This window comes from Cydia pomonella, chromosome 22 (assembly GCF_033807575.1).
Source record: "Cydia pomonella isolate Wapato2018A chromosome 22, ilCydPomo1, whole genome shotgun sequence".
NCBI classification, from domain to species: Eukaryota; Metazoa; Arthropoda; class Insecta; order Lepidoptera; family Tortricidae; genus Cydia; species Cydia pomonella.
Window position 1 is genome coordinate 4478058 of NC_084724.1, and position 142099 is coordinate 4620156.

The window sequence follows — 142099 nt, forward strand, 5'->3', positions numbered from 1 at the left end:
GAGCTTTTCAGTCGAGTACCGTGTTTGGGCAACAAAGCTTGCGGAGTTGCCTAAGTAAGGTACAAGATTGAAAAGCTTGATTATATCACTATTGTATACAATACTTCTTCTAGGAGTCAACGGAAATAAAATGTTTTATCCCACTATATCAGTAGACATAAATGCGCGACTCCCGCCCCACGCCCCGCGCCCGTTTAGTCTTTTCTATGGGAACGCAGCGGCACGTGATTGGTCATTTTTAGGGTTCCGTACCAAAAGGTACAAAAGGGTTCCTTTATGGTGCGACAGTCCGTCCGTCCGTCCGTCTGTCACACCGCTAAATATCTCGAGCAGTACTTAGATATCGATTTGAAATTTGGAATAGTAATGAGCAACGCTAACCCAGACATATTGGAAGTGTAATTTTTTTATTTTATTTATATTAATTATGGAAAATGCCCAATATAAAGAGGGGGAAAATTTCAAAGTCTAGTTACTAGGTCAAGTGGGGTATGATTTGAAAGGGCTCAAATTGAACATTACAAAACATTTTTTTTTCATAGTGAAAAAAAATTGACTGAATGAAGGAAAATGTGAAAAAATTACCCGAAGTTTACGAATCAAAAATTATGAAAATTTTACATTTTACAATTTTTATTACTTAAATTATCATAAAGATTACAGGAAAAATAAAATCAGACCTCTATCTTGATAACTTTTTTTTTAATAACAAGAAACATTTTAAATTTAATTTGCAATTTCATCCCATTTGTGGGTGTTTATTATAGTTGAAATTGATATGAGATTACACTAAAGATACTTCCTTTTAAATAAAACAAAAATTATTGAAATCGATTCACATGATAAAGAATTATCCCTGAAAAACTAACATACATACATATAGATCGCGCAAATTAGTTAGCCAATTTGCCCATAGATGGCGCTATACACATATATGCTAATAGTATACTTCTGGTCAAAAGTCTTTTGTGGTTATATATAGTTACATGAGAAAATTGAAAGTTTGTACGGAACCCTCGGTGCGCGAGATAAACGAACTCGCACATGACCGGTTTTGTTTTTACAGTTGACTACAGCGTATCGTAATGAATCTTATAGTTGAGTGGGAGCCCATACATGAAAAGTAAGCAATTATATAGTTTGGTATACGAAATTTTAATTCAACCATTGCAGTCGACGAGTAGAAAAAAGCTTATTAAGTTCGTAACATTAAAACTTAGTCACGACCATGAACCTACTTTGTCTATTCGCGCTTAGAAAATTATGCATTACCCGATCAGAACAGAATAGGTCACTGGTCTGGCTGATTTGTTTGGGGAAAAAGGTCGTCTAGAATTTTAATTGTGTTTGTATCCACAGATCTTGCCTAATAGGCTGAGCATGTATAGAGATGGGTAGTGAGTAAATACTCACGACAAATATTTACTCAACATAACCGTATTTACTCGTTTATACCCAAATTGGTGGGTATAAACTATTTAGAGTGCTGAATATGGGGCATATAAATTTGAAATAGAGTGTATTTTGTAAGCCGCTACTGGATTAGGTACTCAAAATTGTAAGAAATATATTTTTAAGAGGGCCACAATTAATAATCAGAAACCACCAACGAGTTGCACATCATTAAATGGCGGGTCTTTAAAAATATCTTGAATGTTTCTAAATACATTTATGGGTAAAGTGAATACTTTTGAAAAAAAAAAACTCTTTCTAAAGGCCGAAATAATGTTTGTCCCTCTATTAGTTCAAAAAATATATGAAAATACTTTAAAATTATACTTTTATTAATATGCTTTTTATTATGTTAATATTGTTAATACACGTTAACACTCTTCAATAAATAAAAAACAATTTAGTTTTTAAATCTAACTTTTTAACCAGTGGGATATAGTTCAGAGACACTAGTAATATAGTTAACGTTATTAAAGATGGAGGCAATCTCTAATATCTGCCCCCCGGGCAAGCTTCTTTTGCCTAAAGTCGACTGTAATGCAGCGTCCATAGGACGTGGCCAACGTGTTGGAAGACATTGTGAGGACCATAGCCGGTTGTAAGCAGGTTTGGACGATATAATACTCTTTGATCTGTCGGACGCACTGTTAACAGTGACAGTGGAAGGAGCCATGATAGCGTGTGTTGTGTTGGCTCTATGCGCTATAGGTAAGTCTAAAATCTTACAAATTCAAACATTAGATAGTAAAAAGTTATAATTGGTTGAAAAGGTTTGTCTGGTGTAACCATTGATATATATATCTAAGGTCAGGCCTTACGGGCAATAAGAATTGGGGCCAGTACAGCAGTTTCACGCACACGAATTCGAGCCAATCGTGCAGTCTCACGCCACAATGCGATTGGTTGATGAGTTAAACTGCACTGGCTCTCGTTCGTGAGTGCAACCAACTAGCACCATTCTTAAGGTAAGTCCAGTCCTTAGACTCTGGCTGTAACCGCTTCACAATGCGGCATCTGTGGGACGTGGTCGACGAGTTGGAAGACATTTCGTAGGCGAGTTCGGATGATATTATACTCTTTGATCCGACGCACGCGCACAGTTGACAGTGACAGTGGACGGCGCCATGATATCGTGTGCTTTGTTGGCGCTATGTGCTATAGGTATGTAATCTAAAATCTTACAAATTTTAAACACTGATTTAAACTTTCACGATTTTTCCACATTTTTAATTACGTTATCGTTAGGGCTGAGTGTCGACCTAGTGACATCTCTAGTATGTAAAACGTTCAAGTTGATAAACAAGACCAAGTAAGGGTAGTTCGAGAAGCTCGCGCGGCTAGATGTTGATGTCAACTTTAGATAGTTTTCTGACTTCCAGTTCAAGCTCCATCTTGATAGTCACGTCTCGTGATTAATTCTTTTAACTGGTAGATAAAGTGCTAAGTTTTACAGTAAGTTTTATCTGGCAGTTAATTTATTTGTTATTCCAATACTCGGACATTGTGAAACAGGCCCTTAGACTGGTAAATCCTGATTCAAATATTGTAAAAAGTACACTGCTGCAGCTTATGTTCATATAATTGGGAATTTTCTCCTTTGTCTAATATTTTCCCACCAGTTACCCCACTTGACGGTATGTTTTTGTCACAGTTTTTGTAGTCACTGTACTTTTAGTCGGGTCATAAGTAGGTCAGGTCATTCATGAGTAGGGTTTTTTTTAAGTTTTACCGTTTGAGGAGTACAATATGTTTTCATAATTTTCTCGTGTTACAGGGCCCACGCGGTACCTATATAGAAAAACCAGTCAAGTGCGAGTTCATTTAACTCACGCACCGAGGGTTCCCGACAAATTTTCAACTATTTAATTTAACTTTAAACACACGGCACACTTCAAATAGTATTTTATACAATCGTGATATAATAGAGAGCTCTTACCTTCATTAGGCCACTCAGCAACGGTACTATAATATCACTATTGTATACAATACTTTTTCTTTGAGTGATCTATAATAATATTTTATCTACTATAAAACCTTTATAATTAAAGAAAATTAGGCAAACTAAGTATCTCAGTAGTATAAAAAACATTGACGAGTGCATAATATATAAATATTACTCATGAAATAGTAGCGCAGTGGTGTCTTTGTCATTGGACCGCGGCGCCATATGATTGATCAAATTCATTATAGTTGACTACAGTGTTTGCTTATGAATATTATAGTTGAGTAGGGAGTTCATACATGAAAAGTACGCAATTACAGTTTGGTATACGAAATCTTAATTCAACCATTACAGTCGACGAGTGGAAAAAATATAATTTAGAATGTGCAACTTAAGCCCTATCATAATATGATACCTCACTTGACCTTAGTAACTAAAGTTTGAAATTTGGCTTGAATTTAGAATTGCTTTGGCTTGAAAACTAAATTAGGCATGCACACTACCCTATTTTCATATTTTTAGGGTTCCGTAGCCAAATGGCATAAAACGGAACCCTTATAGTTTCGCCATGTCCGTCTGTCTGTCTGTCTGTCTGTCTGTCCGAGGCTTTGCTCCGTGGTCATTAGTGCTAGAAAGCTGAAATTTGGCATGGATATATAAATCAATAAAACCAAACATTTGTAAAACTTAAATACTTTATCTACGAAATGTATAAATAATAATTATGAATTCTATGTACCTATTCATCAAATTTGATAGAAAAATGTTTCTCATATAAGTGAAATGTAAATTTCTTTTTGAGAAAATAAAAATATTCTTTAACCCGAATAAAGCCGACAAAGTCGTACAATAAAATCTAAAAATTTCATTTTTTTTAGGGTACCTCCCCTACACGTAAAGTGGGGGTGAATTTTTTTTTTTCGCTTAAACCCTAGAGTGTGGGGTATCGTTGGAAAGGTCTTTCAAAAGTAATAGGGGTTTTCAAGAAACATTTTTTGATAAAGTGAATATATTCGGAGATAATCGCTCCGAAAGAAAAAAAAAATGTGTCCCCCCCCCCTCTAACTTTTGAACCATAGGTCCAAAAAATATGAAAAAAATCGTGGAAGTAGAGCTTAAGAAAGACATTAAATGAAAACTATAGCGGACATGATCAGTTTAGCTGTTTTTGAGTTATCGCAAAAAGTTTTCCCTTCATAGTAAAAAGACTTACTTTAATTAAGTACTGATTATGCAAATTTGCCTATTTGTTTAACTCGGGTGAAAGGTACCGTGTCATCCCTTGGTTAACAATTTACTATACTTTAAGCTCCAGTTTAGCTTATTGTGACGGAAGAGTAACTACGGAACCCTACACTGAGCGTGGCCCGACATGCTCTTGGCCGGTTATTTCTTTTTTACTCTTATGTACCTCATAAATTACCATTGTCAGTCACTTTTTTACTGTAACTATATTATTTCAACTAGTATTTCCGGGGTGAGGGCCTGGAGATTTGTAATACAGGTTTAGACCTAGTTCAGACTCCAGTCCCTCACAAAGGTAAAAATAAAAATTAAGTTTATTTTGTAAAATTATCCTTTGTGAGGTAAAATAAAAACATTTTATTATTATTATTATTTATTATTAATTAAAAACATAGCCTTGTTCATAACTATTCCAATCGATAGCGTAAGTAGTTGCCGAGATATTTAGAGTTTCCTATTTACCTTTTTTTTCACGGTGGTACCCTAAAAATGCCATATGCCACCAAGGCAAATTAGAATTATAATATAATGTATGCAATTAATCATCTTCCTAGATATAATAGTGTGCGTTGTCGTTGCGTGTAGCGGTCGCTGGCCTTGGCATTATTAACCTTTTATTTGCCATTTGTCAAATCTAAAAATGTCTAGGTATCGTTAATACAAGGAAATCACACGTCAAACCGACAGTGGTAAAAAATGCCTTGCAGTATTTTTGGATCTTCGTAAGGCCTTTGACACCGTTTCTCACTCCGTACTTATACTAAAACTCGAAAAACTTGGCGTTCGAGGCACTCCACTTGAGTTGTTTAAAAGCTATCTGCAGGAGAGATCGCAAACTGTTAAGATTGGTGACTATAATAGTTCTGAGTCGAAGATTTCCTTTGGTGTACCACAGGGGAGCGTTCTCGGACCCACTTTGTTTCTAGCATACATTAACGATCTCACAAACCTAGACATTGACAGGGGTTGTGTGTTCTCGTATGCAGATGACACTGTAGTGGTTTTTCATGATAAGTCTTGGGAAGCTGTGTATAATACAGCTGAAGCAGGCCTACGTAAAATAGCTACATGGCTAACTGATAACCTCCTTACACTAAATAGCTCAAAGACAACCTATATCTGTTTCACAAAATATAGTAACACTCAGCCCCCTGCAGATATGAAGTTAAGAGTGCACAGCTGTCCTGATAACAGTCCAAACTGCAACTGCACAATCATTACCAGGACTCAGTCTACAAAATATCTAGGCATAATAATAGACTCACGACTTTCCTGGCACAACCATATTGAACATCTGAATGGCAGGATCAGGAAATTAATATGGATTTTCAAAATACTGAAACGTGTTGCTCCTACAGAATTACTAAAGCAAGTATACTTGTCTCTAGGCCAGTCTATAATTACCTATTGCATCCCAGTATGGGGCGGGGCTAATAAAACGAAACTTATAGAGGTAGAAAGGGCACAACGTAGTTTGCTTAAAGTCATATATTCTAAACCTTTTAGATTCCCTACCACTGAATTATATAGGACTAGCGACCTCCACTCCGTAAGAAAACTCTATATAGAAGCTTTGCTTCTTAAACAACACAAGGCCATACAATTTGTGAATGACACCTTGACTCAACGTAGGAGAATACCCAATGTTGCTGTAATTCCATCTACCAAATCAAAATTCGCCCAACGCCAATTTCCAACTCAATCGGCTAAGTTATATAATTCTGTCAATAAAATACTTAACATTTACCCAATGCCATACCAAAAGTGCAGAGATAGAGTAAGATCATGGCTAAGAACACTAGATTATGAAGAAACGGAGGCACTGTTATTATGAATCCCACTCGCATACACATTCACACATTCACACACACACACACACACACACACACACACACACACACACACAAACACTTACTCTTAAAATCTAATTTAATAGTGTTACTTATTGTTATAAAATATTATAGATCCTTAATTGTAATAACACAATTAAATCGGGTCTGAAATTGTATACTTATTGTAAATTGTAATAGTAAATAATAATCAGATTTGTAAATTGTATATTAATTAAGTTAAGTACAGTTTGTTGTTTTTACCCTATTTCCTAATGGAAGAGCGGGGTCTCCCGACACAAGTATTGCTATACTTAATGGGAGATTCCAGCCCTTTATGTTATGTGTATTATAAGTTAAGCCAAATAAACTATTTTGTATTTGTATTTTGTATTTTTGTATTTGTATAATCGAAAATCGAAATTTCTTTATCTGTATCTCCATCGCTCTTGCCTGTTCGAGCGATAAAGTGGCAAATAGCGACAATTTTCGTTATTCGCGGTAGGGCCTCAGGTTATGATTAGGTTATGTTATGTGTGTGTTTTGTGTATTGATGTTATGTTTAGATTATGTTCTTTATCCACAGGAGCCGTTGGAACACCGACAGACAGAGTGATAACTAGAAACAGGGACAGGAGAGACACATACTTTGACATAATTACAGGTATTTACTTTTTAAATGTCGATGTAAAGTGGGTAGAGCGCAACTACAGAAAGCAAATGGAGGGCTTCAGAAATTATTCTTACTGTAAATTGTCACCAAATCGACGAGCGTGGTTTGAAGGCCGAAGCCCTGAAGAGGACTGACACTACATCATTTATTATTGGCGTTTAATCAGATTTCATTATCGAATATATTACAAAATGTGTTACAGAATATATTACATCCAATTTTATATTGAGTAGCTGACACGTAAAATATTAAGATACATTTTTTTTATTTCAGCAAAATAATTTATTTAGAAAGGTCACATCTAAATAATAAACATACGGTAAAAACCTATATCTTCAATTGTTGAGACCAGTACCCCTAGTGTAAATTTATTCGATGGCTTAACGTGACGTACGCGTTTGCGTTAAGTCTCATTTTGTGTGGGATTTTGAGTTTCCAAAACGTTCCGCTTGGCGCGCTGTTTCTAAATCTCATATTAAATGAGACAACGCAAACGAGTACGTCACGTTACGCTATCGAATAAATTTACACTAGGGGCTCTGAAGGAACTGTCATGCCGACCATCGTTCGACGCGAGAAGTAGGTATAGAAATGTGGACCAGACTAGAGTTGGTAAGAACACGAGTCAAATTTGAAGAACTCCAGTGGTTATTACGCGACTCTGCGATTGAAAAACTTCCAAGTGTTTAAAGTCCTGAGTCGTGAGTCCTTTAATGAGTTTTGTAAGTGCAACTTAAAGGGCTCAAGTCTTTGTATAAAGACTTTGTCAAAAATTGTATAGGTTTTATCTACGCGTACAAAAAAAAATTGCTACTTTTTAATAATTTACTAGTCTTTGGCGTAGTCTGGTAAAAGCGCCACGTACGTTAATGTTAATCAACACGCCAATGTTCAACTAAGTTATCGATCAAGATAATTTTATTTCAGTTATAACATAGTAAAATTATATAAAATACATAAACAGGATTAATGATTTGTAATTTTGTACATAACCCATGAATTTAATGAGGAGACAATGCCTTTTAAAAGGCTTCTCATTAAAGGGCTCAAGTCGTTACAAAAGACTTAGGTCTCGATAAGGACTCAAGTTTCAACTTAATGACTACCTAGCGTCAAAAAATTGAGTTTAGTCTTAAAGCAGAAGACTCAAAGGACTTGAGTCTTAACCAACACTAGAACAATACAACCTCTACAGGCCTTCTTTCACATATATATTACAAATAAACAATTTTAATACCACTTTGCTGTTACAGGTAAATCGGATCGCGAGGACAGCTACAAACCACATGTGCTGCCTGTTGAGCTACCGATTAAACTTGGTAAAGTACAGTGTATACTGGTTTAAAGGGATGAGAAACACTTGTTTGGAATTCAATAATCTTTCAATATTTTTCTCTGGCCCGGTGCAAAATCGACAAGTATCGATATTGATTTAATATTTTATACTTAAGTATCGTCTTCAAAGACTATGTGCAATCGTTTCCAGGTGGCCACGATAGTTCCAATCTTCCTATTCTCGTGCTGCCAGTACCATTTCCAGTATACACAAAGAAATCAGGTAACTATTAACTAATAGACTTAGGGCCACTTGTACCAGTCCTGGGTTAGCCACTAACTCGGAGTTAAGGATGACTCACGCTACACAGTGCCAGGACCGGGCCGGGGCGGACCGGAGCGAGCCGTCACACGGACTTTCAGGAGCGCCACCGTCGCCGGACCGTTCCAGGGCCGGGGCGACCGGACCATCATCTCTATATTATAGTATCTCTATGCGTTGACACTATCGTTGAGTCTCCGAGCGCGAGACAGGCCGGGCCGGGCTGTCCGAGCTCACCGAGCCGTCCAAGCAACGGACTGTTCATGACAAATGTCACAAATGTCAATCATATTGAAAAAATTGGTTCGATGGGAAGCAAGTCGATATAGAAATAAATAATAAAATCAAAATATTGGCCCTGGCTGCCATAATAGCTGATGAAGAGAATACTGCATACTCTGGGCAATTGTGCATTTGGACGTTTCGCGGACACTTTCGGAAAAAGGAGAATTACACAACATTATGTGAAGAGCTTTATTTCCACATGACCCGAGACTCTTTCGAAGCCACCGTGTTCTCTGCTTAAGGTAATGGAAATACAATGCGTGTATATTGTCTCAAATAATCATGTGCCGAAGCATATTAAACTATTAAAAGGAAAGGGGATGACCGGTTCTCCATACAAATATAGTCCCCATTTTCCTCTCTGGATATTGATATTCCCTTCGTTCTACATCCAATTTTGTAATAGTACATTACGATACAAGCGCGAAAAATAGGAAATTCGAAACAAGTGGCGATAAATTAAAACACGGCCGAAGGGAGTGTTTTAAATCGACACGAGTTGCGAATTACTTATTCGCACATGTATCGTACAACGTTTTACAGTACATGGCTCTTTAAATGTTCGACACAGTAACGTAATATGCTAATTTTCGCACTAGTGCGGTAAAGTAGCAACATATGTACTGTAAAAATATTTTCCGTAATAGGGACTACGTTTGTATGGAAAAGCGGTCTCGTTTTGAGGTAGGTAACTAGGCAGATTACTTAGAGATTGACTCATCACAAGCTGCCCTAAGTGCTTCTTAGCGAGTAGACAGGCCTATTGTTTTTCAGTATTATTTTCTTCTATTGAGGTGTGCATTTGTGTTGTATTGCAAAAATATATCCGTTGGGGTTCAGTGATACCCGATAGATATTAACCCTGAATCACAAATGATCATTTTGCTTAATGCCGCGTTTTTGCATTATTTTCTCCCATCAATCCTATCATAGACTTGTTCCGTTTCAGGAATGCATGAAAAACTTAAGTTTAAAAGAGAAGATATTTAAAATGGCTGTAGGAATACCACAACATTTTAAAGCATCGATATAAGATAATCATCTACAAACATTCAGCTACAGAGAAATACGCGTACACCACTAAGAATGTCGGTGGTGCGCTCTCAAAGTAAAAAAAATAACTGTTAAGTAGAACATGGTCGGCTCTTTATCATTTGTCACCATACCTGTCCCGTTCTAACAAGGATGTAAGTGCGAAAGTGACGGGCATAATGACAAGTGATAAAAATGGAACCATGATGCCGCCGCTGGACTTGGCCCTGTGACCTGACGTCAGAATAGCTGACCACATTATTTTCAATATATTTTCTCGATTTTTAGCGAGGTAATTTTTTTTTGATATCATGTACCAAATAGTACAAAAAAGGTACTAAAACTTGGAGTAAGCGTCAGGATGTCAGGACCATGATAGCTATTTATATCGTTATAAAACTTATAAATAGCTATCATCGTCCTGACATCCTGACACTTACGATACTACAATACACTTCATTAGTTCATCTATTCGCCCTGACGAAATTATGCGTTCCACGTCTTAATCATTAATTTAAGAACAATAAAACATACGAAGAGTATTATTGTATTATTTCAGTAGTTACAGTAATAACAGGCTTAAAATAGGGAATATTACGCAAAACTCTGCGTAGAGGGCGTTACTAACACACACGGGGCCTGCCGCGAAATGGAAAAATCTAAATTGTGGTTTCTGCCTCCATCATTCTTGCATATTCGATAGACAGAGAGGCAGATAGGTAACGAAATTTCGATTTTCGCGTTTCGCGTTAGACCATCTGTAACCAAAACGCCTTGATGCATCCAGGCTTTCCATAGTGAAAACTTGTCAAAAAACTGTTTAAGGCATAGTATGCATAAGTTACTCTCAGGTTTATAATACATGCTAGTGCTGCTCTCTACAGCCTGAAAAAATGTATGGCCTATCTATTTCAGGAGAATGTATCGTACGCGAGCAGTTAGCAATAATATCGCCAACGACAAATTGCAAATGAAATATAGGCACCTTTATGAGTAATTCAATAACTGCACTGAAATATGATGTTCGTACTCTCTGCAGGCAGATTTACAGAAGATCAGTTGGACTCTAAATTAAGTAAAAGAAATGGTTTCCCGTAATCTACAAATTTATTAACGAGATATTTCATTATATATAACTTCGTACGAAATGAAAAGTAATACGTGGGAATATGAGAAAAAAATAGTATATTTATATTAAATATAACCTACATGCTCATTAAGGAATAATTTTTACAAGCAGTAACATTACTAGATATCTCATTTAATATAATCCGACTTAATTACATTTCCGCAACACCTCCGTATTTCACAAAATAAATCAAGACATTATGCAACTTATATAATTTTGACGTATATATCCAAGTCGCCCGTGTTGCGACCGTTGCGACTTTCATGTAGTAACACCTAACATGGAAAAGTAAATAATAAAGACTGAATCTTCACGGATACCGCGTTGTTCGGGAAATATATATAGGTCAAATAAATACTTAACTAAGTCGCTTGTAATAAACCTTGCGTAGATAGATAGATAGATGTATAGATAGAATACTCTTTATTGGAACACCTCAGTAAAAAGATACAAAAGAAAAGACAAAACAAACAATTGATTAAATGTAGAGGCAGACAACAGGCGGCTACTTAACGACTTATATATACTTATAGTACGTTATTCTTTTGTTATATAATGTATTTCATTGTCAATAATATGATAATCCAACAATATGTACGAAACGGCAGTATTTAGTTCTTAAAGCTCTGCTTCTTCTGAACATTTTTTTATTCCACTTCATTTAAGCCCACAAAATTAACACACTGGTTAATATCTAGGAACTATTAAAATTGGTAACAAATTCTTAGGCAACTTGTCTGGCGCTATCAACTATCTCAAGTAAAATGTGGAGCCAGCGTGACTAAAATAAATATAAGTACTAAGATAGAATTGTCTAACAAGTACAAAAAATAAACTACTTACTGGCTTACTTACTTCTTGCGAAAAAGGAATTTTTGATCTATAATACGAGTGGGTTAGGTAGTTGAAATTTACAGTGTGCATTTTATGGTTCCGTAGCCAAAATGGCAAAAACCCTTACAGTTTCGTCATATCCATCTGTCTGTCTATCTGTCTGTCCGTATGTCACAGCTATTTTACTCAAAAACTATAAGATAACCAAAAGAGAAAAGTGGAAAGTAGGTATTTTTTTATACTACGTTGGTGGCCCGCCTGATGGTAAGCTACTACTTAGTTTAGAAGTTCAAATGTATAAAAATATATTTTTAAGCACGCTATACATGTAACTAAAAGTGAAAAGGTTACTCAAGTAAAAGAGTATTAAATTTAAGATTTTTTGTTTTAAGTAAGTGAGATGGCAAAGGAAGTCTTGCGTAGCCCGACATGCTATGCGCTCTAAGGCCGAGGGCCCCCTCATAACAAATGAATCGAGGGTAGCCTTACGTACCTAAGTAGCTTCCTCATACTAAAAAGTCGTGCAGAAGAAGATAACAATATAATTTTTTCAATATGTTAATTCCAGATTTCCTGTGTTTCTTAAATGTATAGTAACATGGCAGCAGTTTTCATCTTTAGGGTTCCGTACCCAAACGGGACCCTATTACTAAGACTCGCTTTTCGCTCAAATTCTGAAATATTTTATCACCTAGGAATGTAAAATTAACGACGACGACGACTTGTGATGATTTTGAAGTTTAAGTATTTTTTCGCGTTGGTGTGGTAATTATACATTAATTCATAACGAGTTCAATAATTCACAACTAGTGGCAGTAAATTAAAACACGACCGAAAGGAGTGTTTTAAATCGAAACGAGTTGCCAATTATCTATTCGCACATATACAACGTTTTACAGTACATATGGCACTTTAAATTTTCGACATAGGCGCGTAAAGTGCTAATTACCGCCCTAGTGCGGTAAAGTAGCACCATATGTACTAAAAAAAATGTTGTCTCACTCGTTAGAAAAAAATTAAAGCCCTCGAAACGCTCAAGATTTCCACTTCTCATTTTTGTATTGGTTAAACAACTACTATGGACCCTTCGTTAAATAGATAACTGTTTTAGCCAAAAATATTAACTGTTGAACTATATTGAAGGCCCGGTTCACATTGAGTGGCTACACCGCTTTTTTTTGGTAAGTCAAAGTAAAATAAATCATCATGAAAGGTACAAATTAGGTACTAAAACTTTGCCAAAAGATGAATTCAATATAACGCCTACAGCTAGGAGAACTGTATGGCTAAGATGGTCGGCTCTTTATCATTTGTCACCATACCTGTCCCGTTCTAACAAGGATGTAAGTGCGAAAGTGACGGGCATAATGACAAGTGATAAAAATGGAACCATGATGCCGCCGCTGGACTTGGCCCTGTGACCTGACGTCAGAATAGCTGACCACATTATTTTCAATATATTTTCTCGATTTTTAGCGAGGTAATTTTTTTTTGATATCATGTACCAAATAGTACAAAAAAGGTACTAAAACTTGGAGTAAGCGTCAGGATGTCAGGACCATGATAGCTATTTATATCGTTATAAAACTTATAAATAGCTATCATCGTCCTGACATCCTGACACTTACGATACTACAATACACTTCATTAGTTCATCTATTCGCCCTGACGAAATTATGCGTTCCACGTCTTAATCATTAATTTAAGAACAATAAAACATACGAAGAGTATTATTGTATTATTTCAGTAGTTACAGTAATAACAGGCTTAAAATAGGGAATATTACGCAAAACTCTGCGTAGAGGGCGTTACTAACACACACGGGGCCTACCGCGAAATGGAAAAATCTAAATTGTGGTTTCTGCCTCCATCATTCTTGCATATTCGATAGACAGAGAGGCAGATAGGTAACGAAATTTCGATTTTCGCGTTTCGCGTTAGACCATCTGTAACCAAAACGCCTTGATGCATCCAGGCTTTCCATAGTGAAAACTTGTCAAAAAACTGTTTAAGGCATAGTATGCATAAGTTACTCTCAGGTTTATAATACATGCTAGTGCTGCTCTCTACAGCCTGAAAAAATGTATGGCCTATCTATTTCAGGAGAATGTATCGTACGCGAGCAGTTAGCAATAATATCGCCAACGACAAATTGCAAATGAAATATAGGCACCTTTATGAGTAATTCAATAACTGCACTGAAATATGATGTTCGTACTCTCTGCAGGCAGATTTACAGAAGATCAGTTGGACTCTAAATTAAGTAAAAGAAATGGTTTCCCGTAATCTACAAATTTATTAACGAGATATTTCATTATATATAACTTCGTACGAAATGAAAAGTAATACGTGGGAATATGAGAAAAAAATAGTATATTTATATTAAATATAACCTACATGCTCATTAAGGAATAATTTTTACAAGCAGTAACATTACTAGATATCTCATTTAATATAATCCGACTTAATTACATTTCCGCAACACCTCCGTATTTCACAAAATAAATCAAGACATTATGCAACTTATATAATTTTGACGTATATATCCAAGTCGCCCGTGTTGCGACCGTTGCGACTTTCATGTAGTAACACCTAACATGGAAAAGTAAATAATAAAGACTGAATCTTCACGGATACCGCGTTGTTCGGGAAATATATATAGGTCAAATAAATACTTAACTAAGTCGCTTGTAATAAACCTTGCGTAGATAGATAGATAGATGTATAGATAGAATACTCTTTATTGGAACACCTCAGTAAAAAGATACAAAAGAAAAGACAAAACAAACAATTGATTAAATGTAGAGGCAGACAACAGGCGGCTACTTAACGACTTATATATACTTATAGTACGTTATTCTTTTGTTATATAATGTATTTCATTGTCAATAATATGATAATCCAACAATATGTACGAAACGGCAGTATTTAGTTCTTAAAGCTCTGCTTCTTCTGAACATTTTTTTATTCCACTTCATTTAAGCCCACAAAATTAACACACTGGTTAATATCTAGGAACTATTAAAATTGGTAACAAATTCTTAGGCAACTTGTCTGGCGCTATCAACTATTTCAAGTAAAATGTGGAGCCAGCGTGACTAAAATAAATATAAGTACTATTTTTTTATTGCTTTCCACAAAACAGGCAATATGTAGAATTGTGTAGCTTTATTTACAGAAATTAGGTTTCATATAGAGATTGACAGTCATTGTTAATTAACTTCTCTCTGCGCCGAGTAAAATATAACCCGACCAAGTAATGTATTGGCTATACCATCCATATTTAACAAACAAATTTATGACGTTTTGTAACCTTCTTATTTTGGCAAATATATACCGACACATCCGAGCATGCACATTGCGAAGGGTGGTATTCTGGTTTTTCATCTTTCCAATATCTTGGTCCAATGTGTATTTGCGTCTGACATTTTGCTTAATGAGAGAGTGAGACGCAATCCACATTGGACAAAGATCTTAGACTAGCGGAATATCACCCGAAAGGAAGAATTGAGTCACCGGGTGGTCCGGAGGCTCCGGGAAGTCCGATTTTTGCTCATAGCATGACCGGCTAGTCTCCGCTCCGAGCCCGCACCGGGCCACTACAGGGCTCCGGTGATGACGTAATGCTTTCCATAGAAAACGAAGCGCCGGAAGCTCCGGCCCGGCCCTGCCCCTGTGTAGCGTGAGTCAACCTTTAACCGTTAACCCAGAGTTAAATTATATTGGTAACTCTGGATGGCTTAATGAATGAATATTTTAATTACAAAATATGCAAACTGAATATAATTAACTATGAGATTATTTGATAACATGTAATAAAAATCATCTTTGTAAATTTTTATATAATTTTAATTTCATGTTATCAAATAATCTCAAAGTTAATTATATTCAGTTTGCATATTTTGTAATTAAAATATTCATTCAAATGTATAAATTCAATAATGTTTCAAATCTCTGTTCAAATTCTAGCATGGCAATTTTATATTCAAAACTTTGACAGTTTACAGAGCTTTCAAAAACTTACGGTTGTTATCCAATTCCCAACGACTGTTCACTTTGCCACTTTTTGTATTTTTGTATTTTTTGAAGTAAACCAGCGTCTATACTACAGTCCACTATTATTTATCACCTCGACAACACCTGAGACCAGCGAAGATTTTACATGGTTAAGTTTAAGTACGCTGATGTCAGTCACGTTCATTAATTGGGGAATATTTCCTTTATCTAATGTTACCCTCCTGTCCACAGATATCCCGCTTGACGGAATTGTAATGTTTTATAAATTAAAGGTCACTTGCGCCATCCAGAGTTACCAATATAATTTAACTCTGGTTACTCTGGGTTAACGGTTAACTCCGAGTAAGTGGCTAACCCAGGACTGGTACAAGGGGAATATTTCCTTTATCTAATGTTACTCTTTGTATCCTTCTTTCTTTGAATTCCGAATTGACCAGACTTAGGATTAATTTTTAAACTAGCTAGAACGTTACCCCATCTGACCCCCTTTAATTTAATAAGTAGTTTGTAATTATTCAAACAAACATCGAAAAGAAAGCAAACCAAAGTGTATGTTTACAATGTTAATATTGTAAACATACACTTTGTTTTGTTTTGGAATTTGAAGTTGAAGAATTAGCAAATATTTTTTGTTTTATTTTCAGATTCAATCGATGCTCGGCTCAGCGGACCAGTTTCAGACAAAAATGCTAATTTTCCTGTCACCCCGCCATATATAGCACTTCGCTCTTTCGAAGATGTCCCTCGAACTAGATCTCGCGATAGATACATAGCGGTAGACCGAGAAAAAGAACCTGCAGATGAGGATTTCGATGGTTCACCTATTGTAGTGTTAGAAGAAGAATCAAGCAATCCTTCTGGAACAGTTGTCGGGGAATCACGCCGCCGTGTAAAGTATGTAGTAAAAAAAGTTATTTCAAACAAACGTGATCGTGCAAATTATGTTAATGAAGATGATATTTCCGACATTCCTCGAAAGCGTATAACGTATGTTACTGAAGATGTTGTCCCCGACACTCAGCGACAGCGTGTAAAATATGTTACTGACGATGATGTTTCTTATACTCCTAGGCGTATAAAGTATGTCACTGATACGATTACCAACAGTCCTCCACGACAGCGTGTAAAATATATTACTACTGACGATGTGATTCCTGACATCGCCCCGACACGGCAGCGTGTGAAGTATGTCATTGAAGATAGTGACGATGTTAATTCCAAAACTCCTCCACAGCAGCGTGTAAGATATGTTACTGAAGTGAATTCAAATACACCTCGGTCAAGGCGGCCTGTCAAATACAGACCCAAGGAAACGGAGATATTATTATCTCCTGAATTTGAAATTCGATCTAACTTCGATGAGCAGTCTTATGTGCCTGACGATCAATTAGAAGAGGAATTAAATGTTGGAGACAAGTTTGAAGCTTCATCTGAGCCCAAGGAAGTTTATATACCTTTCTCATATGGGCGTGGTCAAATATATAGTAAGTTTAGTTTCTTATTGAGTTTACGTTGCTCATATCATTATAGTGTAATTGCCAGCTTTGTGTCAAACCGTCAATTGCAATTGTCATTTATAAAAAAATTAAATCAAATAAAAGACTTTTTTTTTTCAAATTAATGAAACATTTTCTAAATCGGTAGACATGATAAAGATTAATAATAAGAATAAAAATAATAATATAGAGTTAAAATAATAATCATCAATATTATATTTATGGTATGTACATGTATGTATGTGTTTCTTAGATTTATAGTGTATATGTATGTTTGTATTTATGTGATATATGAAGTTTATAAGTATGTCAGTTTGCTTTTCTTTTTAATTCATTGTTTTTTTTTTCTCTCTGCAACAATTGTAAGTGTCTCTGTTTGGCCTATGGTTGACTGGTAGAGAATGGCATTTTGCATTAAGTCCGCCATTTGTACATTGTTGTATATATTTTGTGCAAAAAAGTTTAAATAAATAAATAAATAATCCCTAAAAAACCAACATACGTACAATGTCGCGCAAATTTAGTAATCCGATTTGCTGATAGATGGCGCTGTAGGTACACAATTATACTTAGTACCTATCTATAGCTACGTCTGGTCAAAAAACTTCCATGTTTACTATAGTTGCATGAGATAATTGAACGTTTGTACTGGTTTGTGTGCAACCCTGTGCGCGAGTTAAACGAACTCGCAGTTGACCGTTTTTTTTAATGTAATAATACCAAGTTTTTAAATACTTAACGCTTTCCATTTCGTTTTAGGCTCAAATTAACTTCTAAATAAGATGGACAGTTGTATCTCTCCACAGAAACTTCTGCAGACCTAATCCGGAGCTACCTCCGCGAAGTCCCACTCGCACCAAAACTCCCCGCAGTAATGCCTCGAGGCCGCCGGTTCCCCGCTCGAATCCCTGACTTAGGCCTCGACGCCGCCGGGGAGGTCAGCATACCCGGCCCGTCGCCGCCGAGGCCGGACTTTAGCCACTCCATGCGTCTACGCATTGATCTGACGGTGCCGCGCTCCGACTACACTACAGTTTATGATTTAGAGTACGTAGCTCTTTCTAATGTCACTTATATGTTCTATGTTGTGTGTATGTTGTTCTTTAGGCTGCAGTGTCCGACTGGTGTCGCTATCTTTCTCTCTTAATAATGTGATCTGTCTCATTCTCTAACAGGCTGAAATAATATATGCTCTTCGATCACCGGTATTGCTGTCCTCTTGTCTTTCCTCTTTTCCTTCAATATCAGTATAGCATCTGTCGCTTCCTAATATGATCTGTCTCTTTCTCTAACACTAGTTTTGCCGAAACGCCTCTTGGTCTCTTGTTGAGGCGACTTCAGTCGGTCCAAGCCGTCCAAGCGTCTACGCATTGATCCGACGATGACGTTGCCGCGCTCTGATTACTCAACAGCTTATGTCAGCATAGATGCCAGTGTCCAATACTAGTGCACTCTCGGTGCCAACTCGTGTTTATTAAGCCTTGCCTTCAGCTTCACACTTTCAACACAAATTCTGGTATACCTTTAATATACAATGTACCTACTATTCTAAACTCATATTTATTTGTAGATGGCACGCCGGTTCAAACACGGCGCGTACTGTGGTAGAGGATGGCGCTACCATCTTCTACCGTGTTCCGTTGCTCGACGGGCGAATGCAATACCTTAAGGTATATTGTTGTTTCAGGATCCCATTTAACTAGTAAGGTACAAGTATAACATTTATGACACGTTTGATACGTCATGGCAGGCACAGGAGCTCTTTGACACCCTTTTATTTGTGTTTTTCTGTTTTAGACTTGTAAAAGTTGTAAAATTGTAAGCTACAAAACGTGACAATGTGTGCCGAAATTGGGAAATCGTAAAACTATTGGCAATTGTTCTAGTCTTTTAACAATTATCTAGTTAGACAGACAAAATCAATATGAATGGATCTTTCAAACTCCAGAGGTTAGTGATTATTGGATACCAAAAATCAATTTAAAAGCGTACTGGTCGCAAACGGCATCCGCTTACAGCGAAGAGCGGTTATAAATCACTTAAAATTATATGTTAACTACCGAAGCCTAATAATGGGATTTACACACGTCCACAGTACAATAATCTCTCTATTCTGACAGTATGAAGACGACCGTATGAATGGAACCCAGGTGCAACGCTGCATTCTGTCTCCCCTGCTGCGTTCGACTGCTGAAGATAAGACCTTCCCTGGCCTCCCTGATTTGACGCGGTTCCACTTTGTAGGTGAGCGAATGATACTAACCAGCCAGCCAGTTACACCAACCATCCTTGACTTGATCAACATCACTCAACAGAGAACTATATGAAAATTCCCATACAATAAAATTTTGCGAAGGCTCTAACGGACAGTCTCGGTTTTTATGAAAAAAAAAAACCTGACGAGTGCGAGTCAGACTCGCCCACCGAGGGTTTCGTACTTTTTAGTATTTGTTGTTATAGCGGCAACAGAAATATATCATCTGTGAAAATTCGAACTGTCTAGCTATCACGGTTCATAGCAGTCTTAGCAATGGGGTCCCGTTTTACCCTTTGCGTACGGAACCCTAAGAAGTAATAGGTTTTATGTGTTGCAACTTTTTTGAACTTTGGTTTCCAAGAACTTTTATCTTGATGTTCCTAATTGACAGCCCCAATTTTTTTTAAATAAAATGTTACTTGTGTCTAAAATCATCACAGTCTACGTGAAAAGTATCGCATACCTATCGTACGATTACGACTTTTCTTTTAGTTATATTTTGTACGTATTGTTGTTTAACTAAAAATGTGAAAATATTGTTTCCTTGATTAAATATCACTATTGTAGTAATACTTTTCTACGAGTCATATAAAATAATACTTTTTTTAGTATACATAAAACCTAAATAATTAATGAAAATTGGTAAGTAGAAGAAAACTAGTACAATAATTAATATGTTCATGAAGTAGTTGCCCGCTTATGTCTTCTCTATGGGCGCGTGTTACCACATGATTGGTCTAATTCTTTATAGTTGACTACAGCGTATAGAAAGGAATATTATAATTGAATTGGGAGCCCATACATGAAAAGTACGCAATTATAGTTTGGTATACGAAATCTTAGTTCAACAATTACAGTATACGAGTAGAAAAAATACAAAAAAGTTTTTGCAGTAATCACACGTAATTTACTACAATTTTTCCTTTCAGGCTACACGGAAGCGGAAGGACATTCCCTGGTGGAGCGCTGGCGGCACTGGGTGATCGGCAGGCCGGGGGAGCTGGGTGCGGCGCAAGGAGAGGCCCTCAACTACACCCATGAGTTCCTCCTCTACAGGGATCGAGGGGAAGTTGTGCCTCTCAAGTTAGCCCTTACGTCTTTATTAGTCATTACTCATTATATCAGAAAGGAAGAGGAGAACTGGGCGCGATGCGGGGGGAGGCCTTCAACTACACCCATGAGTTCCTCCTCTACAGGGATCGAGGGGAAGTTGTGCCTCTCAAGTTAGCCCTTACGTCTTTATTATTCATTACTCATTATATCAGGAAGGAAGAGGAGAACTGGGCGCGATGCGGGGGGAGGCCTTCAACTACACCCATGAGTTCCTCCTCTACAGGGATCGAGGGGAAGTTGTGCCTCTCAAGTTAGTCCTTACGTCTTTATTAGTCATTATTGAACAGGCAGGGAGAGGAGACCTGGGCGCGGCAGGGGGGGAAGGCTCATGGAAGGAGGTGGAGACCTTTTATGAAATGGTCATACTACAGAAGGAAGCAGCGGAGCGACTACGCGAGGAAGATGAAGTCGCGCATCCGCTAAGGTAGGGGAAGAAGAAGAGGGCAGTATGCAGCTGCTGCGCGCCACCTTTCCCAGTAGGGCCAGTGGGTAGAGGACCGACACTGCACGATCCTATACGGCTAGGGGAAGAGTCAAGGCGTTTCTGACCTCCTCCTTAGATGCAGGTGGGTTTAGTGGGTAGGCTCCTCCCCCTCTTTCTCAATGGAGAATGGAGGTGTGAGTCCCACATACCCCCAAAATGGGCCCACTTCAGGCCAGGGGGACGATGCGTAACAGCATTCCCACAGCGATAAAAAAAGGCCCTCAACTACAGCCATGAGCTCCTCCTCTACAGTGCCTTTCAAGTTAGTCCTTACGTATTTAAAATTAAAATATTTTTTTGCGAATTGGCCCAAATTCATAAAACGTTTTTTGCTCCTTATGATCTCAGGAATGCGTGGTTAAAATCTATTGGGTTACTCGAGCCCACGGTATACAACAATCTTATCTTACCTAGATATAAGCTTTCGTGACCTTATATTATGCAGGGCACGAAGAACGCTCTGCTAACGGCGAGTGTCGTGGTGCGATGAAATAGCCAAGGGCATATCAGATCATTCTGACTCCGGAAAGTTGCCATTAATGGCACTAGGTGGTCGGCAGGACTTGAATAGTTATCAATTCAATTCAATTACATTGTATTTAAGGACCAACAGAGACATTAGTTTTAGTATTAACCACGTCGTTTGTCTACATATTTGTATCAATAGCTCGAATAAGCGAGAGCAATATAGAGAAATACTTAGATTACCTATTCCTCCTTTTTCAGATACACCGTCGTAACGCACAGCTCAGTCCTGGGTCCAAACAGCGACTCATATATTCACCGCTATCGTTTGCTGCCGGCGCCGGCTGCTCCTATGCTACCTGACACAGCTCAGTTGTGTGACGTAATCACACAAATGAAGGGAGAACGACTATTGCATCGTCATCGAGACTTACAATCGACAAGGGATTTTTTCTCAACGGATGCTTTGGGATTGATAACACCAAACAAGGATTTAACCAGATCAGATTTTAGGAATAAAGGTTTTGGTGCGGGGTTAACTTTAGATAAAGGGGCTGCTATCGTAAATTACAGAGCTGGGGTTACAGATTCAGACAAAGCGGAGGTGTCTGCTAAATCAAATTTCGGGGCAGAGGGTGTTAGTGCGCGGTTGACAAACAAAACGGGGGTTACAGCTGCAAATCGAGAGACAGTGGATCATGCAGACGAAGAGGGGGTAAACTTAAATATCGGGGGAAAAAACATTGGTGAAGCTCTAGGGTCCGTGGCAGGGGAATTAATTAAGGGAGCCGCTTCTGCAGCGAAGGATTTCTTCAATCCGATAGGTGAATTTTTAGGTATCAATCGGCCTGCGAAATATGACTCCATGTTTGATAAGTGAGTATTGTGATACCAACAAACACATAATACTTAATCAAGTAGGTACTTTATAGTTGACGAAATAATAATTTCCACCAATTCACACTGAAAGTTTTTGAGAGATAACTATATCCCCTTATATAATGTTAAATGTAACTCCTTATTATACTTCTACAGATTCAAAAAGAAGTACAAGCGAAAATACCGAGATGACGACGAAGAGGCTGTACGTAAGGCCCAATTTATTAACACAAATCGCTACACTGAAGCCGGCAACCTAATCGCCAACACCTTCAAAATGGGTATCAACTACTTCGCAGACAGAGTAAAAGAAGAGTTGAAAATGCTGACGAGCGGCGTACCCGAAAAATTACCCCCAGGTATCAATGTGCAAGCTTCAGAACATTTTCGGAATTCCCAAATTTTCCGTTTCCAGGTTTCCACTGAGAAAGTTTCCGTTAAGATTAGGGATTTTTACTTAATGTTTTTTGACGACTGTTTCATTTAACATTTCACGTGTTGTAGAAATTGTAACTCACTCTAAAAAGGTTTGGCAATAAACACGCAGAAAAGAAAATGGAGTAATTTTCATGGGAACTTTGGAATTCTTGAAAATTTGCATCTTGCTACCCACAGGTATTTCTCCAGGCAGTGCTGGGTACGAATTCACGGCGGCGATTGTGAAAAAAATGCTGGATGAAAATAAAGACGCGGTGCCTGCTAAGTTCAGTTGGAAAGAGCTTGGATTTCAGACCCCAGTACATTGTAAGTTAAATATTATTAAGCAGATACGAATGCGAGCAATTATTAAATTTTTAGTAGGTAATATAAAAAGATTGTAGGTTATCGACCGCGCGATCGCGAAGCAGCTTCGAACCGAAGCTTGAGAAAAAATGCTTTTGTATGTGCGGATGTTCTCCTCTACATGGTATCTCGTGAATTTTGTGACAATGACAAGGCCGATAATTATACGTTTTTATTTGAATTATTCGAAATGCTCATTATTAATGGAGGCGATCAGTTGAGAAGGAGGCTGAGACTCAACTGAACTCGGCTGGAAAGAGCTGGAAGTAGCCGCTCAGGATCACGAAAAATGGAAAATTCTTCTGCGAGCCCTATGTCCCTAATGAGGGATAACAGGATTACATCTCATCATCATTCGAAATGCTGGAGCCATGGAGGCGAGGTCTACTGCGCGTCTTTGCGATTGTATTAATAATATTTTGTACTACTTATTATGTAATTATTTGTTGCAGTCCAAGGTGAAACGTGCAATTCCTGTACACTGGTGGCTACAACGGGCGCCACGGAAGGCGCACTCTTCGCTTTAACAAAGAAGCTGATAGTTCTGAGCCCTCAGGATATGATCGATTGCGGAATGTAAGTTCCCTTTTTTTATGGCTTATTCTGTGTCCCACTGCCGGGCAAAGGCCACCCCTTTCTTCCGCCACTCATTAGACCAAAAAATGATGGCGGGACGACCTTGAAGCATTTTGCAGGGACTGGCGGGAGCATGTATAAGTTCTAAATAATTAATAGAATCAGGCGCTACTTTGCGTAAATCCATATTAACTATTAAAACAAAAATATTACTTTGCTAATCCGTGAAATATATTTCGCATTAAAGCACTCGTGTGATGTATTTATGAACCTTGCTTCTTAAATCTATGCTCGACCGCTCCTATTTAAATGCTTTTCACTTTGCAGTCACTAAAGACTTCGTCAGTCGTGATATAATAGAGAGCTTTTCAGTCGAGTACCGTCTATAGGCAACGAATCTTGCTGAGTTGCCTAAGTAAGGTACGAGATTGAAAAGATTGATTATATCACTATTGTATACAATACTTTTTCTACGAGTCATTAAAAATAATACCTATTTTTTAAAGATATAAAAGCGTGACCCACCGTTTAGTCTTTTTATGGGCTCCCAACTCAACTATAATATTTATTTCGATACGCTGTTGTCAATTATAAAAGAAATATAACAATCACGTGCCACCGCGCTCTCATAGAAAAGACTAAACGAGGGACGGGTGGGCATTCTAAGCGCGTTTATGTCGTATAGGGACATTTGCCAAGTCAGCTCATATTCAAGTGCGCGTGTACCGCGATATGAGCTGACTAGGCAGTGCCCGCGGCTACAGTGCGGGCCCCCCCCCGCTACATGTAAACCAGTCTCACCTTAACCATCGGTCATATAACACTTGTCGATTTTCATGTAATTATAATATAATATAATCAGATCAGTAAATACAGTGTTTCGTTAACCTCGCTACCCCACCTTCAGGAACTATACAATACAACCCTAAAGTCGTTTTACTACATTTTTGTCTACTGAGATACTTACCAATTTTCATTAATCATTTAGGTTTTATAGTAAAAAAAAGTATTATTTTAAATTACTCGTAGTAAAGTATTGTATACAATAGTGATGTAACCAACCTTTTTAAAAGCTCTTTATTGACGATTGTATAAAATACTACTACAGGGTATCGAAATTAATATTACAGTTAAGTTGTGAGCCCATATATGAAAAGCACGCAATTATACAAGTCTTCTTCTTCTTCTTCTTCAGTCAGTCCCTCAATGCTGAGGATCGTGAAATCATGTCATTCTGTTGAAGACCAGATTCCTCCATAGGCTTCTATTCCTCGCCAAGCGCATGGCCTCGTGCAGTTTTAATTGCATAGGTGCAGTGATTTGAGCACACCATCTAGTAGGGGGAGGGCCCTGAGGTCTGGTGCCTTCAACTTTTCCCGTCATAATAAAGTCTTAATTTAACCATTAAAGTCGACGAATAGAAAAAGTAGTTTTTCTACTCGTCGATTTTAATGGTTGAATTAAGATTTCGTATACCAAACTATAATTGGGCACTTTTCATGTATGAGCTCGCAACTCAACTATAATAATAAATGATTATGATAATAAAAGACGTTCATTCAAAAAGTTTGACCATAGGCACAAAATAAAAGTACCTACACAATGTAGACGATTTTCACGCGGTTATACGAAAGCGAATCGCCTCGATGATGGGCAGGCTTAGGGTAGTACCAACAGCATTCTGGAAGTAATTGCAGAGAGGTTTGAGAATCCTATACTGGCACATTGGATTCGCCAAGTTATAGGATTTTTGAAATTTAGAAAATAGATTAGGTATTTAGTTGTAATATTATATTAACTACAAAATTAACATTAGTTCCTAAGTTATACTAACAAATATGGATGGTTGTAAATATGAAATAAAATTTTTCAATTCAATGTCTTCATTACCAAACGCTTTAGTGAACTAATCTCGTACCTTACTTAGGTACTCGTATGGAAAGTTCTCCACGTTCTCCATTATATCACGAATAAATTAATTCTAATTTTAATGATATTTTAGGAGCGGTGTGAACGGCTGCAACGCGACCTATCCACACGCCGCGTATAAATACATTCAATCGAAGGGGCTGCCAGCCTTAAAAGATTACAAATTCCTACAAGGTGTAAGTATTAAATTATTCAGGTACTTATACAATTATTACATATAAGCACTGTACATAGCAGACTTAATACCCAATGGCATCAAACCTCGGTCAGTAAAAGCAGCTATTGTTACTTTACTGCCCTTGATTTATATACTTATTAATGTATGTATATATATTTATAATATATGTTTTTATTTATTTGTATATGATGTATTGTTTTGTTTTGTGTTTATTCTGTGCTAGACTTCTTTTATTGCATCTGGAACACCTACTGACATGACATAAATTAATTAATTAATTCCGCTACCTAAAGGTTGTCTGGAAGAGATCGCTTTTTAGCGATAAGAACGCCTGTTGTTTACCTGTTCTTAATGTGCTGTGTTATTTGTATTGTTTCCGTATTGAGGTGTGCAATAAAGAGTATTTGTATTGAATTGTATTGTATTATTGCTTACTTAAATACTGTCATCGTTGTCTATGCAGAAACAAGATGTCTGTCAGGAGGGCAAGAGGAAAGTGACCAAAATCAAGCAGTTCCACGAGATCATTGGCAATTCGGACAAAGACGTACTTCGGGTATGTGTATATCAAAGACACCATTGACATATCAAAGGACGGGCCTTACGGGCACTAATGGTGCTACTTCAGCGGTGTCACTCACGAATTCGAGCCAATCGTTCAGTCTAACGCAACAAGTTGCAACCAATCGCGCGCGTGATGCGAACTCATCAACCGATCGATTTGTGTGCGTTGTGGTGTAAGGGCCGGTACAGACGGACTGCAACTCGACTGCAACTTGTATGGGAACTGCATGCCGACTGCACTCCATCTGCAACGTCGACGTGCAGTTCCCATACAAGTTGCAGTCGAGTTGCAGTCCGTCTGTACCGGCCCTTAGACTGCACGATTGGCTTGAATTCGTGTGCGTGACATCACTTTATTGTCCTCATTCGTATTAATGTAAGACCCGTCCTTAGATATATGTCAATGAGCTTACCTACCTATTAGATTATTACATTCAGTCATGACAATCAAAAGTAATAAAATAAAACCGGCCAAGAGCATGTCGGGCCACGCTCAGTGTAGGGTTCCGTAGTTACTCTTCCGTCACAATAAGCTAAACTGGAGCTTAAAGTATAGTAAATGGTACCTTTCACCCGAGTTAAACAAATAGGCAAATTTGCATAATCAGTACCTAATTAAAGTAAGTCTTTTTACTATGAAGGGAAAACTTTTTGCGATAACTCAAAAACAGCTAAACTGATCATGTCCGCTATAGTTTTCATTTAATGTCTTTCTTAAGCTCTACTTCCACGATTTTTTTCATATTTTTTTGACCTATGGTTCAAAAGTTAGAGGGGGGGGGACACATTTTTTTTTTCTTTCGGAGCGATTATCTCCGAATATATTCACTTTATCAAAAAATGTTTCTTGAAAACCCGTATTAGTTTTGAAAGACCTTTCCAACGATACCCCACACTCTAGGGTTGAAGCGAAAAAAAAAATTCACCCCCACTTTACGTGTAGGGGAGGTACCCTAAAAAAAATTAAATTTTTATATTTTATTGTACGACTTTGTCGGCTTTATTGATTTATATATCCATGCCAAATTTCAGCTTTCTAGCACTAACGACCACGGAGCAAAGCCTCGGACAGACAGACAGACAGACAGACAGACAGACAGACAGACAGACAGACAGACAGACAGACGGACATGGCGAAACTATAAGGGTTCCGTTTTATGCCATTTGGCTACGGAACCCTAAAAATTAAACAAAAATCAGCCTTGTTTTGGTACAACTAGGGTACACTATGGCTCCGAACTTGTAGTAATTAGTGAGTTTTGATTGTCACCTGACGATCCAAGAATGACTGAGATGACACGCTAAGAACGGGCCGGGCGACCGACACATCAGTTTTCTTTAGAAAGCCTCATGTGACCCGAACCGTTCTAGAGTCAGACCAAGATAAGAATAGGCAGCTATTTTGATAGACCAGCCTGTGCAAGTGTTAACTTTGGCCTAGTGGGTAGTGACCCTGCCAATGCAGCCGATGGTCCCGGGTTCAAATCCTGGTACGCGCATTTATTTGTGTGATGAGCACGGATATTAGTTCCTGAGTCATGGGTGTTTTCTATGTAGGTATTTAAGTATTTATAAATATTTATATATTATATAGGTATATCGTTGTCTAAGTACCCTCAACACAAGCCTTAATGAGCTTACTGTGGGACTTAGTCAATTTGTGTAATAAAGTCCTATAATATTTATTTTATTTTTATTTTAAGTATCGTCATAATTTCATAGAAGTGTGACATTTATAATAAAACTTGCACTGTTTGGGCTGCCAAAGTCTCTGCCAACTTAACAAATATCTTGGTCTGACTCTAACTTATCTTGTTGCTAGGACGGACAGAGAAAGAATATACACTTTTCTCTGTCCCTCTCACCAGAAAGTGTTGTAGGAACAAATAACCGCCACTTTTTTTAACGCAACAAGCGAGACTTGTATAAATTTTTCCTTTAATTTCTTACGTAATATAAGGAGCCGGGGTCGTCTTATTCTTATTTTGTCTTACACAGGGTTGGGAGGAGGTCAAAAACGGGGGTTAAAAACTTGTGAACCATAGTTGCAGTGGACTATATTTGGGTAGTTTTACGGTACACGAAATTAACATAATATTGTTCCTTTTAATCCAGTTCGCGATCAACAAGCGTTCCCCCGTCGTCGTGGTCCTGTCCGGAGTAGACGCTGAGAAGAGTCTTCTGACGATCACGGCTGGAGCTCTAGACGATACCAGATGGTGAGTGCAATATGGGTTAAAAAGCACCCTGTATTATACTAAACTAAGCCTAAAGTGTAAACCAAAGGAAGAAATGAAAAAAAAGATAAGCTTTGGTAGCTGCGTTTGTGAGGAACGATTGGACCGGTGTTTCGAAAGGTGGCACCGTTCGAATCTTGCCCAAAGCGGCGAATTTTTCAATGATTCCTCAACCCCGAAATAGAAAAAAATTAATATCATATAAAACAATGAAGCCAAAATACATAAAAAAACCAAATTATCGCGACTTCGTATTTAGTACAGTCGAGGTCAAAGATATTTTACATTATTCTTCTTATTACAGAAATTCGAAATTACTGTTCAATATTGAAACAGTACAAAAACATAAAAGTAAGCACATCGTTCAAAATTAATGTAGAGGTTAAACTGTAGGTCTGTTATACTTCGTTTTTAGGGTTCCGTAGCCAAATGGCAAAAAACGGAACCCTTATAGATTCGTCATGTCCGTCTGTCTGTCCGATTCTGTCACAGCCACTTTTTTCCGAAACTATAAAAGCTATACTGTTCAAACTTGGTAAGTAGATGTATTCTATGAACCGCATTATGATGTTTACACAAAAATAGAAAAAAAAACAATAAATTTTGGGGGTTCCCCATACTTAGAACTGAAACTCAAAAAATCTTTTTTCATCAAACCCATACGTGTGGGGTATCTATGGATAGGTCTTTAAAAATGATATTGAGGTTTCTAATATCATTTTTTTCTAAACTGAATAGTTTGCGCGAGAGACACTTCCAAAGTGGTAAAAAGTGTGTCGTCCCCCCCCCCCGTAACTTCTAAAATAACAGAATGAAAAATCAAAAAAAAAATATATGATATACATTGCCATGCAAACTTCCACCGAAAATTGGTTCGAACGAGATCTAGTAAGTAGTTTTTTTTTAATACGTCATAAAAATTAAAAAAAATTTTTTTTTCATCAAACCCATACGTGTGGGGTATCTAAGGATAGGTCTTCAAAAATTATATTTAGGTTTCTAATATCATTTTTTTCTAAACTGAATAGTTTGCGCGAGAGACACTTCCAAAGTGAAAAAAAGTGTGTCCCCCCCCCCTGTAACTTCTAAAATAACGGAATGAAAAATCTAAAAAAAATATATGATATACATTACCATGCAAACTTCCAACGAAAATTGGTTTGAACCAGATCTAGTAAGTAGTTTTTTTAATACGTCATAAATGGTACGGAACCCTTCATGGGCGAGTCCGACTCGCACTTGGCCGCTTTTTTACCATTAGAAAGAACATCGCAGAAGTAAGCTTTTGGTTCCCAATCGGGCACTATTTGAGGTAAAATTTTGAACTAAATTGTATATTATTTACCAAATCTTTCGGTTTGGCTCATGGTTGACTGGTAGAGAATGCCTTCTGGCATTAAGTCCGCCATTTGTACTCTTCATGTATTGTGCAATAAAGTTTAAATATATAAATAAATGAAATAAATATTGACCATGCTACATTAGATAATTTAATATGAATAATTAAAGAGCCTGATAATAACTGCACGCTTATTTCTGTGTAGTTCTTTATGATGCAAAAAAAACGAAGTAGCTTAACTTTATTTTTATTGCCAAAGGTGCGGCACATCAAGCACAGCCAGGCACGCTGTACTCGCAGTAGGCTACGACTTCACCAACAAAGAGACCTTCACCATCAAGAACAGTTGGGGTGAGGGGTGGGGGGAGGGCGGATACGCTGATATCGTGGCCACACACTGCGGGCTCTTGGACAACCCGTCATACCCGATTGTGACGCAGGAGGACATTTTAGAATAAGGGCAACACCATTAACACATTCACTACCAAACAAAAACGGCGCACTACCCCAGAAACCGGTGGTCTATAGCTGCGTACAAAACAACCCGCCCAGCGGGTTGTCCGGCATCTGAACAAAGTTCACGAGCGCCCACCAGGTGGATTCCCGGCAGTGAATGTGTTAAGAACGGCTGGGAGGAGGGCGGATACGCTGATATCGTGGCCACACACTGCGGGCTCTTGGACAACCCGTCATACCTGATTGTTACGCAGGAGGACATTTTATGGCTCCTCTACACGATGGCTCAGCGTAGGCCAGTCCAAGGGACGCATTTATGCGTTAGAGGGAGCAAGTGATATTGCTATCTCATTCCACTGCATAGCTGCGTCCCTTAGACTGGCGTACGATGGGCCATCATGTAGAGGAGCCCTTAGAAAAAGACAACACCATTAAGAATGGCTGGGGGGAGGCGGATACGCTGATATCGTGGCCACATACTGAAATAAGCACAACGGAACAAACCCCATTGAACGTCAAAACCCCATTGAAAGGGAATCGGATCAGACTAAACAAAACGTTGATATTTAAAAGATTCCTTATGACTGACGTCGCAGGTTAAGAAGAGATGTAAAGTGCTATTTTAGTGCGCTCATATGCTATATTTCAAATTTCCTCCGAATATTTGTCTTGATCCGATTCGCCCTGTGATCTGATTCATTTCAGTTTACCCTACTATAACTTGCAAGTTGATTTTCCCCTACACAAGATGATAATCGTTGATAAAAAGCGCTGATCGGAACTTAAATAATGTATGGAAATATTCAAATGACTTTTCTGTCGACTGTATTTTTCAGTCAAATAGTTAAGCCGAAACCACTCGAAACTCGAGTTTATTGTTGTATTTAGATGAAGTTGTTGACGGTGTCTTTATTCGAAGGCTCGAGTACTTTTGAGTTGCGCTCAAAGAAGATTTAATAAACGTCTCGACTCGAAACTTAAAGACTCGAAAGTTTTTTGTGCCGTCTTGTAAAAACGAGTAGAGTTCTTTAAATGTAGACTCAAAACAGTCAAGTTTCTACCTTACCCGTAGCCCTATTTACTACCTAATCAAATCATCCAGCTTTTGTATTAATATCGACAAAAATTATTACAACAAACTGAAAATAAATCAGTTTTAACAATTGGGGCAATTGAAAATTTTGGGGAGAGCAGGGTTAAAAGTGCCGATTTTCATAAAATACGAAATTGATCTGTGATTATATGAAATATAAATAAAGTGTGTTGCTTGCGCTATGTTAAATAATGATTACTCGCGCTTCTGCACCGACGCGCTGCAATGATATTGTTTTGTGCATCGTTAAACAGTTATTTTACCAGATTTTTTTATGATATCGGTCGTTCCGTGGTTTCAAATTCTAACTGATCCGCCAAAAATATAGACTTGGTTCACACACGCTAAAATAGTGCTTTGCAGTTCGTAGGAATATGTGATTGTTTTTGTGTAGGTACATAAAAAAAACAAAAGCAAAAATATTTTTTTCGTGGGGTTAGTTGTGCCGTCATTTTTTATTAATTTTCCATAACTACAATTCTATAATGGAAGCAACTAAAAGGCTCCTGCAACTAATAGTGTCCTCACCTTTCGCAACAAACATCATACTAATCGCTCCATGGTTTAATTGCTTTCCTAGTCCCATCGGAACAACTTACCCCCAATACTTTTAACCTCATACTCCTAAGTATAATATTAAGCCGGCTACACATTTTTCTGTCGTGTTGTGTTGTGTTGTGACGGATCAGAGCAGCAATCGGTTACATACATTTAATATGGTTGCGTTCACATTTGTCTGATGTGTCATGATGCATGCAGCGTCAGACAAATGTGCACGCAACTATATTAAATGTATGAGACCAATTGCCGCTCTTGCGTCACGACACAACACGACAGTCTAATGTGAATCTGGCTTTAGTTAGGTGGAATTCGTTATTGTTTCTAAATAAGTATGTAATGTTGTATTTCTTTATTAAACGAAAAGGTTTTGTAATTGTGTATTTATTTTTCATTACTTATTGTATGTTACATCCACAGGTAGTTTTATCATTGTTTTAACCGTTTGGCTTGGTTATACATAAGTGCTATTATAACCCCCATTTCTGGAATTCCCCTCCACCATTCCCAAATTTCTGGAAATTTTCTTGAGAAAATTCTCTTGCAAATTGCCACTTAGAAAGTTCTCGTTCATATTAGGGATTATTTTATTACTCAATGTTCTTAACTGTTGACGACTGTTTCATTTAATATTTACGTCACTCGTTGGCATCTTTTTCAAGTCAATGAAATCAAAACTAACTACCTATAAGATGTATGAAAGGTAGAGGCAAGGAACATAAACTCCATATTATGGAAGGTAGAGTTAAGGAACGCAATCTCCATAGGCAGAACTTATGCAAAAGTGTCCAGTGGTCAGCTATAAATAATAGTTCCAAATCTCTCCAGAGTAGCGCTAGAGTAGCTAAGAACCTAGGCGTTATTGACGGAGTGAAGTGCGCTGTCTATGATTTGTTTTTTTTTTTCAAGTATTCTAGGTATTGTAGCGCCACCTATTTAAGGTTTTTAATGACACTTTTTGGTATATGGAGATTCCATTCCTTATCTCCACCTTCCGTACTCCATATAGGTACCAAAAATTGTCCGACGAAAAACCATAAATAGGTGGCGCTACAATACCTAGAATACTTGAGAAAAAAATCTAATCATAGACAGCGCACTTCACTCCGTCAATAACGCCTAGGTTCTTAGCTACTCTAGCGCTACTCTGTAGAGATTTGGAACTATTATTTATAGCTGACAGCTGGACACTTTTGCAACAGTTCTGCCTAAGGAGGTTTTTTCCTTGCCTCTACCTTCCATAATAAGATGGTTTTGCATGTTTTTTTCGTGTACCCTTCAAATGTTGCCATTACGAGTAATACAACCAAACGCTTTCTTCCGATTCCAGGTTTTAAATCATTGTGCCTGTGTTGCCATTGCCAACTCGCTCCTTCTTAGCGTTGATAAAAGTGGCTCTGCGCCGGCGTCGGCCATCTTGATACTCTTGCACGTCATCGCAGAGTGTGGCCACGTCGGGGATGAGGGGGGCGGTGGGGGTTGGCAGTAGTGTGTAGCGGTGTGTGTAGGTGTCGCTGGCGGCGCCTAGGACCGAGCTGTCGGTTGTCACTTTGTACCTGGAGAAGATATGTCTTTATCATTTAAGACGAAAGTGGAGTTTCCTCTCTGGATATGCGCGTCATCGTGGACTTGACACTAACTATATGTATTTTAGCCATTTCTTAAATTTTTCGGAATTTTAAATTATCAGGATCAATAAAAAAATATTAGTGTTTTTTACAAAATTGATAATAACACCACATAGATTAGATAGTAAATTGCCCAGTCGCAGTCTTTTTGTCCGAGTGAAAGCAAAGGTCGCCGCTTCAGCTTGATCAAAGATTATTTCGTAGGTACATGTCAACCGATTCTCGTGAAATTTGGCGAGCATGTTCGATAATTGAGTAGATTTTTTTGTCAGTTCATTTTTCGAACGTTTGAAAATGGCGGAATCGTGGGGTTCGCGAGGTCTACAGATCACATAGCCATGCCACTAGTAAAATCTGGGATAACAGATACATAAAAACAAATCTTAGGGTACCCATAGTTATTAGTTAGGAACCCATTAACTGACCTGAGCGGCACCGCATCCCCTCCCTCCCTATACACAAAGAAGTCGTGTGTGTAGTTCAGGGACTCTCCCCGCGCCGCGCCGTAGTCTCCCGGCTTGCCGATCAACACGTTCTGCCAGTGCTCAACCTGCCGGCCTTCTTCTGTTTTGTAACCTATTGCAGAGAAGCCTATTAAACGGTAGCCAACCTGCACGCGTTGTGACCCGCGTGAAGGTAAAAAAAATCTAATCGTCGACTTTAAGGGTTGAATTTATAATAAAATAGTTAATACAAATCAAATTAGGTTCCGGTATATCTATTTCGAGTAACATGACTATACAATTTGTAGAATACACTATAAAACTTAAAACCTAAATCTAAAAATAAATAAAACTAAACTTAAAATAAAATACTAAAAAATATCCCCCTGCGGCATGGTGCCGTAGATACTGGCAGCATTTCCTCGCTGTATTGCAAGACTAATTCTTTGAGCGAGGAAGCTGCCAGCTCTGCGGTCGCCGGTGACTTCTGCTAACCTTTTTGAAAGGTCCTTAAAGAGTTTAAGGGTTGAATTAGGTAAGACTTCGTAGACCAAACTATAATCGCATTATTTTCACTATGAGCTCCCAACTCAACTATAATGATTTCATTACGAAACACTTTAGTGCACTATAATCGCGTCTCGCCGCGGTCAAAAGGATAAAACGAAAGCCATACTCAAAAAACTAAAAATAAATTTTGACTATTAATTATTAGTTAATAGTCAAAAAACATTGTCTATATACCTACGTTAGTTACCCTGTTGTAGGGAAATAAATTGTGAACTCACCGACAAAATGGAAGGGCTCCAAGTTAGGAAGACCAGGGATTGAGTTATCCGCGGGGCTTGCGGGGAGCTTGGGGGACTTCGTGCAGCGGCGTACGGGGGCTCCGCTGGAGGCGTCTATTTCAATCTGTTCCATTAAGGAAAAACGGTACAAAAAACGTTACAAACGGATAGGCATACATTGAAATGCTCTTGCACTCGCATATTCCCATTAAATTCGTATTAATTTTCTTAAGTGTTAATAATAAAAAGTACGTGATAATCGACCAACTCAATTCATTGGCGTTCGCTCTGAGGCGTAACAAGTTTGTTTTAGTACAAGCTTTTATCGATATCTGTACTTTTCATTCCACAGGCAGCTAATACCTAAGTTAGGCAACAAACACTATTAGGTTGCGTTATTTTATCACGAGTTCCTATGGCCACCTCCTGTCTCCATCATCAGATCAGCTCGATGGTACCATATATTATTGCAATGTCATCCAAATTACATCTGCATGCAAACTTTCGGCTTCATCGGAAACCGGGTCAGTTAATTAATGTGCACATTAAGATGTATCCAATGGAACACTTATAGACTAGCAACTCGAGAATGGATCAAGGCTCGACATAATGGCTCCTCTACACGATGGCCCAGCGCTGGACCAGCGAGATGGCCATGCGATGATTAAGAGCACGGACTATGGAATGGGCCACCTGTAGATGTGTACGCACCATCGCTGGCCCACTACCTTTGACGTGCGGAGGAATAACCAACACCGCGGCCATCCCATCGCCATCCCGTCGCGCCATAAGCCATTCGACAACACTACCCTCTCTACACGCTGGCCCATTTTACTGGGTCAGTAATCGCCCATCGTGTAGAGGAGCCATAAAGTAAAAATGTTTAACCTTAAGGAATTGAATTTGGCCCTGCCCGGCTGGACCCCGGTAGATGGTGGACGTGTTCTCTACTGTAGTGCGCGCTGTGCTCGACTCTGCATGGTATCTGCAAATAGATAACATATTAACTCACCCGTATGCCGAATACTTTGGTATCAAGGTGGCACAAACCGTATCAAGGTGGTTACCGTTTATTTACAAACGGAAATGTATTTGGACAGATAGACATGATTTTCACAAATTATTTAACCAGGGGCTCCACTTTAAATCCAGATAAATAATTCCTGACTTTGTCCTTGAATTTTTATAATCATTATTTTTTCTAAAGTTCTTTGACCAAAAATTCTCGATCTTGGCCTCCGACACCATAGACCGCCTTGCTTCTCTGTCCAAAGCCGTTTCTGTCCAGTCGACGGCGACGAATTCGCTAAGGTCTTTTTGCACTTCGTCGATGATAAATTTAAGCCATGTTGGCGTTGCCGCAAACCATACGTCAATTGTTTTATGTAATAGAGTTATTGGCCGTAGATCCATTGATGAGAGTTTAGGCCCTCGAGAGGCCAAAATTCGAGGTCGACCTGTTAAGTAAGTACACCTGATTTAAGTTATTTACCTACACCTTGAACTTTTTCTCATTTTGCCCTGACCTCTCTAGAAATTTCTTGACTTTACCTGATTTTCCACGACCATCAATAGCTTTCCTGACGTTTCATTGACTTTCCAGAAAATGGACAGTATGGTTAAGTTTTTGTAGGGTCAAGCTTTTTGCCATTTTTGCTAAACATATTCATATTCATATTCCTTTATTGATAAAATTACAATTTTTACATTTCAAAAGGTAATACAATATATAATTAGGTCGATGTAAATTTAAGTACAATTAAGATAATAAATAATAATAATCAAATTAAATTACAGTAAAATAAAACAGTATAAAAATAATCAAAACAATTCAAATATCCAATAAATTAAATTAAATCATTATTATAATATTCTGACATGTCATAATTATCAAATTATATAAAATATAACAATATAAAATAGTAATAATCAACACAATTCATACATCCAATAAATTAAATTAAATTAAAATTCAAATCATTATTATAATATTCTGACATGTCATAAAAGGCATTTGTAGTCAGCCATTTTTTTAATCGAGTGTAGAATATCAGATCATTTTCAATATTCTTTATGTTGTCGGGTAGTTTATTATTGATACCTGTACCCCTAGTGTAACTTTGATCGACATCATAACGTGACGAACGCGTTTGCGTTAGGTCTCATTTTGTATAGGATTTTGAGTTTCCAAAACGTCCCGCTTGGCGCACTCTTTCGAAATCCAATACAAAATGAGACTAAACGCAAACGCGTACGTCACGTTTGGAAATCGAATTTATTTACACTAGGGGTACTGGCCCCGCAACATATACCGTTTTGTTGGATTTCGCAAGTCGACATGTCGAATCCAACATATTTTTGTGTTTTTGTGTAATACGTGAACTTTTAAATGTCTTTATTGGAAATAGGTGTATGTTACTTCTAATATATTTAATTATGTAAAATAGGTATTGTGATGTGAGCGTCATTATGTTTATATTTACGAAGAGTTGCCTAGCGGGTGTTCCGTGTGGGGCATATGATATAGTCCGTACTGCACATTTCTGCAAAATGAATACACGCTGCCATTCCGCAGCCGTGCCCCAGAACTCTAGACCATAGCACATCACCGAATGGAACAGCGAGAAGTAGCTAGCATATGTATGTATACTAAACTTCACTTACTCAACTTCAAAGCTCCTAGTGAAATCTGGCAACAACAGCTCCACACGCAGGTGCATGGATCGGTTGAGTTCTGGATGCGGTGGTGTCCCACTTTTAATAATGGTAGAATCCAGGGGTGCTTCGCGCTTACTCGGTAGATTGGAACGACTGGATGGGATGACAGCTGATAATTCTGGCGACGTTGGTTTTTCGTTACGGTAGCTTGCGATTAAATCGGCAGAAGACGCTGTAATTAAGTTAAAGTCATTGTATGTTTTGCCTGTAGAAATAGCGCATTATACGTATTATTTAGCTAAATCTCTTCCCATCTGTCTTTGCCTCTATAAAGTAAGACCAAAATAAGTTGGCAGCGATTTTGATATCCCGGACAGCGCAAGTGTTATTTTAAACGTCAAACATTTTGACGTTTACTTAACACTTGCACAGGCTGGGCTATCAAAATCGCTACCAACTTAGCTTCATCTGACTCTACAAACGTTGTCCGCGGATATTGACATCTAGCGCAACTTCAAGTATAGAGTCGCGTGCGCACGTCATGGGGAAGGTCATATATGACCATATGATGGTCATATTTGACGACCTGTCTGGCCTAGTGGGTAGTGACCCTGCCTATAAAGCCGATGGTTCTGGGTTCGAATCCCGGAAAGGGCATGTATTTGTGTGATGAGCACAGCTATTTTTGCTTAGTCATGGATGTTTTCTTTGTATTTAATTTTATTTGTATATTATACAGGGTGTAATCGTTAAGTGTTTACAAGCGAGAATTCCGTAAATATAACAGATATAAAAATTTGAATTTTGAATTTTGTATAACCACTCACATGATTCCGATTTTAACGAAAGGTGCCCTGAATTGCTCTGCCATTTCGCAGATACGACGGCACAGTGTCGTGATATCTTCAAAAATCGATAACTTTGCTTCTGCTTAAGCATTTGGAATGATTCTTTCGGTTTTATAATGGTAAAGAAACAAAGAAACTTATTTTCTTACTTTAGCTATTTGCTGTTATAATAAAAATAATTATTAAAAATTCACGAAGTTTACGCAAAGGAATAATTTCCGAGTTATAGTAGAAAACTATTTTTAATAAAAAATCTAAATCAATAACGTATCTTCTTTTTATATACAATTTAAAGAAGGCTTAATAAGCTTTTAATTGATACTAAACACCTTGATAGCTCACCTATAAAATTGCAGAGTAAAACTGATTCAAATTCTCATAAGGAACTTTCGAATTGCTCCACCTGGCGTGTAACTATGTGCTATGTTCGTGATTTGTTTGTAGCTAATTTAGACACTGAAGTACAAAAATATAGTAAAAAACCGTTTAAGACACTAATTACCTTGAAATAAAATACATAATTTATGTAATTATCACAATGATAGTGGCTTTATAACTTAAAATAACAAAAGAGTATTTACATACCTACTAAACTTTGGTGTTTTTAAAACGGCCGATCACCAACAACCGAACTAACTTATAACTACACTAACACGTATAATATATGCACCATAACATACACTTCACAACAAATTAAGCATAATAAGCAAATAGTAACTATTAACACATGAAATTATACTGATTACAAACGTAAATAAACAACACCTGATAACAGCGGCGGCCGGCAAACTGACCTGCTCCATGTCAAAAACAAAGATGACTACCTATTTAGGGCGGAGACACAACAGTCGCGCGGTGCAGATGTTCAACAGAAATAGGAACTTTTAACACATTCACTGCCAGACGAAAAACGGCAAGCTACCCCAGGATCCGGGCAATATAGCAAAGAAATATTAGTAAATAGAAATTATAAGTAAGTAGTAACAAACACCCCAAAACGCGTATGCAACGTCTAGTGTACCACATGCCTTACGATGTGCAGAAATGCTTTAAGCAACCACAGTTGCTTTGTTTGTACTTACAATTTTTCGTCACATGGTTTGTTCGCTAATCCTGGATAATACACAGTGATTTAATGCATTTCATTGTTTATTAATGTAATTTAATAATCGAACTATTTAATGACTATAGGTTGCTCAAGATATATTTGGTAATCATAGAAATCTAGGGCATTAAAATAGGAAATACGCCAAAAATCTACAGAGTTATTGGTTTGAAGTGAGATTTTATGGTCATCAATATTAAGTAGGTCTAAAATATAGTTTTAATCTAATAGACCAATAAACGCGGAGTAATTTAATATATAAAACTAACAGAAATATGTAAATTTGAATACTTACGGCATTTTAAAACACGCAGCAACTTTTAACACAAGCACGTTCCCGAACAACTTGCAAAGTAACATAGATAAAAAATACTGTGGTTATGTCTATGTGGTTGAAACATTTTTTAAATATTGTCACGTTGGTATTCTGTGTTTTAATAAATGTTTACACCATATCTGTGCAGCCCTTCGCAGATAAGAAATAAAAAACCGCATACACTCCGTTCGCAACTCGAGTTGCGACGATCATTTTAGAGGTGCGAAATGTTGAAACCTTAGTTGCTGGAATCATGTGAGTGGGTAAGAATGTCATACAATATTTAATATCTGGGAGACCGAGCTTTGCTCGGATAACATATAAAAACTCAAAAATGCGCGTTTTCCCAGACATAAGACCTAGCTAGATCGATTTTTCGCCCCCGAAAATCCCCATATAGCAAATTTTATTGAAATCGTTAGACCCGTTTCCGAGGTCCCCAAAATATATACATACAAGAATATCTCATTTAAAGGTATAGGATTTATTAACCTTATTATGTATACTGAATGTCTTTTATATTGAAAGGTTTATCTAAGGAAAGATTTAGGATTAACTTACAAAACAGCTGACCGCGCCCCTCGGAGAAAGGAATTGGCTCAGATGCTGAAACAATAAAATAATATTAAAAACTAAAATCCGATCAATTATAATAATCAGTGTGGCTCGAACTTTCCATAATAGTACATTGTGATACAAGTGTGTTAAGTTGGTCATTACACACGAGACGATAATGTGCGCGCAAGCTGCAAGCGAGCGCGCAATAAGAAAGCCGATGTGTGTAATGACCATAACACACGCGTTTCATACGACGTTTTTCAACACACTTGGAAGGAAAAAAGAAACTTTCATATTAATCAAATCGGTTAGTATGCAGTCTTGCATCTGTCAGGCTCCCGCCAGTACGCGTTGTAAAATCTACTCGACCAATTTAAAAGGCTCCGTTTCCATACATATTATTAACCTTCTTAACTCAGGTGTCGGCTTACGAGAGCGAATAACTCGCGAACGCGAATTCACCCGAATTCAATCCTTTGGAAGTGTCCTACGTGGGCGATCTCGTTCTCTTCTTCGTTCGTTGTCATCGTGGGCGAATGCCGTTGGGCCGCCGCGCCGTGCCGAGTCGCATCGCGAGTTATTCGCTCAGGTAAGCCACTGCGTCAGTCGGATAATATAATGAAAAAACACGAGTGTTATAATACATATACTGAAAAAGAACGCGTGCTTAATATCTAGGATTATGAGCCAAAAATCGGTCGAATAAAAACGCCGTTTTGTGTTAAAATATATTCCTATACAATTATTTCCTTGGGGACTCCGTGACTTGACTAAAAGTGTGGAGGATAAGCACGAAGAATTTGGTACATTGACCCCCCATTTTCTATAGCACGCGCTTAATTATATTGCTGTCCCGCCCATGTGCCGGCATTCAATGCCACTGTGCGAGTGGGAATGCAATATAATGATTCTCGCTTCTTAAATATATGGCACACTAAGAATAAGCGGGCATCTCGCTCGTTTCTTCCTAGAACGTGCTGAATTTGGAATGAGTTGCCTCCTGAGGGTGGCTCCTGTGCGGTTACTTATGTCCATGGACGACGATAATAGCTTCCCATCAGGCGGCTCGTCTGCTCGTTTGCAGTTTGCGTTGCGTTTGCGCACGAAATTCTTTGTGCTTAGCGTCCATACTTTAGCTAGATATACGAGTACATCTCCATCCATTTTATACGATATGGGCATGATTATAACGCCTGCGTGCATGGGACATAAACTTAGTTAAACTTTAATCTTACGTTTTAATATAATAATTTAAATGTAATATCATATGATCCTAAGTTGGTCGAAATAAATGAATTTATTTATTTATAATATTATAATGGCAGTCGGCAACTGTAAATATAGTAAGTAGATGTTGTTTGTTGTATTTCCACCACACATTTCGCACATAGATTTCTGCGCTAATATAGATCTTGTCATTCACGAAGACGCGTGCAATGACACGATCATCTCGTATTTTTATGTTATTAAAGGTTAGATTTGATAAATCTGCGCGTCATCGTGGATGACACGAACATAACATAATGTCTAATGATCTAAACATAATTGTTGAATACCAGTGATCGGAACTATGGGAGTAAAACTTTAACAAAACTTGTTAAGCGGACATAAAATAGTGCATACAGCCCTAAAAATATTCATGTCCATAGGGATAGGAATAGTATAGTACTAATAAAAGAATATTTTTAAGGCTATAATCACTCTTTTTACGTCCGCTTGATAAGTTTTGTTAAAGTTTTACTCCCATAGTTCCGATCACTGTTGAATACTTTACCCCCGACGACATCTAATGATGTGTGCGGCGCTCCTGTAAACACAACAGAATACTCGTACAATAACTCGTAACAGGTAATAGTGGGAGATACGGTATAAGAAATATTATACTGTCACCTGTTATTAGTGATAAGAAATAAATAATAGATAATTTTCACATTGATAGTTAAAGTGCGTACATTCAATGGTATTTTTTTTTATTATATATTTTTTTATCTACATACTTTCCTCGTTTCTCATTTTAAAAAGTCGTACACCAGTTAAGGGCTTATTATATTCATCCTACCGTCAAACGGCTAACTATCAGAAGCAACGTCGGGCCCGATGTCTGATACTATAAAGGATGGAAGCAATAAAAAAAACGGACAAGTGCGAGTCGGACTCGCCCACCGAGGCTTCCGTACTTTTTAGTATTTGTTGTTATAGCGGCAACAGAAATACATCATTTGTGAAAATTTCAACTGTCTAGCTTTTACGGTTCATGAGATACAGCCTGGTGACAGACGGACGGACAGACAGACAGACGGATGGACAGCGGAGTCTTAGAAATAGGGTTCCGTACCCAAAAGATGTGCCACAAACTGTCTCGCAGTTTGGCGAATATTTTGTTTTGTGGTACACATATTTTATATTTTAATGTTATAATAAATAAATAAAATAAAAAAACATGTTGATTGTAATAAAAAAAAATGTTTCACTTTTAGTTACATGTAGTGCCAGTGCCCCCCTTAAAAATATATTTTTATAAATTTTTACTTCTAAACTAAGTAGCGGCTCACAGCTCACAAAATACACCCATGATCAAAATTTTGTTAAAATTTATCATATGTATAGTTTCGGAGTATGTCTGTGACATATGGACAGACAGACGGACATGACGAAACTATAAGGGTTCCGTTTTTGCCATTTTGGCTACGGAACCCTAATAAGCAATTTACTTCAAGCAGCGATATCCCCCACGGCCTCACTTCTTCGGGCACAAAGAACAAAGGGGAGGTGAATGAAAAATGGCACGATGAAATTGTGGCTACAGCTGGTCAAGCCCTTTAGACAACATGCCAATCGATAACGCTCCGTAGCGAACGAAACGCAACTGTTGCTGTCACACTAATATGGAAGAGTGATAGAGAAGACACAAACATTGACACATATATCATAAGGGCCCTACACACTCGTGCGCGAATCGAGGCGCGAAGCCGCGAACGCGAGTGTGGATGGCCCTCGCGTCGATTTCGCAGATTGTTCACGCTTTCGCGCCTTATTCCGCGTTTTTTGTCGGTATTTGGCCCGCGTCAAAGGAGACGCGAAGCGTGAACTTGCAAGACTCCACACTCGCAATCGCTTCGCGCCGCGATTCGCTCACGGGTCGGTTAATCTGTCCTTCTATGGCGGCTACTTGGTTATATTGGGTGCGAACTTGATCAACCAAAAATCAATTTGATAGTTCCCAGTTTGAATCAGTGCCTTGCCGCAAACTAAATCCGATCAGCTGACGCTTCGGCGCCATCTTGCCGCGAACCAAACGGCGAAATCGCCGTGAAGTTGTGCGAGTGTGGAGTCTACGTCAACGTCGCGGTATGTTCGCTCCGCGAAGTCGCGCCACGATTCACGCGCATAGTCTGGAGGGGGCTTATGGACGGGCCTATGGAAGGTGGAGGTAAGGAATGGAATCTCCATATACCAAAAAGTGTCCGACAAAAAACCATAAATAGGTGGCGCTACAATACCTAGAATACTTGAGAAAAAAATCTAACCATAGACAGCGCACTTCACTCAATAACGCCTAGGTTCTTAGCTATTCTAGCGCTACTCTGGAGAGATTTGGAACTATTATTTATAGATGACAGCTGGACACTTTTGCAACAGTTCTGCCTAAGGAGTTTCTGTTCCTTGCCTCTACCTTCCGTAAGAATGAGGCCAGTAGGTACAGCGGTGTCACGCACACGAATTCCAGCCAATCGTGCAGTCTAACGCCACAACGCGAGTTCGCATCACGCGCTCGATTTTTCGCTACTACTTAGTGTTTAATTTTTAGTATAATATTGTAAAGATTGAATAAAGGCTTTTTATTTTATTTATCCCCACGACGCCTACGTATCCAATCCTTCTTTTCTCCTTAAATAGAATCACTTTGACGTCATAATGATAATAATACGGACATACATTATAAAATTAGGCGGAAACTCACAAACAGCGGAGCAGGTACGAGCTACGAGTATGTAAATGCGGTCGAACAAGCGCGACCTTCAGATTATGCCGCGGACATTCTTATGTCACTTTATTATCAAAACAAAAATCCGTTCCGTACCATGTCGTACGTTGTCACTGTGACAAAATGGTGGCAAAGGACGAAATAGTACTGAAATTAATTCCTTGACCGTACTTATAGAGTCAGGCCAAGCTAAGTTGGCTGCGATTTTAATCGTCCAGACCTATATACAGAATGATTTCGGGGTCGTGGAGCAAGAGAACAAGACATCAGATAGAAGTCAAAGATGAGCCTAATGATGTTGCAGACCCAGAAATCACCTTGTATACTTATAAATCTTTGGCTCAGACTATGCGAGTGTAAGTAAAACGTCATAATTTCATAGACGTTTAACGTTTAAAATAACACTTTCACAGTCTGGGCTGTCAAAATCGCTGCCAACTTAGCTTGGTCTGACTCTATAAATAATATAAATTATATTTATGATTAAATATAAAAAATAAAATAGTATTATGATCAAAATATGAATAAAAGCTGAAAAATAATAATAATTAAAATTATGCGAGCATAAATTATGAAATCAATAATTTTATTTAAAAAAAAAAAGCAGATAAGCGGGATAATAGTCAGTTACTCAATCAATAAGAGTGTATTATGATGATGAATTTGATTTTAAAAGTTAATGTGGCTAAATCCGTAAAGCTAAGAAAAATACGCTCCTGTACGGAATTTCTCGCAGACGGATTTGGCCCCATGGACCTTAGGGGCCGGTGCAGACAGACTGAAACCCGACTGCAACTTGTAGGGAACTGCACGTCGACGTTGCAGTTGGCGTGCAGTGCCCATACAATTTGAAATCGGGTTGCAGCCGTCTGTATCGGCCCTGAGTTACCTTTAAATGCTTGTATAATATGAGTTATGAGTGCTTACCAACAGCGCATAGCACCAAAACAGACCACACAAACATACTTGTCTATTAATAAATACTGACTGACTTGCTTGATTCAATCGCCGATCCCAGAACATACAAAAAATACTAATAATATATTAATAAAAATAAACAACCAAATATGAATCCTAATATACGAGTAAGAAGCTTATGTCAGTGTTTATATGGTTAAGACTTATTCGATACCACTAAAAAAATATATGTTGTTTGGACAGGTTAGGTCACTTGAACACAAGAGTAATGGCGTCTACAAACGTCATCGATAATCGCATGCGGTTTGCACGATACATGACGCTTGCGCATAAATATAATTGAAGTGTGCAAAAGGGCTATAAGCAAATAATACAAGCTATAAGTATATGAACATTTCATGAGTGCGAAATAGGCAGACAGGCAGACTACAAATGAAAAAAAGTTTAAGGCAAAAATTGAATTTTTGGTTCAAGCTTTTATCACTGACTGTACTTTTCATTCAAGAGACAATTCTGAAAAATCCCAAACACAATAAGGTCGCGTTGTTTTATGATGGTACCATAATATTGCATTTTCACCCGACTTACATATTTATGCAAAAGTTCAGCTCAATCGGAAACCGGGAAGTGGGTCAAATTTAGCTTCCAAGATTTGACCCACACTAACATACCTACATGCATACATACTAACAGGGCAAGTAACCTTTTTTGAGTTTCACAACGGCCACCAGCGGCCGCAGCAATCAAGGGCGTCGCCTAGGCGGAACACGGGGGGGGGGGGGGCAGCAGCCCCTCCCCCTCCCCTTGGCCATCGGCCATATGAACTGCCCCCCGCTATCCCATCAGCTGGCGACGCCGTTGGCAACAATGTACCAAAACGTATGGTTAGCGGACTGGCAAACTTGAGCATAAAGCTGTGTTTAGGAAATACGGTGGTCACACTCTAGCTTTCCTTCACTTGACGGAGTAGCAACTACTTACTTACTCCATTGGCTTTGCGACCCAAAATGAGACTTTGTCTCCGACACAACACAGCGCCACTTTTCTCGGTCCTCTGCGAATTCTCGCCAATTGTTCACTCGAAGTTCGCAGAGATCCGCTTCCACCATGTCGCTCCAGCGATACCTTTAACTAATATATTCTATTTTTAATTCGCTACTTGCGAAATATCTTTTGTATGTAAATAGATCATAAAATATGACACTTGACATCATTCCTATTTTGGTCGCACTTTTGATATTTGACCGGCAATCTTGTTGGTTAAATTGTAGATCTGTGGTGATCGGTGGCCACAGATTTGCGACACATTGCGGGATTTGATCGATCTAGTTAATTCGTTGCTCATACTTAGTCAGAAATTTGCTGAAAGAAAACGCATGCCATTTATTGCAAGGGTTTGTAGAAGCCTTAAGAATGAATTCTTTTTATTATTATTTATTCAGAATTCGTACGGCATTTAATTAAAAATCACTTTCAAGTTAATTTTGCATCTTATTCGTAAGTAATACGGGTTATCACCCGTATTACTATATCAAATATAAATGGAGCCTTCTATAATAGCTTGTATAATGTTCTGATTCTGTGTTCTTTCGACGCCTGATATATAATTAAAATAAAGTACGAGTATACCGTGGTTCTAGAATCCATGGAGACGCAATTTTTTTTTTTATATGTAAAAATTACGTAAATGTTAGTAAACAGAATAAACGATTGGGGTATGGGATAGGAGGGTCACTTTTGGAACATACAATTTTTGATCTTTTTTAGGGTTCCGTAGCCAAATGGCAAAAAACGGAACCCTTATAGATTCGTCATGTCCGTCTGTCTGTCCGATTATGTCACAGCCACTTTTTTCCGAAACTATAAAAGCTATACTGTTCAAACTTGGTAAGTAGATGTATTCTATGAACTGCATTAAGATGTTTACACAAAAATAGAAAAAAAAATTTTTTGGGGGTTCCCCATACTTAGAACTTAAACTCGAAAAATCTTTTTTCATCAAACAAATACGTGTGGGGTATCTAGGGATAGGTCTTCAAAAATGATATTTAGGTTTCTAATATCATTTTTTTCTAAACTGACTAGTTTGCGCGAGAGACACTTCCAAAGTGAAAAATTGTGTCCCCCCCCCCTGTAACTTCTAAAATTCTGTATAACTGTATAACTTCTAATAGTATGGGGTATCGTTGGAGAATCAATTCAAAAATACACTTTTATTATTTATTTATCGTTCACGTATATAAAAAAAAAAGTATAATCTTAATGCCTAGTCTTCTTTATATGAAGAGCGCAGCGCCTCCCTATCCACATTAGGCTGCTGCACCAAAGAGTACGTCGGACGCTCCAATACGGCACACGATTCTGGGGCTATCTTGATGTAGCCCTCATCCCCCCATTTGTCCGACCAGCTGTTCTTCAGAATGAAATGAGGGGCGTCTTTTGAGTCGTCCTTGGAGCCCCATCCGACGGCCAGGACTGCGTGGTTGAGGCGGGGCTTACTTTGACCACTGTAAAGATCACAAACATGTACGAACATGTACAGATATCAAGAAATGAACCCAACTCAGTAATGCTAAGGAAAGGACGTTTGACAAAGAATTTCATACATTAACCCGTCTGTTTCTATCTCTACTGCACGCGCATAAATTATATTGCTTTCCGCTCGCACCGTGTCATTGATCACCGGCATCATGAGCGGGACAGCAATATATAATATAATTACGCGCGTGCGATAGAGATAGAAACATGGCAGGTCAAGGTCAATGTTCGAAATTCCTCGTGGTCCGTGTCTTGTCTTTATAAAGTAAGCTCTGAGTTAGTTATTATCATATTCTTTGTTTATGTAACTTATGTACGAAGAAAACTGAAAAAAAAAAAACAAAGATATCGTTGTCTAAGTACCCTCAATACAAGCCTTATTGAGCTTACCGTGGGACTTAGTCAATTTGTGTAATAATGTCCTATAATATTTATTTATTTATTTATTTAAAGATCTGGTTGACAATTCTTTTTGTTGACTTGTTTTTTGTCCCCAAAAAGGACGGAGTGTGGCTTTGTGGATGTATGATTTTTAGTTTTTAATATTTCTAAAGTTTTTGATAAAAAAATCATTTTTGGTAGGTACCAATACTCATTGAGACATTTCTAAAAATTCCAAATACAATTAGGTTGCTTTGTTTTATCATAGAGTTCCTATGGCCACCTCCTGTCTCCATCATCAGATCAGCTTGATGGTACCATAATATTGCTTTGTCAACTTACATATGTATGCAAATTTTTAGCTTCATTGAAAGTCGGGAAGTGGGTCAAATTTAACTTGCATGATTTGACCCGTACATATATGTATAGGTACATTGCAAGTTAATATAAAGCTTGTAAAAGACATGCAATAGCACTCGACTTTTTTATTCGTTTGGTAGAAGCCACCACAATAAAAGTGTGACAAGAGTGGTCAGAAACAACACAACGAAAAGATTTTTGACCCACCTGTGTTAGTACGGTCACGGACTTTAATTGTTGACCCATCTACGGTTCAAGCTAATTTGGTTATCAATATTAACGCTATGACATCTCCAATGTAAAGTGTGTATGTAAATGTTGATATGTTTTCATTGTTCGCTAAATTTAAATTTGTGACAACTTTTCCTATAGAGCATTTGAGAAGATTGAGCTAATCATAGTGTCGAATGATCATGTGGATGAACCACTCAAATGATTTTACTCGTCACCCTGATAATGTTGAATAACTGCCTAACTCTCACCATTTCTTGTCATTGAGGACTCCGCTTTCGTAATAGATGAAACTCTTTGCCATTGCATCCACTAGCACCACGGTGGGGGCATGGTTCTTGATCGCCAACTGAACAAAAAATAAATATTCAAAGAAACCATCAATTATATTCATTGTATAGTTTAGCCCAGGATTTTCTAATTTCAAACATAGACAGAGAGAATCATATTGTCTTTGTCTTACGCTATTCCTACACCCAAAAGAATATAATTTTCCTGGTTCAAGAACCAGTAAGATTACTGACTGACATGTTGTTTCCCAGACTATAATATTGAAGACGATACTACTAGCGCTATCTATCTACCAAGAACTAGAAACATGACGCATTAAAAAGCCCGAAGAAGTAAGAAACCCAGAGATGAAACATCCTGTCTTCTGATATGCATCCCCAGTTGATTGTATTTAGGCTTGCAAAACATCGACAACATGATATCATAAGGAAATCAAAAAGGGCCTGAGGGGTCGCTAAACACATCAGTATCACTGTCTAATTAGCGCAAGTACGTGCGCTGTGTAACCCTGCAGCCTCTCCTCGGGAAGAAATACTGCACCAAATTCGTAGTTATAAAGCACCATTTAGACGCTACAAGAACTTGCATGTGATTTTCGCTATATTGCTGTGTTTGCTCGATCATCTGAATTCATTGTACTCTGCAGTGAGCAATGTATCGAATATTGCATGCAAGTTCTTGAAACGTCTAACTAAATGGGGCTTAAGAGGAATTCCTAGTTGCGATTTTTCCATACAAACGCTCTCGACTGATTCCTCCCTGGATTTTTAACCTAGAGCAGTGATTTTTTCAAATAAGATCAATATCATCAATATCTGTGCCGCTATGTTTTGCTTTTTTGGATTATTTTATTTTGAAGAAAGATACAGCGCCTCGAAAATCGCAAAAACGGCTCAATTGAATTGGCTGTAAAAAAAGGCACAGTATACAAATATGACAAAAAATATCCAAAAAATCAAAACATAGCGGCATAGATTATTTCTTCCTCTTGCAATTTCCAAAATTTCATAATGATTAGTTGCGTTTTGGAGGAGGAAACAGTCGAGAGCGAAACCTCGATTTTTGAGTTTTTTGCGAGTGAATTTCGGTCCGAGCTGCAGTTGTCCTTATCGCACGAATTGGAGGCGGAGACAGTTTCTAAATATACGTACACAGAAGGAATAGTGATGGGCATAACATCCTTATTAGGGATTGCAGACCCGGTACTGTTTTAAAGAACCGGGATTTCCCGGTACTTTCGGAACTGGTCTAATTATTTCATTATTTTAAATAAAACGACAGCATTTTGCGATTTGACCACCTTTCGTATTATAATTTAATAATCACATTTTCTTTTATTACGTAGTAGGAATTTTTTTTTTTAGAAATATAGTATTTTACATTGCTCACACTTGTGCGTCACAAGTAAAAGATAACTACTTTGATGTTTGCCACTAGATAGCAAATTTAATGAAATTACATTGACGAGGGGATTTATATATAAGTATCGCAGTCGTATTGTATAATCCGCCGTATTACATTACGGCTAGCCGATATCAAAATAAGGGCCATTTTGAAATGCGGCGGTTCAACGATTAAGGTATGTTGGGTAAATACCGGATGCGGGTGAAGAACGTAGGACATTCATTTCCCCTCCTAATTTGGCTTTATTTTTTAATGTTGGCAACATTGTGTAAGACGCCATTTCATTGCGCCTCGACTGTCAGTGTCCCCGCGTCGCTCAGGGAGTCGGGCTTGTGCTATGTGCAATCACAGAGAGCAAGGTAAATTTCGCGAATTCTTCCTTCTATCCGATCTTCGCTCTGTAATTTATTTTGCGTATTGTGATGAAACTGTGTTTGTTTTTTTCATTTATTTTTCAAAGGCACATATACATAATCAATTTTAAAGTTACTCGCCAAACTGCTTATGCGAAATACTGCTTACTGCTTTTTGTAATTGTGTTAACAGACCTAGCACTGCTGTAGACCGATATCCGATTTAACCCTTCCAGGAAAGATCGGACCAGAAACAATCAGATCTTTACCTATTTAAAAAACAGCAGTGATTATCAAATTTTAAATTTTCTTCAATTTACCTACTGACCTTAATTATCACATTTATTGTTTTCTTGATCACACTTTCGTACCATTATTTTTATCCAGTACCACTACCAGCGCGACGGTTACTGACAATGTATTTTTTTTAATTTCCGCAACCCAAAGGTTGCCTTTTAGCGATAAGACCGCATGTTGTTTACCTGTGCTTATGTGTTTTAAATTTTCTTTTGTATTGTTTTCTTTTATTGACGACCGGTCTGGCCTAGTGGGTAGCGACCCTGCCTATGAAGCTGATGGTCCCGGGTTCAAATCTTGGTAAGAGCATATATTTGTGTGATGAACACGGATATTTGTTTCTGAGTCATGGGTGTTTTCTATGTATTTAAGTATTTATAATTATATATATCGTTGTCTAGGTACCTTCAACACAAGCCTTATTGAGCTTACTGTGGGACTTAGTCAATTTGTGTAATAATGTCCTATAATATTTATTTATTTTATTTATTTATTTATTGAAGTGTGCAATAAAGAGTATTTATATTGTATAGGGATGATGATACATGTTGAAATTTATATCAAAATCGAGTAAAATAAATGAGCAATTTTTCGCAATGAAGTACCTACACATACGGATGCATATGTAGATGTGCACGCATACATACATTGCTACTTTCGGATACAAAATAGAGATAGGGCTTCGAAATTAGTTTCCTTAAAATGCTTCAAGATCTCTCTTTTCCTATATATTTACTTTACTCTTTACATACGATCCTTACATTTTATCAAAAAAAAAAGATTGTATATCAACTATATATATATTTATATATACATAATTAAACCAACAAAATCACAATTTTAATTATTTTCCATACTTCAAGATGGGCTCTCAGTGACCTTGACCTTTTTAAAGAACTACTTAGTCTTTTTGATTTCTAAGTTTGATTCTTATTTTTTTGGCGACCTTCATTAAAAATGACTGGGCACGATTATTTTTATTTTGATTTTTGTCCCTCCTACTTAAGTACTTAATATCTCCCAGTACATTCCATTCAATAAACAATACGAGTACATTTACACTTTCCCTAAACCTGTACAGTTCACGAAATCTTAAATTGTCAAAACTTCGCAACGTATCTATTATTTTAGTGGTTTTTTTTATTACTTCGGGTAAACCTTACAATAAGAGGTTTCTTAGCACATTGTTTACTTATCAAATTGCCTTATGACATAGGTATCAAAGTTTGAGAGCCACAATTTTATCAATTTTTGGATCAGGGTTAAGATCGGATACAAAAGGGTAGACACCGGACCTATTTCTTTGTGATACCTTATTCTCTTTCCATTAGAAGCAACTTTTTTTCACCATCCAATGTTCTCCCTTGATGGCAAAACACTCGTTACCCTAAAAAAAGTATGTCTCATCTTTACACAGGTACAAAACTAAAACCGTTCTATATTGAAGATTACCAAAATTCAGGCCGAATCTACGGTTATTATTTAACGATTCGCTACGTACTTCAAGAATCTGTCACGTGTTGAGATCTCGAAAAAACATTTTTTCACGAGTTCTCTCAATTAGTCCCAAAATTGTCCGGCATTATCCCAACATACTTTACCCAGATTGTCATTGCAATACGTTCTTCAATAAGGCGGCCCAAGTTTAGCCCCATCGTACTACAAGTTAAATAGATTGTAGTTTAACCATAGGTATATTTATACCTACTTACAAAATTTCACAACACACCATGATCACTCCCAACTTACTGATACGGATAGGTACAGTCAAGTGTAAAAATATGGGTGTACACATCTTACTCAAAAATATGTCCCATAGCATCTTATTCCAGTGTAATAAGAGCGTAGTACCATATTTATGAGACGATTCTTTCGATACATATTTTTGCACTTGACTGTACGACGACAACCGAAGCTGAGACATCATTCTTTTTTGCAGTTTTTACCTATATGGTAATTAATATCAATCAATCAATCATTTATTATTTTGTCATCATAGGTGTAAAATACATTTAGTACAGGTGATAGGGTGTTTGGTATTAGGGTGTAATAGATACAGTATAATATAAAAATGAAAAACAATATTACGTGGTAACAACAAAAACATCTTGCGTCGGGCAGCGCAGAATAAATTCCGTCTGGTTCGCGGGCGATGTCGACGGAACGGCGCGCAATGAGCGAGCGCACGAGTCTCGCGTCTGTGTGCGCGCACTCACACTTAGATAGCTCCGGCTCCCGCCCACCGCAGCGCGACAGAAACATAGCTTCAAAAATTCGAGAATTGAAAAGTTGCTCAGCTAGGAATTGCTCTTAAGAGGCTACTCGAACATATATCTGGTACCTTGAGAGCGTCCTCATTCTTGGCCGTAACGTTGACGTGTCCGCTGATGTGCGTCACGGGAGATACTTTGGTGTCCTTGCACTCCAGCACCTATAATATAACAGTTATTTAACATCAATACTCGCTATTATCATGCAACCGACTTATTTTGGACTTCTAGTCCTGTATAATCCAATATCATTCTTTCATTCATTGGAAGGGGCATAAATAGTTATTTTTGTGTAATATGAGGTTTAGTAAAATAAGACGACCGGTCAGGTCGAGTCGATAGTGCCTCTGCCTATGAAGCCGATGGGCCTAGGTGTGAATCCCGGTAAGGACACTTATTTTTGATCAGCATAGATATTTGGTCGTCATGGGTGATTTCTATATATTTAATTATTTATATATTATATATAACGTTGTCTGAGTACACGCAACACAAGTCTTCTTATGTATGGGGCAAAGTCAATTTGTGTAAGGATGTTTGTGTGTGACATTAATTAATTAATTTATTTATTTATTAGTATTTTATACAATGATTATTATAAAAGAGAGCTTTTCAGTGCCTAAGTAAGGTGCGAGATTGAAAAGCTTGATTATATCACAATACTTTTTTTACTATAATACCTAAATAATTAACGAAAATAGTATCTCAGTAGACAAAAATGTAGTACAAAAGACACAAACGCGCGAAGTCACCCGTTTAGTATTTTCTATGGGTGCGCGTCACGTGACGATCACGTGCCCATACATGAAAAGTACGCAATTATAGTTTGGTATACGAAATCTTAATTCAACCATTACAGTCGACGAGTAGAAAAAATAATATTCGTTCTCATTTTGACCGAACGGAACTGCTTTTGTAGTAATATGTACCTTGGCTTCGTAGTCATACTCGTCCCAGGCGGCCAGGCCGCGGCTCTTGATGTAGTCGTACGCGAAGCTCGGCCAAGTGGGCCCGCAGCCCTGCGCTCCGAACCTGAACAGTAATTATAATGAATTTATAGTCTGATTTTTTCAGATTAGAAATTTTATAACCTCAAAAGTAGTGGTAAGTTTTTCGTTCGGAATTAAATCTCAACAACTATGCATTGAATTATAGCAAAGAGAATTTGAAATACTTAGAAGTGGATTGTCAAAGAAAATGTTGTAGCCACAGTAAATTTACTGCCATCTTTAGACACATGATTAAAACATTTAGAACGCCATTTGACTTTGATCCTTATTCTTTCACTGATATGATATGTGTTAAATATCAAAAAGTGGCGCGGGTTTGCCGCGGTCGACGAGGCACTGAGGGCTGAGTGGCTCCAGCTTGTTGGTCTTCCCGTGGAGCCACGGCGAAGGTCCATCATGTCTCCTGGCCGGCGGGTGTTGACATCTATACTCCAACACTTACGCTTTGCCGCAATCGACGAGGCACTGGGGGCTGAGTGGTACCAGCTTATTCGTCTTCTTGAAGAGCGCACCCTCCGTGGAGGCCGCCACGGCGAAGGCCCAGCATGAAGCACATGTTGTTCCCTGGTCTATGGGTACAGATACATTTATTATTAGTTAAAAAAAAAAATTACGAAAAATCTTGTAATTTTTTTTTCAAGAAAGGTTAATTCTCTAACATGCATAAAATGAAGTAACACAAACTTCGATTTCATGACTACCGTATAAATAAGTATGTATTTGCCAAAAATATTATTTTTGGTACAAGCTTTTATCGTTGACTATACTTTTTTACCTCGGGCCACTAATACTCATCAAGACAATTCTAAAGACCCTAAAAACAATTCGGTTGCATTATTTCATCACATAGTTCCTATGGCCACCTCCTGTCTCCATCATCAGATCAGCTCCATATCATCATAATATTGCATTATCACCCGACTTACATATGTATACAAATTTTCAGGTCAATCGGAAATCAGGACGTGGGTCAAATTTTGCTTTTCAAAATTTGACCCACTCCAACTAACATACTAACAAGGCAAGTTAAATAAAAACTTGTAACAATACGAAATAAAATAAGTTTTGAAGGTTCCCAAGGAATCTTTGCACAACATTAAGGATCGGTTGCACTGAACCGCCTGTCACCGTTATAAAACGTTTGCCATTTTTTTGGAAGATTTCATAGCTGCTGAGAATTTCAGTAACAGTAGTTTCAACTGGCCCTAAGCTTCATAATATGTAGATACTTACAGCGCACAGGCGACACAGCACCATACTTCCTCCAATCAAACTCCTCAGGCAGCTTGTCAGACGCAGTTTTCACTTCCGTCTCCGAATACGGGAACGGCACCATTCCCACCTCGACCAAGCCTTCAGGCTCCCTCACTCCGAAGAGCTGGCTTATCTCCTCTTCTAAACGGTCAGCAAGGAAGTTCACGCCCATCTTGAAGCTGGATGTGGCCCGGTTGCCGGCCTCGATGAAGCGGGTGGATTGGGTCAGGAGGTTCTTGCGGACTGCCTCTTCGGCTGGATCGAGGTAGTTCCGTTTGAATTGGTCTTTGAAGCTTGAATTAAAGATCACACATTCAATCTAGTTCGTTTGATAAAAAAGCTTGTATTTTATGAAGAACTGGTGTCTTTCGAATGCGACAGATATCACTCGACATATTTAGAAGCGACAATCTCTCTTACAATGGTTACATTATAGCACTTTTGTAGAAGTAATAATAGTGTGTACCTATATAAACAAAGAGCGAAATCAATAAATGTGTACAAAGGCGAACTTATCCCTTTAAGCAAAATAGTTTACATTCTTGAAAAGCTACTTTCGAGGTAACTTCCTTAGATTCAACTAAATAATTTAATAGTACATAGATCACCTCAAGACGTTACGTAACTTTCATATATCAGTCCAATTTCAGTGCATTTTCAACAATGTGACCTAATTCGCCAAAGCTTCATGGAACGTTTTTTAGGGTTCCGTAGCCAAATGGCATAAAAAGGGACCCTTATAGTTTCGCCATGTCCGTCTGTCTGTCTGTCTGTCTGTCTGTCTGTCTGTCTGTCTGTCTGTCTGTCTGTCTGTCTGTCTGTCTGTCTGTCTGTCTGTCTGTCCGAGGCTTTGCTCCGTGGTCGTTAGTGCTAGAAAGCTGAAATTTGGCATGGATATATAAATCAATAAAGGCGACAAAGTCGTATAATAAAATCTTAAAATTTAATTTTTTTTAGGGTACCTCCCCTACACGTAAAGTGGGGGTGAAATTTTTTTTTCACTTCAATCCTAGAGTGTGGGGTATCGTTGGAAAGGTCTTTCAAAACTAATACGGGGTTTTCAAGAAACATTTTTTGATAAAGTGAATATATTCGGAGATAATCGTTCCGAAAGAAAAAAAAAATGTGTCCCCCCCCCTCTAACTTTTGAACCATAGGTCCAAAAAATATGAAAAAAATCGTGGAAGTAGAGCTTAAGAAAGACATTAAATGAAAACTATAGCGGACATGATCAGTTTAGCTGTTTTTGAGTTATCGCAAAAAAAAATCCCTTCATAGTAAAAAGACTTACTTTAATTAGGTACTGATTATGCAAATTTGCCTATTTGTTTAACTCGGGTGAAAGGTACCGGTTCATCCCTTGGTTAACAATTTACTATACTTTAAGCTCCAGTTTAGCTTATTGTGACGGAAGAGTAACTACGGAACCCTACACTGAGCGTGGCCCGACATGCTCTTGGCCGGTTTTTTTACATATTTACACCTACCTGTCAAATTTAGGGCCAATATCTCCTCCAAAAGGCAGCGACAAATCCTGAACTGGGTTAAACTTCGACACGGTATCAGTAATTTTGGAGAAAAAATCCGCTCTCTTCTGTCGAGGAGTCGCGTCTTCAATGGTCTTGCATTTAGTCGTGTCGGGTTTGATGGCGGCGGTGGGGGGAGGCAGGATCTTGTAAGTGTGGATGTAGACGTCGCTGGCCGGCCCGAGGATGGAGCTGTCTGTTGTCACGGAGTATCTGGGGAAGGAAGGTATGGCATTAATTGTTTGTCACTGTTAACTGTTAAATGAAAAATAACATGTATTTACAATAACAATACTTATACATAATGGATATATAGAGATGATTACTACAACTAGCTTATATCTAAAATAGGCCCTTGAGGCATTGTACCAAGGATGCTGGCGGCATTTCCTCGTTATATCGCAATACTGATACGTTGTGCGAGGAAGCCGCTATGGTCACCAGTTACGTCAACTAGACGTTTCGCGATTTCTCCAAAAAACTTATGCGCGCTGGGACCCCATGGACCTAGAGTTTCAACGCCAAATGGTACAAAATGGTACTCTCTACCGAGACTCTTATATTTATTTATACTGTTAAATCATGTTGAAAGAATCCGGACCATGCCGTTCAGGAATCAGGTTAGTCCATCATGATGGAGTTATAGGAAGATAATAGTGGGCTTTTCCAATGCACTACTAGAAACCTGAACCTTATTAAACCAAGAACCTGACACGACGTAATGTAGGGAAGCAGGACCCGAAAAAACTTTTGAGATTTGATGTTACTCGTCAGTTGTGTCAAATATATTCTGCCAACTGGTAAGACACTTGGAACTGTTTCATTCTGTCCAACAGAAAATAGTCACCTCCCTCAGACTTTATTGGTACTCTCTCCTATCCATCATGATGGCAAAAGTATCAGGAAAGATTGGCAGAAGGATTGGTGCAAAATTTTCAGAAAGGAGATTGCAAGACTACGAGTCTAGCAGTCTCCTCCTCCTTTAAGAAAATCTCCTTCTAGAAAAGAAGAAGTCACGCGTTGAATTTGTACTGACCTGACCGGCACTGGCCCTTCCTTCTCTCGCGCGACCAGCATCTCATGGGTGACCGTAAGGGTTTCTCCTTTGACTGCGCCATTTTCACCTGGTTTGCCCTTTATTACTTTCCTCCATAGCTCCGATGTTGCGGTTCCTGCAGGTCACATAAAAATAATTATTACAGCTTTACTAGCTAGATTATAAAATTCTTAGAAAATATGTATGCGCTACAGATCACCTCAACAACCTCCCTCAGCCGAGCCTTAAACTGACGAGGAAATTATCTTTTCATTTCTCATGCTCTGAAAGTGGCTCATTGTTTATTTATGAAGCGGGCTGAAAGAGATAGGTGTCTGCGTCTGCTCTAGGGCATTCTAGTTCTGAATTACGTTTTGTTTTTCTTTTTTTTTTAATAATGAAATGAAAACTCGTTTCTAAATAGATTCAATTTGTTGTATAATTTGCATTCTGATATTTAACTTCAGATTCCATAAATAACGATCCTTTTACTTAAAATGTTAATTGAAAGTACCCTCAAAAATACTCTAAAAGTAAACTTTTACCCTTCTTTTTCTGGTGCCATACCCAGTCTAATGGGCGTCGGCGGTCAGCATGACATTCAGCTCTCTGGTCTTTGCCAATCTCTTGAGGTTGGTATTTTATTTTCCTCGTATTCGAAATGAAAAGTCGAGTGTTTATGTCGAGTGAAAAGTACCCATTTTGCCTCAAACTATTGGCGCTTGAACGGTGTGAGAAAATACCTCATCAGAAATTGGTGTCTTTTATCCCTTAGTTAACAATTTACTATTCTAACAATTATTTGTTTCAGTCTTAAAGTAACTAAGGCTTGACTTAAAGGTCTTAAAGTTCCTAATTCCTTTCAGATAACTTACCGACGAAATCATAGTCGCTTAAGTCAGGCAGACCAGGGAAGGACTTATGAGCAGGCGCAGCCAACGAGACGACTGTACGTGTGCAGCGGTGGGCCTTACTCTTTCCTTCTTGGTCCTCTCGAATCTGAAATATTTCAATTCCAAATTGTAATATTCTGGAGTAAAGGAGAAATATCACAACACACAACTTTGGGTGAGATTCGAAGTCGCTGCTCTGATGCCAATTCACCCATGAAGAATATTTCTATCATATCCCTGATTATTGTAAGCGTATCAAGAGCCATCTATCGTAAACATATCGACATCTATCACACTTATGAATTAGTCGCTCCTTTACTTCAAAAAGCATGTTTCCGCTGAGTACTAAAGTAAAATCCACAATCGTCCAGTTTCTAAACAATGTTAATTTTCAAACAATCCATAACTTTCGGAAATAGACAACTTAAGTTACATATTGGACCTACCTACATTTTATATAACATGTAATAAGTTTTAAAAGACAGTGCTCTAGCAGGTATGTAAATGAGACATTCTAAAACTGCAGCAGGGCTTGTCAAACCTGTTAAGGTCTCAGTAGACGCAACAACATGATTTTAATACGATATTAAATCTCTACAAACTCCAAAATAATATGTTACGTAAGTTTTAACTGCAGTAAATAATTAAATGTGTAAATCGACTTTTTCTTGTCAATCGTTGCCATGGTCATTATATTCTCCTGGGTCACTTTGAAACCTGATCGAGTAGTCAACGTGCAAATCGCTTACGCTCCTTAGTGATCGAAACGGAAATGTCACTATCGTTCTAATATCGAAGAGCATAGACATACAATATCGAAGAGTGATAGAGACACAAAGCGTTTCGTTGTCGAAGTGATAACGATTGTCACTTTGACCGGCTGATTTTTAGGCAGTTTAAAATTCCCCAAACACGCGTTTGTGTCTGCTGGCTGACGGGACAGAATGACAACAAGAAATCAACCCAAAAAACTATTGGAATTGAAGAATTCCAGCAACAATATTCATGTAATGTAATCTTTCGCCTCAACTCTCCTGCTGACATTTATTTAAGGTTGGGTGTACCTCAAGGAACTCCACTTTGCCGTCGGGCTTCGGTGACCGGTATACGGTGTTGCCACCCTCCAGGACCTTACGCATCGTGTCAGATTCAGCGTGCCACCTAGAACAGGTAGATGATGTTAATAAAACTTATTGAAAACTATCTCTGAGCGCTAAGGACCTACCCCGAACACCGAAGCTCGCAAATTGCAGGCATCATCTTTCACGAGTAAAAGAGAAAGATGTCCGCAATTTACAAACTTCGGTACCCGAGCGGTAAGAGAGGCTTCGAAGCCGAGTATTTTAGGTTCCAGGCAATTTAAGCAAGACCACCGACTGGCATAACTGGGGTATGTAGATGTACTTTGATGAACTATTTAACCGTCAATACCGTTGAAGCATGTGTCGTCGCCAAGAACGCTGATAAAGTGTTTTGTGTCGCATTGGGTCGTTAGCTTGCTGCGTTTGCTGCATACAGTCAATGTAGGTGGCAAACTCGGAGGGCCTACTGCGGTTACCGAAGTTCGCAAACTGCAGGCATCTATCTCTTTTACTCCAATTAACGCGTAATTATACTGACAAAGAAAGATGCCCGCAATTTGCGAACTTCGGTGATCGCGGTCGGCCCTCTACATTCGGCGGCCAACCTGATAAGCGACCCAGAGTAATACCATAACATTGTATAAATTACTGTGGTAGTAACATTCACATTAGCTTGCTAGTATTTTTTGTGATATTATAACTATACGAAGTTTAATGGATATCCAGGCAGTCGGGAAGTAGAGCTGACACAATAAAGGTCGCAGTAAACTGTTAAATACTGAAAGTTACTTGATGATATTGGGGCGCGTGAGATTTTTGGACATGAAAACTGGCGGTCAATACAGTCAGGGCCACTTGTACCATAACCTAACGCAGGGGTAAATGCATTTACGCATCTCACCCCCGGGCCGGGGAAGCCCATTGGGGGGTGGTATGTGGGACTCGCTCCTCCCGTAACACCCTCTGTTAGCCAGAGGAAGGGGAGGAGAATACCCACTAACATCCCCTGCGGCGTCATCCTCTTTGCCGTTAGGGGAGCGTCATGGGATCGCTGGGCTTGCACCATAACCTAACACAGGGTTGAATTGTAATGGTAAGTCCGGGTTCAGCCGGTTAACCCCGAGTTAGTGGCAAGTGGTCTTTAAAGACTAGCAATACACTAGAGGAATAACTTACTCTATCTCAAAGCTCTGAGTGAATCCAGACAACGGCACAATAAGATCCTCGTGTAAATGCAGCGACCGCTCAAACTTCGGTCGAGGCGGAGCCGGCCCAGATCCCCCAGAGCTTCCAGGACTACCCGAAGGCAGACCGAGCCCGGGGATGCCGGGGATAGGGAGGGACGTGGGCAGCTTTAGGTCTGGAAGTTTTAGACCGGCCGGAAGGATGTCGGAGAGTGATGCGAAGGACTTGGTTTGCTGCTTACGGAAACTCTTGACCATTTCGTCCGATGATCCTGTGGAACAAAATTATTATTAAGGATCTTCATCATTTTCATGGAATCACGTGATCACCGGTCATCTGCCATAGAAAAATAAGTGCCGGAAGCTCCGGCCGGGACCCGGCCCGGTCTAACGTGGGTCATCCTTTAAGTTGGTACCCACACAGAGAAAAACAAACAAAAATACAGTTATCATTACAAAAATAAAGAGACTTTGATAGTCAACTAATAGGAACAAATCGACGTTTGCAAATTCTATTAGTAGGATATCTAACTACTAATTTTGCTCGTATAATAGAAGACACCCGGTATACATTGTCACTGCCAAGAGTTCGATAAAAAATTAGCGTAGTTGAATTTAACACTTTTTCACCAAGTTTGGGACAGATTAATGTCATAATGTACCATAAAATGCTGTTTAATTCGAAAGCTGTTTGTTTATCTCTCATGCCTTGACACTACGCAATGCACAAGGTTCTGCTTTTTGAACCTTTCGCTTTTTGAGACTTTTATTGCGGCCTAATTCTCATAATTTATCACGTACAATTTGCTAAATTGTTGTTTTGTGATTTTGTCGGTCAATTCCTTATGCCTAGATAAGTAAAAGTTAGAACCCTTGAATGCCAAGAACCCACGCCAAGAACACCTAAAGTGGTCGTGACTAGTCATGCCCACAGCGCCAAGGACAATTAAAGGTGTTATGACGCATGCTGTCAAAGTAACCTTAACACTTTAAAGTAAGGTTTATATTAGCTCCCTTGCGCCCGGGAGCTTGGCGTTTGAGTGATGTTTGTATTTATGACATAAAGTGTTCAAAAGGTAAAGGAATTGTAAGAAATCATGCCCGTAGCGCCAAGAACGCTTACAAGTGCGTACGTTGTCAAAGTAATCTTCAACGTTTCCAGTATACGGTAGTTTACATTTGCCAGCTTATGCCAGAGATATTGGCGTTTGCATGACGTTCTTGAGTTTGACGGATGGCGTTCAATAGTATACAGTATAGTATAGTTACATAACGGAATTGTTGTGCCACATAAGAATCGACAAACATGTGATCTATTGCTCGAAAGTTGCTGCTTTCACACGTAGAACAGAAATTAGTTAAATTCTTACCAAAAACCTTATCGAAACGGCCATCGGAAAACGGGATGGTTTCTTGAACAGTATTAACACGTTGGTTGACTGACTGCGGCAGTTTTGTGAGTGTGCTGCTCACTGAATCTGTAATAATAAGAAAATACATTTTCACCTCAGCAGCTCGAACAAGCTTACTTTCGTCACTCCAGGGAGTGAGAATGTAAATAAATGTGGTTAACTTTACTTGATATTGATTCTTTAACTTTAATATGTTCTCACTACTGAGGTGAAAAGTTGTATGTGTCACACGAGAGCAAAGTCTAGTTTATAACTATTTAAACCGAGGGTGCGAGAAGCGCTAGCAATGTGTCAAAAACGTCATTATTTCATGTAAAATTTTATAAATGTACAAATATTTAACTATTCTTCAATATGTAACTAAACTATACAATATTTTTTTCTTTTTTTTTTATACTACGTCGGTGGCAAACAAGCATACGGCCCGCCTGATGGTAAGCAGTCTCCGTAGCCTATGTACGCCTGCAACTCCAGAGGAGTTACATGCGCGTTGCCGACCCTAAACCCGCCCCCCCCCCTCGTTGAGCTCTGGCAACCTTACTCACCGGCAGGAATACAACACTATGAGTAGGGTCTAGCGTTATTTGGCTGCTGTTTTCTGTAAGGTTGAGGTACATCCCCAGTTGGGCTCTGCTCTAGATCTGGAATGACATCCACTGGCTGTGCCCTACCACACAAAGCGAGATGACATTCACAATGCCCATACCTAAACCTAAACTAAAAAAAAATGCTGCGAATAAACATAATAATTAATATTTATTGACAATACCTCCGAAGCCACCGAAGAGACCCGGCGACCCGCTCACCGCTACTGAAACAGAACAGGTACGATAAGTAAGTGTTAGGACCTTTAATATTATAGGACATTAGTTGTTATTTAATTCCTCGTTCTGCGCGATGAGATGTGCTGCTATATTGATACCCGAGAAAGCGAAGGATTCCAAAATTGATCCACGAGGGTAGTGGAATCTTCCATACACATTTTCCAAGATGGCGTTGGTTCTTCTACGCCCCAAACATTAAATTGTGTGATGAACCCAAACATGAAAAAGGGATCTTTAATTAACTGAACTGTTCTAGAGATTTGGAGCTTTGTACTATGCCTCGTTTTTTTAATATTAGATTCTTCCGAAATGCTAGGGTTCCTATGATATGTAATATTACGGTACAATAATATGTAAACGACACTATAATTCAGTGCATAATAGTTACAATAAGATTTAATTTTTGAGGAAAAAAGTTTCCACTACTTTTGAGGTTATAAAATTTCTAATCTGAAACAAGAAACGGACTATTTGGAACATTTAGTGGTGCTCTGAAGTGTAATTATGGTCTTAGTTGTCGGAGTAACATAGCGTATATGTCCTAGTAATAGAATTACTTGCGAAGCTTAGCCGCAGTCGGGATTATTCATTTAAAATTATACTTATACATTCAAGTTCATAAATATGTATACCTTTTTACACCTTATTGCAATGGAGAAATGTATACATATTTACGAACACGCTTGTACAACCCCTTAAGGGATTATAAAACAAGTTTCGCAATGAAAAATAAAAGACAATACCGGTCTGGCGTGAGCTAAATATAAAGAGCCAACGAGTTTTCTGGCCTAACATACAGGGTGGAAAAAATAATAGGCCCTGAACTTGAAATGACTCGGCTAGTGGTTCTTCAGCCAACTAATTAGCTGGCTAATTTAACCAGTTGACTGCGACATATATGTATTCTCAAAAGCTGTTCATTAAAATTGGCTTTTGTAAAGTACATCACAGAAGCTATTAATGACAAAGTGCCGATCATGTCCATCTTCCTTGACATGAGCAAGGCATTCGACTTTGTAAACCATTGTCAGCTCATTTTACTTAAGGGAAACACTCTTTTATATTTTAAATATACAAAACGGCTTTTAAAAAAATTCGCTTTCTTCCTCGCGTTTTCCCGGCATTTTGCACGGCTCTTGGGAGCCTGGGGTCCGCTTGGCAACTAATCCCGAGAGTTGGCGTAGGCACTAGTTTAACGAAAGCGACTGCCATCTGACCTTCCAAGTCTTCCAACCGAGAATGTTGTAAACTAGGCCTTATTGGTATTAGTCCAGTTTCCTCACGATGTTTTCCTTCACCGAAAAGCGACTGGTGAATATCAAAGGATATTTCGTACAAGTTCCGAAAAACTCATTGGCACGAGCCTAGGTTTGAACACTTTGAACCCGCGACCTCCGGATTGCAAGTCGCACTCTCTTACCGCGAGGCCACCAGTTCTTCTATTATTCGCCCATTATTTTTTCCACCTTGTAGATATACCTAAATATACCTACACACTATAGTCGATGCAACCAAGATCACGCTTGGCAGTTATTAATTGACCCTTATAATTATTTATCCTTTTATTATTCACGTCTCAAAGCAGAACTGGTTTATAAATCAACAAACTTAATTTTTAAAGCTCCTTAAAAACATTCAAACAAAAAAGGACGACGCAGAAATTGTTATCAGATCAATCTGGAAGCCAATTAAATAACATCCTTTGAGAATTCATTATATGTTGGAGTCCACTGATTAAATTAGCCAGCTAATTAGTTGGCTGAAGAACAACTAGCCAACTAATTGAACGCAACGTTTAACCAGATGGCTGAATTTCGTGTGGTCATTTATGTAGTTAATTTGGACATTGATGAATTTGATGTTCGGTTAGGTTAGGTTAGTATTTTATTGTAATTTTTTATTTTTTATTTATTTATTTTATAATATAGTAATTTCATTTCTTTAAGTTTTACATTTATATCACTTGGCTAAGTGAACCAGTCGTCTTCAAACAGCTGACTTTCAATGCACCAAGTTAAGCGTTGAGTGATTTTCTATCGGCCTAGGCGACTTATTAGTTGGCTAACTAAACCAGATGACTGCGACATATAGGCACCAACATACTTTAATCAGACATTAACTGATGGAATTATGTAAATAAAATAACATTTCAAGGTGAATTCGCCGATGTTTATATATATATCCTACTTGTTGTGTATACATGCTGGTAACGACTGCTATGGAACAGTAAATAAGAATTACTGTCAATCTCCATATCGCTGGCCCAATATTACAGAGTTCTATGGTTCAAATCACTTTTATTGAACTGAAATTTGAACATTGTCATAGTGACATTGAGTCAAATTTAAATATCTTGAAAAAATAACATAGATTGGAACCTTTTCTTTTACAGAAGTTGAAAATGTGTCTACATATATGTCACCGGACAAATTTATCGATAATAATTCCATCAAAATCGGTTTGGTAGTTTTGAATACATTTGTACAACAAGTGAAACAAGTAAGAAGTTAAAAATTAACCCATCCACTATGTATTTCTAACATTTTAGTTGCGCGTACTATACTAGCTGATTTATTTTATATTTGAATGTTGTTTGAGAAGTGAATATGTCGAAAACACCAATAAATTGAGCTGTCTCATACAGTATGTAAAATAACTAAACCCATTTACTCAAACCCGTTAATATTTAGGTCATACTCAGCAACTTTTATTATGGGGCCAACCCCGTTATCGCGAAAAAACATTAACTCTCCCATAGAAAATGTCAACGCCAGACCAGCCCAAATGTACGACGTAGCCAAATTTTATTTCGTGATATCGGGGTTGGTCCCATGGTAAAAGTTGCTTAGTATGACCTAAATATTAACGGGTTTGAGTAAATGGTTTTAGTTAATTTACATACTGTATATTTCGGACAAATTACTTTTAAGGTTATTAGATAGGTATTTATATGTACTTCATTTCGTTCTATGGGCACCAAGCGGAATTCCATCGCAGAACTGAGATATTGGTATTTTATTCAAAATGTCGTCACCCTTATTACCTAGGCATGTCAATAGAGTCCACCGCTGGGCAACACGCTCACCCAGCGGTGCGCGAAAATCTACCCTGCAGCAATTAATTTACCTACTTGAACCATATCGCCTAGGTAATAAGAGTAACGACATTTTAACTAAAATACCAATATCTCAGTTCTGCGATGGAATTCCGCTTGGGGCCCATGGAACGAAATGAAGTACATGGAAATACATGACTTAACTCTCATTGCTGTTGGTTTTTGGACCAGGCTCCATACAAAGTTGTATGGTCCTTTCGTCTCTTTCTAACAATCACGAATTTCAAAATGACATATAGGTTTTATGAAGAACGCCATAAGTCTTTATTATTAACTTGTCTTTCAGACACAAGCTGACCTTTACCCACTGCAGCAAGGTTCACTGGTCATTTACTGGTCTTCAATTTTATCTAAGGTTGTATTATATGCGTGTTCAGTTGAAAAATAGTATTTTTAAAAGAAAGAAAGAAAGAAAGAAAGAAAGAAAGAAAGAAAGAAATAACATTCCATATAGCACAGATAAACAGGACAAGATGAAAGAAAAATGAAATACAGTTAAAAGCTAGGTAACAACAGGCGGTTTTATCGCTAAGAAGTGATCTCTTCCAGACAACCTTGGGGTAGTAGGAAGTAGGTAGATAAGAACCAACATTCTCAACATTCCCAAAATGACTGAAAAATTTCATGTACGCCGCCAGGTTGGAAAATATAATTATTATTTTTGTAAGTATATTCAATTTTCTTTTATTTTTTGTTAATTTCAACTGTCATTAACGTATCAAAATATTTAAGACCAGCTTCTGCCTGTGAATGCGTGTGCGCATGATGATGATGATGAATTAAAAAAAATGCATTTCTAATATTAAATAATTGGGATATTTGGTACCTATGCTATGCACAAATCCTGAATTCTAGTTCGTGTTGTTTTTTGACCCTATGAACTCATATTCAACTAAAAAGTCAAGGTTCGAATCGTCATTAATCTTAAAATAAAGTGAATATTAATCTTCAAATGTGCCATTACAAGCTTTTATTTAACTTCTAATGTTTGTTTGTGGGTCGGATTTTTTTTTTGTCTTGTTTTGGACTACTCTGTCATGCTTGTATTACTGTATTTTATCAAATAAAAATAAAAAATCGAGTGCTATTGCATGTCTTTTTAACCGAATTCAAAAAAGAAGAAGAAAAGAAATAAATAAATGATTGATTGATTGATTGATTAAATGGATTTTTTTTGTATGTATGTTACTCGATATCTCCAAGAATCGTGAACCGAGTTTCAAATTTTTTTTTTAATCGTACGAGTATAACCCCGAGATGGTCCCGTTGGCACCAAGTCGGGGTCGGGCCTGATGATGGGATCTTGGAGAAATCGAGGGAACTCTTCAAATGTTATTATTTGTATTTGAAGAGTATTTGAAGGTAATTTTTATTTGAAGTCAGTTTTATTTTTTATTAAAAAGTCTCTAGTTGTAGATTACATTTACCATGAGAATGATTAAAAATTAAATTTCATATCATACAAAAAGCTACACTCCGTTACATTTTTTGGGCACAAAAAAACAAGATATCGGATAGAATTTTGACCCTTGTAATACCTATGTTTGCTCGGGTCAAATCTTGCAAGCTAAATTAGACCCACTTCCCATTTTTCCATTGAGTTGAAACTTCACATACATATGTAAGTTGGATGACAATGCAATATTATGGTACCATCGAGCTGATCTGATGATGGACACAGGAGGTGGCCATCGGAGCTCTCTGATAAAACAACGCATCCAATGTGTGTTTGAGTTTGTAACAATTGTCTTGATAAGTATTAGTTGCCTGTTGCATGAAAAGTACAGTCAGCGATAAAAGCTTGTATTAAAAACGAAAATTTGACAAAAAAAACTTATTGTAAACAAAATCATCTTACCGACAGCGCAAAGCGCCACACATAACACTATTTTCATCTCAATAAAATAAACAGTTAATAATAAAGTTCTATACGGGCCTTGTACCACAAAGCCGGCGCACACGCAACTGGGCTTATCCCCACTACATTGTTTATTTATATAAGCCAAGCCTCACAAACGGATTACATGTAAAAATGTTATGCTATTTTCTGCGATCACATCCAGTTTAACTAGTTCAATTCTTGTTGTAGATTTTTTAAGGAAGGTGCATTGGGGTGACTTCGATAGCGGGGTAATTTTGGCACTAATCATGGGACATTTAAGAGAAAATTTATAGTATATTTCACTATAAATTTTCTCTTAAATGTGCATTTTGTCAATATTTCACCGGTACCTCTGAAGTTTCTACCGATTTATGCGTTAAAAGTTGAATGTCCTATTCGTCCTTTGTTTTCTTTGTATTTAATGAAAGCTACTGCAATTACTTTCAATAATATGTCTGCGTAGTTGAAAATGGTATTAAACTTGACTTAGAACCTAAACTTACTCAATTATTAATCTCAGACGTCGCCCCTAGAATAGAATTCGCGGAAATCCTCATTAATAAAATAAAAATAATACTTTGTTAATCCGCGTAATAATAACACGCTGGTCGATCAGTGCTGACCCGTTCTTAGTTCTTACTTCCCTTTTTTACACGCAATTAATATAAACACCCTCCCACCTTAATACGTGTATTTATTTCTGCGGGGAGAGGGTGGTAACATTCATTACTTACATGTAAAAATACGCGAGATAGTAAACGGGTTAGCACTGATTCGATTGCACGCTGTGCTTGCACGTTATTGTTTCGTGGATTAGCAAAGTAATATTTTTGTTTTAATTAGTAGATATTTGCTATTTAATAAATGCACTCAAAGTTACCCTAATGCATCTCAATCATAATTTCAATAGCAGTCGCTATATGCGAGTCGGTATTTGTGCACAACTTTACTTCTAAGGGAGTAAGATTTGTAGATATTTTTAACGACCGGTCTGGCCCAGTCTGCAGTGTAGTGAGTTAGTGACCCTACATATGAAGCTGATAGTCCTGGGTTCGAATTCCGGCAAGGTTTACTTGTGTGATGAGAACGGATATTTATTTCCGAGACATGGGTGCTTTCTATGCATTTAAGTATTTGTAGGTATTGGGACCGTGCGAAGTGCGTGGTGGGGGTAAGTAAAGCGATCCCAGCGCATAAGGTGGTAAAAATTTGAACTAACTGCGGATAGCGTCTTTAACATTTCGTACAATTATATGGCTCGAAATGAAACTTTGATTTACGATTACTCCTGAAATATTCGATTAAATTGTATGGTGTAAGGGACCATTGTTATCTGTATGAAATGCTTAATATAACGAATGTATTTATTTTGATAATTGTTAATAATGTATCCATGTAAATAGCTTTGCAAATGCCACATATTACGTGATCTTTTTCTAGAAGTTAAGAATGGATATAGTAAGTTATCCTTAAAAGATAGACATTTCACATCGCGGACTTTTTTGTAGACCTATGAATGAGAAACAACCCCATCATACATTGTGTTGTTATAGCTCAAACGGATTAGGCAGCGTTTTCGATTAAAGCTCCTAGCCAGCGTGATTTTTTCCGACAACATCGTTATATTTCAAACAATTTACACAAAACCTTAACAAGTTATATACTTAAGCCTTCCTCAAGAATCACTCTATTGATAGATGAAAGTCGTATGAAAATCCGTTCAGTAGTTTTTAGTTTTGGAGTAGTTTTATAAGATGTAGTAAATTGACGTTTTCCCCTAGAATTGCGGACACTAGGTTGCGTGACAGTCGTGCACGCTCCCAATATTATATCGTTCTCTGAGTACCCACAACACAAGCCTTCTTGAGCTTATTGTAAGTAAGGTTTAGTCATAATATAATAATTTAAAAAAACCGACTTCAATGAGGGAGACCGGTGAAAGAAAGATTATTATATTATATTAAAAAATGTCTTGAAAATCTAATTTACTTAACAAACACAGCGAAGGGGACAAATCGCCAATCGTGAACTATGCGTCGTTGAAGAGTTCTATTCTGATCATCATCAGCAGTCCCACTTCATCAAATGTCACTTTTTTAAATGTAAATGCTTGATTTGTAAAAGACAAAAATACAATAAAAACCGGCCAAGAGCATGTCGGGCCACGCTCAGTGTAGGGTTCCGTAGTTACTCTTCCGTCACAATAAGCTAAACTGGAGCTTAAAGTATAGTAAATTGTTAACCAAGGGATGAAATGGTACCTTTCACCCGAGTTAAACAAATAGGCAAATTTGCATAATCAGTACCTAATTAAAGTAAGTCTTTTTACTATGAAGGGAAAACTTTTTGCGATAACTCAAAAACAGCTAAACTGATCATGTCCGCTATAGTTTTTTTCATTTAATGTCTTTCTTAAGCTCTACTTCCACGATTTTTTTCATATTTTTAGGACCTATGGTTCAAAATTTAGAGGGGGAGGGACACATTTTTTTTTTCTTTCGGAGCGATTATTTCCGAATATATTCACTTTATCAAAAAATGTTTCTTCAAAACCCCTATTAGTTTTGAAAGACCTTTACAACGATACCCCACCACTAGGGTTGAAGCGAAAAAAAAATTTCACCCCCACTTTACGTGTAGGGGAGGTACCCTAAAAAAATTAAATTTTTAGATTTTATTGTACGACTTTGTCGGCTTTATTGATTTATATATTCATGCCAAATTTCAGCTTTCTAGCACTAACGACCACGGAGCAAAGCCTCGGACAGACAGACAGACAGACAGACGGACATGGCGAAACTATAAGGGTTCCTAGTTGACTACGGAACCCTAAAATTCACTATATGTATGCCTTTAACATTTGAGGAGTTTTTTCGATTCCTCATAGATTCTACCATCAGATCTCGAGCTTCACAAAAATGTATCGAGCGCCAAACTACCTCGACAGAAATAAGTGTCTTTCATCCCTTGGTTAATAATCTACTATACGTAGCTCATTGGCGTCTTCAAATCGTGTCATATCAAAACTAACTGTAAGATTTCATTTCATGGGTACTTTGCATTTTTTTTTATTCTCTTTGGTACATTACTAGATCTGAGACATTTCTTACTTTTCGAGAATACCGTATCAATAGACCATGGGGCATCAACACGACCCTATTAAAATGGCGGACATAATAGTACAAAATATTGTAACCGCAAAGTGGAGTGCATACTAAAATTCGTTTTAGAGTTCCGTAGTCAACTAGGAATCTTTATAATTTTGCCATGTCCATCTGTCTCTCCGTCCGCGGCTTTGCTCCGTGATCGTTAGTGCTATAAAACTGTTATTTGGCATAAGTATGTAAATCAGTCACGCCGACAAAGGCGGAACATAAATACTAGAAAAATATATTTTACAGTACATATGGGGCTACTTTATAGCACTAGTGCGAGAAGTAGCATATTACGTTACTGTGTCGAACATTTAAAGGGCCATATGTACTGTAAAACGTTGTACGATACATGTGCGAATAGGTAATTCGCAACTCGTGTCGATTTAAAACACTCCCTTCGGTTGTGTTTTAATTTATCGCCACTCGTTTCGAATTTCCTATTTTTCGCACTTGTATCGTAATGTACTATTTCAGGGTAACTTCCCCACAATGTAGTAGACATTAAGATTGGGGTGTTTTTTTTTTGCTTTTTTTCTACAGAATGTAACAAAAAAGTGTTCTGATTAGGAAAAAGTGGAAGAATTTTTTATAACACTATTTTTTTCCATGTGGTCGGTTGTCCAAGTCGACCAAATCTCCAAAGGCCAAAAATTTTTTGCGTTAAAAAAATATTTTTTTCTACATTTCCTAATCCTCTAATCCTAATATCCCCCGTTCAAGGCATGATTATTGTGACGGATGATTACCCTACATTAACCCTACACTGAGCATAGCCCGATATAATGCTCTTGGTCAGTTTTATTTTTATCGTTTTAGTATCTCGATAAAAAACCCCTTACGGCAAAATATGGTGATACAACAATAATATTATAATAATACCTGCACTTATGTACTAATTTATACCTGTGTTGTTGAACAAATAAACGGTTTTGATTTTGAAAAAAACAATAATTTAGCTCTTTAGACTCTCACTCACGTCTTTTATTTTTGAGCCTCATCAGCAATGTTTGTCCGGGTCAACTTAGGTTGGAACTGTCACTGCCGCATAAATATGGAAGAGATAGAGTGACTACGCTACGCTTTGAAGCGTTAACGATTGCCATGTTGGCTACGCGGGCTGATAGGATAGGATTATATCGCTTGTTGGTTTCCTCTTATGCAGTAGCTCTACGTTATACCTCCTCCTCCTCTTAATATAGATGTGACTATGATCGTTTCGGTTTTCTCTTATGCAGCACGGCGGCCGTGCAGTGGCACGCGGGCGCTACTAGTAGCTCCACGTTCCGAGTCGCGATACGATACGCTACCAGCTCGTCTAATACATCCTGTAACAAGTGTAACATAAAGGAGTCATTCCTCAGCTTTACCTATCCGCAAATTCCCAGGGGATACCGCTAACGCAGCGGCTTACGTGAGCGACTAACTCACGAACGCGGAGCGGCGCGGCGCGGCACGGGTGAATCGATACTTTGATACCTATGAAAGTAAAGGAAGGCCGTGGGCCGCCGCGCTGCGCCGCGCTGCTTCGCCTTTGCGAGTTTTTCGCTCACGTAAGCCGCTGCGTAAACAGTTTTGGTTGTACATAGATGGAACTTGATACGAGTACACAGCCACCAAAATGTGATGCCAATAAAGCGGAATCTCCTGGGAATTTGCGCATATGTATGGCCAGGGGAATGAGATTTTCGAAGAATGACCCAAAAACAGACATGAAAAGTCAAGAGCATTGACGCTCAAGCTAATCTAGTTTCTAGCAAGGAAAAGGTCGACCAAAACTGTCCACTTGTTGTTAAGCTGCGTAATCTAAAGGATATCCGGGCCGATGCGACTGACACTTCATTTTCTACAAGCATGACGTGATCACCGATCAGCCATTATACAAAACGAAGTGACGCACGCCTTGGCCCCGACCCGGTTCGTTCTAGCGTGAGTCATCCTTCAAGCTAACATGCGCTATCGCAAATGTTGCGCGCGTATTTCAGTTTTAGCATACGCGCCTCAATTAAGCCTTAGAATCATACACCGGGGGTTCGGGTGTGGGAAATCAAATTCAAAATTCTATAATCAAAAGTTCCTGAGGCACGTGATTTCAGATGGTATACCCTAGAGCGTGGACCACTTTGATGCTCCTATGTTTCATCTTACCTAGCTATCAGTGGCGGCGCGTCACAAATATTCGTAGGGAACCCGGTGCTAATTTTGCTTTCCTTTTCTCCATGAACTGATCGTGAAAGTACTGATCGGGCTGATATCAGAGAAGCCGGTGGGAATCGAGTTCTTGGAACGATCCGCCACTGCTAGCTATACATATTGTTGATGAGATGTAGGGCTAAGATGGTCGGCTCTTTATCATTTGTCACAATGGTTGTCACGTTCTAACAAGTATGTTAGCTCGAAAGTGACGGGCATAGTAACAAGTGATAAAAATGGAACCATGCTGCCACCGCTGTGATGAATAGGTTAATGAAATAAAACCTACTATTTCGGCGATAGCTTGGCGGACCAGCTCAGTGAAATCGGGCAGCCTGGCGGCCAGCATCTGGCCCGTACTCTCGTTCATCGTGCACACGGTCAATAAATCTGAAAAAAATATCGTTCGTATTTACGTTACGCATTGGGCTAGCGTGGGGACTATAGCCCGAGCCCTCTCGCGCATGAGAGGAGGCCTGTGCCCAGCAGTGGGACGTATATAGGCTGAATTATTATTTATTATTATTATTAAGGTTGACCTGTGAACAAATAAAATATCCTGACAATATCCCTACCTAATACCTACATCACCATCACCCAAAAATGCCTAATATTTCCTGGGCAGCTAATTTCTTTGAAAATTCGTCCATTGAATACCTGATTCCATTTTAAGGGCCATTAATAGCCCCTTAACTCGTCACAATACGCTAGAGTTATAGTCCGTTTTTTTTTTTTCAGATTTAAAATGCATAACCACAAAAGTAGTGCTAATCTTTGCTCCTCCAAAATTAAATCTGAGTAACTATTCGCTGAATTATAGTGTCGTTTACATTTTTATGTACCGAAACACCATAGGAACCCTAGAATTTCGGAAGAAAAATTTAATAACCAGATACTTTTGAGGTTAGAATAATTCTGATCTTATTAAAAACGGGGTAGTAACGCGTAACCTTCCCCTTCTTCTGACCAACTTAAAAGTTTAACCTTTTAGTGGTTAACTGAGGTTCCTAAACCCTGACACTCGCTAAGTCCCCCTGCAATCGACAAAGGACCAAAAATCCTGACATGACAGTGGAAATCCTATATTAACGTGATAGGTAGCGAAGAATTATAAGTACATCGAACGAGTAATTTTAACAGCTGAATTGAATACGATGATATATGATAATTATTGCATATGATGGATCCCATTGCGCATTGTATATTTTTCGGGCCGTAGGACCTCATTGACCGAGCGAGCGAAACGTCTCCACTTCAGCTTGAGCAAACATTCTTTCGTATATCCGGTTGTTCTACAGGGGGGCGATTTTTGAATATCGGGCGCTCGATTTAGTCACTCGAAAATTTGTAGAAGACGGTGAAATGCTATTTTTAGGGTTTCGTACCAAAAAGGTACAAAAGGAACCCTTATGGTGCGACTCTGTCAGTCCGTCCATCTGTCACATCGCTAAATATCTCGAGAACCACTTAAGTTATCGATTTGAAATTTGGAATAGTTATGAACAACTCTAACCTAGATAATTCTAAGTATTTTTTTTTTATTAACTTAGGAAAATGCCCAAAATTAAGAGGGGGCAAAATTTCAAAGTCCAGTGACTAGGTCAAGTGGGGTATCATTTGAAAGAACTCAAATCGTTCATTCCAAAACATTTTTTCTTTTTTTTCGTAGTGAAAAAAGATCGATTTATGGAGGAAAATGTGAAAAAATACCCCCCCCCCCCCCTTATCTCCGAAGTTTACCGACAAAAAATTATGTAATTTTTACATAATATTATCATTACTATAAAATTTACAGAAAAAATATTATCAGACGTCTATCTTGGTAACTTTTTTTTAATTAACAAAAAACATTTCCGAATTCAATTTGCAATTTAACCAACTATACGTGTGTTTAATACACTTGAAATTTCAATGACATTATATTAAAGACACCTTTATTCAAATAAAAGTTACATTTTTGAAATCGGTTCACATGATAGAGAATTATCCTCGAAAAACCAACAACTGTGCATTACATCGCGCAAATTAGACAATTTGCCGATAGATGGCGCTGTACACGATTATGCTTAGTATAGGTACATCTGATCAAAAGTCTTTCGCCTTTATAGGTACACGAGATAGTTTGTACGGAGCCCTCGGTGCGCGACGCGAGTAAAACGAATTCTCACTTGATCGGTTTTTTTATTTAAATACGAGCGAGTGATAATGACCACTCGTTTTCAATCATATTAGTGTAATTTAAATGTCTAGTAGTGGAGATACTTATTAATCTTATAAGAGATTAGTATACGAAATCGAGCGATCGAAATTCACAAAAAATGGTATGTGGGTATACTTTTCAAAGCCCGACCTTGCTGTAAGATTTCTTACAATAAATATTATTTGTACACTGTCAAATCTTCGTCAAACTTCTCGAGTCTAGATTTTTCCTTATTTGTCATGATCTCGTAATCCATCGTGACGCGTGCTACACGGTAAATTTATTTTCCTCTTATTATATTATTATTGCACCTCTATTATGGTAATCGACTGAAGGACGTAAGAACAAAAATATCTAATAATATGTTTGTTATGATGATACACTGCAACAGTTGTCCCAGTGCGGACAAAAAAATTGATTATCATTCGACTACTGAGGGCCTACACGCCACACGTGGTTCGCGACCACGTTCGACGTGTTGCCTCTCTGTCGCACTTGTAAATTCGTACGTAAGTGAGACAGGGAGGCAACACGTCGAACGTTTGCGGTAGGCCCTCAGCGTCGGGGAATAGACTCGTATGGCAGCTACCTTAAAAAGCTGCAAAAATATGTATTATATGCCATCGAGCCTAAAGCTAAGTTATCAAACGTTATAATGCCAAATTTCGGCTTCTTAGAGTCAAACCAAGATATTTGATAAACTTCTAAGAAATTATGACGTTTACTTAACACTTGCACCGTCTGGGCTTATATTCTGTGCTTATATTATATTATATATTCTGTGTTGTCTGTGATGTACATAACAATAAATGTTTTTACTTTTAGGTACAGTCAGCCAAGAAAGTGGTTTACCACTTTTCGACTCTATTACTTGACAAATAGAGTCTAAAAGTGTTAAACCACTTCCTTGGCTGACTGTGCCTACCACAAGTCCTTTTACCATATCAAAATTTATTATACACGGAACATTCTTATAGTGCGTGGTACGTCTTGAAACGACGTCGTTGGCAAAATCCCTCCTGCCAAAACTAACAAGTGGGGAATGCCATAAAAAAATCACGCTTGAATGAGATACGAATTTTCAAAAGTAACCAGTATGGAGTATGGAGTCTCTATGTATGAAAAGTGTCCATCAAAAAACGTTAAATAGGCGGCGCCACAAGCCACAATACACAGAAATAAAATGTCATAGACCTAGTATTTATATAGATGTGCTATACGCGTGCGCCCGTGAGGGACAGAACATACGCAATGCGACAAAACTAAAAACACATTTTAACATTCCTGACAACATACCCAAAACAACCTACGTAATTTGGTCGGGTTATTTGTTGCCCCTCCCCCATTTCATCTCTATAATATTATATCTCTATGGTTTATGTAATCCATGAGCCTACCTAGCGCCACCGGAGAGATTAGGAACTATTATTTAAACCTGAAAACTGGTCACTTTTGCAATAGTTCTGCCATAAGAGATTTTCCTCCTTTTAATTCCACACTTCATAGTAACCAGGCTTCGATGACATTCAATTTGCACGTCACCATGATGTCACGTGTCCGTCTTACAAATTTTCAATCTGACGGTCACGTGACCACTGACCCGAGTTTAACATTTTTTCCCCATCACAAAAAGTGCACAGCGCTGCTAAATAATTTTTCACTTCGAAAACCTCGGTCTATCTATACTAGCTTCTCACTTTGCTGATTTACGGCGTTGGAATTGCCGCCTAAATCGTCATTTATATATATGTATTATTTATGATAGCCGTCTGTAATTTTACTCTAACTGTATTTTGGCCCTGCATCAACTAAGATCTTTCGGTTTGGCTCATGGTTGACTGGTAGAGAATGCCTTTTGGCATTAAGTCCGCCATTTGTACTCTTCATGTATTGTGCAATAAAGTTTAAATAAATAAATAACTGATATCTGGCCTGTGCTTTGGTCTAAACTTACGTTTCTCCAAATATAGGACGCCAATGACCTGATGGTTTTCATCGATACGACACACTGTGTCTTCCGTTAGGTGCGAGAAACCCTGCAATTAGATAATTTGAATATACAGGGGGTTTTCAGACCCTTAGCCTTATTTTGCCAGGTCAATTTATGGTTATCAGCTGAACTGAGTGTCTGAGAAAATTTTATTGTTGGACCACCCAATTTTATTGTTGGAAACCCTGTTTATTTTCCTTTTTGAACGAATTAAAATTTTCTTCTTTTTTTACGACAATAAAGGAAAGGCTGGTACAGTCGCTTGGTGATTGTTATGCCACTTATGCCGGTTCAAGCTAAATTGCACAGTCCATAACGTAAGTATTGAACAACCAATTTAGCTAGGAACTTAACGGCTCAACGATCACGGAGCCACAGATTATAATAATATAATAGTTCTGACGGAGCGTGATTGTATCCATATTTCGACCGCACTGAAACTGTATTCCCGGTATTGTCCGACCGAAGTTTGGGTTTCGGCAGGTTTCGGCATAAGAATTATGTTTCGGCCGAAACTAGAGCAAAACCGAACCTCTGTCGTTTAAAAACTACGTTATGATGCAGAATACATTACCGCTGGCACATAGTTTTGTCTTAGTCGCACCATCTTTTTGAAATCAGACATATTTTTGAATTTGTATTATTCAAAAGTTAAACTAGTAATTAAACTAAACTACCTGGTTACAAAAATATATTAAATTATCAAAATAAGAAAGCAAATATATCTAAAACTATTAGTAAATGATATTAAACAATTCTGACAACTATTTCACTGTGGCTACGGTTTTCTAAAACCATTTAACACTATATGAGATATTTATGTTTAAATTTATAGTTCGTGTCATCCACGATGACGCGCAGATTTCTCAAATCTAACCCTTAATAACATATTAATATGAGTCAAGGCGCGCGTCTTCGTGAATGACACGATCTATAGGATAGTCGTTAAGGTATAATTTTACTGTGACAACATTAGCTTGTCCCATTAATACCGCGGTAGTTGGGAAAATAACATTTGTCCTGCTGGCAACACGGTAGTTCTAGCAAGTGGGGGACACGGAGAAAGTCGGACAGGCTCGTTCACTTGGTTGAGGCCGCGGTACCTATTTAGATAGTCCATAGCCTGCTGGATTTAAATTTTTTACACAATTAAATAGTCACTAGTGTCAGAATAGTGAATAAATAAATCAGGCCTTTTATTAAGACTTCAGGATAACATCTGTTAGACAAAATGAAGATCATGCAAAAGTTATTGAAGGATGACAAAGACACATTTTTAGTTCATACGGTAATTTGTTAAAAATATACAATATGACGGAAATCATTCCTTAAGAGGATGAAAAGGGACGGGTGGAATTCACTATGGAAATACTAATTAGCTACTAGCTCATATATTAATAAATTAATATTTGGGGACGATCTTACACATATCGACCTAGGCGACTTAGGCGACGCGACGATATACACACGTATACTAATAAATACATACTTATATACTCAGGAACAAATATCTGTGTTCATTACACAATTAAATGCCCTTACTGGGATTCGAAGCCGGGACCATCGGCTTCATATGTTGTATATTTTACAGACTGCCCTCATGAACGAAAGGAATCCGATCGTGGACCGTATAATGGATGGCGACTCTGTGGACACAGTCATCATGGCAAACAAAGAAGGTAAACCTTTACTTTGGTATATCCAAATATCCAATATCCATCTTAAATTAAATTTTTAAATCACCTAACCGGAAAAGGGCCTTTTCTTTTCTGCGAAGAGGGAGCAAAGTTACACTTTTCTGTTTTAGGACACTTTTTTGTATACAATTTTTTTTTAGCTTTGATAATAATTAAATACAATCGTGATATAATAGAAAGCTTTTCAGTCCAGTTCCGTGTTTAGGCAACGAAGCTTGCCGAGTTCCCTAAGTAAGGTACGAGATTGAAAAGCTTGATTATATCACTATTATATACAATACTTTTTCTACGAGTCATCTAAAATAATATCTTTTTTATTATAAAACCTAAATAATGAATAAAAACTGGTAAATATCTCAGTTGACAAAAATGTAGTACAAAAGACATAAACGCGCGATCCCCCGCAAGTCTTTACTATGGGAGCGCGGCGGCACGTTATTGGTAATTTTTTTATAGTTGACTACAGCGTATCGAAATGAATATTATTGTTGAGTTGGTAGCCCATACATGAAAATTACTAATTATAGTTTGGTATACGAAATCTTTATTCAACTATTACAGTCGACGACTACAACAACATCAAACATAATAATTTTCTCATAGGTGATGTATAAAGCAGCATGTGTCACATGGTAGTAAAATTCCCACCATAATAGGCGTTAACACCTCAATACTTCAATCCTAGGGTCACCTCCTGTCTCCATCATCAGATCAGCTCGATTGTACCCAATCCAACTTATTTATGCATGCAAATTTTCAGTTTCATCGGAAACCGGGAAGTAAATCAAATTTAACTTGCAAGATTTGACCCGTACAACAGTACAAACATACATAGAAAATGGAAAAGCTAATTCAACATTGTGGTATCTTTTCCACTTGTATATTTCTGCTACAAACTTAATTTAGTATGGGGTAGGGTAACATAACATATCGTTACTGGTGAATTCCCAATTTGACTTGGAACTCCAGTTGTCATTTAAGAAGTATACTCTTACGATAGGTAGGCATCACTATTCATAGGAGTCCCCATGGCGCATGTCGAAAAAATATTCGCTGTCAACGGATCTCGGTAGCTGAGCTGGTAGAGTATGTGCGGAAGAGTCGTGGAATGTAAGCGAACCCATACATTCTATGACTCTTCTCTTTCCGCACAGACTTTAGTACGGCAAGCTGGTTCTCGCGTGAGCTCGTATCTCGCCCGCTCCCTGGAGATTATCCACTTTTCCTTTATTTTTAAGCAATGAAATATCCATCTTATTTATTTATTTAATCTTTATTGCACATAAGAAAACACACTGTACAATAGGCGAACTTAATGCCGTAAGGCATTCTCTACCAGTCAACCTTTAGGCAAAGCAGATAAGTCGTCATCGGCAGCATCTTCATCTCATTCATCCAGAAATCAATTTATATAGTAGTTTGGTATCAAGTCATCAACACAACCGCGGTATATTACAGGTTCTCCAATCCTAACAAACATGAACCTCTCGATCTCCACGCGGTACGCCACGAGCATGCAGCGTCTAGGCACCATGGTGCACCACTTGATAATGGAGCTGGTTTGTATATCTCTCATATAAAGGATGGCTCACGTATTCCGGGCCGGGGCGTCCGACACTTTGTTTTCTGACGGGTGATCGGTGATCACGTGATGCTTTCTGTAGAAAACGAAATGTTGGACGCGTCGACCTGGCCCCGGGCCGGTCTAACCTGAGTCATCCTTTCCACCACCACCGTCTTTCAAGTATTAGACGGAGCATATTAAATCAATCGAGGCCACCACACATGAGTATTCCCGGACTTTAATATGGGAGCGAAATCGCTTATATTTCGGTTGCACCCACATTTACTACTAGTACTTGTACGACCATCATCATCCTAAGACCCAGAGTCATGTTTGCAGGTTTTGAATTATTAAGCTTCTTTAATTTCCATTAAAGTTCAAAATTCGATTTGTTTTTGTCCTTTTAAAAAGAACTCGGTTTAAAACCTCTCTGTACGCAGGACCCGTTCGACGAGCCACTAGTTTTCCGTCTAAAGAGCAGCAAAGAAGAAGTGATGGTGGCACCGCACCGGGAGTTCAGCATCATCGTCGTTCAGAGAGAGAAGGCCAATAAGAAACCCGCACCGAAGGTGAAGAAATAAGCGATTTGAGGGTGCAGTCCCCAGGAGAATTGCGTCATATCGAAGCAAAGTTAGCAATGTATCTATCCACCTGCGGATAGATAGAATACTCTTTATTGCATACCTCAGTAGAGGACACAGATTAAGGAAAACAATTAGATGGGTTTGATGATGATGATGATGATGATGAATGGCAATGTTAGAAAACAGTTAGGCGCATCAGAGTGTCGATTAGGAATGCTCCTTTTAACGCTTTCAGTGCCAGGCACCCCATATTGGGAATACAAAATGAACACACCTAACGTGTTCTTGGCTTTCTGTGTTAATAGGTACCATCGCCCATACTGTTAACTGTCCATCGGTGGGACCTTATTACAAAAGGCATAAGGTCCACCGATGGACAGTTAAGAGTGGTGCTGTTTGTACTACAGCAATGCTAGGATTTTTATCTGGTAATCCATGGTCTGGCATTAAAATCGCAAAATTGGCGGTGCATATAAGCGATATAGATCGTGTCATCCACGAAGACGTGTGCCTTGACTATTATTGTCATGTTATTAAAGGTTATCGTATCAGTATTGCGGTACAACGAGGAAATGCCGCCAGTATCCTTGATACAATGCCTCAAGGGCCTATTTTAGATATAACCGCCACCCCGCCCCCGGCTGGAAAACTAACAAGGGTGACGAAGCCACTGTCCCGATGTCTCAACGAGATTAACTCAAGACCTTCACTGCAAATAGTCTACCAGAATGTGCGTGGCCTAAAAACTAAGTTGAAGTTTTGGCGTCACAATGTGTCGCTTCTACATGTTGATATTATCGCTGTTACTGAGACGAACTTGGACTCGTCAATAGGCGACCTCGAAGTGGTTCCACACGGCTGGTCAATGCTAAGGCGTGACCGGGGATCAAGAGGAGGTGGCGTACTTTTGGCAGCGAGACCTGGTATAATTCTTCGTCGGCGAACAGATCTTGAAACTATGACTGGGGAGGACTTGTGGGTCTCGGCCACACTCAATGGCTGTGAGTTTTTGTTATGTGTAGTGTATATTAAACCTAGTGCTGCAGATTCTGACTACATGACATGGTTCTGCAAAGTGGAAGACTGTACAAATTTAATTGAAAATGCCAATATTGTAATCCTAGGAGACCTCAATTTAAATAGTGCTACTGTGAATGTAAATAATTATTATAACTATTTTTTGACATTTTGTAATTTATCGGAGAATAATGACATTGTTAATGGTAAGGGAAGTAAGTTAGACGTAGTGCTCGTTTCTGAATGTGTGGGAGCTGTGAGTGTATGCGCAGCATCTGAAGGCTTAGTAGAGCATGCTGATGTTTACCATCCCCCACTGGAAATCGTTGTAACCACGGCGCAACCTGGAAGGGCTACAGTGATCGAGCCAAGTAACATAAACCCGATCACCGACTGGAATTTTGCAAAGGCTGACTTTCCTATGTTGTACGACCGAGTCACCAAGGTTGATTGGAGTACCGTGCTGGCTGAAAAATGCGTGGACGGGGCGGTTGAGCGATTGTATGCTTTATTGTATAGCTGTTTCGATGCATGCGTTCCCAAAAAGAGTCGTAGTAGGAAAACTACCAGATTATATCCAACCTGGTTCTCCGCGGACATAATCAAGGATTTAAAGAGGAAGGGTGATTTGCACAGGCAGTGGAAAGTCTCAGGTGACTCGTACGTATACACCGTGTTTTTATTGAATTGCGTTAACTCCGGGGTTTCGGTAAGTATGTTTAAGGAAACTAAATGGCATAGTTAATTTTCAAAAAAAAATATTTTTTTTGTTTTTTTTTTACTATTTTTATTTTTATAAAAAGTAACTAAATGTTGCATATAGCGTTGTTGTAACACGGGCATTACATTTAACTCAACCAAACAATTGAAAACTGTGACATATCAATGTCATTTCTAACATCGATCGTCCGAGATAGTACGTACGTTTAGTAGCAAATGTATGAACTCGCACTAAACACTAACTAATAAGTAAACAGGTCCTAAAGCAAGTGTACACGCTCGTAAGGGCCTTATAATATAAAAATTTATGATTGATTATCTCCGAAATGGAGTTAGTTAGAATATCGGTATCTTTGAGAAAGTTACTTAATTTAAGCTCAGGAATGCACCCTCGAAATTAACGCAAATCAAAAAAAACACGGTGTATAGTCTGTATAGTGCACTTAGGGCTGGCATAAAAAAAAGAGTTTCCGCAGCGTACGATGCCTATATTTATAATATTCAGCTATGCCTAAAAACGAACCCGAAATCCTTTTGGCGATATGTGTCCAACCTACGAAACAAAGGCGGATTCGAGTCCAGTATTACTTATGGGGACCGGATGCTTAGTGGTCAGGCAGCGGCGGGGGCTTTTGCCGACTACTTCAGTAGTGTATTCCTCCCCTGCGAGCCAAAGCTAAGTGCTGAATTAGCAGGTACTACTGGCAGTGATCATCTCATAAGCATATCTGGGTTTTCCGAGTGTGAGGTGGGACTAGGAGTAGACAAATTAAAACCGAATTGTGCGCTTGGTCCGGACAATGTCCCCGCGTTTATAATTAAGGCATTTAAATCCCAACTTTCGGGTCCTCTAGCCCATGTGTTCAATCTGGCGCTCAAGTCTGGCACCTATCCTCATAGTTGGAAAACCTCGAGAGTCACTCCAATTCTAAAGGCGGGTGACAAGTCGCGAGCCGAAAACTACCGTCCCATCGCCATCCTGAGCTCATTTGCTAAGGTTTTCGAGAGTGTCCTGCACTCTAAATTGTACACTTTAGTTGATCCTTATTTAAATGATGCGCAGCATGGGTTCAGGAAAGGCCGCTCCGTCAACACAAACCTTCTCTCGCTCGTAAACCACGTCTCGGATAAACTGGACAAAGGATGCCAGGTTGATGTTGCATACCTTGATTTCAGGAAAGCATTTGACCAGGTTGACAACGATATCCTTTTAGAAAAACTGTCCGCAGTAGGCTTTGACCCATCACTCCTTCAATTGTTTGCCAGCTACCTGAAGGATCGTAAACAATTCGTTCGGCTCGGTTGCTTTGACTCCGATCTGTACCCAACAAGATCTGGTGTTAGTCAGGGATCCTTGCTAGGTCCCTTTCTCTTCACTATTATGGTGAATGATCTTTCGACCTGTCTGGTTTCCGGTAAACTTCTATTATATGCCGATGACATAAAAGTCATGGTAGATATCAAAACCCCGTCAGATTGCCAGGACATGCAGCATAACTTGGATGCGATATATCGATGGAGCGTTAAAAACCGCATTTCCCTTAATGTGGCCAAGTGCCATGTCATGAGTTTCACCCGGGCTAGGCTGGGCATACTCTCGAACTACCTCATCGATTGCAAGTCTATATCCCGCACTCATTCTATGAAGGACCTGGGGGTGCTCTTTGATCCTGGTCTTACATTTCATGACCATATACGCTCTCTGGTTGCAGAAGGGTTTAAACGCTTGGGGTTTGTTACACGTAACTGCAAGGACTTTAAGCATGTTGGTGTCTTCAAAGTTTTATACTCTGCTCTGGTACGATCCAAACTGGAAGCAAGCTCGTGCGTATGGAGCCCATACGAGACGACCTACATGCTTATGCTTGAGAAGCTTCAAAAATGTTTTCTGCGTACTCTCTTCAAGAAAATGTACGGGTACTATCCGTTCATGTATCCGACGGCTTACTTGCAGGGTGCGCTAGGATACAATGCACTAGCGACGCGCAGACTGTTCGACCAGCTGGTAACAGTGCTTCGTATCCTGCGCGGTCGTCTGGACTGTCCTGAGTTAGTTGGCGAGGCATGTCGACTATTTGTCCCAGACGGGCGTGCCCGGTTTCGTGCTGACCGCCTGCGCCTCTTCGCGGTCCCTCCCGCCCGCACGGTCTCGCGGCGCAACTCGCCCGTTTGTCGAGCGTTGCACACGCTCAATAAGCTCGCTGCTGTGCAACACTCCTGCGATTTGTTTGCGGACGGCTGGACGGTTATTGAGAAAGATTGTTTAAAAATATGCGAGTTACTGACCTGATTTAATTATTTAAATGTTTAATGTATTTTATGACATGACGTGTAGCTTATTTTTATTAGTATTTTTTAACATATATAATTATAATGACCTTAATTATAAGAAATGTAATGTCTTAGGCTAGCCCTGTATTGTTACATTTTGTGGTTACTTGAATAAATCAAAAAAAAAAAAATCAAATCAAATAACCTAGTTATAGTAATCAAGTAATCTCACGATGTATCTTTTCCGTTATTACCATATTAGTAATTATTGTGATGAGAATAAGGTTAGATAATTTAAGTAAATAATTAAAAAGATTGTCATTAATTATCAGTTTGTTTAATTTGTTAACTTGTTTTTTGATAACATACAAAATTAATACTGTACGATCTATTTACTTAACTTACTTTCTAATCTTAATAAAAATTGTTTTATATTCTCTATGTCTAGCGACATTTGGTCCATTTTAACATTAAGCTCATTTATACACGTTTGTGCATTTTCATGTTCAACTAGTTGGTCTTTAACGTTTACGACATCGTCATCTAGATTTTTCAAATGCTTATTTATTTCCTCAAATCTTTGTCTCACTTTTCCCGGCCTATCTTCAATGGCTATAATATTCTTCTTTTCATTCTTCATAAGAACTTCATGCATTTCGTCCATTTTCTGTCTAAATTGTTTAAAATCCATCTCGACTTCCATCATTTTCTTTTGAGCTTGAGCTTTGTCTAAAATGGCGTCTCTTAGCTTTGAGGGTATTACTTTATCGTGCCTCCATCTTGGTTTTCCTGGACACAGACAAATTGTTCCTAAAACCCTTCTTCTATTCTTGATATGGTTATTCATCCTTCTTGGTAATACTGTTTGAAAGAACCTATTGTAGACTAATACATCTAACGTGCCTAGAAACTCTACTTGTTTTGCAAGTCTACTTATGTTCCCTAAGATTTCCAAGTCATTAATATCATTGACCGCAACACCAACCATCAAATTCATAAGAACTATTGCCGCTAGAATTAAGAATAAAACAAACATGAATCTAACTACGGATATTGATGTTGAGAGGGTTTTGGCGTGTTCGTCGTCGAAGAGGGCCTCATATTCAAATTCTGATGTCATCATGACCAAGGTCTTGACCAGCGCTGACCAGGGGCCGTCGAAGGGTTCCGTGGAGCGGAACTGGATCATGAAGCTTAATGAGAAACCGATAACTAGGAATCCAAAGGTAAGAAGAATCTGTAATTTAAAATATCACATTAGATACTTGAAACGGAGGCTCTAAAAGATTTTAACACTTCTACTAAATTCTCTCAGTCAGTATTGACATTGCGTTGTCTATCATGAAGACTAATGAATGCATGCTATTTATTATGTAATATAAATTTCAATCTTAATTTGGGCTGTCTAAACTTTCACATATAATATATTAGTACCTGGGCGACCGAGCTTTGCTCGGTTATAACTATTTATTGTAATATGGTGGTCTATAGGTGATAATCTTAACTACATTTTTTTACTAAATTAAACTTGTCTAAAACAATAAAAATTAAAAAATTATAATATATAAAAATTAAGTTAGTCACCGGGCGAGATTCGAACCCGTAACACTCGTTTAGCAGTCCGCGTCTTAACCCGCTGGACCAGACGGACAGTGGCCGGCAACACGAAATTAGCGACTATATTCTGCGTCGAAAGAAAAACGCATGAAAACTCGAAAACACGCGTTTTCCCAAACATAAGACTAATCTAGATAGATTGTATACCCCCAAAAACCCCCATATACCAAATTTCAGCGAGATCGTTAGAGCCGTTTCCGAGATCACAGAAATATATATATTTATATATATACAAGAATTGCTCGTTTAAAGGTATAAGATATAGGACAGCCACTTCTGTGAGCTACGGATAGCTTATAGGTACCTACCTAAAACTAAAGTTACTAACCGGAACACAAAACTTATCATAACTAGGTCCACATCATTTTCTAACCATAAAACTACAATCAACAAACCTTCACAATATTAGACGCGACTTTCCCAAACATGAGCACATAGTACCCCCAGTTAGGAAACCTAGACAGCAGAAACATCATCTCCAACCATGCCAGCAGCAACGCCACCGTGGACACATGCCGTGGCCAATCACTTTCCATCCAGGAGGAGATGGTGATGGCTGCAGGAAGGAGGGTTGCCAGGCCGATGGAGCCAAACTTCACCCAAGTTTCTAGTTGGAGGAAGTAGCGGCTGCTTTTCACATTCATATATAGGAGCTCCTGTAATAGAAAGGATTTTGTAATCATCGATATATAAATAGAAGTCAGACCAAGACAAGTCTGCATAAATTATGATAGCACATTCATTTTAAACGTCGAAACTTCTATTAAATTATGACGTATGAATAATACTTGCACTACGTGTGCTATCAAAATCGTTGCAGACTTATCTTGGTCTTACTCTATCTAAGTACTAGCGCCGACAGCGCGTGGGAATAATGTAATGTTTTACAGGACAACCTTCGAGCAACTGCCGAAGCCCATGCCCAACTGGCCATAGCGCATACAACTAAGTCCAAAGTAAAACATTGAATTTATAAGGAATTTTCGTATACTCAACAGATTAACAAATAAAATGGACGTGTAAATCAACATGATACAAGAGGGTTTTGATAAGCATTCTTACCTGAATCAATACGAGACAAACTGCAGCGTATACGACGTACCCCCAGATGTGCGGGCTAAGCCAATCAGGGGCTTCCTTGTCCGTGTCCTTGTACCAGAACACAGACACCACAAACGTAGATAAAGAGAAGACGAAAAATGCATAGAACGCTATAATAGTGTAAAAAAATGGAAGCAAAACTTTCCATTTCAAAAAGAGGAAACTCTCAACTAATGGATGTACGAGTAACCTTCTCTGTCCATATCTATTTCCAGTCTTTAGCAGCGCTTCAATCACTTTCATCTGTTCCATTTCGCAGACATTAGGAATGAGAACAGCGAAATCAACTCTAACAACACTGTCATTATCCTGCAAGTTCTGTGTGTTGGAAGTTATGTAAGTGTCTAAAACTTCTTCCAAGTATTCAGTTGGCTTGGATAGATTGTTCAGAAGCATATCAATCGCTGTTCTTCTGAATTTCTTAGGGCCGTCAGTGTAACCGGCCAGATTAGCGCCATCTTTTAGCAACAAAGCTATAACTTCGCGGCTGCTGTGGTGCGCAGCTGTATGTAAAGGGAACCAGCCCATGCTGTTAACTTCATGTATTGTCGTCTTATCCATAGCCAGTATAACTTTAGCGACTTCTGAGTAGTTCTTGGCAGCAGCAATATGGAGAGGAGTGGAAGATTTATGAGGGCTACAAGTAGTTCTCAGCCTAATATCAGCATTTTTCTCAAGAAGAAACTTGACGCACTCATAATGGTTGCCAGACACCGCGAAATGTATTGGTCCCATGCCTCTCCTGTCAGCTGCCGTTAGGACGTTCAACATTTGATAGCTCCGATCATATTCTAGAAGGCATTTGAGTATTTCCAAATGCCCGTGGTCTGCAGCGACGTGAAGAACATTAATGTCTCCTGGTAGGGTTTTGTCAATGGCAGCGCCATCTTTGAGCAACGCTCGGACGCAGGCTACGTGCCCATTGGTGATGGCTTTAAATAGAGGAGTCTCTCCTTCGTCGTTCTGGCAGTCGATGAACTTGCTCTGTTTGGCGAGGCTGAGGATCTCGCTGAGGACTTCGATGTTGCCGATTGCTGCTGCTGAATGGATTGGAGTCTCTCCATCATTGGCCTGAAATAAATAGTACCACCAAAGTGTTGAGTCCACCACCAGTCTGTAGTTCTGTTTTAAAGGTTAAGTATATGTATTTGCCTAATGAAGATTCATAAAATTTCTGATAAATGTACATATAATATTAAAGGTTAAGAGCAAAAAATGAGAACAGAAAATAGTTAATATGTGCAACAAGAAAACAAAGTTAGTTTTTGCTGTGGTGCTTATTTTGAGGGCCGAGAAAGCGGAAGATTTTATTAATAACTCTCTACGCTCGCGATTCTAAATTAGAATATCGAGGGAATCTAAAGCGCGAAATGTAAAAAAACTTGGGTCTGGTGTGGCACATATAACTTTTCACCTCAGCAATAAGAACATATATTAAAAAAAAGAAAAAAAAAGGTCATCATTCACTCATTGACCCATACATCCATTCACCCAAACACCCATTCACAAAAGTACTTTTCTGCCCTCCGGGCGGAAAGCGTCAACTTTGCTCCCGCTGCGCTAAACGAAGTTGCCGCTTTCCGCCTCGGTCGAGGTGTAATAATGAAAATAGTATGCGCACCGCGGGAAGAAACGTAGGATATTCCATCCCGCGTGTTTGCCACCCTCGCCTTCGGCTCAGGACACAATTTTACACGCGGCACGCAATTTCCTACTTTTCCTCCCTTGGGACACAAATAACTATTGTCTCACTCACTGTTTTTAAGCCTCAAAGCAACCTTGTTCCAGCTGCTTAGGTGAAAAAAAAGTCAAGGTGGAATTGGTTCCTTGTAGGTTTGCCAAAGTAGAAGTTCTTACCCTGAGAGTCACATCGGCTCCAGCCTCTAATGCCACGCACACTCCCGGCACCCACTCTGCTTCAATAGCAGCTTGGAGCACCGTATGTCCTTCTCCATCCTTCACGTCAACTACAGCAGATAGAGGGTCTGCGTGCTTATAGTCGTAGTTGGCTAATACCTGTTAAAATATTAGTTATATAAACCACCGGCCTTTTAAGATACCGCCATAAATAACGTATTTTCGTAAAGTAGAAAGATGTTAAACATGTGTAAGTATGTAAGACTTCCTTACGATCCGGCCACGAGTGCCACGACATCGGGCAGCGGCAGCGGCGAGTGGCGGCCATAGGTGGGAACAAAAGATCGAGTCGCCGTTTTTCGCTCCCAACTACATGTGTAGTGAACAATCCTTTGCCATCGTATTTTCTCTGAAACGTTCCTATTTGTCATTGTACTTCAGTCAACCACAGTACTTTGTTAACTGAGACTGACTGAAATAGCTTAACACAACGTGCGTTTCCGTGGAAATACGATGATAAAGGATTTTTCTTCGTGCGTTTACTTTTTAAAGGATTATTCACTACGTCTGTACTGCCACCGCTGTCCGCTGCTGTCACCGCACGAAGTCATGGCCAGGCCGTTAAAGTTAAGAAAGAGGACGTCATCTCTTCTTCAAGTACAGCTTGTGAACACAAATATAAAAACCGCTATATAAAAACTCCATTATCATATCAGCGTCGAAGGTTTACCACAGAGCTTACGCCTTCCCCAATGTTATGGACAATATATTTATGATGCATTCTGTTTGCTACACCGGCTACCGAAGCGTCTACCTCTTATTTAATCTTTAATCCCACTCTGGGACTGCTTCATAACTAATAGTAAAAAACAATGATTCACTTGTAAAGCTATTTCTTGTTCTTTCTTTACGCATAAATGCAGTGGGATAAGACCAGAACTACTGGGACAGAACACTTCCCAGCTTCCGGCTGCTGTCCAGCAAGACAGCCATGTAGAAGGGGTATCGCGCGGTTCACTCTTAATATGTCTATCTCATTCTGCGCTACAATGAAAACTCACCTGTAAAGCTATTTCTTGCTCTTTCTTTACGCATAAATGGAGTGGGGTGAGACCGGAGCTGTTGAGACAAGACACTTCTGCCCCAGCCTCCAGCAGTAGCTCTATAGCTTCCTTGCTATCCAACATGACTGCCGTATGAAGTGGGGTGTTTACGTTGGTTACCCCCTTCTCCCTGCGCATCGTGTAGAACTGGCCTTTTGCTTTCAGGAGCATTTTTAGGACGTCGACGAAGCTGGAATGTGAGATATGGAGATTTTTGTAAATAAGTTGGTATGAAGAAATCGATAATGTCAGTTTATGCTCTAATTTTTCAAAAGAAAATAAAACTAGATTAAAATTATTTTAAGGGTCTTTTTCTTTTAGAAAGTTTTCCTAAGAGATTGCAACTGCTTTCGTAATAACTATTAATTTAAAAAATTACGCTACATTTCACGCTATATTATGCCAAAAATGCCTTACATCATTTTGGAAACGAGCTAATACTCTTCAAACTGCTGAATCTATATATTCTATCAAACCTAGCTAAGAACCGTCGCAAGAAATCTCGATTCTTAAGTCGTGTGGTGATGTAGTCGATCTATTTCTCCTTAATATCCTGGGTCCTTAATAACAATCGTTGACATAAAACACCAATACAATTATTTTCAAGCATTATTTAAGTTTCTATTAGCCTAGAAACCTAGGTTTAATAATACGCCGAGCCGGCAACTTCAAACGGCGTGCAGCGCATGACGTCTTTTATGTTATAGTAGACGCAACGACTGGGGTCGTAAAACTTCTCAGTCACGCTCGCGTGGTCGAAGGTAGGGTGAGAGAGATGGTGATATGACCCTGGTCGTCAGTTTGGTTTGCGTCTACGATAGGGACGACGCGTGCGCGAGCTGAAAATGATGTGTCCAGGTTTGAAGAAGTACTCACTGCTCTTCCTTAATCTCTTTATCAAAATACAATGCCGAGCCGGCAACGTCGAGTGGCGTGCGGCCCATGACATCACAAATGTTGGGATCAGCGCCCGCGGCGAGCAGCAGGCGCGTGCAGTGACGCCGCCCGCACGAGCTCGCAACGTGGAGAGGCGTCCATCCTGGTTGAAAGAGGGGGAGCTGTGGATGCGTTTAAATTCGAGTTAATAACAGCTTGTGCCACGCTTGTCTTGGAGCCATTCATGGTAGCTATTGACCAGTTAGCGGAACTTGTAGGTACCTATAAATAAATAGTTTTACCTACAATAACTCAGAACTAGCCTCACAATAAAGTAGGTATATGTCCATGAAATGCCACCTGACCATCTAGCATGAGTTCCATTCTCGCGCGCGAGCCCATGCATACTTGAAGTCGTGCAGGATGTATGGAGTCGCGAACGAGAACGCAAGAGCCGGTCTGATGGCATCGGCTTTTATTGGAAGGAGTTTGCAAGCCGGAGATTTGGACCGGCGAACTGAATACACATACATATTTCAGCGGCAAGCTCTGATTGTTAGAAGTCAGAGATGCATAGATACTCTAAAATATGAATAAGCTAAATTTCGCAGCTGGCAGTTGGATGCAAATGCAAATAGCCATGCATACCTAAATTTAAATATCTTTATCTAAGACAGTTCCTGTAATAAAGGCCAACACACTAAGCATAACGAACCGATCCTCTGATGTCCTTGCATTCATGGTCAATATTGTCCTTCCAGTTCTTGGGCACCAGGATATGCACCTCCTCCAGGTCGCAGCGCACATTCACCAACTGTTTTGTGACTTGGCCGAGTTTCTTCACGTCTTCCTCCGTGCCTGAGGACATGTCGCTTTCCACGCGAACTTGCATGTCTGGAAAATCACATGGGAATAAAATGAGATGGGAGTTTAATTATTCGCCGCATTTTGTTCATAACTATGAGATTTAAAATTTGAAAAACCCCAACGCTATATGCCAAAACATAAATTTTATGCCAGAAATTCTTAATTACTCGTACATCATTTTGGAAAAGAGATACTCTTCAAGCAGCTGGATCGATTTCTTTTAAACATAGGAACTACCGCAAGGAAACTTGTTTTTACGTAAAAAAACGCATCGAAATCGGCCCACCGTTGGAGAGCTACGATGCCACAGACAGACAGACATTGGCGTCAAACATATAACAAATCGAGGGGCTTTATGCATCGGGGGTTAAAAAAAAACCAAAAATAAAGCTTGCAGTTTTTTCTGCTATGAATATACATTAGAGAGAAATTAAACCTTTTTCATATTAAATCAAATCACGGACAGAAAAATAAACAGTCGGATTCTCAATAATTCTGTCAGAATTGACAAGTGCTTGAATAATTTTATAGCGTTTTTATACTTCTTTGTGTTTTAAACAAGCGGAAAGCAAGAGCTATGGAAATTGCTCAAAATTATATGGTAAGTAAAGAAAAAGTCTATAAGCTAGGTATTCTAATATTTTCAAAGACAGCTAAATTGCTCCGAACAATGAAGTTCTTCAGAAAGACGCTGTAAGGTTTCTCTTCTGAGGTTTTCACGAGGAAATTTAATTTTGTATAAGAAACGTTGGTTTGCCCGCAGAATAAGCGTCTCTTGCGTGTGTGCAAACGCACTACTCTGCTCTAAAGTCACTACTCCACTTACAGAAGGTCGGTAGAGGAAAAGAAGCAAAGCTCTTCCTTTCTGACTGTGTGTGAGTGAAGTACGTATTCAAATACGAGATTCCGATAAAAATTTCACGCGGGGAAGGTACCAAAGCACAGAGGGTTCACTCGTCTTAGCCCTAACAAGTATAAAAGCTGTAACAGACAGGCTTACCAGATCGCGACCTGGGTCCGATTCGAGGCCTGGCCGCGTAGCCAACGTTACAATCGTTAACGCTCCGTAGCGTATCGTAGTCATCTCTCTCTATCGCTCTTCCATATTAGTGCGGCTGTGACGGTTGCGTTTCGTTCGCCACGGAGCGTGAACGATATGCACGTTGGCTACGCGGGCTGTTCGATCGAATGGAACGTGGTCCGCCGTAGATATAAGTGAGAGCGAGAAAGAGATATGCTAATTTTACCAAGGTCGCGGTACGCGGTAAGCTTTAAGGTACCAACCTACCAACGTAAGTTAGTAAGGTAAAAGTGCGAGAATCCACGCCTGGTTAGACTTAAGTACCTAAATGTAATATGCTTGCAGGGCTCTCATGCAACTGAGACCATGATCAGGATCAATGAAAACGCAAACGTAGTTGGAACCATCATTGTAAATTGCGAAGGTAATTAAATAAAATCATAACCAGACGCCGGAATAATCGAGACATTTTTGAACTGTCGTAGCGACATCATTTATCGACTTCCGTTATACATATATCGATAAAATGTAGAACACAATATATTAAACAGTTGGTATAGTTACCAATAACTAATATCCATATATTTGACTTTTTTTTATACTACGTCGGTGGCAAACAAGCATACGGCCCGCCTGATGGTAAGCAGTCTCCGTAGCCTATGTACGCCTGCAACTCCAGAGGATTTACATGCGCGTTGCCGACCCTAAACTCGCCCCCCCCTCGTTGAGCTCTGGCAACCTTACTCACCGGCAGGAACACAACACTATGAGTAGGGTCTAGTGTTATTTGGCTGCTGTTTTCTGTAAGGTGGAGGTACTTCCCCAGTTGGGCTCTGCTCTAGATCTGGAATGACATCCACTGGCTGTGCCCTACCACACAAAGCGAGATAACATTCACAATGCTCATACCTCTCTTATGGACGTAGTTTAAGGACGTACCCGGGTCCAAACTGACTGTAAAATATGAAAAAAATATGTCTACCTATCTATTTCTTTTACATTGAAACAAATGGAACAGTTGTTAGAGTCAAACCAAGATAAGTTGGCAGCGATTTTGATAGCCCAGACGGTTCACGGGTTATTTTAAACGTCAAACGTCTATGAAATTATGACGTTTACTTGACACTTAGACTGTCTGGGCTATAAAAATCGCTGCTTATCTTATCTTGTTCTGACACTAGCACTAAAAAAAAATTGATGACAAAATTGAAATTTTTTCAATTTCTATTTTAATGTAAAATTATTAAGGTTTTATTATATTCACAATAAGACGGCCTGTCGTTTAGTAATTATTTGAATCCTCGTCTGTTACAACTTTTAGTCGTCAACTTCGCTGTTTTAATCTTTTCATTTAATCAGGGTTCCCAGAGACCACGACACTGGACAGCTTGACGGCGGCCACCTACTCCACGCACATGCGGAGTCTATCGAGCTACGCGCAGAACGCCATCAAGGAAGTAGTAAGTCTATTATAACAGTGTGATTTAAAAAAAAAAAAACACCATTTCAAATAAAAATTGGCTCATCTAGAGTCCACACGTACAGTCACGTCTGCAAATATCAATACGGACAAAGTGACAAAAATAGTATACACGACCCAATTGCCCATATATTAAGGTAGTGTATACATTTTTTGACACTTTATCCGTATCGATATTTTCAAAAGTGACTGTACACAATTTCATAGTGGAATCTGCGAGCCATGTCCATGTCTTTCAATTTCATTTTGCGTCCACGCCACCTGATCAAATTAGGCGAAAAAATGGTCCAGTCTGGACTGGCATTTAAACCATATTTTGCTAGGCTACGGTCAAGGGCAGGGCTTTGTTTGAATCCATAATGTTATTACTTATTAGGCAGTTTTATCATAAGATCATAACCGTCACTTGTTTCCAAATATCCTTTCCATCGTTATCATGTATTCCAGGACGTGCTGGACGATCTAGTGGTCCTGAGAATGGTCTCCAAGAAGTCGGAGGCGGTCGTAGTGCCCGACGACGAGTTCCACATTATCGTCGTCATGAGGAAATCATAACAAGCGTCCCTTAGGAGCCAAGGTGCCAATTCAAAATAAACCTTGAAGTTTAAATTTAAAATTGAAGTGCTAGCTAGTGAAAGCTTCTTAGCCACTTTCATTTCAATAACTCTGGCTTACTAGTTGGTATAGAAAGCTTAGGGTTTTTTTCATCTCTGCATTTTAGCTAAATAAAACTAATTATATTATATGATATTCTCGACGTTATTTAAGCATGTTTGGCCTTGGTCTCTAATTAACACCGGCAATAGGGTGACCTTGGTATCTAAGTAATTTTAACGCCAGGCAAAGCTCATAGCTCGACATGGATTGAAATATTCAATGTATGATGCATTAGGATTTACTGCTACCTAAGTCATTTCAGACCATCGACGTCTTTAAAAAATGTAACGTAGAAGCACGAAAACCATACCTAACCATGCTTTCGTTTATATGCAGATATTTTTGGCCAACCTTATACATAGATAGACTGTGTTATGAAACTGCGCCGCTCTCCTGAATAAATTCGAACTGTATACAATTCCTGCAAAATCGAGCTCAAGTCTATAAAATCTAGCATGATAGAAACCTGCCTTGAATTCCCAGCACAGACAGCAAGTGCAAGGGCATGCAGCTCAGTTTGTCCAAGCGGTTCGTCACACAGTAACAGCGCCATGGCATCACCTTCTGATTCAAAGACACATTCGGAATTTTACCACGTAATTTTGGAACTTTTCCGACCCCTTTATAACATTACTTCGCATCTCTTGCGAACCAAATAGGTTATGTGGATCTATAAACCTCTCTGCCTTCGGTACTACAGATATTTTTGGTCTATATGCAGGTTCAGCTGTTATAATTGCGCCGTTCTCTTAAATAAGGTTGAGCACTTCTTTGGAGCTAGAGCTTAACCATTAAAAACCTGCAAAATCCTGTTCAATTCTATAGAAACGTACCTTCAGGGAAGTCTAGCATGATGGCGACCTGCCTGGAGTTCCCAGCATAGGCAGCTAAGTGCAGCGGCGTTCGGCCCAGTTTGTCCAAGCGGTGTTTCTCGGCACCATGTAGCAGAAGCAGCGCCATTGCATCGCCGCCTGATAAAGCTGCCATGTGGCAGGCTGACACGTTCCCGAGACGACATGTCGCGTTGGGGTTAGCGCCGTTTTGAAGCAGCCTGGAAATAGTTTATAAATATTAATAATAACTGATACCATCAATCTGACTGACAAACTGAAGACCCTGTCTCGGACCGACGAATTTGTGGAAAGTAGAGAGAGTCCAATTGAGACACTCTCCAGGCGGGTTTAGTACCTGGGGACCAAATCCACTGAGAGTTGGTCCTCCGTAAGCGCTAACGCGTAAAGTTGTCAGTGACAGAGAAGACGCCACAAATTGATCAGATCCAGCCGTCACATTGGCACCAGCAGTTCAGTGTTAACTTTGCACTTTATATGCGGTTACTTTATCTGGGACACGCTGAATGTCTCCTTCTAAAGAGTCGGAGTTGTGCTGGACACCACGGTCCAAATTTTGTTCCAGGAAATACCAACAAGCCAGTTGTTTTTTTCTCGTTCTTTCATTGCTGAAACTTTGATGTAGTGTGTTTCCTTAGAAAATAGTCAAAAGCCATTGTAGGCCGCGCGGCAAAGAAAACAAACAAGCGAAGGGAAGAGGGCACATCTCCTCAAACTTAAGATTTAGGGAACTCACCTTTCCACCTCTTCAATATCATGAGTTTCAATAGCCTCCAGCAGTTCCGTGTTAAGTCTGCGCAGACGGCGGTCGCTGCGGCGCCATTTCTTCTGGAACGAAGTGGCTGTCTCCGTCTGAGGGGTTGGAGTTGGGGTGCTGGCTTGGGATTCTGGGGCTGGCGGCGGGATGACTACAGAGAGAGCAGGACGCCTGAAAGATAAAGATAGTTAATTTTTTATGTAGGCATATTACAATGTGTTTATGAACGTCAAATAAAGCTACGCCGGCCCTAACCCTACACCTCTGACCCTGATATTAAATACGGAACCCTAAAATGGGACCGGCAAGAAATAAAGTTTCAGAACTGTTGTAGTATGTACTCGTACAAAAGTAATCGCCGAATGTTGACGAGACTAGAATTGTAAAATTATTACACCTCAAAGGTTCGTCCAGATCTAATGAAAACGCCACGATCCGTCCGTCCGTCCGTCCGTCCGTCTGTCACCAGGCTGTATCTCATGAACCGTGATAGTTAGCCAGTTAAAATTTCTACAGATTATGTATTTCTGTTGCTGTTATAACTTATAGCCGTACTAAAAACAGAATAAAATAAATATTTCTTTCTAATCTCGAGGTTCTCCAATCACCGAAGTTAAACAACGTCGGGCGGGGTCAGTACTTGGATGGGCGACCGTTTTTATAGATAATGGTACGGAACGACCTAGTCTGAACTAGGGTTGCCATCTCTAAAATTTGGAAACCAGGACAAGACGCGTGAAAACCCCGGATTTTAAAGTCCAGAACCCGGACATGTCAACAGGTTGTGCGTGTGTCGCGGGCGGCGTAAGGCTTTAAATTTTTTACCCGTACTACAAATGAAGTCCTCCCCGGGCGCCTTCTAAACTAGGACAAATCTGGGGAAACCCGGACGGATGGCAACCCTAGTCTCAACGGACCTTCACAGTACAAAGATAAAATTCTACACTAATTCTTACTTATTATTAAATTCTGGTAATTTTTTAGGGTCCCGTAGTCAACTGGGAGACGTTATAGTGTCACCACGTCCATCTCTCTGTCCGTCCATGGCTTTGTGCCCATGTAAATTGTGATTTACATACCCACAAGCATAACGGAATGGTATACGAGTCAATTATATAAATATTTCTTATTATAAATTACTTACTCTGGAGCCACCGAAATTCTCTTTCTAACTCCAACGTCCTGACCGTGGCCAGGGCTATCCTGGCTGTTACTGCCTTGTCTTGGGCTCTGGGTACCCTGGCTACCCTGGGTATTCCGGTTACCCTGCCCCGGGCTAGCAGTGTTCCGGCCCTGGCTAGTCTGGGTGTGACTGCCCTGGCTACTAGGGTTTTGGCCACTTGCATTCCCCTGGCCGGGACGGCGGGACAGAAGGGGACGAAGCTGCGTTGCATCCTTGTCGGGGATACCTCGTTCGACGTCTGAAATTAAAAGTACCTTATGAGTTTTCGTAGATTTAAAAACCGGCCAAGTGCGAGTCGGACCCGCGCACCGAGGGTTCCGTACAAACCTGTAGGTATATAAGTAAAAGTTCACCCATCACAACAATCGAGTCATATCAATTACTAAAAATATTTTTATTTTATGATTTAACTAAAAAATGTACGGTTTTCGCAATTTTTTGCTTTATCTGTGCTATAAGACGTTGCTTCGTACCAAATTTCAAGATTGTGAGTTCACGGGAAGTACCCTGTAGGTTTTGATTACTTTGCGAGTGTCCAAAATTTGCGGAAATTTGCGGCCTAAACGGCTGTATCTTTTGATTGCGTTGGCTTAGAAGTTTTATTTTTTCACAGCTTCAAGGGACAGTAGATGAGTATTTGATATAAATTCCAGCTTGATACCTCCAAGCGTTCCTGAGCAAAAGGGTCTTGACAGACAGACAGACGGACGGACGGACAACAAAGTGATCCTATAAGGGTTCCGTTTTTTCCTTTCGAGGTACGGAACCCTAAAAATAAAATTGCAAAATCCTCAATGAGATTACTTCGAATCTACTAATGACGCCAGCATAGATTTTACCTGTCAGTTCTACAAATAGTGTAGTTGTTTTTTTTTTTAATTTTATGGATGATTCATTTGAAGACACGTCACAGCTCCCGAAAGTGGCAATATTAGAATGGTTTTAATTTAATCTTTAGAATTAACTTTTAGAAGTTTAAGAATCGTAATAGTAATCAAAAACAAAAAATGCATCATCGTAAAATTACCTGTCGAAAATAATGAAGAAAACACACCTTTAGTGCACATTTTATTGACAAACACACTGTCTACTTTAATTAATTAAGGAAATATAAACAAAACTCCCAAATACACGAAACTCCATCACTTCACAATAACAATAAAATCATTCACATGATAAAACTTTAGTTATTTTAATAACAATTTACCTGGACATTTAAAATTGACACAAACATCTATAATTTATTTACCAATTTGCACTAACTATTTTGCCGGTCACTGCCACTCTATAACACTTCTAAAAACAATCTTGACACGTAAATCATAAAGTTCATTTCAATATAAACTATTTGTGAGGTTAGATCCTCATTTACTCCAATATTTTAACGTCCGAACCACAACAACGTTGATAAGAAACTAAAAGACATACAAGTACTTTTAACAAACTTAATATTACCGGTGGCTAACCTAAAAACTAGCACAATCTCATAGATCATATTGACTGTTTGGTAACTCTTGGCGCCTCTCTCAGACGCAATGATAAGTTTGTATTATTATGTATACAGTACAGTCATTTCTCAAGCCATCGTTCGACACTCATCTTAGCCAAGGTTAAGCTTGCTATGGAAAACCAAACAATAGTGAAATGATTATAGACAGTATTTAAACACTAACACGTTATTCTTATCCTCTACAAATCTACAAAATAAAGCCACAACTGACAGATTTAGATTTATTTCTTTCGTAATATTAAATTACAATATAAATTGTTTTAAGCTAATCTATATCAATTTATATTATGATCGTCAACTATTTATAAATTTCCACATAGCTTGGATACTCGTCAACCTTAAAAAGTAAAATTGTATTGCGATGACAGCTGTCACCGTACCCAAGCTATGTACAAAGTGCTTATTCACAAAATGGAATCTTGAGCGTTGCGAACTGTTGCTTTCGTTAACTAGTGAAAGGAAAATAGTAGTTGTAAAGCATTACAAGTCTAGTCCATGTTAGTTCTATTTATTTTTTAAACTAGACTAGATGATAGAATGCAACTTCACACATTGGTTTCAAAAAATAAAGAACCCTTTATGAGAGAGTGTAAGTTTGAAAAGATTCAAAATGGGGACGTAGATATTATTTCTTAAAATTATAAGACAAAGCTTTAAATAGAAATACGCCACGCCTATCATATGCGGCGCGTCATCGTGAACCTTATCGGAATGCACGAAGGTTGACATTAGGCTATAGCAGAGCGAGTCAGTTGACGTCTTTGGCGATCATGTGTTAAAATACTGGTTAAAATGTTTATTGTGTAGTGTGTGAATTGCCATGCGATCGGATCCGTCGACCATGACAGGCACTTTTGGCACTTCGCGATCAATTATATAGGTATATCATATGACTGTGGGCAGTTCTGAATAATATGTGTAAGTATACAACGTGTTACACCAGCCACTGAAAGTGGAGTGGGTACACGTTGTATAGGTCATACTGAGCAACTTTTACTATGGGACCAACCCCGAAATCGCGAGACAATAAGTTTTTGGCAAAAAATTCATTTTTGGTACAAGTTTTTATCGCTGACTGTACTTTTCTTTCAATAGGCAACTAATACTCATCGAGCCAATTCTAAAAACCACAAACACAATTAGGTTGCGTTGTTTTATCACAGAGTTCCTATGGCCACCTCCTGTCTCCATCATCAGATCAGCTCGATGGTACCATAATATTGCATTGTCACCCGACTTACATATGTATGCAAATTTTCAGCTCAATCGGAAACCGGAAAGTGGATCAAATTTAACTTGCAAGATTTGATTACAGACAAACGGGACAACAACAAAATTAAATCTCTCATACTCGTACATTTTGGCTGGCTGATGTTGGTATCTTGTATGGGTAATTTTTTTTTATCGCTATTGTGGGGTTGGTCTCATAGTAAAAGTGGCTCAGTATGACCTATATAACATATACCCACCCCACTTTCAGTGACTGGTGTAACAGGTATAAAAGAGCATTATGGTTCCTCTACACGATGGGCCTTCATTCTGGCCCACTAAGATGGTGATAGGTAAAAAAAAATAACAAAAAAATATATATTAATAAAATATTTTTCACGTCAGCAGCTGGAACAAGGGTAATTTGCTGCTTAAAAACAGTGAGCAAAACCGCATTTTGCTCACCGAGTGAGACAAAATAACACTGAAGTGACCTTTAGATTCGAATGTCATTTCAACGTGCGGGGCCTAATACAAGTTCGAAATATTTGGATTCTATTGTCTTTATCCCTTTCACGTCATTAGCAAAAAGAAAGAGACAAAAAAGTGCATACGTAATTCAACGGTATATTGACGGTTTATAATAGACCCCCGAAATTAGTCAGACCGCATCGTTCCAAAACACCCTACGAGTCTTCATTCGTAATAATTAATTAATGAAATAAAAGTTTTAAATTTAATAAAAACACCATATTTTACGTATTTTATTATACAATCAAAACAATGAACTTATACAAATTTACGCAATTGTTACGCAGTAAATAATTCTACTTAACTACTTTTAACGATCTTTACTATAGTTGACAAATTGTAGTATCCGCAATTCGGACCGGATCTTACGAAGTTTTTTTTTTTACAAAAAAAAAGTTGTCGATTGAAGTGTCAATTGATGTTCGTTAATTCATTATTTTCGTATTATTTTATTGAAATTTCTTTCGTTTTGTTTTATTGCGGTAATTAAAGTTAATTGTTAGAATACCTTCAGAAAATATGAGTGAAATAGTGATCCGTCCGTCTGGATTACATTTTTTCAGGTTGTATTTTTTAATGGCTGACTGACGTGAAAAATTTTGTGTACTACACGAGATCAAAGTTATTTACATCTCGTGCGCTTTGGAGTCCCTTACTACGCTCAAGATTCTAAATTAGATTCACTCGCTACGCTCGTGAATCTATTATAGAATCTTTCGCTTGCACGGGACTCAAAACAAGCACTCGAAGAAATATCAAACTTTGCTCTCTTGTTGTACAAATAACTATAAGTATATTAACTGACTTTTGATGACCGGTCTGGCCTAGTGGGTAGTGACCCTGCCTATGAAGCCGATGGTCCCGGGTTCAAATCCTGGTAAGGGCATTTATTCGTGTGATGAGCATGGATATTTGTTCCTGAGTCATGGGTGTTTTTTATGTATTTAAGTATTTATAAATATTTATATATTATATATATCGTTGTCTAAGTACCCTCAACACAAGCCTTATTGAGCTTACTGTGGGACTTAGTCAATTTGTGTAATAATGTCGTATAATATTTATTTATTTATTAACTGTTGATAAGGTCATGGTTGTCCTTAAAGAGTGCAAGATAACGAAGTAATGAAAGTAACTTCAATTGTATAAGGGCGCCTTTTTGACGACGGACAAAAAAAGGCAGTTATTTCAGTAAAAACCGTACCTGGTAATAAAATTACTGTGAAATTAAATGACAGCTTGAAACTGACAGCTTATTTGATAGGAAAAAAGTTGCCATATAAATAATAATAAAAAAATAGCTTATGACATGACTCGCTGGTCAAACTATTACGCGCCATTTGCATCATCCCACTAACCCGAGGTTATAGATCGTGTCATTTACGAATATGCTTGACTTGACTCGTAACCTCATGTTATTACAGGTTAGATTTGACAAATCCGCGCGGCATCGTGGATGACACGAACTTTAGCCGGTTAAACCTGGAGTTACCATGGTTACCACTAATAATTAGAGTATAGCTTTATTCAATTTAACCTACCTCTTATATGCGGCATTTCAATCCCACATAATTGCACCACTCAATTTGTTTATTTTGTTCTTATATTTATATTCAATGCGTCCATCAAAACCGAGAACTCCAACTGCTACGTGATTGATTTCTTATCGTCATTCGACAATTTCGGTCAGCCTTATGAATATTTGAACGCGGCCTTAAGAACGACTAGACCGATCACAGCTAACGAACATTTTTATTGTAGTTTTTATTACAGGGTTTTATAAATAATAAATAAATATTATATGACATATTACACAAAATTTATTAACCCCACGGTAAGCGCAAGAAGGCTTGTGTTTTGGGTACTCAGACAATGATATATATACATAAATACTTAAATACATAGAAAACAACAATTACTCAAGTTTTTTTTAAAGGGCATTTCTCAGAGGTGGCGTTTTTACGTGTCCGGGGGCATAAACACGTGAGTTTGTTGCCTATAAAATCTGAATTAAATCATGCAAATCCATCAGCATCTGATACACCTGGACAACTGGTAAAACATTCCATGTAGTATATATATTATAAGAAAATAAATGTTAAGTGCTAAAATTGACGAACAGTGGGTATGTCCCGCACCCAGATTTGTTGAAACAAAAAATCATAACTTAAGACTGGAATTTTATTTTAATTTTTAAAGTTGGTTCACGTATTCTACATAAGCCTATCATTTATATTATTAGACTCAAAATAATTTACGCATTAATATTACAAAATAAACCCAATTATTCGACTTGTCCCGCGGCAACACGTGATTTCACTGGAATTTATAAACCTTGTCGGCATTTCACAAAGGAATATACCAGGAACGCCACGCTGCGTGCGCAGGTAGCTTCAGTCGCGCCACGTTTTTCAAAACACTGAAATCAAACTTCAGTGTTTTGAAAAACTCAAATATCTCGCGAACCTTTACGTCTATAAGGAGGCCTTCACTGCCAATATTTTTTAAATTTAAGCCTAATTGTTAATTTTAACATCACATGTCTATAAAGTAAAAAAAAAAATCGACTCCGAAGTCAGGCACCGAACGTCACCTCTGAGAAATGCCCTAAAGCGAAATCTATAATATATTATGCTGAAGCCGACCATCGACATCAAAATCAAAGTGATTTTGTTAAGATTTAGATGTTGGAAAGTAGAAACCGTTTTCTCCCGAAATAGAATTTCATAGAAAAAGTACCGTTATTTCGTTAGGATCGCAAAGCTATTCGTCCTTCTTAAGAGTCGGCAACGCTCATGTTATAGTGGAGTTTTTCGCATCCATGGACAGACCGTGTGCTTGTTTAACAAGGTCTTGTGTTATATGAGTACAGTCAAAAATTGCTTATTAGGGAAAATTTATAAATTGTTTTTCTCAGTATTCAGTTCTAGAGCTTCATAGCTCTATGATAAGACGATGCTATCAGTAGATAAGCCTGTCCTTAAGATAGCCGCGGATTGTTTATTTATCGCAGGAGCTATGACTAAGGCGACTATGTGTAATATGTCAAAATACCCAGTTTTTTCAAGATTTCAATGTTTCTAACCTCAAAATTAGTGGTAATTAATTTTTCTGCCCTCCGGGCGGAAAGCGTCAGCTTTGCTCCCGCTGCGCTAAGCGAAGTTGCTGCTTTCCGCCTCCGTAGTATCGCCGCACCGCTGGAGGAAACGTAAAACATTCCATCCCGCGTGTTTGCCACACTCGCCTTCGGCTCAGGTAACAATTTTACACGCGGCACGCAATTTCCTACTTTTCCTCCCTTGGGACACAAATAACTATTTTCTTCAGAAATGTTAGGGCTCTTATGATATCTAATAACGCAGTACGATAATATGTAAACGATACTATAATTCAGTGCATAGTTATTAGGATTTCATTTTGGAGGAAAAAAGTTACCACTAATTTTCAGGTTATAAAAATTCTAATTTGAAAAAAAAACGGAGTATAGTTTGTATTAGCAAGGTGTGAAGTCGATGGAGGTAACCGCATAAACGCACATGGAACAAATTTAAATGTTTGATTTGATAGTGCATTGTGCAACGAGGGGCAAGTGAAATTTTGCAAACGATGCACGAGAGCCGCAGACAAGAGTGCATTAAAGACTCGAGTTTGCAATATTCTTACCCCCGGAGTTACACACAATGTTTTTCATCACACTTGCAAAGAAAAAAAAAATTAAGCGAAATAAATCGTAAATACGGTGACATTTCAAACATTCGTCCGCCATATTGTCCTAACCGTCATTCACTCACGATTGAAAATTCTGTATAGTACATTACGATACAAGTGCGAAAAATAGGAAATTCGAAACGAGTGGCGATAAATTAAAACACGACCGAAGGGAGTGTTTTAAATCGACACGAGTTGCGAATTACCTATTCGCACATGTATCGTACAACGTTTTACAGTACATATGGCCCTTTAAATGTTCGACACAGTAACATAATATGCTACTTCTCGCACTAGTGCTATAAAGTAGCCCCATATGTACTGTAAAAAATATTTTAAACGGCTATTAAATTAATCAAATTAAATATTTTTTAACATGAACATTAAACATAAATAAAATTATAAACGTCAGTATTTTAAAAGTGAAACTCCATTATACCTTTAATTAATTTAATTGTGTCACTAATTCATACTTGGTTAGTATGAACTAGTGCCACAATTAAAAAAGAAGAAGATATAACTCCCTCGGGAGTTACAGCTTTATTTTCACAATTCATAACTCCCGCGGGAACAATACATGCCTTTGTCCTTCAATATACCTGCATGAAATAAGATCTTTTTCGAGAAAGTGTGATGAAATAGTAGACTGTATCCCAAGGAAGCAAAATTACATATTTACGGCGTGGGCGTACACTGAATTCTGAACGAAGTGAAGGATTCCAAAACATCAATATAGTCAAAACAAAAAATATAGTCAATTTGTTTTATTCGTAGGTTTACACAGCTATAAACAAATTACGAATCTACTACTAGGTCCATGGGGTCCCAGCGCGCACAAGTTTTTTGCAGAAATCGCGAAGCGTCTTGACGTAACTGGTGACCGAAGAGCTGGCGGCTTCCTCGCACAGCGTATCAATATTGCGATGTAACGAGAAAATGCCGCCAGCATCCTTGGTACAATGCCTCAAGGGCCTATTTTAGAATTAAACTAGTTATAGTAAGAATTTGAAGTGGAGATGGGCAGGACACATTGCACGTTACGATAGCTCAAGATGGGCGAAAAGAGTGACGGAATGGAGAGGACCAGGGAGTGGTGACAGACATTCAGGACGCCCACTCAAGCGTTGGGCTGATGACATAGTGAAAACTGCCGGCATGGGGTGGCATTTTCTAGCCCAAGATCGAGATGCATGGCAAAAACTGGAGGAGGCCTATACCCATAAGGGGATACCAATATAAAAAATAAATAAAAAATCTCATGTATAATAATATTTTATTAACTTTTTTTATATTCGAATACAGTTTATATGTTATTCCTTGTAAGTGTTTAGCATGCAACACAGAAAGAAGGGGTCGCAAATAAAGGCTATTTTATTTTATTTATTTTATAGTAAGAATTTTACTCTCCCATAGAAAATTTCAACGCCGAACCAGCGAAAATGTAGGAAATAGCCAAATTTTCGTGATTTCTGGGTTGGACCCATAGTAAAAGTTACTTAGTATGGCCTAAACATTTACGAGTTTGAGTAAATGGCTTAATGGCTTAAATGGGTTACTATAATAAAGACACTGTAAATGAATTATGTATATTGTTATTTAAAATACATTCAACAATTTGACGTTTAAAAACAAAATAAAGTTGCTTTACATGCCTAGGTGTGTACGGCTGTATGAATAAATTGTTAACCAAGGGTTGAAAGCCACCCATCTTTGTCGTTCGTTCGCCAATAATCCGAGACTGAAATGGTGCCTTTCACCCGAGTTAATACTCTGCTTTTCATTTCGAATACGGGGAAAGTAAAATACATGTAAATAAATGTAGGTTGTCTGGAAGAGATCGCTCTTTAGCGATAAGACCGCCTGTTGTTGACAAGAAAAGAAACAATTCATTAAATGTAGAGTTTAATGAATTGTTTCTTTTCTTGTATCTTTTTATTGAGGTGTGCCAATAAAGAGTATTCTATCTATCTATCTACATGTTCATTTAAAAATGACGGCTAAGTATAAACTTCACTAGAATTTCTTGAGGGTACTTTCAAATAACAATTTAGGCAAAAATTATTAGAAATTTAAAATTAGTGTAAAATTTTTATTTTATAAATAAATTAATTGAATTGAATGGGGAGTTAATTATCAGAATGGAAGTTGTACAACAAATCCATTGAATAACAAAATTTTAATTGCTTATCGTAATAAAACAAAAACGTAAATACAGTTCTCTAGAGCAGAAACGTATCATTTTCTACACACATTTTAGAACAACAACGACCCACTTTCAGAGCATGAGAAATGAAATTTCCATTTCAATATCAGCTTCACTCATCGCACCGGATACGTAGTATTTCCGGACCTAATTTGAAGTAAGTCATATCCACATTTCATTGCAAGTTTGAGAATATTATTATTATTCAAAATATTATTTAAGCAAAATTGTATGCAAAATTACAATAAAGTAGTGTCCTAGAACAGAAAAGTGTCACTTTGATCCCTCTTAGCAGGGATGAAAAAGCCCTTTTCCGAATAGGTGATGTGAAAAGTAAATTTCTTAAAAGTGAGATTTGTCAACATGAACATGACGGATTTTTTTTCATGACTTGTGTATTCAATAGATTAGGTACTTAGGCGTCTGTTTCTCTCTTCTCCATTTGTTCCTTCAAATCCAATATTACCTGGTACATAGAGTCATATAAATCATCCTTAAGCCGCATATTCATTGGTGGCTGCAATGATTTTGACCTGGAGCTTTCCCTTTTACCCCGTCTACTCCTCCTATAGCTCAAGGTATGGTTATTTGTAGATGTTTCTTTCAAGCTTCGCACTTGCTCCTTCAAATTTGCCATATCATTGGATAATTCAACCAACATTTCCATAACTCCATCCAGCTTTGTCTTAGTCTCCTTATCTTCAACGGTATCGTTTACTTTGTCTATTAAAGCATCGTACAGAATATCAATTTTTTTACCAATTGTATCTTTAATATCTACTTTAACGTTATTCTGTTCCATAGCGTTCTTTATAATGTCTCGACGTAAATGCAGAGGTATGTAAATGTCATCATGGGACAAAGAATCATTGAGATCGAAGTAGTATCTGATTCGCCACAGCTTTTCTTTTGTTGGAAAATTGTTGATACTATAATGGTATCTTTTGTAATAAGTATTTATTGGGAAGACTTTGCTTACTAGTCCGTATACTAGGAAATCTAAAGTGATGAGGAGTTCTACTTGCTTCTCAAGTCTCTTCGTGTTGCCAGCGACGTTTAGTTCATTTACGTTGCTGACAGCGACGCCTACCATGAAATTCATAAGGACTATACCAACGAACATGAGGAACAAACCGAACAGTAACCTGGTGACTTCTGTTGAAGCACCGAGGATTTTCTCATGCTTCTCATCGAACATGTCATCATATTCGAACTCCTGTGTCATCATGACGGTGGTTTTGACAAAGGCTTTCCAGGGGTTTTCAAAGGGATCTTTAGCTCTGTATTGGATCATGAAGCTTAGAGAGAAACCGAGGACCAGGAATACGAAGGTCAGTAGAATCTGTAAGAGAATAATCTAACTTTTAATCATATCACAGATACAGATAAAACTATACAATAGTAGCAGTCAATATAATTAAGTATTAATTTTGAAAATTACTGTTCAATAGAAATTTTATTTTTGTTTCGAGCGACATTACAATTTTCAATCTATCAACACCTTGTCACTAATGTCCCTTCCACCGTTTTTAATCAGTGATTAACTTTAGCTGCACGAGTGTTGAAAAGTAAACGCACGACAATAGTACGTTACGTACGTTACGGTCTTCCCAATGATAAATTCGTACTAATACGAACCTTAAATATATTACAAGCGACTTCCCCAAACATCAGCACATAGTACCCCCAATTTGGGAACCTCGACAACAAAAACAACATCTGCAACCATGCCAGCAGCAGCGCAGCCGTGGCCACGTGCCGTGGCCAGTCTTCAGAGGGTAGGGCGAACTTCATGCCCAGGGGCACCATGCCGGCCAGCGCCATGCAGAGTAGGCGGATCCAGGTCTCCAGGTTTTGGAAGTAGCGACGCTTGTTTACTGCTAGGAAGAAAATTTCCTGGAAAGATGAAGAGAAGATGTATGAGTTAGATTAACTTTTTTCTTCTGATTTAATCACAGATCAATCGTTAATCAATCACCCCTCTGAAGCTCCTATGGACCGAAGCAAAAGTATTATTATCTCATCTGCAACATGCAGGGTGAACGTTTTTTACGCCAATTCTAGATATGAATTTTAACTTACAGTTAGAGTGTAGTTTCAAAGGAAGTCTATTTGACATCATATAACTTACCAATATAAGCATAAGTCCAATCATAATATAAGTAAATGCCATGAACACCCAAAATGCGTGCTGAAATATCAGCGGTTTAAATTCAATTTGATTAGTATCACAATAAAAGAAGAATGTCACCACGAAGATATTAAAAGTCAGCACGAACATCCCGTATATCGTGAGCATCACGTAGAAAAACGGCAGCAAAGTCTTCCATTTCAAGTAAAGGAGACTTTCCATCAACGGATGCAGCAGCATCTTCCTTTGACCACACCGTACCAACTCTTCTATAACTTGTATCTGTGTCATATTATGATTTCTCGTTGTTAAAAATCCATACTTCACGGATATCTCAGTCTCATCTTGTTTATTACCGTAATGAGTGAAAGAATCAAACACTGTTTCGAAGAAGTCACCGGGATTAGGCAGTTGGGATGTTATGATTTTAATTACTGAATTTTTACTGTTGTCTGCAGTAAAGCTAGATAAAACAGCATCGGTCTCGTGTAGAAGGAATAACATGATTTTGTTACTGCAATGGAATGCTGCTTCATGCATAGGCGTGTAGCCGCGATGGTTCACATCATCTATAGCGCGAGGATCCTTCTTTATAATCGCTTTTGCAACGTCAACGTAATCCCCTCGCGCTGCGAAGTGTAAAGCTGTTGAGAAAGTTTCGTCTTGTGTCCTCAATCTCTGACAGTTTCCGCTTTTAAGAAGCAGTTGAACGCCTTCGTGACTGTTATTTTTGGCAGCTAGATGTATGGGAAGTAATCCAACTTTGTTGTATTTATCAAAGAGGTTATTAGAGTCATCGACCGATTCAAGAAGGTATTTCATGATAGCTGTTCTACCGTATGCAGCAGCTATGTGGAGGGCGTTGCTGTTATCTATGGACATGCCTTCTAAACCAGCGCCGTGGTGCAGCAGGGCTTTGGCACAGTCTAAATGACCATTCCTTATGGCTACGCAAAGAGGAGTGTCGCCGTCACTGTTGATGCAGTCTATGAGATTCTCCTGTTCCGCTATGGTCAAAACTTTTTCTAAAATCGTCGTGTTCCGACCTTGAACTGCTAAGTGGATAAGAGTTGTTTTCATCTGCAATAAAATAAAGTGATTTTGAATACGTATTCGTATCTTCCACACGTCAAAAGTTCGAACTTTCAAGCATTCTCTTCTTTTAAATGAAGTCTACATTAAATCATTCTATCGTAATCCTTACGGACGGGGTCGGCCTGCCGGTTGTTTGGAACTGTCAATTTTTTTGTTCTAACTGACAGGCCGATACCGTCCGGCGACTGTTAATCAGTGGGCCCCTTTAGACTAAGAACTACAGCTTAGCGTGAGTTAGCATTATTGGGTATATCGCAGTCTCGAAATTATCTGTTGTAGGTGGTTTGTATTCTAGCTTACTCCTAAAGCTAATCAAAACTTCTAACCTCTGTGCATGTCAGTTCCTCCAGGTGGTCGAAAGAGCTGGCAGCATCAGCTCCAGCCTCCAAGGCAAGGCAGACGCCTGGCAGCCACTTGAGTTCCACTGCCGTCTTCAGGACGGAGTACCCTCGCTTATCAACGACGTTTACCCGTAGAGAAGACTCAGCGTCGTCACAGTTGTAGTAAAGAAGAATCTGTAGAATAAAGGTTAGAAGGTGATATCATAGTTAGCAACAAAATATTAACAACGAAATAAGAGGTTCCTATGATCAGTTAAAACGAGTGTATTGCTGTTGGTACGTAGGTTTAATAATGTCACGCGATCGAACAAATTAGTTGTTGCAAAGTTGGCAACAATGAAGATGGATTCGGCTTAATTTTGACTAAACTGATATGAGAAATATATTCCGATTGTCGTACGAACAGTATCCAACTTCTCACCTCCAGCAACTCTTCAAACTTGTTCCTTAGACACAGATGCAGAGGCGTATACCCAACGCTATTAATACACGCCACTGACGCCCCAGCGTCCAGCAGTGCTCTAATGGCGTCTGCACTCTCAAGCAAAGTAGCAGTATGCAGCGGCGTGTTGAGGTTGTCGAAGCCGTCGCCCCTCATCGTGTGGAACGTGCCTCCAGCCTCAAGGAGCAGGCTAATTATTTCTGCTAGGCTGAAAGAAAAGTTGTATACTAATAGACTCTTTCAGGGCTCAAACGTGAACGTGTTTTATGATGAACAGCTTGTCATGATCTTACACGCCTGGACAAAACAGTTCTTTAAAAATCAGAAAACACCTACTTTATTTTCTGGGTAAACCTTAAAAACTTAAAAAAAAAACGCAAGAAAGTACAAGAATCCTACTATTTACGCATCTTATAACATCTTCCGTCTGATAGCGTGGCTCATGGTGGTTGTACCAAACCTGTATCTGTCCACGTCAAGCGTGGTACAGTGCGTAGGTATGTCTACCTGGCAGGGTCGTCATGTAGCTCTTTAACCCAGTTTCAATGCTAGGCATATGACATGAGTAAGTTAAAAACGTACTGAAAATTACTCACTGGTCACTGTGCACATGGTGGTCGTAATAGAACGCAGAGCCGGCGACATCTAGCGCGGTACGGCGCGTGTTGCCCGCGCCGTCAGGTGACGCGCCGTGCGTGAGCAACGCGCGCGCGCACTCGACGTGCCCGCGCGCCGACGCGGAGTGCAGCGCGCTCCACACTGGCTTCTCATTGGCCGGCTGGAATTGTACCAGAATTAGGGTAAATACGGCGAAGATTAGTAGTTATATAAAAAAAAATATAAATAAATAAAAAATAATAAAATAAAAATAGTTTATTTACCAAAAATTTTACAAGATTTCCTTAACTTATGACTGCCACACTAGGCTAAGCCTGTGTTGTGGAGTCAGATTGGAAACAATACTAATTTGAATTACATCCTACGCTGAAGTTTTGGTTTCATAATAGGTTACTAATAGTAAAACATTTTTGATACTAACAACAGGCTTAAACTAAATAGGAACGATCACAATTTAGGTAGAGTAAAATTATTACACGAATTTATACTATTAACCGTTGTAGACAGCAATTGTGTGTGTGGTGTGTTTGTGGTGTGTGTGTGTGTGTTTAAGTGTGTAATATTACTAAGCGAAATTGAAGGCAAACTTTACCACTAACAAAGCCTACCGAGAAGTTAAACCATTGATTTTACCAATCATTAACCTTCATTAGTTGTTCTGTTTCATTATAACTAAGATGTTTTAACCAAGACATAACTGTTGTTTTAGCTTCACCTGCATTATAGTTCTTAATATCGCAGTATTTATTTACTTTATTATATATATGAGGCAAAAGGAAATTTTGAAATCTTTTTGCAAAAGCAGTGTTTGTCCTGGGAACAGGCAACTTAAAAACGCGCTTACTATGAGAAGTTCCATTTACTGACTTTACTAATTCACGGTGCATTATCATTGTCAACCTAATGATAGCAAGCTTACGGACACTGAGCACGTTCATATCTTTATATACGTCTATTGTAGGGTAAATCCTGGGTTTTTTAAAGATTACCTTAAGTAAAAACCTCTGTGCTCTTTCTAAGGTAATCATTGCCTTAGAAAGAGCACAGAGGTTTTCGCATGACCATCATGGGGCAAGAAGTTAGATCGTATTTGTACATGTACTTCGCTCAGGCACAGTCAAAAAGGAAGAGCTTCGCTCCTTCTGCTCTACCGACCTTCTGTAAGTGGAATATGTGTACTAATGCCTTGTTTTTCGTGCTCCTACCACAAGCCTGCAGGTATAGTCATTGTTCACTCTGCAAGGTATAGATTGTTAACCAAGGAATGAAACCCCATTCACCACCCATTTCTGTCGAGGTAGTTTGGCGCTCGAACGCAGTGTGATCGCCAATAGTCAGAGACTGAAATGATGCCTTTCTCCAGAGTTAAAGCCTCTAATTTTTATTTCGAATACGAGGAAAGTAAAATACATGTGCATTAAAAAAAACACGGCTAAGTATAAACTTCAGTAGTATTTCATGAGGGTACTCTCAATAAACAATTTAGGTCTAAATATCGTTATTTATGGAATGGGGTTTAATGATCAAAATGGAAATTGTACAACAAAACCATTTAAACAGTAGAAGTACAGTGCTCTAGAGTAGAAATGTATCATTTTCTGCGCACTTTTTAGAAAAATGAAAAATATGTAGATCATTTAAACAGGGCCCTTATTCGACATGCTAAAAGTGACGTTTCGTGTTGATTTCCATTTGATGTGAGAAATATTGTGACTTGTCGAATTGCTATTATCACCACCTGTCAGTGAACAATATCCACACTAGAGGCGGGGCGTTGTACCGGAATAGTTTTTGGAACAGGTTATTTGTAATAGACTACTTTTAGCTTGTCGAGTATTCAAAAGTACGGACTTTGATTTCTGAAATAAAACAAATATGAAACTTTTATCACCTCGTACCTCCATTCTTACCGTTACTTTAGGTAAAATAAAATTTTGTTAACAGATGGTCGTCTGGGTGTCTGTTGTATCTAAAAATAATGTAATAATATATAACAAAAATATGACAATAGATTCATAGCCTTCACTCAAAACGTCACCATATTTCCGACCCTTACCGAAATAATAAGTCGATATTTGTATAAATAATCCTTATTTGTAAGACGCCTAAGCATGGCAAATACGTAAACTGCCTATTGGGGGTCATACTCGTAAAACTGGTATTTTAGACGTACTTTTGGTACGAGTAACAGAGACGTACTTTTGGTACGCAGTCCCAGCTCTAGTCAGGATTCTAGTTGTCAAATATAAGCGTGTCGAATACGTATTAGTTAACTGTCAAATGAAATTAGATCAACGGTAGACTTTTTTGTCGATGGGTATGGCTGCCATGTTTGGATTTATGACATTTAAAAGGGGATCCTAAGGCAGAGAGTAGTTTTTTCTGTACGATTTTGATTCTTCTACTGGACGCAAGATGGAGTTAGCTGCCAAATTCCGATCAGGCTGACGCAACTAGGAAGACAAAAGTTTTGTATGGAATTTGTTTCGCAAATCATTGCCAACGAAGAAAAAGAAAACGTCAGTGCTATTTATTCTGTCAAGTTTACATCAAGTCTACTGTCAGCCTAATTGCTTTGTTTGTTTTGAAGGCTTCAATGTTTTGTTCGGGTATTTCGTGTAATTTCTTTATTATTTAGTGAAAAAATCGAAAATAGTCAACCGTGATCAGAGTAAAGAGCGAGTTTGTTACAATGCCAGCGAGAAAACGGTTTACTAAGTGTGAAATATGTGGCAAGCGAGCCACTCGAGAAAATCACGAAAAAAGGGATTTTATGGCGAAATTTCCCTTGGATGAAGACTGGTAAGTATTGCTTTAGATACTTTTGACCTTATTTTGGGTCAGCAGGCTATAAACACATCGAAAATTAGATATTTTACATTATTTTTCGTTGTGAACTAGGGATGTACTATAACTATCGATAACTGTAGTTTTATTTGTATATCAGTGTAAATAATTAAATTAAATATGTGAAATTTCCTTAGAACTAGAATTCATGCAATATGACCATAATTAATTCGTCGAAGATTAATACTGCATAAATTATCTATTACTTATGCATTAATGGTCATTAGTTAACATATTTTTTTTATCTAGTGATTATTTAATATATTAACCTAAAATGTAAGAAAATTAATCTCTGTTTTTATGATAAATAAAGAAATATTATAGGACATTATTACACAAACTGACTTAGTACTAAAGTATGACTGGCATGTGTTGTGGGTACTTAGACAACAATATATATATATACCCACAACACATGCCATTCATACTTTAGTACTAAGTCAGTTTGTGTAATAATGAATATATATATATTATGTACATAGTCCTAATTTATAAGTATTTATAAATACATAGGAAATACCCATGTATCAGGAACAAATATTCATGCTCATCACACTAATAAATGCCCGTTCCAGGATTTGAACCTGGGACCATCGGCTTCATAGGCAGGGTCGCTGCCAACAACGCCAGACCCGTTCTCATGATTAACAGACATAAATACATAAAAAGTTAAAGCATTGATAAAGGGTTGTTGATAACTGGATGCCGAAAAACATGATTTATAGATGCATATTAGCGCGAAATAATCAGTTAATCATCTCATTAGCAAACACATGGAATATAAACTGTAGATAAAGTCATGTTTTTCCAAGGCTGTATGTTTTCAGATGCAGGCAGTGGGCCAAATTTGTTGGGAACGAAGACCTGATACATCTTCCCATAGAAAAGTTACATTTATTCAAACATGTATGTGCACATCATTATGAAAATCAAGCATATAATAAAATAAAAAAACACGACTTAAAAACTGTATTATAATAATTCGGGTCCACATTAAGCCCGACCAGATAGTAGTCCAATTAAGAACTATCCACTATATAACATACAACTTAAATGTGGACTCGATGCTAACCTGATTTCGAGTACAAAATTTGTAGACATTAGCCTATGTTTCAACCCTCCCCATTTTATCGATATCGATAAGAATCGTAAGCGTGTAGCGTACTACACTATTCAAATCGCTTATGTTGGTACTATCGTTCTTTGACAGTTCTTTGTCGTACATTTTGGTAATGATTTGCGAAACAAACTGATTCCACTCGCTAGTATGGAAGTCCCGTCTCTTAAAACGTAGTGATTATATGCTCTTTGACAATGACATGCAGTTGCGTCGATGTAGATCTATCATAAAAACGTACATGTGACGCATGTGACAAATGAAGATATAGATATTTATCTTGACAATTAACATAAAGCAATACAATACCACAAAATGTCAACAAGAAAACAGATTTATTATAAAAATACAAATTATATACAAAGCTTCATTTTAAAACCAATGGTCGTGGGTTCTAACCCCGGCTCTTAACAATGTGCATCTTGTAACATGTACCGATTGCTTTTCAGTAAAGTAAAATATATTATCATGAGGAAGATGGAGTATCCCCAATAAGGTATATTTTCCCCTCTGGGTTAGAAGGTCAGATAGTAGTGAGACAGGGAGATATAGTGAAGAATGCGGAAAAACAAGCATTTATTGTGTTGTTAGGCTAGTTTTTTTTTTTCAAAATTTGAAAACGAACGCAACAACATGCTCAAAGCCCCCTGTGAGTCAGAATCTGTTAAATTTAGGCTTAAGACGAAACAGGAGCTGAGCCCGTACACAAATATGAGATTTTTAGGTAAAAGGTAAAAAATATCGCCGTCGCGCTGACGAGTGTGGCCTGTACCTAGCTAGAGACTATCCCTTGTGTGTGTACCAACAAACCAAATTTTAGACAAATATGATACGTCTTCTTCTTCTTTGTCGTTTTACTCTTTGCAGAGCGTCGTGGTCAACTGCTGATGTCAGACATTTCTCGCCATTTTTCGCTGTTGGGGGCCATTCTGGCAAATGCGTTCAGGGGACCCTTCATGGCAGATTTGATTTGGTCAGTCCATCGCATAGGTGGCCTTTTGCGCGGTCTTTTTCCGTTTGCTCTACCCTGCACCACTAGACGCTCTATGGAGTCGTTGTTCCTCCTCGAGACGTGACCGAAAAAACTGAGTACGCGGGTCTTTACGAGAGTCGGAAGGCGCTGCTTGATACGGAGTTCTTTAAGGATGGAGACATTAGTCCGAAACTCGGTCCAGGATATCCCCAGCATTTTCCTCCAGCACCATATTTCTAGGGCGTCTATCTTCTTCTCCTCTGTCTTTCGGATAGTCCAGGTCTCCGCAGCGTATAAGAATATAGGAAAAACGAGGGCCCGTACAAGCCGAACCTTCGTGGTGTTTGTGACGTTTCGGTGATACGTAGCCTATACGTAAAAACTAGCCAAGACAAATCCTTTATAATTTCAGGATTTTCTACACAGCACAGAACATGGCACCCATATAGATCTCAATTCCGTTGTCGGCGAGTCAACAACAATACATATTCTTAATATTGAACTTAATTGGCTCTCATTTCACATTTATGTTTTAAATTAATTATATGCATAGACATACCATATCCTATTGTAAGTACAAAGTTTCAGAGCAATCTAGCTAGCCGATTTAAAATGAGAGCGAAACTACATTTGTATGGAGAACCGAATTTGCTGCGGACGCACAATGTAGCATAATCGGATTAGGACCAACCTCGAAATCTCTGTAACAGTCATGAAATTTATTATGTATATAAATTAAAGGCCCCTTTTTCATGCCCAAACCATTTAACATTTGGGGACCTCGAGGAATCCGAGCCATCTTGGAAAATGTGTACCATCAACACAACAGTCAACATTAAAACTTATTAAATTCTACACAAAAAAGTCCTCGATATCTTTGCGGAACAATACATCTTGTTATAGAGAATACTTGCTGAATCTAAGTTTAACGCTTATACACTTCCAGGGGACATTCTCTTAAAAGGAAACTCGGAGGAATATGAATTCTATTTTTAACTATACATTTGTACGTGGTCTACCCCAATATTAACATTTTATTCTACTGCGACTACAACAGAAAGAAGGGTTATGGGTGTAAGTACTGATGTTTCAGTACACCCAGTAGCTAGGTATTAGGATACTGGACGGATTTTTTTAAATGACGTATCGTTAGATTCCTCTTGCCATTCACAACCTACTTTTACTTGTTCTATAAAAGAAAAATCAATACAGCCGCCTTAAGAGGACTCCGAATATTAAATCATATTTTTTCTTCTAGCGCCTAAACTATTGAGTCACAGTATCACCCTGATCAGTAGATCCACAGTTAGTATACAAGTGCTATGCAATACAAAGTTACTAAAGTTTTGGACCCGGGTATGTCCTTAAACTACGTCCAAAAGAGAGGTATGGGCAATGTGAATGTCATCTCGCCTTGTGTGGTAGGGCACAGCACAGCGGATGTCATTCCAGATCTAGAGCAGAGCCCAACTGGGGAAGTACCTCCACCTTACAGAAAACCGCAGCCAAATAACACTTGACCCTACTTATAGTGTTGTGTTCCTGCCGGTGAGTAAGGTTGCCAGAGCTCAACGAGGGGGGTGGGGTTAGGGTCGGCAACGCGCATGTAACTCCTCTGGAGTTGCAGGTGTACATAGGCTACGGAGACTGCTTACCATCAGGCAGGCCGTATGCTTGTTTGCCACCGACGTAGCATAAAAAAAAAAAACTAAAATTAACGGAAGAAAAAAGTTTAGGGCTAAATAATTCGTCATTTAAAAAATCCGTCCAGTATCCTAAGCTACAGGCTGTCCTGAATCCTCAGTACTTATACCCATAACCCTACTTTCTGGTTAAGTTGCAGTCAAGTAAAATATTGATATTGGGGTAGATTATGTACAAATGTATAGTTAAAAGTGGAATTTTTATTCTTCCAAGTTTCCTATTAAGAGAATATCCCATGAAAGGGTATAAGGGCTAAATCTGGGTTTAGCAAGTATTTTTTAAAGCAAGATCATTTTTTTTTTCGCAAAGATGTCTAAAACTATTTTATGTAGAATTTTATAAGCTTGAATGTTGCCTTACACGATTATTGAATAAAGAACGTAGATTTAGAGTAAAACGCGAATTTCTCCTGGATGGTCCACATTTTCCAAGATGGCTGCGGTTCCTCGAGGTCCCCAAATGTCAAATGGTGTGGGCATGAAAAAGGGGCCTTTAACGTATATACATACCAAATTTCATGACTGTTCAGACATTTCGAGTTTGGTCCTAATCCGACTGTGCTAATGCCACTATGTACGTAAACTGTAACTGTACTGCGGACTCAACCTTCACGTTATAATTTTTTAAGTATTAACGTTGACATAGTAACGAAAATAATAAACACGTCAATTGAAGTAAACAATATTATTATATGCAAGAAAATTTTGCAAAATAGGTACATAAATGGTAAATTAATATGTAAAACACCATTAATTATTGAATTAAAATTATGATTTTGTGTTAAAAAATATGAGACCAATGATACAGCCCGATTACACGGGCTACATATTAAAAATGATTATCATGGAAACAGTAAATATACACAGGTGAACAAAGTTATAGTAAAATAGGTGCATAATTTCAGAGCTTGCCTGGCCCACCTGTACCACCTACCATGACCACGGCCGTCTCCTACTATTATTTTTTTCTAATACCTATGGCCTTACTAGCGAACAACAGTATTCCATGTTCTTGATCCAGAATTTAAACCCTTAACTACATATTGGGGTTGAATTTGAAACTCTAGGGCACTAGTTTGGCTCTATGAGAGCGCCTTATATAGGCTTCTGGTGACCAGAGGATCAGCATTGTTAACCAGCGCGGAAATGCACCCAGCCTTCTGAGCACCCTACCGAGCGACCAGAATATAGGGCAAATATATTATGTATACGTTTTTGACTTAAGTGTGTTTATCATGTTTTATAATTAAACTTACAGATGTCGAACTACCAGCAAAGTTTTTGAAGAGGTGTAGTTTTTATATTTCCTGGTACCAAACTGATACAGGAAATTGGAATGTCAGTAAATAATCTACACAGAAGACAATGAAATATAGTCACATAATACTTTAATGTTTTATTTTATTAAAGAAAGCGGTAAAAAAATGTGTTAACTGAAAAAGATAAATTTTATTTTATTTGTAGTTGAATAACAAAATATGTATTTAATCTCCTTTTAACATAGGAATTCTCTTTGTGTAGGTACATATAAATAATAGGTACTTAGGTCTTGGTAAGTAATATAGACAGTACAGTAGGTCTTATCTTAATAATTTGAGATCTCATACATGCGTTCCGATATATCTGATGGCGACTGTACATACAATGGGGTCGCGTATACGAGTACAAAGAGCATTAAAATAGTTGTTGATAGACCAAGTGAGCGAGCTACTATGGTACCTATCTTTATATCAATTTTATGCATTATGTAATAGCGCAATACAGAAAAAAAAAAAGACAAATGTAGTATTATTTTTATAGTAATAAAGGTTATTCATGAACCATCTCGTAATTTAAAAAAAAAACGGACTTTATCTCTAAATCATATGCCTTATATTTACAGATGTGTTAGGTTACAACTTGGTTCGTGAACGTGGTTTAGAAGCAACTTGAGACTGGGTGCGGAGTAAATTGCATCAATTTTTTTTACAATTTTGAGCGTTTATAGGAGAATATGTGGAGCGAGCATTATTCGACGTGTAGGTGTGGGTTCAACAAAAAGATCGTATGTCAATAGTTCTTTATTGTCGTTAAAATTCAATTAATAATCGCCTTTATCGACCATCAACTGTGTGGTCACTTTTTAATTGATTGACGTTGTCAGGTACAGTTTCACTACTCGCCGCCGCATTGTTCATAGCGCATTACTTATCCTATCGAATACAAGATGTCGCTGATTCCTGTAAACTTATGTTTAAAAAAAAAGACGCTTTACTCTATGCCATATATTGTAGGAAAGGAAGGGTATTCCCTGTCGTACGTCAAAAAATCCAAGATGGTGCCCAAGCCCATGGACAAAAAAGTCTAGCAATAAAATCAACACTTGTCAAAATTTGACATTAGCAATCCACAGTCAGGTGACAATCAAATCAAACCGAACCACTTCGAGTTCAGAGCCATTTCAAACTATATAGTAGTAATAAACAAAGTTGATTTTTGTTTGATTATTTTTTCTATGAATGAGTTTTGATTGTTCCAAATGATAATATCCACAGTTGATAGAATCAACACTTGATACAATCAACATGCGATAGAATCAAGTGTTGATTTGATGTGGACGCGAAATTTGACAGTTGTGCATCTCGAATAAGGCCCCAGGTCTGCTTCTTCTTGGCCGGCTTGAACTATATCTAAATTATAGTACCTATAGCACCATACGGACGTCCTTCTCTCTAACTCCTTATTGCTATAGGAGCATTATACCAAAATATAATATCTTTATTTTTCAAACATAACTAGCAGCCAAGTCTTTAACTTATGGAAGGTAGAGTTAAGGAATAGAATCTCCATATACCAAAAAGTTTCCGACAAAAAACCATAAATAGGTGGCGCTATGATACCTAGAATACTTTAGAAAAAAATCACTCCGTCAATATTAACGCCTAGGTACTTACTTAGCTACTCTAGCGCTACTCTGGAGAGATTTGGAACTATTATTTATAGCTGACAGTTGGTCACTTTTGCAACAGTTCTGCCTATGGAGATTCTATGCCTTGCCTCTACCTTCCATACTTTGCCTATTTGACGCTGTCAAATTTTTAAGCATAGCCATCAGCTTCTAGCATTCTCAAAAACATAATAGTACATTGTGCAACGAGGGGGGTATCTAAGCAAAATTTTGGATACGAGGGTGGTAATTAAAGACCCAAGTTTGCAATATTCTTACCCCCGGAGTTACACACAATGTTTTTCATCACACTTGGGAAGAAAAAACTTAATTTTAAGCGAAATAATTCCTAAATACGGTGACATATCAAACATTCGTCCGCCATTTTGTAATTTATTGGCAGGTGAGGTGAGGCATCGAAGGCATAGACCTATTCGGCATTCAGCCACGATTGAAAATTATGTAAAAATATTTTAAACGCCTGTTAAATTAATCAAATTAAATAATTTTAAACATAAACAAAAATATTAAATTATAAACGTCAGTATTTTAAAAGTAAAACTCATTTATGCTACTTGGTTTGTATGAAAAAGTGACATAATTTAAAAAAAAGCTATAGCTTTTTTTTCACAAACCATAACTCCCGCGGGAACAAATAGGCATTTGTCCTTCAGCACACCTGCATGAAATAAGATCTTTTTCGAGCAAGTGTAATGAAAAAAAAGGATTAATTACTTAGTGCTCGTTATCGAACTAAAATAAAAATAAAATAAATAAATAAATCTTTATTGCTTTAAACCTTACATTACATTTCATATAGTAAAATTTATGAGTAAGACAGGTGTATTAGGTTTGTAACACATTTAGGTAGTGGGTTTGAGCCTCTGCCTCCCTGACGTAATGACGAAACTGACCCTCCCTGATGAAACTGATGTAATGCTCCAGCAACGCTTCAATCTCTTTGAGAAAGTTGGCTTGATTCCCAATAGCCATTAGTCTAATAAATCCAATTGCGGGATTGAATCAACTCCGACACGGCCAGCCTGACAAATGTACGCGTCCCTGCGTATATCAATGTGCTGGTTAAGTTGTAAATACTTACCCAAGTAGGCAGCATGTTGAACCGGTACCGCTCCTCCTCATTATGTGTCGTCGGTATGTACTGCATCTGCGCTTCTGCCTCGTACCACGACATCGTGTACAGAGCGTTGGGGTCGAAACCTGCCTCCAGTAATCTGAAATATAAAGTCACGTCTACAATACCGAAAGAGATATCTAGACAGAACATAAACAAATATGGCCAAAATCAATGTTAAAAGTGGGGGCGTACTAGCTAGTGTCTGAGCGAAGTTTCGGTTTCTGCCATAAAAACTGCCGAATGTTTCGGCGCACTGAAACTGTATTTTCGGTAGTTACATTCATAAAAATACAAAGACTTAAAAAATAATGATAGTTTACATATAAGCTTTACAAATTGTCAGTCACGAATGTGTACGGTGATCCGATCGCGTAAAAAAATCACATCTATCACCAGTAGTGGTAACAATTTGATAATAACGACTGAGAATAACCAAAATTAAAAACTCACTTCTCCACCTCTTCGACATGGTTCCATTTGACTGCTAACAGTAGTTGTGCTTCTGGGTGCTGATAGCTGGAAAATTATGAAAGTACATAAATTAAACTACTTTTCGCGTCGTTGTCTTCGTCCCAATCCACTTTTGTACTCGAAGTAATTGTTTATCATAAACACATCTACATTTCGCAACTCATATTCGTACTTGCGTGCAGGTATGTACATATATCAGGGGCAATCATAATAGAAAGAAAGAACCTACAGGTGTCACGTCAAATTATGTTACACACCGAAGACCGCAAAAATACGTGACGCGCTCTTATTGCGCTACAAATAAGATCGAGGCAGATATTTTTGCGGCCCTCGTTATGTAACATATGGTGCAGGTGACTGTACAAATATATGAATAGACACTCACTGTATAGCGTTCTTCGGAGTTATTAACTTGTCCGGCGGCGGAGGCCCTGGAACTGCGTAGAGGCTGTCTTCTGACGTCGTCTGCGAGAGCGGCAGCAGCGGTAGCCCGTCTGACTCCACAGCATATTTTGGTTCCATGACTGAAGACAGATTCGTATAAGAAACACTAGGACAATCACTAAGACACTTTTTAACCAGTAGTCCACGGAATAGTTCGTAGCCCCTGGAAACATCTGAAGGGGTCTGCGAATTTATAAACAGAACAACCGTTTGATGACTTTGTTATTCGTCGTAGATTTTTGTTCCAAACATTGTATGGTATAGTCCTTAGTAAAAAATATTATTGTCAAGTGATCCCTTATACCTAATGCTACAGTACATAGATCAAAGGTTTAGCTCCTGAGTTGTTTACTACCTACCTATATAGAACTCGAGAGTACCTTACATTTAGAACAACAGGTCGTACGTATACCGAACATCGGGGTACCAAAGGGTTAACTCCGAGGGAGGCTCTTTCTTGCTAGGACCACCACTAAGAGTTATCTACTATTAAGGTTTAAAAACGTGGCATCATCGTGGAATATTCCTGATCATACCTACCTACATATCGGCTAGAACTCCATAAAGGCGAAGAAGAGACGGTTCGTGCAGGTTTGACGTCATCATCTACCTCCAGAGCCCGGTTGTCGATCCCTGAAGATATAGTGAACATGGGCATGTTGATATTTAAGGATAAAGTCCACCACCGACTTAAAATTAAAGAATTAAGGATGTCATGGTGATCAAGACTGAAAAATCTGAAGATTACACCACCACCAATGTAAATTAAGGCTAGATAGATGTAAACTGTATTACAACTAGCAACCTGCCCCGACTTCGCACAAATTTACACAAAACCTTAACAAATTATATACTTAAACCTTCCTCAAGAATCACTCTATGGATACTTAGGTGAAAACCGCATAAAAATCCGTTCAGTAGTTTTTGAGTTTATCGCGAACATACAGACAGACAGAAGCGGCGGAGGACGTTGATATGATATAAAGTGTAGTGATACTAAGATAAAGGCCTAACAATGAAACCATGATTCCAACAGGAATAAGAATAGACTAGAGAAATGTAGGTAAAATACTTTTTTGATTTCTCACAAGCACCACCATCAATTTACAATAGTCACAAAATAGGGACCGTGCGCGTTGGAGGGTCTGCCATCTCGTGGCCTGAATCGGAACCATAAACATGTACATTTCCATGTCACGTGTTTTCTTGTGCATAGTAGGTTCTGCCATCTTGTGGGCTACATCGGAACAATAAACATCACAGTTACGCCTTGCGCCAAAAATCTGACGGCTCCTGTGCTGCCTCCTACAGTTCATGCACGCTCCCTATAGGAATCGCTTACTCATCAGTCATCACCGATATCAGTACCCCTAGTGTAAATTTAGTCGATAGCGAAACGTGACGTACGCGTTTGCGTTAAGTCTCATTTTGTATGGGTTTTTGAACAGCGCGCCAAGCGGGACGTTTTGGAAAGTCAAAAATCTCATACAAAATGACACTTAACGCAAACGCGTACGTCACGTTTCGCTGTCGAAAAGAATGGATTGCATGTTACTTAGTATACAGGTTGGGCACTAATAATACCTAATACCAACTTGAACATAGTTTTTTGTGTCTAATGGGGTTGGCAACTGTCAAAGGTTTGCATAGATGGCGCCATCATAGCTTGCCCCTGTCTCTAGTTTTGTTCTATGAGATTTGGCTTAAAGTACTGGAATCCAGGTCACAAAATTCCAAAAAAAAACAAGAATTTGACGCAATTCTAGGGATTGACAGGGCAAGCTATGATGGCGCCATCTGTTTAATACTTCGACCGGCCAACCCCATTGAAGTAAAATTATCCAAGAATCCCCAGACAAACTCATTCTAACCTATCAAATGGTATTTGCCAATAAGACGCTGTGTAAGATGGTTATTAAATTAGTTTCTTACAGAAAATTGCTGTACTTGTACCATAGTAACGGAACCAATCATGAGACATGTAGGAGAAATTTAGGACATGTCTCTAGGCGAGATAACGACTCCATAAAGCGGCTGCTCGTACAAGGAAGAAAGGAGGGAACCAAATAGCGCGGCAGGTCACCTATGCGCTAGACTGGCCAAATAAAATCCGCAGTTGGAAACCGCGTCTGACTGTGCGAGCCAGTCTACCAACAGGGAGAGATGGCAGGAGATCGTGTGAAGAGCTGGGTCCGCCTCTACTACCGATGCGGGCGCCTCAACGTGACCAGGACCGCTCTGCCGAGAGCCAAACGACAGAGACGAAGAAGACTATTATAAACTATAGTATCAACTTGAACCTATTTTAATATATTTGTAACATTTCTTACTCGTAAAACCACCAGGAATATGTGGCTATGAATCACCAATAAAATCAGGAATGTATTTACATTGAGAGTACCCATACCCACCCCACACGAGTCACCTACCTATTTATACCACAACACAGATCGACACTGCAAATTAAGAGGAAAACCAAAATAATAAATATTTAATTGCACGATTACTAAACACAGGTCGAGTTTTTTCCCGGGAGCATTAGGTATTTTTTGGGTTTATTATTTATACAAATAAATAAATAGAGATCATCCATTCTTAAACTGCTTAGCCCTTCCATAGCGAGCGTAGGTGCATTTTAAGACGCAACGTGCATAAACAACATAATAACAAAAGACGGTGATACTATTGAGGGTTTGTGTGCATCATAATTGATGCCATCATAGTGGCCATGGCTCTACGCCGTGTTTTAATTGAATTCCGTTAACTATGGGGCATGAGTAATTACGTTTAAGGAAACTAAATGACAGGTAATTTTCATTAAAAATATTTTAGTTTTATTGTTAATTTTAGATAAAAAGTACTTAAATGTTGCATATAGCGTTGGTGTAACACGAGCATTACATTGAACTCATTAAAACAATTGAAAACTGTGACATATCAATGTAATTTCGAACATCGATCGTCCGAGATAGTACTTACGTTTAGTAGCAAATATTTTAGCCCAAGCTGAAACAGAGACTCTAATTTCGCTCGGTTAAATATTTGGACACTATTACACAAAGTCCGCTACTTAGAAATCGAATCGATTAAAAAAGGCATTTCTTTCCAATTTTTTAAACATTTTAGGTGTGGTTACATAAGAAGATAATAAAAAAAACCGGCCAAGAGCATGTCGGGCCACGCTCAGTGTAGGGTTCCGTAGTTACTCTTCCGTCACAATAAGCTAAACTGGAGCCTAAAGTATAGTAAATTATTAACCAAGGGATGAAACGGTACCTTTCACCCGAGTTAAACAAATAGGCAAATTTGCATAATCATTAATAATAATAATATATGCAATGCATGATTAATTGATTAACAGTAACATGCCATAACACTCTCCTATATCGCACACGAATCCCGGAATCTCGCGGCATATCCATACTAGCATAATGATTGAGGTCATTCACCCCAAGTGGCATAGAAATCCCCGATCATTGATAATAACCTAACATATTGCTATGTTACCAATATAAACCTAACGTTTCAATTTAATGAGTTCTACAATTTCATATTAGGTATAGCAATCCTCTGTATATCAGTTATGTATATTGTTATTCTAGCGAAATATTAGAGTAATTACTTGTAACATTTATCCTACCTATAAGTAATTAAATTCTAGACATTTTATTAACCCCAACAATATATCATTTTAATCATAATCATGATCATAATAATCGTTAGATAGATGAGTTACAATTAACGGACTCGGTATACAGAATAATATTTATATCGTGGTTTTATTCGTCTACTACTTACCACCCCTAGGTTAAGTAATTGAAGTTTCATTGCAATATTTATTGTTGTTTGCCAATTTTTTCTAAATTTCTAAGTTGATCACCAATTCACCATTTACCATACATATTACGTTTCGCGTAGGTCATAACATAAAACAATTAAAAAAACCACGACATTCAACTCAAACTCATAAACGGCGATTAAAGTTTCGGCATACATAATTGGCATTTACTGCCGATAAAATAAAAAAGACAAGAGATCAAATAAAATATGTCCAGTGAGGTGTCATGAAAATTCATAAACAAAGGATCCTTTTTTAAAGTTGCACTCCGTGGTAGTTTCCGGGATTTTTCAGAAAAAAATATGACATTGATGACACGACTTCAAAACCACCCTGTATAAAAATTTGTATGTTTAAATTTACATAATTTGACACCAACCTTTTCCCTTAATTTTAACGATCCCACACACAACACCAGACGCTATATTTCCTTATTATTTTACCTTATACATGACTACATTGTCTTATATTAGGTATATACAAATCACCTAATGCGACCTCGTCCTACGAGGTTTCGCTTCGAACTGATCCTTCGGCCGCAGGGTTCCCCAAAACGATTAGTATTTTATTTACTTACTATAATTATGCCAGGTTTTTACAATCGTAAGCTTGGACAGGTTTTGCCATTTTGAAAATGACCTCATGCAATGACCTGACTGCACGATTGGCTCGAATTCGTGTGCGTGACACCGCTGTACTCGTACTGGCCCCATTCTTATTGAGTCCCGAAGGCCCGTCCTTAGATATATGTCAATGACCTCATGTCAACGCGTCAGGAAACTGAGGGCCTACCGCAAACCACGTTCGACGTGTTGCCTCTCTGTCGCACTTGTGAATTCGTACGTTAGTGTGACAGGGAGGCAACATGTCAACACGCGAAAATCGAAGTTCGTCAATTGCGGGCATTTTTCTCTGTCACTCTAATTACGTTTTAGTGAGAGTAAAAGAGGAAGATCCCCGCAATTTGCGAATTTCGGTTTTCGCGGTAGGCCTCCTGTACTTACCCAGGCTGACTGAAACGCTTTAATTTGGAACCCCGACGCATAAAGAGAGGTCATGTTAAACTCGTGTATCTCATGTATCTGTGTGTCTGTCTGTGACATCGTAGCTCCCAAACGGCTAAGCAACTCGCTAGAGGACAGTCGAAGGTACGTACAGCTTAGAGTCGGTTGGGCCAACATATCATATTTTATCTCAGATCTGGTAGTTGGAAACAAGTTTCTGATTAATCTCTCACACTCTCGAACTAAGGGGTTGTGTTGATTGCGCGGGCAACAACTATAGCCGGTCAAACAACTTTGTCAGTAGAAATAGGCGCGAAATTCTAATCTTCTATGGAACAATAACCCAATTTTTTAATTTTTTTTTATTGCCGTTTTTAGGGTTCCGTACCCAAAGGGTCAAACAAGACCCTATTACTGAGACTTCGCTGTCCGTCCGTCTGTCACCAGGCTGTGTCTCATGAACCGTGATAGCTAGACAGCTGAAATTTTCACAGATGATGTATTTCTGTTGCCGCTATAACAACAAATACTAAACACAGAATAAAATAAATATTTCTTTCCAATCTCGAGGTTCTCATCCAATCACCGAAGTTAAGCAAAGTCGGGCGGCGTCAGTACTTGGATGGGTGACCGTTTTTTTTCTTTGATAATGGTACGGAACCCTTCCTGTGCGAGTACTGTGTTTTTAGTATTTGTTGTTATAGCGGCAACAGAAATGCATAATCTGTAGAAATATCAACTGGCTAACTATCACGGTTCATGAGATACGGCCTGGTGACAGACGGACGGACGGACGGACGGACAGCGGAGTCTCAGTAATAGGGTCCCGATTGACCCTTTGGGTACGGAACCCTAAAAACGTAGCGCTTTTTAGACCGTAATAAGGTTGAAAATATGATAGCAATCTTGAGGCCTTTCTTTGGTAACTTCATGGATTTGAATTCGCTCGAGAGAAAAAATCACAACATGGAGTCAGGCAAAGATAAGTTGGCAGCGATTTTGATAGCCCATCATAATTTCATAGAAAGTTTAAAATAACACTTGCACTGGCTGGCTGGCTGGCTGGGCTGGGCTGCCAAAATCGCTGACAACTTATTTTGGTTTGACTATAGGACTATTCTAATAAAACGCGCCATTAAAAAAAAATTAATAAACAATTTTTGCGCATAGTTAAGCTAAAAAGCGGCCAAGTGCGAGTCGGACTCGCCCATAAAGGGTTCCGTACCATTTATGACGTATTAAAAAAACTACTTACTAGATCTGGTTCAAACCAATTTTCGTTGGAAGTTTGCATGGTAATGTATATCATATATTTTTTTTAGATTTTCATTCCGTTATTTTAGAAGTTACAGGGGGGGGGACACACTTTTTTTCACTTTGGAAGTGTCTCTCGCGCAAACTATTCAGCTTAGAAAAAAATGATATTAGAAACCTAAATATCATTTTTGAAGACCTATCCTTAGATAACCCACACGTATGGGTTTAATGAAAAAAAATTTTTTTTTTAATTTTTATGACGTATTAAAAAAAAACTACTTACTAGATCTCGTTCGAACCAATTTTCGGTGGAAGTTTGCATGGCAATGTATATCATATATTTTTTTTTGATTTTTCATTCTGTTATTTTAGAAGTTACGGGGGGGGGACACACTTTTTACCACTTTGGAAGTGTCTCTCGCGCAAACTATTCAGTTTAGAAAAAAATGATATTAGAAACCTCAATATCATTTTTAAAGACCTATCCATAGATACCCCACACGTATGGGTTTGATGAAAAAAGATTTTTTGAGTTTCAGTTCTAAGTATGGGGAACCCCCAAAATTTATTGTTTTTTTTCTATTTTTGTGTAAACATCATAATGCGGTTCATAAAATACATCTACTTACCAAGTTTGAACAGTATAGCTTTTATAGTTTCGGAAAAAAGTGGCTGTGACAGAATCGGACAGACAGACGGACATGACGAATCTATAAGGGTTCCGTTTTTTGCCATTTGGCTACGGAACCCTAAAAATGCACAATTTTAGTTTTGATCAAACTCATTTCCGTACCTCAAAAGGAAACAACGAACTTATAGGATCATTTTGTTGTCCGTCTGTCCGTCCTTCCGTCTGTGGGACTTCATTCAGTATTCAGTATTCAGTCATTTATTGCCTGCATAGGTACATATTAAGATGATACATAAGAATTCTGATCAGCTATGAACCCTGTAAGGGCACTGCAAAACGTAACTTACGTACTAGTAATAAGTAGCTATCAATCACTATTAAAGTTTACATTACATAAAATATTTAATTAAACATTACAATTAAATATTACCAAGAATTGTTCATATCCCGGGAACGCGTGGAAATATGGAGTGGTTGACAAGACTATAATTCATAGACCTGGTCCTTATTACAATCCGTTAAAGTCTAATTTTACTGAATTCCAAAGACATCCTAAGATAGAATATTTATTTGCATAAGGGAATTCCCGTCCGTGATGTACCAGCTATGCGCCAGCGCGCATATAATAAATGTTAAATAGATTTGCATAAATTAGTCGTCATCAGTGGGTAAAATGGTATCTATAATGTCATACTGTACTGTGGTAAAGATAGCATGGTCCGGTCCGTTAGATCGTGCGATCGTCTGTTAGTATTTTATATCAGGCCGTACCCCTCTAGTCCGTACATTACATTTTTAACCTGGCAACAATTCACAAGCCGCCCGGCCCGCCGCTTCCTTTTCTTTTCCTGACGCGCGCGACGCAGCTTTTTGACGTACGGCGAATGAGGTGATTGCAGTGATTGCGCCGTGATTAATTTTCAATAACTACTAAGATAAGTAGTCTAGTCTTTCTTACGTGTAACGTATGATGAACGATAAGAACGGTTACAATAATAGTGATTTTAAGCGTAATTCCAACCAAGACATGCAAGCCGATGCCGACCACCACGATCAAGATGGCGACGAAGGAGCAAAAATAAATGATAAAGCCGGAGAATACATGAGAGAATTGTTGAGTGAAAAAATCAAACTAAACACTGCTAAATTTCCATACGCTACTAAACTCATCGACCAGGGTAAGTCCCTTTTTATTATTTCTAGATTTCAATCGGCTTTTTAATCGAACATGCAAAATCGAAAAATGCCGTTATCTTGCTAATAAAATGTTTTCCGTAGATTAACTCTATATCCCCAACGTAATCTAACTTTATCACAATACAATAAGATTTGTTTTTTGTACAATGGTTCATTATTAAGTATGATTTTTACGAATTGTTTGCTACAGAGGTTACCAAGGTGCAAGCGTCAGGCCGGCTGCCGCCTCGGGACTTCAAATATGTCGATGTGTATCATGAGAAGCCGGTCAAAGTTACCGTTAAGGTGCTGGTGCCCCTGAAAGAACATCCCAAGGTAAGTGTTATATGCCATTTTGTTGCTAATGCCAGAAAATAATATTTTAAATACCTACTAAAAGGTAACATCTTTTTCATTACATGGTATGATGAAATAGGTATCTTTTAAAACTTCGAAACTATCAAATACATGTACAAATATCACATTATTTGATTTGGGTTTATCTCTGAAACATTTAGAAGTTACTGGAAGTAAAGATTTTTATGGTAAATAATTGTGATGCAGATTGACATTACAAAATATAAACTTGTAGCCTTGGAATACATAAGGCAACTGAAGAAAGGAACACAGTATTGATTGACAACATAGTGTTTCTGTGTTATTATCAGCACTCGACCCATCAAAATTGGCTTCCAATTAAAACATTTTATTACAGTTAATGAAACGCAATATAAATACATATCCAATTAAAATTTAGCTCTATGGAACACCTTGAAAAATACAGCCACATTTTTAAATCTTTAACCATTTGTATGTGTAAGGGGTGAATTATAGGTTTGTCTTGAGTTGTGCCATATAAGGCAAAATGTTCTATAAAAAATTAAAAAAGGTGAATCAAAGTGGTGTGGACCGAGTAGCCTTTCGAGGAAATCTCCATTTCGGTTGGTGGATATGTGCTTTGCCCGAGAATGTGACCAGGAAACGTCTACACAGACCAGCGTTAGTGTGGCAATTTTCCCGTGACTAGTTCTGTGTGGACCCGCCTATTAACCTTTTCAACGTTATGTCAATAACAATAGCTGTCACTCGGACCCACATCACCAATGGCTTGTATCATAGTGGTATAATGGTTGGTGTCATATAGTAACTTTACCGACTTCCAACTGAAAGCTTGACTGTAAAATGTTTTAACTTTCACTTATTCTCGCAGTTCAACTTTGTGGGCAAGCTGCTGGGGCCCAAGGGGAACACCATGAAGCAGCTGCAGGAGGAGACCATGTGCAAGATGGCTGTACTTGGACGAGGCTCGATGAGAGACAGGTAAAATTTCAGGGAGATGAATAAAACATTCTAAAATTACATGTTTGTGTGTGTTTTTGAAGTGCTTTAACACATATAACTATAATATTTTACAACTCCTCATTAGAATTGGCAACTTATTAGACCTGGCCATCTGGCATATTGTATAGCTCCACAAACTTATCACTTGACAACCTCGCTAAACCTTGGCCGCCTAAAAAAGCTGTCTAACTATATGTTAACAGTTTATGTTATAGCAGTTTATTTTGATCATAACTATGCATAGATTAATTATAACAATAAAAAATTAACCATTAGAACTTTGAAAACTATGAAAATTTTATAGGGGATTTTCAGGGGGTGGGTGGGGCAAACGATATTTCAGCCCGGCAACATCAGGTGTCTTGAAGCCTACTACAAGGATCAGAAGTCAAATTGCCCGCGGTCTAACAATTATGCCTACAACACTCGAGAGATCCTGGTTTACATTTAACACATTCACTGCCGGGGACCCACCTGGTGGGCGCTCGTGAACTTTGTTCAGATGCCGGACAACCCGCTGGGCGGGTTGTTTTGTACGCAGATATAGACCACCGGTTTCTGGGGTAGTGCGCCGTTATTTGTCTGGCAGTGAATGTGTTAATGAATAAAGTCAAGCTCCAGATAGCAACAAAATCGACGTGCCGCATCAATATCTTTCAACTGTCTTGTCCTAACAAAACCTTTATCCACAGACAAAAGGAAGAAGAGCTCCGCAACTCCCTGGACCCCAAATACGCGCACCTAACGGACGAGCTGCACGTGGAGATCTCCGCGCTGGCGCCGCCGGCGGAGGCCCACGCGCGCATCGCCTACGCGCTCGCCGAGGTCAAGAAGTACCTGCTGCCGGACGTCGGCGACATGATGGGAGGACCCCCTATGAGGGAAATGGGACAGAGAGGTTGGTGTTCCGACTTGACGGAATGGGTTATTTTTCAAGCTTTTCAGTGCTTGACATTTTGTATTACTTCCTAAGTATTCATATTAAAATCGTGCAGTTTTTAAAAATGCAGAACTGAACTTTAATGAAAAATGACTCTTCTTTATGTAACACTTTCTAAATTATGTCACAATGGGCTATTTTGAAGTGTTTCAGTGCTTCTGAGGCCTTTGTCAGCAATTTAAGACTCAAATAAAAAAATTTAAGAGTGTTACTACTAAAAGTTTTCCTGTCAAAATAGTGCAGTTGTTTTTGGAGTACTTAAATCACTTAAAAAATTACTAATAAGTTTTATAGGCAAAAAGACAATAAATACTTTGTTGATAGCATTTTGATAGTGCTAAGTAACATTAGAATGTTTAGAACATACACATCACAGTAGAGGCTTAGGGAAAGATGAAATTATAAGTGGTTTAGGGCAGGTGTGTCCAAGCTTTCCACGAGGGTCGCGCCCATGCCTTTGTCTCTCCCACCTTTTCACAATTTTATGGCCTTTGGCTTTCCTAGGTTCTTTCCACGGGCCAAGTATAGCCCGCGAGCCGTAGTTCAGGGACCCCTAGTTTAGGCGGGTGTTACATCTTCAATTTAACCACTTATTGTCAAGTACACACCGTACTTGATCATATTTGATCTGGTTGCCATATTGATTGGGGATGAAAACGAAATTCCCCTGTATTTGTAATCGGACCTCGTTTTCGCGCTCTATCCGAGGTTATTGTACCAGTGGTACTTGGCCTGTAGCGCCCTCTAGTTAGCGAGTTGTAAAGCGTTGCGGGTTGTCGGCAGATGGAGGGCAGCGGCCGCTCCTAGCCGGCCCCGGGCACGGGCACGGGTCCCGGCCCGAAGTGCAATACCGCGCCTTCACGGCCACCAAACGGTCCCTATCTTACCAGGGGCCTGTGGTCAGCGAAGGTGGGTTTACGCTTGAGCGCCGAACGTTCGGACGTTTGGTTACATTCGGCGTAGTTGTGATGTTTTTTTCATTGCCAATCTAAAACTTTGGTCAAGTGTTTACCAAACAATAATACATCTAGATTCTGAATACCTTACTTCAAACATTTTCCTCTGTTGGTTTCTTTTTCGGTCGAATCGTAGAAATGTAAAGATGTAATTGAATTGCGGTCATCCATATTTGTCCGAATATTATATGTTCGGCGTAGCTTCAGTTTCGATCAAACGATCGACAATTCTAGGCCGCGATACGATTTTTAGATGTAGTATTTTGTATTTGCTTGCAGTTTAGACTCAGTTACCTAAATCAAAAATTTGCGTAGGCACAGGTATCGTGATATTTTAAAGATCAAAGCAATCCACCCGTGACGCTTGCAAAATGTGTTACTCTTTTTTACGAAAATACTACGAAACCAATTTTTAAATGCCATGAAATATATCTGGCCGGCCAGCAACTTCCTAACATTCTCGGTATAATTAACATGAAACAGGGTTTCGTAATCAATTTCTTGCGGAATGTTTAAATGGAAGGTATGATTGAATGTATTTGAATGTAGGCACGTTTGTCCGCAGGGCCGCCGCCGCGGCCCGGGCCGCCGGGGCGCGCGCCGCGCATGCCGGCGCACCACGCGGCGCTGGGCCCGCCGCCGCGCCTGGCCGCCAAGACCAAGGTCATCAGCATCCTCGACCGCGCGCGCTCCGCCATGGAGTCTTCCTACGGATACGATGATCCCTACGCCGCGCCTGAGCCCCCGGTCAGTTTTTCCTTGTATTCTTTTGAGCTTTCACCTTTTAGCTTTGGTAAATATTGGAAGATTCCTGTAAGATTGAATTAAATTTATACCTACGCTGCGCCGATGAACTATAGAAGATTAAATTTTTATAGCACCTTGGATTCCTTTGGAACACTCAATTATCGGGATATAATGCTCTCCTAATTGCTTAATAAAAACCGGCCAAGAGCATGTCGGGCCACGCTCAGTGTAGGGTTCCGTAGTTACTCTTCCGTCACAATAAGCTAAACTGGAGCTTAAAGTATAGTAAATTGTTCCAAAACCAAGGGATGAAATGGTACCTTTCACCCGGGTTAAACAAATAGGCAAATTTGCATAATCAGTACCTAATTAAAGTAAGTCTTTTTACTATGAATGGAAAACTTTTTGCGATAACTCAAAAACAGCTAAACTGATCATGTCCGCTATAGTTTTCATTTAATGTCTTTCTTAAGCTCTACTTCCACGATTTTTTTCATATTTTTTGGACCTATGGTTCAAAAGTTAGAGGGGGGGGGACACATTTTTTTTTTTCGGAGCGATTATCTCCGCATATATTCACTTTATCAAAAAATGTTTCTTGAAAAACCCTATTAGTTTTGAAAGACCTTTCCAACGATACCCCACACTCTAGGGTTGAAGCGAAAAAAAAAATTTCACCGCCACCTTACGTGTAGGGGGGGTACCCTAAAAAAAATATTTTTTTAGATTTGATTGTACGACTTTGTCGGTTTTATTGATTTATATATCCATGCCAAATTTCAGCTTTCTAGCACTAACGACCACGGAGCAAAGCCCCGGACAAACAGACAGACGGACATGGCGAAACTATAAGGGTTCCTAGTTGACTACGGAACCCTAAAAAAGGAGTGTAGTTTACAACTTACCAAATAACCTCCAAGATGAAATGCATGGTCATTTAAAATTGATGCGACTCCAACCCAAGAAAAAATGAGCCCTTATAGGAATTAGTCAGATTACATTACAATGTTTTTCTTTCCCAGTTTAAATATCAAATGATTACACAAGTTACTAGAATCTTATCAGTACAAGAAATTCAAATCTACAGTTTCTAAGCTGCCCGGCTAACATTTTAGGAATTGTAGAGCAGTGGCTATCATATCTGGCATATTGTCACATTTGGTGGGTTTTATCGATCTACCATAACCCTAAGAGGTGGGCGTGCAGCGGGGCGGGGCGGGCAGCGTGCATGTTAAACAAATGCAAACGCATAGGAGCGGCCTTAGTGCACGCTGCTCACACCACTTGTGAGCCCGACGCCACGCTGCACGCTGCGGAGCGAGCGTCCACTCCGTTGCGTGATACCGTCACTAAACGTATGATGAACAAATCCTCCCACAGGTCCGCGGGCCGCCGCGCGCGCCGCCGGCCGACGACTTCTACTACGGCGGCGGCGGCGGGCCGGAGCGCTACTACGACGAGGAGGGCTACGGCTACAAGGAGGAGCGCGAGTTCAAGTCGTCGCGCGACGTGGGCACGCGGCGCCCGCAGCACCGGCCCTACCAGCAGCAGCGCCCGCAGCCCTACGCGCGCCCGCCCAAGTAATTGTTCGTAACCGTAACGGAGTGGCCGGTGCACGACATGCTCCTCTGTAGGGCCATCCCCCTTTGTGTCGAGGCGAACGTTGAAAATCTAAATTCCGTCCTGCATCTCCATTGCTCGAATATGAAAGGGTAGAGAGACAGATAACGAAATTGCAGTTTTTTACACATTTATTTGAACATCAAACTTAAATTTGACCTCTATATTGTGCAAAATACTACGCGCGCTTTAAAGTAGCTACCTCGACATGATTATTTTGAAGCCGACACTGATTAGTTCAGGCTTAATTAATATTTATTTGAATGTACCAAAGGGACACATTTGGTTATTTTCAAATTCTATATCCACATTTTTACAGTTAATTGAAAAGTTAAAACTTAATCTTCTTTGAATTATCCAGTATAATTTCATAGCCTACACAACTACACATCGAATTGCATGTCGAATGTTTAAATTTCATTGTTGTAATTAGTTGTGTTCATTATAATTTAGAGTGAAAATGTTGCCTGCACTTGCCACACGTTTATATTATTTTCGCTTGTAAATTAAAAAAAAAACGCTTCTAAGATTATGTTGCGTTCCTTTTCAGTTATTCCATATAAACAAGATGTCTACAATTTGTTTTTTTATTTAAACAATTTCATTACTGAACTATAAAATTAAAAAACAAAGTTGTGGACACATTTCTATGAAATATGTTTTTATTTATGTTTTGTTTTGGCTACTGTATATTTTTTTAGACGAAGGCATTAATACATTTTTCAATTTTCAGGCTCGCACCGAAAAAGCGCTCACTGTAAGTATTTCCACAGTGAGTATACAAAACAGGATCTAAATCAACACAAATATAATATGACAAGCAAAAAATCAAGACAAAAACCTAAAAAATGGACTCCCAAAACCGTGTGTAACCTTCAACTTGCAAGTACATAATTATTTTATTAGTTAACATTATATTAATTTTAATTGTTTAATGGACCAAAACTTTAAACATTCTTCTACAGAATTATGTGTAGTTTGGTAAAATATTGCAACAGCAAAATCTAAAATACCATCAGATAAAAGATTTAGCCGTCTAAATGTTATAAAGATTGTGGTAACAATTATTTTATTATATTTTCAAGAAAATGAAATTGTTTTATGTTTTTTTATCAATTAACTGAATCGCAATTGCGCACAGGAACGCATGCTCCGCCGAAACCATTAAAAAAACGGATTGTGCACTGATTTGGTAAATAGGTTAAACTTTTAAAATATGAATGTTTCGTGTAGACTTTTTGAACAAAAATCTTAAATATTCATCACTTGTGTAATAAGTAAGACTTTGCTTCTAAAATAAGCTTAGACATTGATAATTTCAACATGTTTTGATGTAGCCTTTCAACACTAAAGATAACTTGTAGTGTAGAAGACATTGGAGCTTTATGCCCTTAAAATGTATCACTAAACATAACAAAAAGCTTGGAAAGAAGGTACCTCTTCACGTAGGGTTATTAAAACATGTTGAACCAATTATTTAGATTTAAATAAATGTACTACAACAATTCTTGTGTGACTATGAATAAATAAAATTAAAAAAATAAAACTAAGATTTTTAATTGGTTCGCAATACATTTCTCCAAATAATACTGAAGAAATTCGCAAATTTAACAATACTGGGTTATTACAAACCAAAGAAAATTCATCTCCACTTTTAATTTTGTCAACAATTCTTACAAGTCAATTAATTTTTGATGATTTTGTTAATGTCTCCACTAAAGCTACAAATCCACAGCTAAAAAAAGCTTGCGTTAAATGCTTTCTTACAAAAACATGAGAAATGTGCTCTCAAAACAAAAGTATGTAACAACCTGGTATTTTTTGCAAATAAAATTATTAAAAAATTTATGGTCAATGGAGAACCGACACGTCGAAACCCTTTTAATTTACAAAAATTGGCACACAATTTGCAGTGCCCTGTGGTAAGAAACTTGTATTTCATGTATGCTGGATGAAATAAATATTGAAAAGCAAACAATTTAAATGCTAAGTATGACTTCTGAATAAACATAAAAATAATATGTCTGATATGTAAAAAACATGGTAAGTCCGAATGTTGAAATTAAATGAAATGAAACATATAGAAAACTTAATAAGACTGCTGAAAAAATGAAAGACTGAAAACGATATACCTATGTATTGTAGATATGCTTCAAATATTTGTAAATAAAAATATTTGTTAAAAACTTGCAAAGATTGTAATAACATGAAAATATAACTTTAAAAGCAACAAACTGATGGTTACACATAATTATGTAACAATTAAATATAGCATAAACTGTCATCATGAAAATAAACTGAAAAAAGAGAGGAGATCTGGATCAGCGAGGATAAGTATATAAGTAAGTAGGATACGTAGGCTTAGAACGCAATGCGATTAACTTTTTTGCATTTAACGAAAAAAAAGTTTTCCAGGGGGTGTGCAATTCCCCAAGACAAACCGCAAGAAATTAATCGCAGTGCGTTTAAGCCATAAAAGGAAATTATTTAGAATGAGTTCACAAATAAGTGCGAGTATCCAATTATTAATGAAGATTTAACTCGCATGGTCAAGTTTGTAGAGAAGCATCTTTGGTAACTACTTTCTTATTTTTAGCCTAAAGAAAAATATAGTGAAGTAACCAAATAATTACTAAACATTTCACTGATATGATAACGAAAACGGCTGGAATGTAACACTTATTTCTGAACGAATTATTTGTACTGCAACATACTGAAAGAAGCCAATGCAATGTGGAGAAGGCAGAGCTAAACATTAATCTGGACGAAATAACAATAATTTATTAACCATGCGAGCGCATAGCGCCCTCATTTCTGCTTAGACAAATTGTTTTCGTATGTCCAGCTTATCCATATTTGCATTAGTTCGCAAATGTATTACTTCCCGTTAGAAAGACGGCTCTGTATAAGCAGCTAACATGCACACTGGATACCAGCATCAGCTTGGCACGTAAGTATTTGTTTGATCTTTTGCTATGAATGACAACCGCCATTTTATTTTTTAACGGTTTGTAATATAAATTGCGATGGCGCCATCATAGACTGTCTCTAGTTTGGTCCTATGAGATTTGGCTTTAAGGGCTAGAATCAAGGCCGTAAAGTTCCAAAAAAAAAAAATGAATTTGACACTTATAAGCCCAGACTACCGCACTGGACAGTGACCTTGGTGCGGTCAAAATATCTCTTTCTCGCTCTAACTTATAGCTGCGCCCTTAACGCATGTACGGCGACCACCTCGAAAGTATGTATTTCGATATTTGCGCCGCACCGCACCAAGGTCGCGGTCCGGTGCGGTAATCTGTAGACACTTAATACTGACTGGAAAATCTAAGCTGGCACCATCTGTACAATATTCTACCCGCCAACCCAATCCCATTAGCGGGTCCACACAA

General features: G+C 38.5%; 9 protein-coding genes across 18 annotated transcripts; 5 read left to right on the forward strand and 4 right to left on the reverse strand.

Annotated features, from left to right (window-relative positions):
* The first annotated feature begins 6969 nt into the window (after positions 1-6969).
* On the forward strand, positions 6970-23900 carry LOC133530228 (uncharacterized). Of its 3 annotated transcripts, XR_009801270.1 has the most exons (10): positions 6970-7132; positions 8395-8460; positions 8628-8699; positions 16680-17519; positions 18338-18578; positions 19102-19201; positions 19652-19775; positions 20718-22726; positions 22886-23088; positions 23345-23900. XR_009801270.1 is itself a non-coding variant. In XM_061868095.1 (8 exons), the coding sequence occupies exons 1-8, from the start codon at positions 6985-6987 to the stop codon at positions 21014-21016; spliced, it is 1890 nt and encodes a 629-aa protein (XP_061724079.1). In that variant the 5' UTR covers positions 6970-6984; the 3' UTR covers positions 21017-22833. The 3 variants fall into 3 exon arrangements, 1 of the variants encoding a protein (XP_061724079.1); XR_009801271.1 differs by having other exon boundaries at positions 22886-23900; XM_061868095.1 differs by lacking the exons at positions 22886-23088; positions 23345-23900 and having other exon boundaries at positions 20718-22833.
* A 59-nt stretch (positions 23901-23959) lies between these two features.
* Positions 23960-32818, forward strand: LOC133529991 (cysteine proteinase 1-like). Its single transcript, XM_061867781.1, has 5 exons — positions 23960-24088; positions 26091-26193; positions 26659-26751; positions 28875-28978; positions 30595-32818. The coding sequence occupies exons 1-5, from the start codon at positions 24072-24074 to the stop codon at positions 30791-30793; spliced, it is 516 nt and encodes a 171-aa protein (XP_061723765.1). The 5' UTR covers positions 23960-24071; the 3' UTR covers positions 30794-32818.
* LOC133529990 (uncharacterized) lies at positions 32780-46127 on the reverse strand. Its single transcript, XM_061867780.1, has 8 exons — positions 45699-46127; positions 42561-42593; positions 40790-40834; positions 37966-38191; positions 36190-36286; positions 35302-35425; positions 34496-34646; positions 32780-33998 (listed from the first exon to the last, which is right to left on the reverse strand). Exons 1-8 carry the CDS (start codon positions 45733-45735, stop codon positions 33776-33778), a joined length of 936 nt encoding a protein of 311 aa, XP_061723764.1. The 5' UTR covers positions 45736-46127; the 3' UTR covers positions 32780-33775.
* A 1768-nt stretch (positions 46128-47895) lies between these two features.
* Positions 47896-79279, reverse strand: LOC133530236 (counting factor associated protein D-like). Of its 5 annotated transcripts, XM_061868109.1 has the most exons (17): positions 79142-79279; positions 78532-78613; positions 74667-74767; positions 73366-73512; positions 63981-64022; positions 63170-63277; positions 61792-62071; positions 60598-60694; positions 59516-59639; positions 58641-58776; positions 57566-57817; positions 56058-56371; positions 55267-55393; positions 54744-54846; positions 53886-53975; positions 49451-49548; positions 47896-48196 (listed from the first exon to the last, which is right to left on the reverse strand). In XM_061868109.1, the coding sequence occupies exons 7-17, from the start codon at positions 62055-62057 to the stop codon at positions 47956-47958; spliced, it is 1848 nt and encodes a 615-aa protein (XP_061724093.1). In that variant the 5' UTR covers positions 62058-62071; positions 63170-63277; positions 63981-64022; positions 73366-73512; positions 74667-74767; positions 78532-78613; positions 79142-79279; the 3' UTR covers positions 47896-47955. The 5 variants fall into 5 exon arrangements, with proteins under 5 accessions (XP_061724093.1, XP_061724092.1, XP_061724091.1 ...); XM_061868108.1 differs by lacking the exons at positions 73366-73512; positions 74667-74767; positions 78532-78613; positions 79142-79279 and adding an exon at positions 73164-73333 and having other exon boundaries at positions 63981-64019; XM_061868107.1 differs by lacking the exons at positions 73366-73512; positions 74667-74767; positions 78532-78613; positions 79142-79279 and adding an exon at positions 73164-73333.
* A 118-nt stretch (positions 79280-79397) lies between these two features.
* On the forward strand, positions 79398-82543 carry LOC133530237 (dynein light chain roadblock-type 1-like). The gene is made up of 4 exons (XM_061868110.1): positions 79398-79855; positions 80159-80246; positions 81723-81823; positions 82269-82543. Exons 1-4 carry the CDS (start codon positions 79799-79801, stop codon positions 82407-82409), a joined length of 387 nt encoding a protein of 128 aa, XP_061724094.1. The 5' UTR covers positions 79398-79798; the 3' UTR covers positions 82410-82543.
* A 4198-nt stretch (positions 82544-86741) lies between these two features.
* Positions 86742-104926, reverse strand: LOC133530235 (transient receptor potential channel pyrexia-like). Of its 2 annotated transcripts, none has more exons than XM_061868104.1 (11): positions 104582-104926; positions 99752-100028; positions 98587-98778; positions 97833-98050; positions 93690-93868; positions 92975-93156; positions 92057-92288; positions 90996-91154; positions 89100-90209; positions 88433-88693; positions 86742-87657 (listed from the first exon to the last, which is right to left on the reverse strand). In XM_061868104.1, the coding sequence occupies exons 1-11, from the start codon at positions 104595-104597 to the stop codon at positions 86809-86811; spliced, it is 3675 nt and encodes a 1224-aa protein (XP_061724088.1). In that variant the 5' UTR covers positions 104598-104926; the 3' UTR covers positions 86742-86808. The 2 variants fall into 2 exon arrangements, with proteins under 2 accessions (XP_061724088.1, XP_061724087.1); XM_061868103.1 differs by lacking the exon at positions 104582-104926 and adding an exon at positions 100818-102889.
* Positions 94218-97041, forward strand: LOC133530238 (dynein light chain roadblock-type 2-like). Its single transcript, XM_061868111.1, has 4 exons — positions 94218-94442; positions 95208-95286; positions 96222-96322; positions 96790-97041. Exons 1-4 carry the CDS (start codon positions 94419-94421, stop codon positions 96895-96897), a joined length of 312 nt encoding a protein of 103 aa, XP_061724095.1. The 5' UTR covers positions 94218-94418; the 3' UTR covers positions 96898-97041.
* Positions 104927-108873: 3947 nt separating the features above from the next.
* On the reverse strand, positions 108874-129701 carry LOC133530120 (transient receptor potential channel pyrexia-like). Its single transcript, XM_061867960.1, has 10 exons — positions 129415-129701; positions 125139-125277; positions 124733-124798; positions 124247-124379; positions 113557-113738; positions 112940-113168; positions 112504-112692; positions 111083-112162; positions 110590-110847; positions 108874-110293 (listed from the first exon to the last, which is right to left on the reverse strand). The coding sequence occupies exons 2-10, from the start codon at positions 125273-125275 to the stop codon at positions 109367-109369; spliced, it is 3201 nt and encodes a 1066-aa protein (XP_061723944.1). The 5' UTR covers positions 125276-125277; positions 129415-129701; the 3' UTR covers positions 108874-109366.
* A 3053-nt stretch (positions 129702-132754) lies between these two features.
* On the forward strand, positions 132755-140253 carry LOC133530123 (KH domain-containing, RNA-binding, signal transduction-associated protein 2-like). Of its 3 annotated transcripts, none has more exons than XM_061867964.1 (8): positions 132755-133105; positions 133315-133439; positions 134314-134423; positions 135137-135342; positions 136168-136293; positions 136906-137087; positions 138468-138667; positions 139441-140253. In XM_061867964.1, the coding sequence occupies exons 1-8, from the start codon at positions 132895-132897 to the stop codon at positions 139466-139468; spliced, it is 1188 nt and encodes a 395-aa protein (XP_061723948.1). In that variant the 5' UTR covers positions 132755-132894; the 3' UTR covers positions 139469-140253. The 3 variants fall into 3 exon arrangements, with proteins under 3 accessions (XP_061723948.1, XP_061723949.1, XP_061723950.1); XM_061867965.1 differs by having other exon boundaries at positions 132756-133105; positions 138468-138673; XM_061867966.1 differs by lacking the exon at positions 136168-136293 and having other exon boundaries at positions 132756-133105.
* The last annotated feature ends 1846 nt before the right edge of the window (positions 140254-142099 follow it).

What these genes read in the sequence shown, in the direction of transcription:
- LOC133530123 (XM_061867964.1), top strand. Translation starts at nt 132,895, where the DNA reads ATGATGAACGATAAGAACGGTTACAATAATAGTGATTTTAAGCGTAAT. An exon ending in CGAGGCTCGATGAGAGACAG is followed by an intron (nt 134,424 to 135,136) that starts GTAAAATTTCAG and finishes CTTTATCCACAG; the next exon opens with ACAAAAGGAAGAAGAGCTCC. An exon ending in GAGGGAAATGGGACAGAGAG is followed by an intron (nt 135,343 to 136,167) that starts GTTGGTGTTCCG and finishes GGTTGTCGGCAG; the next exon opens with ATGGAGGGCAGCGGCCGCTC.
- LOC133530228 (XM_061868095.1), top strand. Translation starts at nt 6,985, where the DNA reads ATGATTAGGTTATGTTATGTGTGTGTTTTGTGTATTGATGTTATGTTT. An exon ending in ACTACAGTTTATGATTTAGA is followed by an intron (nt 18,579 to 19,101) that starts GTACGTAGCTCT and finishes ATTTATTTGTAG; the next exon opens with ATGGCACGCCGGTTCAAACA. An exon ending in GGCGAATGCAATACCTTAAG is followed by an intron (nt 19,202 to 19,651) that starts GTATATTGTTGT and finishes CTATTCTGACAG; the next exon opens with TATGAAGACGACCGTATGAA.
- LOC133530238 (XM_061868111.1), top strand. Translation starts at nt 94,419, where the DNA reads ATGGAAATTGCTCAAAATTATATG. An exon ending in CATCATTGTAAATTGCGAAG is followed by an intron (nt 95,287 to 96,221) that starts GTAATTAAATAA and finishes TCATTTAATCAG; the next exon opens with GGTTCCCAGAGACCACGACA. An exon ending in AGAACGCCATCAAGGAAGTA is followed by an intron (nt 96,323 to 96,789) that starts GTAAGTCTATTA and finishes CATGTATTCCAG; the next exon opens with GACGTGCTGGACGATCTAGT.
- LOC133530236 (XM_061868105.1), bottom strand. Translation starts at nt 69,045, where the DNA reads ATGAAAATAGTGTTATGTGTGGCGCTTTGCGCTGTCG. An exon ending in TCTCTTCGGTGGCTTCGGAG is followed by an intron (nt 63,278 to 63,980) that starts GTATTGTCAATA and finishes TTATTATTACAG; the next exon opens with ATTCAGTGAGCAGCACACTC. An exon ending in AGAATGAGGACGCTCTCAAG is followed by an intron (nt 49,549 to 53,885) that starts GTACCAGATATA and finishes TTTTTTGTTCAG; the next exon opens with TTGGCGATCAAGAACCATGC.
- LOC133530235 (XM_061868103.1), bottom strand. Translation starts at nt 100,857, where the DNA reads ATGTGCACTAAAGGTGTGTTTTCTTCATTATTTTCGACAG. An exon ending in AGAATTTCGGTGGCTCCAGA is followed by an intron (nt 98,779 to 99,751) that starts GTAAGTAATTTA and finishes TTTATCTTTCAG; the next exon opens with GCGTCCTGCTCTCTCTGTAG. An exon ending in GCAAGGACATCAGAGGATCG is followed by an intron (nt 93,157 to 93,689) that starts GTTCGTTATGCT and finishes ACGCATCCACAG; the next exon opens with CTCCCCCTCTTTCAACCAGG.
- LOC133530237 (XM_061868110.1), top strand. Translation starts at nt 79,799, where the DNA reads ATGAAGATCATGCAAAAGTTATTGAAGGATGACAAAGACACATTTTTA. An exon ending in CATCATGGCAAACAAAGAAG is followed by an intron (nt 80,247 to 81,722) that starts GTAAACCTTTAC and finishes GGTATATTACAG; the next exon opens with GTTCTCCAATCCTAACAAAC. An exon ending in ACCACTTGATAATGGAGCTG is followed by an intron (nt 81,824 to 82,268) that starts GTTTGTATATCT and finishes CTCTGTACGCAG; the next exon opens with GACCCGTTCGACGAGCCACT.
- LOC133530120 (XM_061867960.1), bottom strand. Translation starts at nt 125,275, where the DNA reads ATGGAACCAAAATATGCTGTGGAGTCAGACGGGCTACCGCTGCTGCCG. An exon ending in CACCATGTGCACAGTGACCA is followed by an intron (nt 113,169 to 113,556) that starts GTGAGTAATTTT and finishes CTTTTCTTTCAG; the next exon opens with CCTAGCAGAAATAATTAGCC. An exon ending in AGTTTGAAGAGTTGCTGGAG is followed by an intron (nt 112,693 to 112,939) that starts GTGAGAAGTTGG and finishes TTTATTCTACAG; the next exon opens with ATTCTTCTTTACTACAACTG.
- LOC133529991 (XM_061867781.1), top strand. An exon ending in ATTACAAATTCCTACAAGGT is followed by an intron (nt 26,194 to 26,658) that starts GTAAGTATTAAA and finishes TTGTCTATGCAG; the next exon opens with AAACAAGATGTCTGTCAGGA. An exon ending in GCTCTAGACGATACCAGATG is followed by an intron (nt 28,979 to 30,594) that starts GTGAGTGCAATA and finishes TTATTGCCAAAG; the next exon opens with GTGCGGCACATCAAGCACAG.
- LOC133529990 (XM_061867780.1), bottom strand. Translation starts at nt 45,735, where the DNA reads ATGTTTGTGTGGTCTGTTTTGGTGCTATGCGCTGTTG. An exon ending in ACTAGGAGCTTTGAAGTTGA is followed by an intron (nt 36,287 to 37,965) that starts GTAAGTGAAGTT and finishes ATCTATTTGCAG; the next exon opens with ATACCATGCAGAGTCGAGCA. An exon ending in GGAGCCCTTCCATTTTGTCG is followed by an intron (nt 34,647 to 35,301) that starts GTGAGTTCACAA and finishes TCTCTGCAATAG; the next exon opens with GTTACAAAACAGAAGAAGGC.